General features: G+C 37.0%; 1 protein-coding gene across 2 annotated transcripts; it reads right to left on the reverse strand.

The window, feature by feature from the left end:
• Positions 1–2,686: 2,686 nt before the first annotated feature.
• CUL1 (cullin 1) lies at positions 2,687–120,586 on the reverse strand. Of its 2 annotated transcripts, none has more exons than XM_020977503.2 (22): positions 120,499–120,586; positions 76,138–76,435; positions 63,687–63,858; positions 61,282–61,449; positions 54,121–54,171; positions 53,892–53,982; positions 52,828–52,991; positions 51,444–51,606; positions 32,744–32,874; positions 21,444–21,551; positions 21,260–21,366; positions 18,213–18,261; positions 17,782–17,913; positions 14,715–14,832; positions 13,732–13,808; positions 10,595–10,726; positions 9,311–9,403; positions 6,784–6,831; positions 6,621–6,703; positions 4,884–4,989; positions 4,075–4,188; positions 2,687–3,220 (listed from the first exon to the last, which is right to left on the reverse strand). In XM_020977503.2, the coding sequence occupies exons 2-22, from the start codon at positions 76,275–76,277 to the stop codon at positions 3,140–3,142; spliced, it is 2,328 nt and encodes a 775-aa protein (XP_020833162.1). In that variant the 5' UTR covers positions 76,278–76,435; positions 120,499–120,586; the 3' UTR covers positions 2,687–3,139. The 2 variants fall into 2 exon arrangements, with proteins under 2 accessions (XP_020833162.1, XP_020833161.1); XM_020977502.2 differs by lacking the exon at positions 120,499–120,586 and adding an exon at positions 119,911–120,001.
• Positions 120,587–144,179: the final 23,593 nt, after the last annotated feature.

Consider the following 144,179-nt stretch of genomic DNA (forward strand, 5'->3'; position numbering starts at 1 on the left):
TACAAGATAAGCTTTCTTCTCATCCTCCAACTAAATACTAAGCAGTTCACAACTGCAAATGTACTTTAAGAAACTGAAATATGGAAACACTTATGATTCTCCCTGTTAGCTAAAGTGCTTAAGTTTTCACAGAAATGACATTTGAGGGAATTCACAAAATGGTGTTAAGGGATAGATAGGGATTCAACAGGTAGAGGACCAGGGGTCAGACAGTATGAGATTAAGATGGCTTTATGGAACTTGGAATTTTAAATGTAAAAAAGCTTGTAATCCAATGAATTCCTCACTTTGATGGGTCTGGAGCTCTACTCTGGCAGTTTGTTCTTTGGCTTTAATAATGAAACTATCTCAACAAATTAGGGAAAGTGTAGGGAAAGGATTTTAGTATCAGTGACTTGAAAGCTTGGAAGATGCCTACTAAAAACTTATAACCAAATGTAGCTGATAGTTATTGATGAAAAGAGGTCTTAGAGATCCCACAACCTCTTCCAATAGCAGTGGGAGTTAAACCATCCTTTCTGGTACCACTTTGTACTTCTTACAATGGAATGGGAAGAACTTAAAACAAAACGGCCTCATCAAACATTGACTCATGAAATAAAATTACTAAAAGTAATTCTTTGAACATACCTTGGCTCTCTGTGGGAGCTTTGAATGACTCAGGTGCTGGGTCTCCTTTGCCTTGTCACAAGCCTATCTTTTCATCCTTGTACCCCTAGCAAAAATTACTTTCCAGGGTGGTAATAAGATTGATATTATTATTTAGCTGTCCTTTGTACAGTGTTTCTCTTTCAAGTATGATCGGGGCTACTCAACACCTTCGCACTAACTTGAAAGAGATTGAAAAATACTCATCAGCTGTCTTCTTCTCCTCTCTGACAAGGAGGATGAGATGACAGCTCAGGACAGAGGACTGAAGTATGGTGGGAACTAGGCTGCCATCTAGTTATTCTTTCATCTACGAGGCTAGGGTGGATAGTTTTTTCTTAAAAGTATAAAATAACAGCAATTTTGTATTTTTAATCTTTGAAAGCTATGTAGTTTCACATTCATCATGTAATCTTCACAATAACCCTGTGAAGTAGACAACACAAATATCTCCATCTTAGAGCTGAGGAAGATGAGGATTGGACATGTTAATCGGTTTGCATAAACTGACATCAAAATGGTGAAGGTTGTGCTTGAACTTCTGAATCCTAGTTTAGAGAGTCTTCCTGCCTCCATAATTACTCTGAATAACTTAAGTTAACGTTCAATGGAAAACATTCCCATTGCAAAGAAATATACAAAATAGGTGTGCTGTATTTGGATTGTTGCTGTTATTTCTAATTTACTCGTGTACTTAGCACATTACTGATGCCTAAATTAACAAAATTTCTCACCCATCTGTGGGAATTCACAGTCTTGTCAGTAAAATACCTAAATCAGCTATTTTCATATTATTCATAAGGCTCATTAATCTTGTATGTTTAACTATTTGAGAAAACATTACCATTTGAAAATCATAAAAGGGCAGTCAACTACATTAAAAACATTTTTCTCTCCTTAGGACTTCTTTACTAAAGACTGAAATAGAATAGCGAGCGTAGGAAACCTGAATGTAATCTGTCTTAGGTTAGTGGGCATGGGGTGCTTTTCTCTTCCCTCATACACGGGACCTTGAAATGGAGCCACCTTAGTTCCTCACTTTGCATAAATTCAGTACTGGGCACAGCAAAGTTTTGTTTTAGGTGAAGCTGAGTGATCTTACTGGTCTAGGGAACTCTGTGAAGAAGAAATCCCACTACCAAGGCAGAGCAACAATTATTCTGCCACTTAGGGTTGTCATTTGCACAAGGTTACAAAGTCAGCATGTCTTCTGGACTCAGGCTTGCTTGTAAGCTATGGAGCCTCCTTATTAATAAGATTTAGATTAGTTGAAAAATGAGGCAAGCGGGGTGTTTCCAGGCTCTTCAAGGGAATGGAAAAATGTTTTTTTAATAGTGACTCTCCTCCCAGTCCTTTAACCCAGAGATAGATAGCTAAATGCCACCATAAAGAAGATAACTTACACAGCCTTACACTTTACAAAACACTTTCATGAACCATTTGATTCAACAACTCTGTCACAAAGGGTAGGTATCATCTCCTTTTTAACAGATGAGGAAACAGCTCAAAGACAAGAACTGCCCACAGAAAACTTAGAATTCCACATTCAAAACTGAGCAGTGGAAGAGTAAATGAATTACTCTCCCAATCCCCCTCAGGCTGCAAAAGGGCAGGATAATGCAAGCAAAGCTGAGCTGGGAAGGGGGAATGGGGGCCACATGGGAGCCAGTCCTAGGGCGTATGCCAGACTCACAACATAGACAGATCAATATGCATATAATGAAGACTTGAGAGACATTAATTTGATGTTGGTCAAACTAGAAAATGATCTCTATGCCCACTTATTGGGTTATTGGGGACTGGAGAAGGAATGGAAATGTCTTAAAAATGAATCTCAATAAAGCAATGGTTATTGTGGCCTGGATCAAAACATTAAATGTTCAGTCCACAGGATGTAACCTTTTTCAGACAGCAGAAGGACACTAGAAGGAAAGAGAATAATAAGATTGTTAAGTTTTGCATAATCATCATACCTTTTATTTACAAATAGAAAGTAGTGAAACTTAAAACAACAAACCAAATGCGACTTGTACAGAAATCTTTTAATTTGTTTTTATTTTCACACATTAAAAAATGAAACACACTATACAAATGGTTGTTCATAGCAGATTACACATGGGTCCATTCAGACTCGCTCTCAAAGTGCTGCCGACATTATAAAGGCTGCCTATGAAGACAGCTGTTAATCATATAGCCAATGTATTGATTTAAATGCAGTAGCATGCAACCCTCAGCACTGAAGGTTTGAATCCTCTCTGTTCTTAAATTATATTAGATGGCGTTGGTGTCCATATTTACATCCTTGAAATGTATCGATCCTGAGCAGTTCCAATGTAAATCTGAGCCGCCTGGCTGATGGGGGTCTTGGTCTCAGGTTTGACAAGGGAGGTCCGCATGGCAGCGGCCTGGCTGCGAGGAAGTTCAGTTGTTTCCATTTTTTCCATTACATGACTATTTGCTGAGTGTCGCAGTCAGACAACTGCTAAAAAGGTTAAGCCAAGTAACTGTAGGTGTCCTTTTCACCATCAACACGCTCCAAGTATTCTTTCTCAATGAGAATGTCAATGCATTTCTGTATGTTTATTTTTTAATAAGGAAGGAGGGAGAAAAAAATCCATGTATTTATTTAATACCAAAGAATAAAAGCCAAGTATGCTACTGCTGCCAAGAGAACCCAAGTCAGAAGAACAAAGTTACTAGGTTTAGGTGAATCCTGCAATTCAAGTAAGTTTCTAGCTCAATGATTCCAGGTTTCCAATCTACTTAGGTCATGGCCTGACTTCATACATTACATGGAGAATACCTTCCCCACATGTAACCCCTTGTTCTTTTCCATTCTCAGCTCTGATATACCTCCTCAAAGTCTACTCTCTTCTCATCTCTGATTTTCCTTTCTCTTGCCTTTTCTTCAAACTGTTCCTTCACTAGCTGGTAGAGGGACCGTTTCTTCTTACATGGTTGTGAACAACCAGGATTTGGGCAAAAGGAATCTTTTCCCTTCAAGAAGGCAAGTTCTTTTGGGAAGGGTCTTTTCTGGGTTTCAAGAACCGAATCGCTATCATATTACTTTCTTGGATATGAGCATGGCTGACCTTTAAAGAGGAGGTAAAATTGGCCTTTCACTCAGGTAAGTGACTTGTGGCAAATACTATTATGACATCCCCAAAGGAAGATATGGTAGCAAAGGTTCAGAAAGATATACTGGGAATAGCTTATTGAAATAAAAAATACAAGTAACAGGTGGTGCTTTGATAAAGAAACTATCCTGATAGTCCTCTCCACTCCTACAGAACTTAGTAACTACCTGGGAATCATTGCCCTTGTTACGGCAGTTTTGGAATTATAATTGTAGTCAACTCTGCCTTTTCTCCAACCCATCAATTTCTTTTTCTTTAATGATTAAGTAAAACAATAGAATTGTTTTACCTTAATTACTGGCACTCGAGGTTTGAATCTTGAGGACAACTGAGTTAATACTTCTCCAAGCAATTGCTGGTGTTTTAGGACCTTTCTCATTTTCATAATCCGCACAATAGCAGCCTACACAAGTAAGCAGGAAAAAAAGAAAAGGCTAAAATGTTACCTAAACAATACACACTCTTTTAGCTTATAAGTTTGATTTGCATTTTACAAAGTTTTACAATAGTTTTCATAATTATCATTGGCACCAATGGTCACAGAAGGGGTGATCTAGCTCTGGTAAATCATTTCTATCACAACTCAAACCCCAATTCAAGTGAATATTACAATGTAAAAGGCTATTTGTTTTTGATATCTAAATCAACTATTTTTAGTCCACTATGACTCAAATGTACATCTAAATCAAATAACAAAACACTTATGATTCCTGGATGCCAATCCATTTTTAAAAATCATAATATATAGGTAAAGTTGTTCCCAAATAAGTAACTTAAATAATTCTCTTCCCATATCAAAACAGTCACAAATAGAAGGAAGCACCCAAAGTAATATAAGAGGATTAAAGTAATGAATGCCTCTGTCAATAAAAGATTAGCTGCTAAATTGGTTTTCAACTCTTGGAGAAAAAAAGCCTTGTCAGACTGTGCTTGACAACATAATGGACATCCTCAAATAGCAGATGCACCTCTATTTTAAGCCTATTATCTAGTGATGATTACAATAGCTATCAGCATAAAATGACCCATTTATCAACTTATATAGACTATGATTTGCAAATAAAGACTCATTCAAACAACTATGCAATGGTAAGTTACCTGAATCAGTAGTTTCCGATCTTCCTCTATATTTTTGTGTGTGGTTTCTTGCTCTTGTTTCTGTTCTGTCTTCATTGGCACATTGATGTTAACCCTCAATTTCTTACTATCAAGAAAATTAAGCAGAGTGATTATCATTTTTAGAAAATATCAAAGCCCCAAATGATAATAGATGATTTTTACTTTGCAATGTTTAGATAGAGATGTTTTAGGCTTCCAAGAAGCACCCTGGCAGAAATAGTGACTGTTGGAGGAATTACCAAAGGCCGGCAGAAGATGGAGAATTCAAATCACTTTTTGAGTCTCTTATTTTCATTTGTCACTAGAAAGGCAATTATTATAACGAGTTTCACTTAGATGGATAATCACAGCCAGGTGGCTAGCATTCAGCAACCAAATAACAATGGTGAATTGATTCGAAATGAGGTTAACACAATGAACAATTCTTGTTAAATTTAAGTGTTATGTAAACCAATCTGAAATATTATTATTCTAAGTGAAGGATGATCTTTGTACCTAACACAAATAAATCATTAAACACCATTCCTACACAATCCTATCAGAATGGTCTGTGTCTCTGGGAGAATTAGCTGCGTATTGACTATGAAGCCTCATGTGCTAGCTCTAAACTGCCCCATCTTCTCGAATAAAGTTAAGACATTTGGCACCAGCTAGTTTCAAAATTTCAGAATAAGCCATCTGGGGGGGACTCACTCGCCTACCATGGGAACAGCTGACAAAATGCAAATCCAAAAATTTTAGAGAATCACAAAACCCTAGAGTTGGAAAGGATTTTTTAGGTCAGTATTTCAATTCTCTGTTCAGTGTAGAAATTCTATGATATTCCTAGCAAGTGGTCACCTCACTTCTCCTTATAATGCCTCAATTAAAATAAGGTCAACATGGAGAATGCGGTGTTATAGGAGTATCCAAATATCAATTGGCTGTGTGAAAACCACGCACAAGTATTAAAAAACCCTTTCTCTGCATCAGGTTAGCATAATTTACTAAATTTTCTATAAATTCACTAGAGTATATCAACTGGCCTACTTATATACACTCTACATTTTACACCACATATGCTAGTAACTTTCCTGCTCTTTCTACCAAAGTTTAATGTGATAAGATTTGTCTTTGTTCACAAGTTAGCAAAGAGCAATGCGGAAATGTTGCATTAAACTTTTTTCATGCTATGACAGAGTGTCTCAATTTATTTCTTATACTGATCACGAGCAGTAAACAAAATTAGCATGCTTTTAGGTGGTTTTCATGAAAAGAAGGATCAGACGACCTCAGAGTTGAAGAGGCCCCCTCCTATTACAGTTGAGGAAGCAGAGGCACAGAAGTGACTTGCCCAATATTTGAGAAGCTGATGAGAAATATTTCCTAATTCCCTGCACAATCAGAATACTACAATTTGCTGGGCTGTTAACGTGGGATTATATGTAGAGTCACCCTCCAGTTGCTATAATTATAAAAGGTAAACTAAAAAGGCAAAATTTCCACTATTCCATAATTCCTGAAATAAACATTTCTTTCATCCTCAAGTTCTCTAACATATCTCATTTCTAGTCTAGAACCATCATATCTTGGAGGCATTCTTTTTGTAGAAGAAAAATGCCTAAAAATAATTCATAATTTTTAATGACAAGATTTCTAAAGTATAGATTAGAAATTTCAGAAAAAACAAGTTATCACCAACCATTCTTTTATCTACTTATTTTAGATTTTCCTTACTTTTTATAACCAAGGAATAATTTTATTAAGGTATCTGGCTTCAATTCCACCTCATCAACATTTGCATTTTCATCTTCCAAAACCTATAAGAAAACAACAGTTACTATGCATTTAATAAAATAATTTCCTCTAACAATGTTAAAAAAAAAATCAGAGGACATACCAATAACTTTGACTTCAATAAAATCTGTAGAACCTGTGCCAAAATATCCTATGATTACAAAGATAAAAAAAAGAGTTAATCCAAATACATTTTTCTTTGAAAGAGTGATCAAAGGTGGATGTGAGATATTAATATGTAAAACTGTAAGACTACGACCAGACACCAAAATAATTATAATTCAAACATCTACGAAAAATCTGATCCTCTAACCCTAAGATTGGGACATTAAATAATTACAGCAACAACCTAAAGTGGCTCCACGAAACTTGGTGAAAGACATTCTTTTTGAAAAGTAGCTACAGACAACCTTAGCCACAGCTTTATGAACAAAAGCATTTACTGTCAACGTATGGACACCCTACAGCTTGTATCCAGTATGGGCAACCATGGTCACTAACCCTTCACCTCCTTTTTTGTTTAGATTCAAATAAACAATGGTGAAGATAAAACACTCTCTATAGGCAAGAAACAAGCTGATTATAAAACCTAAAAACAGGTTTTGGGCACAAAGAGTACTAATACTCATCTTAGTACAAAATGTAACCTAATAATTGGGAATATAGCCTACAGAGAATAACAACTTAACATGTCAATATGAAGCAAAACAGAGATACACAGGTTCATCATGCACTACACACACATATACTTCAAATTTTAAGGACTCAGATTTTTAACAGCCTAATTCTACTGATATAGATCACAGCTCCTTTGCACCTTAATTGACTCATCACCTAGCACCTAACATCATGGTGATCAATCTCTCCAAAAAGCTAGGATGGTCTTCAGAGGTTTCCAACACCCAAGGTTCGTAGTGCTACACCACAATAAGGCACCACAGTAGGATTCTGACTTCAGTAGATGATTTAAAAACACAAAACTGGACTTGTGATTTCATTTGTGTAGGAACCTACAAAATGGACATTCCCTTCACAGGTGCAGAGCAGCAGTCCATCTGTAACTTATCGTCTTAGATTTGCCAGGGGTACTGAAAAACTGAATGACTTGCCAATGCCAGCCAACACATGTGATACCCCCTCTGCTGAAGACCTCGCCTCATTCCTGACAATCTGGAGTTCACCAGCCTTCCTTCACACACCCTCTCCTTCTTTCCTCACTGCACATCTCTCTGACATCTCTGATGAAGCAGCCTGAGCTTCAGTGGTTCCTGATTGCCTCAACGACCAAATCACCAGTCTTGCTGGGCAGTTCCGGCTCTTTCTAGCCCAGCCCCTCCTACCTCACAGTCTTCTTCTAACCTACCACCTCATGAGCCAGCTGCACTGGAGCACTTGCTGGTCCTCATACACGATACTCCGTCTCTTCTCTCTGTCTTTGCATTGGCTGGCACCCAAACCTCCAACCCTTCACTTCCTTCTCCTCTGAATTTCCCTGCTTTTCTTCAAGTCTAAGCTTAAATGCCACCTTCTACAAGAGACCTGCTCAGCTACTCTGCACATACCCTTTTTCCCTTCAGTCATTTATACCATCTGTCTCATTAGCATGTGAGCTCCTTGGGGGCAGTGACTACTTTTACCTTTTCTTGTATGCCCACTGTCTTGGTGCCTGGCACGTAGTTAAGTGCCTAAAAACAATGATTACTGACTAATCATATAAGTAATAAAAATATATTTAAATTATATAAATACAATATATAGCATTAGTAAACTAAATAAATTTTACCACACACATGAATATTTGAGAAAATTAAAGAGAAGGGGGTCAGTTCAAATGCTCCACATTAAAAAGTCATTCAGGGGGCAGCTAGGTGGCACAGCAGTTAGAGCACCAGCCCTGGAGTCAGGAGGACCTGGGTTCAAATCCAGTCTCAGACACATAACACATAACATAACCATGTGACTCTGGGCAAGTCACTTAAACCCAACTGCCTTGCAAATAAATAAATAAATAAAAATTAAGTTTTGCAGGCGAATAATATTACAAGGTTGTGTCCATTACTTTGGCCAGATTAAAAACAAATTTTATTTCAGAGAATTTACCAGTTTTCCTAAATAGAAAGACAGGTATAAAACAAGACGCAAAAACAGAAGGGAATTTGTTAAAATAAAAGAAACAAAATAGACAATGTGATTTAGAAAAAGTCTACTGGGGGGTTGTGCTGGTGAACTTTTCAGGAGCATTAATTAAAACCCAGAAGTTAACAGAGCAAACTGTACTCTTCCTACCATTTTGATGAGGCTGGGAATATAATGGCCACATGCCAGGACCTGATCCCAATAATGACCAAAAGCTTTACCCTACTCTGCTTTTGTGACCAGGGCTGGTTTCTGCTCCCACAGGCCCATTGTATTTGTAACAGATTTAGTATGGATCCAAAGTAATTTTATGCCTACTGCAGCTCAGAACTTCCAAAAGTAATCTACCAGCCTCGACCCCCTACCGTAGCAGGATTTACAGGCACATACCACCACCCCTAACGTATACCTTTTCCATATTATCTACAAAAAAGAAACCAGTAACATGCTTAGAATGAAGATGATGTAAAGTTATTGGGAAATGAGGACAATACCATTTTTATTTGAGTGCTGTCTGTTAACTGCTGTACAGTGTAGGCATCTTCTGTGTTGTACTGCAATAGGATTGCCATCTGGAATGTAGATGCCTTTGAATGTAGATGTCCCCCAAAACAACAGAAAGAGAAGAAATTTAAATTCTTGTCAAAAATATAAAGCACAAGTACAAAGATATAATTTCTGAGTCAGAATTGAAGTTATCTAAATGGTTATTTTAAGTTAGAAAAATGATTTATAGCACAATTGTAAAAACAGAAGTAAACTTATTTAAAAGACAATGTTAAATGCCATGAAAACATTACAACGTAATTTTGGTGACAGGTAAGTCTCCTCTATAGACTTATATAACTTACTATGAATATTATCCTAAAGAATCTATTTTCCTAAGACAAGAATGTGCATAATAAAGACATGCATTTCATGGTTACCTTTATTTTTATACTTGCTTTTTTAAACAAATACCCCCCCCCTTTTATTACTAAGGACTGGAACAATGTTAAAATGTGGATACTTCTTAATTTCCTGCCATATCAAAAGCTCATATTATCCTTTTAATAATAATAATGCACTCCTATAAGACTTATATTAAAAGTTGTTACAGAAAAGAACCAGAGCAAGAGGTCCTTTCCTTTTAACTCTCCTATCACTTACAACATGAGAGAAACTATAAGCTGATTTCACACTCAAGAAGGGGAAAGAGAAAAACAAATGATGAATCATGTATTGGTTCTTGTCTATAATTAGATAGTCAAGTAAGCATTTATTATTATTTACCATAGGGGAAAAAAGACAAGAATTCTGAGAAATGGCCACTGGAACTTCTGGCATTCAGTTTGGGCAGAGTGACACTTCTATGCCTTCTTTGGGGAAAAAGCAACGTCCAATGGTGTGTCATTTCAAATGATTCATTTTATGCTTTAAAGACCATAGTAGAAGCTATTCCTTAGAGCAGAAATAGCTAAGCTGCTCTAACATAATAAGGAGTGTTCTCAGATTAAGTATTTGCAAAATCATTCTACACATTCTTAATAACCAAAAGTAACATAAAAGTTGTTTTTTATGAGCTGCTTCTGTGATATTTCTAACTTATAAGAGGAAGAAAATATTTATTTGAAATCTACTTTATAAAAAGAATCTCAAACACTGTTAGTAAGCATGTAAATAACAAGTCTTAGTTTGGATTCTCTTATTCGTCTTATATATCTCACTATTACTATATTTACTATTTTTATCTTCATTTTGAGTTACAAACATTTTCCACAATGCAAACTGATTCTTACCTGCAAGGTGTATCTGTTTTTAAAACAGTTGGTTACCAATTCCCCTTTAGATAGCTGATACAACCAAGTCAATTTTCTGCCACTATGGCGACTAGCATAAAAAGCAGTAAAACGCTGATAACTGCGTTCCAACTGTACAAAAAGAAAGGATTTTAAAGCAACGTAAGTACCTGTTGTCAAATTTTACTAAAAGCATTTGTAAATATGGAAACAATATGAATCTGAAGTATAAGCATTTTGGTGTTCCATGTGCAGGGTTCTGGTTTTTTTTTTAATTCATAAGGCAATTATTTTAAAAATACAAAACACATGAAATTAGACAGTAATTTCCACTTAAAGAGAAGGGGATAAGATAACCATGGTTATGACTAATAAAGGGAATTCAAATCATTTATCAAGCACTTATTACTATTATATGTAAGGCACAATATTAGGCACTTAGGATAAGAAGATGAAATAGGGTGACTTAGGTCCTAATGTGGGGAACATGAGATATATACATTAACAATGCAAATAAGACTACACATAGCCAAACAACACGCTCAGATTTGAGAGATCAATTTGACCTGCTAGTGATCTGGAAAGGCTTCACAGAAGATGTGGCAAGTAATTTGGGCTTTGAAGGATATGGGAATGACTGAAACGGGCAGAAGAGCCATGTGCAACATTGTGAACAAAGACAGAGAGAAGACAAAGGGCAGGATAAGATTAGGGAACAGTGAATTCAGTTTTGTTAAAACATGAAAGAATAAACAGAAATTGTGGGTGTCCTATTCCTGCCCCTGGCCCCATCCTCCACATATGCCAAAGAGATATTCCTAAAGCGTAGGTCTGACCAGGTAACCCTTTCCCCCTCATTTGAGTTCAGCTTCCCATCTTGGTAGTCTGACAATATATCATTCCCTCACACACTTTCACATTCTGGCCAAGCTGCTATCCCAGCTGCTCCTTTTTGTACACAACACTTCACATTCTGTCCCCTCTGTGCCTTTTGCAGCAGCTGGCTCTCATTCCTGTACTGGTCTCCATTTTTACCTTTGCCTCTTAAGGATCCCTAGCTCCCCTCTTAGCACTGCACACATGCTCCCTCCTATAACCAGCCTTTCTTGATCCTTCTGCTCATTCGTCCCCCTCATCCCTCACATTCCTTTGTATTCAACGCTCTATCTTGTATATGCTACTTACAAATATTTAATTTCCATCTAGTTTTGGTAGAAGTAAGGAGTAAGACTACTTTGGTATTTGTCTTTGGCACTTAATGAATTCTTGCTGAATGTCTTAAGGATGGGACTTGTACTTCTGGACAAAAGACAGACAGAGTAGACTCCTGACCAGGAGAAGAGTACATCTAACAAAGGCTGATAAGAATCCATTTGCTTTTGCAAAATCGAATAAGAAAGGCTTTAGACTGAGAAGGAGAAGGGTAGAACACCGCCTAACCACCAAATTAAATGCCATAAAGAAAAGCAACGATGTAAGAAGTATAGTATAACATCCAAAGGCTCGACACTTTGATGGATCTGCCTATGATCACATTAAGTGGATGTACCCTCCAATGATGGTCGCAATACATCCATGCCTTTTCCTCCTATGTGACTCTAAGTCCCACAAAAGGGCACACACAATATTCTGGGTGTCTTCCTCTCTACCTCAATATTGTGTTGACACCAAAGATGCAGGTGGGGTGTTCACTGGTTATCAACCATGCTTACTACATGACCAAATTACCTTTTCTTGTCATACATTTTTTCACACATTTATACCACATTCTTCTGTGCAATTCTTTCCTGGCAACATGCTGCAACCTCCAGGGCACCTCTCTCCAGTGCCTTTGGGTAACCCTCAACTTAACTTCTTTGGAAACTGTGGTATTTCATGACTCAAAGTCATAGAGTATCACTGAAAAAATGTTGTTACTGAAAAGACAGGCCTTTGTTTCGGTGAGAAATGTGGGGTTATTAAGAATATTAGCCAAAAGTAAGCTTGTCTAGTTTAATCATCCTGTTCCATTCTGCAGTCTCTATCCATAAAGATGGATCTAATTACAAGGTAAATGTGTTTAAAAGTTCTTTGAGAAAAGACGTCAAGGGTTGTTAAGTAAGACAGTGCCAAGAAAGATGACCTCAAATGTGCTTTCTTATTCATACACACCAATGTACTAAAGGCAGTGAGCTCTGCTCTCCATTCAATTTTATAGCAATGGGAAAGACCCATTTTAATTTCTACTCAGGAAAAACTGGACGAAAAATGTGAGGTGGAAAGTCTATCGATATGTACATTTTTGATAGACACTGCAGGTGAGACAATGAATTGGGCTTAGAAATCAGTAGTAGAAAGAGACTGAGCTGGATTATTTTTGTGAACCTGGATAGTGCTCCCAGTAACAGGCAACTCAACATTCCACCTCTTTAATCTCTTTTCGTGATGCTATTTTGAATGTGAATTGTGAACATCAGAATTTGGAAAACTTACAATTATAAATTACATTCCCACAGGCAACAAGAAGATGCTGTTGGTGTGGCGGGAATAAGTAGGTTTCAGAATGTTACCAGCAATATATTATGTTTGAGAAGTGGCACATGAGACAAGATTCAGGAAACATTTAACTAGAAAAGTTGGTGAGCTAACCATGCAGTGTGAATGATAACAACAGATAAAACAACTCAACTAATATAAAACTGAAATATTAAAAGAACAGGAAAAAGGCTTTAAAAATCTTCTAGCACATGTGGGACATGTTCTTTGGAGGATTTCTGTAAAAACAGATTAGAGATACATTAAGAGAAGAAGCAGAAGGTGGTGGGTTGTGATATGCTTCACTGGGGAATGTATCCACAATGAGAAGTGATAACCAATCTACCAACTGCCATATAAGAAAAGTATTTACTATGAAGATACTTTGTCAAATGGATCCCTCCCTCCATGCCCAAACACACAACCTTTATAGCCAAGTACTGCTCTTTATTAAAAGCCCTTGCTGTGACTTGGTTACTGAAATATTCATTTTGAAAGGTTTCTGAGATTTGTTTAAGAAGATTCAACATGGCCAGCCTGTGGAATATTTTTTGGTCTAAGATTTTCAGGCATATCAATAGTTTAAGTTAATTTTTATTATCTTCATCAACATGAATCATTACCTCAGAAGGCAGGGCAAATGTACAAGACTGCTGAAAGGGCCATGATCCAGAACTCAGAACTTGAATACTGAAATCCACTAAAAATAAAAATGCAAAGGTCAAGAAAACACTTCATTAGGCATTATAAACTATTACTCTATAGCCAGATGAACCTTATTCTTTTTTCCAAAGCATAAAAAAAATGAAACATTCTATTTTCAGGCAAAATTAGAAAACTACTATGGTGGAATTCTCATCCTATTTTCTCTTTACTTTAAAAAGAAAAGTGGCAGATAGAGCCCAAACTCAACTCTTACTCCAGGAAGAAGTTTCATTTCCTCTTCCAAATTTTTAGAATTATTAATACCATGTGTATATTTTAATAATAATGCCATGGGTTCTGCTCTGAATTACTCATATTGTTATTACTGAAGACATGAATAAGAATCTTAGTTCCAAGGAAAAAGAGGTAAAGAAAAATCATTCACTTTCATTGTAATATTCATGGTTATGAATGAAGTAACAGTTACATAATTTCAATGACAAGTATATCATGTAGTTTGTTTCTTTTCTGTATCACTATCTAAGAATAATGAGCTGACTCTAATTCCTCTGTAGATCAACATCCATATAACTAAAAGGAGGACAAATGAGAATAAAGATAGTGTGAGAAGTAGAACATTACTGTCTGAGACACTTTGGGTCTATTTGTCTATTACTTGTTTAGCTGCTTGACCTTTGACAATTAACTTGCCTGAATTTCAGTTTTAGTACCTGTGCTGCCAACCTGCAGAGCTGGGATGGCAGCAAAGTGACCAGCCCTAGATAACCAGGCAGCCACTCTCCTTGAACATCTGTTACTTAGGAAGCTCCTCTACAAGGTTATGTTAGTACTTGAGCTTTAGCTCAACTATCTATACTCAATATCTCTGCATTTCATGCATTAGTCAAAATAAAAAGACCCAAATTCTCCAAGAGGACGAGGCCTTTAAAAAAACACTTACAGTCCAGGGGCTCTGAATTTGTGAGGTGCTTTTTGAACTGCTCGTTCAAGTCTTTGCTCACACCAATGTCTTGAAACATCCGCTGAAGCTTGGACGTATATTCAAAACCACATGCTTGCTGAAATACATTCCAAAGAAATTTCAATGTAAAAAGCTCAATTTCCTTAATGATACGGCAGAAAGTACATACTTTTTTAGAAATCACCTCATAAGCATTGTGCATATCATTAATATAAAACTAGAGATAATAATGGTGGTATCATTTAAGTGTACACTATTATTATTCATGTTATAAATTTCAATGGAATTGTATAAGTGATTTTAAAAGTTTTAATGAAAGCTCATTATTTGACACTAAACTGTAAATTGCAGTAAATTATTATATATGTAAAAATTATATGTAATTTTCAATTAAAAACATTCATGAGCTGAAAATCTTTAAAGAATATAACATTCAATAGAGCACCAGCTCTGGAGTCAGGAGGACCTGAGTTCAAATCCGGCCTCTGACTTATTATGTAACACTTACTAGCTGTGTGACTCTGGGCAAGTCACTTAACCCCAAATGCCTCATATTATTAAGAAAAAAAAAAGAAAAAATAAAAAAGAATTCAATGCTCAAAAAATTACATAAAGAATATAATGTTCAATGATGCTTTTGTAACAAAATGCATTCTGAGTTTCAACTTAAGATGGCAGGAACATTTCTCTCTTTCCTGTGACAGGAGCAAGAATTACTCTTTTCCTCACTTGCAGGGAAATACAAAGGGAAAAACCCACAGTCTCGAGAACTTTTCTAGAGACCACAAGCAGACAAAGAGGGGGAAGGAAAAGGTAACAAGGAGCAGGGACATTCCATTAGTGTCAACACTTTTTGGCATTAGTCTCTGTCACCCTCATCCATCCCTGCTACCTTTCCAAGATGCCCAGAAAACAGAGCATTTACTTCACTTTCTACTGACATCATTGGCAGCTTTAACCAGGGTTTCCTGACTCTCTGCTGCAGTGTGGAATGGAACAGATTCTCCATTAATCACTGGCCCCTGAAACAAGGACACAGCCCTTCTGAAGTATTCTAAGGGCTTTTACTGCTAATAATTTGGAAGGAAATAGATGAGCACAAAAAGGCTACCCCCCTAAGGCTCACACTTACCCAACCTTTCCTCTTCATGATCCCACATGGCAATGCCACATATTGATGCTAATGGTGGGTCTTTGGGTACACAAAAGGAAAAAAATAAGATTCATCTGTGTTTCAGGTGAAAACTGGCTATCTTAGGCATTACATTATAAAAGCTGCATTGGTCTTTTGGGTTGAAGAACTAGACAGGGCCTAGGAATGGAGGGTAGAAAGGGAATGAAGATATCAGATAGGACTTTAAGATGCTGCCTACTAGACAAGTAACTAGCACTGGGGAATAGCAGTGCTGCTGAGGGAAAAGGGTATACCCTGCTCTTGTCCTTCTCCACCTCACTCTAGTCCTATATTCCAAGAAAGAAAATGGGAAGCAATGAGAGGACAGAGGACGGTTTGTGTCAGAAGTAAGCTTAAAGAGAAGGTAAGATTGGTTGAAAGGCAACTTCACATGAGGGTCAAGGGGTTTGAGGAGAAGGGTACCAGAATACATTTCTGGGATCACTTGCCTGGTTTATACATAAAGGATTTAAATAACTCCTATATTAATGGGGTACACCAGGCAATATTTTGTCTTCTATGATGTCAAACTCAAAAGAAAAAATTATTTTGTTTTGGTAGGGCCGGTAGAAGTTGCCACACATGGCAGATACTTCTAAGCACCTTTATTACCTATGTGTAAAGCACTTAATTTTATTTGTCCTCAAATTATTTATCTGACCCTGGGATCCGATAAAAAAAATTAAATACTCACCACCTTCCATCTTTTATGATGTAATTGATTTACTTGATCTTTCCTCTCCTTTTTAATCTACCTATTCTCTGATGGTACGAAAATCACTTCGGGTTGAAGTGGGCATTTTATTAGTCCTTCTATCTTCCTTATGTGTTAGGCAGCTGGTGGTGAAGTAGTACACAGAGTACTGAGAGCCAGAAAAGGCCTGAGTTCAAATCCGTTCTCAGACACTTCCCAGCTGTGTGACCTAGCTGAAATTATTTAATCTCTGTTTGCTTTAGTTTCCTCATCTGTTAAGTGAAATACCTACCACTCAGCATTGATGGGAGGATCAAACCAGTAATAATTATAAAGCACTTAGCACACTGCCTGGCACACAGTAAGCACAATATAAATGTTAGCTATCATTTTTATTCTCTTTAAGTCAATGATTAGGACTGTACATAATATCCTAGGTATGGATGAATATCTTACAACATCTTCTTTAAAGATACCCAGTATTTTCCGATTACAGTAGCTCACTGGGCTATCTTCTGGGAAATGATCTCTAGATTATCACAACAACCTCAAGAGTAAAATTTCCTGGGTTGTAATACTGATAAGAGCATATACTTTTTTGAGATGAATTAGAATTCCTTCTCTAAAATGTATCATTAAAAGGATTTTTCAAACTGGATCACAGAACTTATTTAGCGGCTATAGCTGGTTTGGGTGGGATGGGAGAAAAGGTAGGTTTATGAAATAGAGTGAAACAGCACTGGCTCAAGTAAGAGTCAGGAGAAAGCCCTTGGAAGGACAAGGAAAGGGAAGGAGAACACTAAAAAAGGGGGACCGGAATGTGAAAAGGCGTATTCAGAGAATACAGAGTAGACTGATTTCACTGGAACAAACAAGTTACCCTTTGGAGCAGTTGGTTAGAGAGGAAGGCCTTGAATACCAAGTTAGGGACTGTGAGCTCTACCCTGTAGGCAAAATAGGGAACCACAGAAGGTTCTGGGGTAGAGAAGACATGATGACAGTAGCTAGATTAGAATCTACTCCAAAATAATGCAAAATATATAATTCTAAGACTTTATAAGTTCCCATCATCTATAGTTACTTGCTTAGCTAGTTTCACTCCAGGCATTAACATTGTTAACAAACGTTTCAAAAAAACCCCAAGAAGATGAAATTCAGTACAGAAAATTTAAACAAACCTTCAGTTTAGAGATCATGCTGGCCTCAGCATCATCGCTTGCACTGTTCTGGTGCACGAGTCTTTTTGCCAACATTTTAGCGTAGAATTTCTGAAATACATCTTTATCCTCAATGTACTTGAAGACAACCATCTGTCAAAACAAATGTCAGGCGTCATTTAGGATAAACTTCTATATTCGCTGAGCTAAAATCATAGTTTATTGCTTTAAGATTAATAAGTAATATATTTCGATGTTGCAAAATGCTTAAAAAAACAAACAAAAAACCAAATAATCTTTGGAAGTATTTTAGAATAAAATTCCCAAACCATGTGGAGTTGGCTCAGTACTGATTAACTTCTCATTTTAATTATACCTCCATAACAAAAAGTATGTGATTAAAAATCAATCATCAAGATTGACTGAAAAGTCCTTTTTATTAAGCACCTTACCACTTGATTAAGTGTATCTTCTAGCTCTGCTTCTTCTGGGTTCTTTGAGCTGAAATAAATCAAATAAGGCATAAAACTTTGGCTGTAATGCAACCAAGAATTAAACAGGCTTACAAAATATCCACATAATAAAACTAAGAAAAAAAATACAAAGAAAAAACAGCAGTTTGGAAAGACTGCAAATTAAACATTTCAGAGTAATAAACCACCAGGAAATTATACTGATCCAAATGATCATTTGAGTAACATAAAGGCAAACCTTTATTTAATAACCAAATGATTTTTTTCCCTTCTAGCTATTTGCTAGTTCTGCTTCAGAGATCATTCTGAAACCACTTAGAAAGCTAGGGCAATAATTTTTAGGCAAGAGATAATGAGAACCTGAACTACGGTGATAGCTGTTGCTGAGGTCAGAAGAGATTCAATATGAGATATAAAGGTAGATATGGCAACTGACTGATATGTGGGATGATGGAGTATGGAGAGTCAAGGATAATGCTGTAGTAACCCAACCTAGGCATCAGAAAGGATGGTAGTGCAGTGCCTTTAACAAAATAGGAAAATCTGGACAAAGGGAGGGTTTGAGGGGGAAAGACAATTAATTTAGTTGCGTGTGACGTTTGAGACATCTCTGGAACACCCAGTTTAGAATGTCCAAGAGGCAATTAATGATGATGGGCTGGATCTTAAGGGAGAGACTGGGACTGGATATATAAAACGAGAAATTATCTGGATAGATGATAGTTAAATCCCTGGGGACTAATAACGTTACCAAGAAAGAGAATGTGTAGAGGAAGAATGGAAAGCCTATGATGGAACCTTGGGGAAAAACCCATATTTAACAAATATTGACACTGATGATGAACCTACAAAGGAGATACAGAAGGAGCAGTCAAACAAATAAGAGAAGACCAAAGGAGAGAACAGTATCACCATAGAGTAGTACCACCAAAGAGTCTCAAGGAGAGGGTGGTGAGTAGTATCAAATGCAGCAAAAAGTTCAAGAGGATGAAGAATGAAAAAAGATAACCAGATATGGCAACTCTGGAGAGAACAGTGTCAGTTGAGTGATGAAGTTGGAAGCCAGTTTGCAAAGGGTTCAAGATTAAGTACAGAAATGGTGGTGGTAAACAGACAGTTTTTCAAGTTTTGCTGAGAAAAGGAAGAAAAGTACAGGACAATAGCTTGACAGTGAAGAGTTTTTAAGAATGGAGGAAGCTTGGTTCTATTTGAAGGCAACAGGGAACGAACCAGTGCATAAAGAGGAGGTTAAAGATTCAAGGGAGATGAGGACTGGAGAAGACGAGAGGGGATGGGATCCAATTCACATGTAGAGAATCTGGCCTTAGCAAGGAGAAGGGCTGCTTCCATTTATCAGACACTAGCAGAAGATGGAAAGATGTAAAGGGGTTTTGAGATGAAAAGAATTGGAAAAGAAGGAAGCTCAGGTTGAATGGACTCAATCTTCTCAGAAAGAAGGAAGCAAAGTCCTTAGCTAAGAGAGGGGTAGAAGGAGGCATCTGAGGCTTGTGCAGGGAAGAGAAGGTTTTAAAAGCTTTTGATGGGAGTGAAAATTTTTTTTTAAAGGCAAATGGGGTTAAGTGACTTGCCCAGGGTCACACAGCTAGTAAGTGTCAAATGTTTGGTCTGAGATCAGATTTGAACTCATGTCTTCCTGACTTCAGGGCCAGTACTCTATCCATTGTGCCACCTAGCTGCCCCAATGGGAGTGAAATTAGGAATCAATTAGGGAGGCACAAAAGGACTGCTTTGTTGCAGAGAATCCAGGTGAGATCACCTAAAACAATAATATAAAAATAAACTTTAAGATGTGTAACAATGAATTCACAAAGATGTAGTAAAGCCCAAATGAAATAATGTATGTAAAGCACTTCACAGACTTTAGAGCTTCTTATGACAATCAACCAACAAGTATTTATTAAGCACTTAAAATGTGTCAAGAATTGTGCCAAGGGCTGGTGATGAAAAAAGGGCAAAAACAGTTCTAGCCCTCAAGGAGCTCACCTCGTAAGGGAGGAGATACTATGTGAATAAATACATACATGCATATACAGGACACACACAGAGTACGAGTGTGAGTATGTAACCATAGAGGGAAAAGCTGTAGCAGTTGTGTGGCACTACCTCAGCAGAAGGTGGCACATGAAGGAATTAAGGGAGGCTAAAAGACAAACATTCAAGGGTAGAGCACACTGGGCATGGAGGACAGCAGGTACAAAGTCAGAGTCTGAATATGCAGAACCATGTCAAAAGAACAGACAATAAGCCAGTACAGTTATATTTTACAGTGTATAAAGGAAATAAAGTATAAGAAGCCTGGAAAGATAAGAAGAGGTTAGGTTGTGAGAACTTTTAAATGCCAAATAGAAGATGTTACATTGGATCCTGGACATAATGAGAAACCATTGGAATTTACAGAATGGGAAAGTGACACGTTCAGATCTGTGCTTTAGGAAAGATGATGGCAATCATGTGGAGGATGGATAGAATTAGGGAGACTTGAAGCAGGGAGATCAATTAAAAAACTATATCAACAGTACAGAATCTAAGCTAGGGTAGGACAGTAGCTCTGTAGGTAGAAAGCACAGTAGGTATGTGAAATATAGTGTAAAAGAAGAATATGAGGTGAGAGTGAGTAGTTTAAAAGGAAACCTGGGTGCGAACTTGAGGGACTGGACAAAAGTAGGACCCTTGACAGAGGAGGTGAGTGTTTGGGATTATAGCTAAGGAGTCCTGTTTTCGACAAGTTCAATGTGAGATGCATGTGGAACATTCAGTTTGAAATTTCTAATAGGATGTGGAGATGTGGGATTAGCTCAGGATAATGACTAAGGCTGGGTATATGACATATAAAGGCTGATTATTATATTTCAACTTATAGAACTTTTATGGGAACAATGGTCATCATTTCAGACAATCCCACAAGTCTCGTTTTTACTCAATACTGTTAGCACACAAAAAATCCACAAATATCAGGCCAGGTTCTTTCTCCACTGTCTATTTTAAAATGTTAAGGCATTTACTACCTTTTCTTCAACAAGGAATCACAGTATCGGGCCAACAACTCGGGGGATTTACTTGATGACTGAGCCATTTTGGTTACTGCATTGTTGTTTATAAAGCGACCACAAGCCTGTGAATTATATAAAACAGAGTTTAAGGAAATTCAGCATTAAAAGATGACATCAGTTATAACATAAACATACTTACTTTATCAAGTGCAGCCACAAAGCCAGCATCATTGTTGAATGCTGACATTACTAGTGCATTATATTTCTTATGAACATCCAACACTGTCTGTACATACATTTTTGGGTCCTTAAGGGAGAGAAAAACAAGAGAACGTAGTTACTGGGTGGTAAAGTTGTTCAGTTATTTTAGTGTATTAGCTCAAATACATTCATCATTCAGTCCAGATTACCTTTTGGAGGACAACTAAGAAGTGAGATCAGAAAATACTTCTAGTCTTTTCTTTCAACACTTAGCATATTGAAGAGTGGGTAGGAAGGTAATTACATATTAAATATAATTTTCACCTCACTTGAAATCCAAAGTCCAATGTTAAGAACAAACATACTAGGTAGTCAAATTATTTGAAATATGAAAAAATTAAAAAATTATCCACCAGTAATTAGATTCTGATTATCTCATAGTTTGAATAAAGACTAAATATAATCTTGTCACTGGAAGACTCAATTATTCTTCACTAATGTGAAAATAGGTTTAATGGGTATGTAAATATATAGCCTATATCAGATTGCGCGCCGTCTTGGGGAGGGTGGGGGAGAGGAAGGGGGAGAAAAATTTTCAACTCAAAAGACTCAATTATTCTAACAGAGTTAAGTGAAATAAACTGAGGGCTAGAGCAGTTCAGTGGTAGCAGAAGTAATCAGGAAAGACTTCCTGAAGGAGCTAGACTTTTAAGAATGGGCAGAACTAGATTGGTTGAAGGAAAAATGGAGATACCTGATTAGTTAAGGAGTAAGACATGGTTATGGGAATGAACATGCTGTATTTATGTGCCAGTGAAAGGGATGATTTTAAGAAGAGGGTGTGTGTGTTACAAAATCATGAGGAATAAGGGTGGACTTATTTTAAGAGAGGGGACAGACAACAGAGGGCCTTTGAAGTCAGACTATTTAGAGCCACTAAGGGATTTTGAGTAAGAGAGTGACAATCTTCCTAATGTACAGTTTTCACTATTTCAATAGCTGGATAAAGGATGGACTGAAAAGGGGAGTGACAGGGAATGGGGGAAAGAATAAGGATCAATTAGGATGGTGCCAAGTTTGAATAGAGAAGAGAGAGCAAATAAGAGATACTGTGACAGGCAGAGTAAGGAGGAGAAGATGTTTCAGGTTTTGAACCTGTGTATCTGGGAGGAGGATGGTGGCATCTACAGAAATAAAGGTCAGATTATAGATGGTAAATGATGAGTTCGGTTTTGGACATACTGAATTTCAAGTGCTGGTAGGACATCTAAGTAGAAACGTTTGGCAAGCAGCTTTAATAAAGATGTGGACCTGGAGAAGACTTATAGAGAATGTACTGAAGAAAGAAAAGCTTGCAATTACTTAGGAATTTTAAAAATAAGGCTAGCATGGCATTTTGGCCTAAGATGGCACCACCAGAACAATGACATATTTTAAGGAAAAAACCTGACAAGATCTGGTGTCTAGCTAAATAAACTTGGGAGACAGAAATAAACCTTGGAGGTGGTTTGGGGAAAAAAATGAAATCAATTTTATAATACTGAGATTGAGGTGCCAATGAGTTGTCAATGTGGAAATGTCTACTGGGCAGTTGGAGATACAAAGCAGATAAACGGACAAGACAGGAGATAAAGATTTAGGTGTCATCAGCTGTATAAATGATAAGTTGAAACCTTTTTAAATGGATGAATTTCCTATGGAAGAGCACATTTAGAGAAAAAAGACAGAGGAAAGCGGAACTGTGGGGTAGGAAATGGAAGTCACAAAAAACCAAAAACAAAAACCACAAGGGCTGTCTGAGAATTGTCAGGGCAGTAAAATGAAAATTGAAGTTCAAGGAGGGGTATCAAAAGCAAAGAAGGAGACGGTAAGGACTATAGAAATGTCAGTGAATTTGGCAATAAGGAGGTAACAGAATTGTGCAGATAAGGTTACAAGGGATTAACAGAATATTAAAACAGCACCCTCTAGTGTACAATGGATGTAAAGGTAATTAAGTTGGTGAGTGTAATACTCATTACTCTTAAAAGTAAGGTAACAAAGTTAACAGGTAGAAAGGGTCTTACCAAAATAGGAAAGACCTACAAATATCTGAAGACAAAGATACCAGAATCAATGATACAGTAGATGCTTTGGTTTTTGAGACATTTTTAAGTAACAGAGGTTCATTTAAAAGTTCATGGTACATAAACATACTCTACTTTTTCTAATTAGAAATTCAACAATAATATTCAAAGAAAAATCTTCAATACTCAATCAGCAGCTACTATGTGCCAGGCACTATGCTAACTAGGCACTGGGGACTACAAAAATAGAGGCAAAGGATAGTTCTTGTTCTCAAGGAGCTCACAATCTTACGGGGGATGAGGGGAGACGAAATATGGTGATAACAAGAAAACATATATACACACTGGTTATACACAGGATAAATAAAAAATAATTAATAGAAGGATAGTACTAGAATGGGGTTGGGGAAAGGCTTCCTGTAGAAGGTAGGATTTCAGTCAGGACTTAAAGGAAGGCAGTAGATGGAGATGATAACATCTTATTCCACACAATTGTACTTTTCTTAAATCAAAAGGAAAATTTTAAAAACATTTCACAAATATAAAAGATAAAGATTTACCACACTAAATACTTTAAAAGTATCTTTCCATTTCTTAAACACAATAAATTAAATTTAGCACATAATATAATTCTGAGTAATTCACTTCATTTAAAAACTTCACTTAGACATAATTCTAGGCATTAGCTATAAATCTAAATCATGTGATAGTCTAAATTCCTCTCCCCAGGAAATAGTAACAAAGATATACATATATATATACACATACATATCAACTAGGGATACCAACACACAGATGAGAAATGAGCTATTCCAAATGCAGTGACACGAGCAAAAACAGAACATATTACAATCCTGTGCACAGACCCTGTAGCCTGGAGTGATGACATCGTGGGGAACTTGGAAAAGGCCAAAGAATTGACCATGGTCTAGAATGGCCAGTAGGGGACCAAGTCAGTTTTCCATTCAAGGGACACTTAAAAGAGAATGTCTTTTGGGGGCTTACTCGAGATGCCAATTTGTGGAGAAAATGTTTGTTGGGGTGAGTCACCAGCATTAAAAAAAGTATCCACTGTACAAAATACTGCATAAAGCATAGTAGAATTTTAAATAGTAAAAGCCACAGATCCTACCTCTTTTATTTTTGAAAGGTAGAAGAGGTAGGGAGACAGGATAGAATATATAATCGAGAAAATAAGTAGATGTACATATACATGTGTACACATATATAAAAACATTTATTTTGTCATGCAATTATTTGGAAAAACAGAAGTTAAAAAACTGCATCATACTTCATTTTAAGTCACTATTCTTTTTTGCAGGGATATCAGCAGTCTTTATTTTTATTTTTTATAATTTTTTTTTTTTGGCTATTGGGGTTAAGTTACTTGCCCAGGGTCACACAGCTAGTAAGTGTCAAGTGTTTGGTCTGAGACCGGATTTGAACTCAGGTCCTCCTGACTTCAGGGCCGGTGCTCTATCCACTGCGCCACCTAGCGGCCCCTATCAGCAATCTTTAACAATAACATACACACAACATGTAAAAGCACAAATTCCGGAAAAACAAACACATATACAAGAAACTATGGAGCAATAGAGTCAAATCAATTTATCTGCATGCAGATAATCCACTTTGTCAGTTACCTGCAACAAATTTTTAATCCTAGTCTGGCTTCCCCCTGTCACCTAGAATGTTTCTGAGGTGCCTCCCTCCAATGTCAATTTGTGTATGCTCAGGGAATAAAATTAATTTTTAACATTAATGTAAGAAAAAAATAAATAGGAAGGCATATCTACTGCCTCAAAAATAATATGTATCCAAGTCAATTATGAAAAAATTTTGATTATCTGCTATTTGAGTATGAACTAAGCTACTATTTAATTATAGGTTTTTCTTTATGCTATTTTCTGGCATCTTCAGACTAACATACTATAATAAAATGATCTTATCCAAGGGGTTAGAAAACTGGTCAATGTGATAAAAAATAATTTCATTCATTCACTTATTCAGCATCTACTATGTGTAAGGCACTGTGGCTATAAAAATATACATATTGATCTTGCCCTTAAGGAGTTAAATATATAACCATGTATGACACAAGAGATATTAAGCATCAGCGAGAGGTCCAAAAAAAGTGATATGAGACATATGAGCAAGGAGAAATAATTTTCAGCTTTTTCTTTGGCAGGAGAGAGCAAAAGGGTAGTCAAAGGGAAAAACTTCATAAGGAAGAAGGCTATTCCAGGTATACGAAAAGTAGGAGCCAAGACATGGAGATGTGAGATGGCAGGGTAGGAGCATTCATTGGACCAGTTTGGCAGAAATATTGTATGTTAAAGACAACGCTATAAAGATAGATCAGAATCAGATTGTAGAAGACCTTTAATGACAGATTAGCAGTTTATATTTTATCTGGGCCAATAAGGAGTTACCGAAGATTTCTGAATAGGAGTCATGCAATTAAAGCTGTCCATCAGGAAGATTAGATGAATGATCATTCCAGTTAAGTAGTCAAAGAAGGGTAGCAGCAGTCCTTGCTGAGGGGTACTGAGAGAGCTATTTATTGACAGGAAATGAATAATAATAAAGTTGGCTATCTTCCCGTAGCATGCATCCAGGTACAATGGAGGAAATCCCTAGACTTGGGCAAGCTTTGTGGTCATGACTACTATCCAGTTCTGGATATTTATGCAGGCATAAATGATATTACCAGAGGGAACCTAGATGGGACTGCTAAGGATTTTGAACTCTTGGGCGATAAACTGAAGACCTCTGGTTCACAGGTTGTATTTTCATTCCTTCTGCTTATCAAAGGCAAAGGCTGCAATAAAGGAAGATAAGGGAAATGAATGACCAATTAAGACAGTTCTGAGAAAATGGGAAGGGGTATGGTATAGTAAAATACACTGCCATATTCAGAATCAGACTCAAAGCTTGATTACTGATCAACTTTCTGGGTGATTTCTCTTGGAGAGAAATAACTTCAAGTCCTTGGGCACATATCTATAAAATGAAGGAGTTTTACTAGATGACCTTTAAGGTCCTCTTCACCTATAATCCTATGGATGAATAAACTGATATATTCTGGATTACTAAACCAAAGATTAATATATTGGAAGGAAAGGCTCCCGATTATGGATAGAATACCTCTAACAAGAGTTGGTAACAAAATATTTTCCTGGAGGTCGGAAACCTAATCAAAAAAGCTTTATAATAGAAAGAAAAGGGCAGGAATAAAATTGCATACTCACAGCTTAGACCATCAAGAGTTTGAGCAAACACCACCATAGGGAGTAGTGATAAAGGAGGAAGAAAAGTAGATATCTGCCCAGACTACAGCAGCACAGAAAACTGAAGAATGGAGTCAACAACAAAACCACAGCCTCAGATGTCTATGCAAAATGGACAAAATACAAGCAAGGCAAGCCACAGATTATAAGGAGGCAAGTATGCAATGTGAAGAGAGCAACTCTCAAACAGCTTGTTTGTGGTGAAAGGAAGGTAGGAAGAGAAGAACAGCTACGTAGGAGGGGTTAGAAATAAGTTTTCCGAGATAAGAGAGATTTATACTAGTAAATACTAGTAAGGTAGAAAAGTCTGAAAGGGAGAGGTTGCAGATGTTAGAGAGAAGAGTCAATGAGTTCTAAGAAAGACAGCAACAGATGATATCAAGAATATAATGGTGTCAGCCTTGGAAATGAAGAAAGATAACCCTTAAAATTCAAGTTCTTTTCATAAGCAAAGATGAAGAACAAAGGAATCAGAATGTTGTATGCAGATATAGCCACAGTTATCAGCTGGTTTTGCCCAACTGATTTCCCTAGTAACAAGAGGGTGGGTGGGAATACATTTGTAAATGTTTGTAGCTAGAGACATAAGGTATCAGTACATTTTTTTGGAAGTCTCCCTCTTCCTTTAAGATAGGGAGAGAAAGGTGAAGAAATGGGTGTGTTGAGGTGGAAAGCACAGAAGCAGAGAGTGCCTAATAATCTTAGTGTTTTCAGTAAGGTGGAAGATGAAGTTAACTGCAGAGAGGGGTGATGACATTAAGAATGGGGGCTCAAGTAAAGAGGAAATAGGGTACAATAGTACAGACTGATTAATTGTGGCTGAATTTAAGGACGAGGCAGCATTTTAAAGACCGTTGTTTTCTAAGTACAGCTTAGATAGATATTTTTCTAATACTGGTTTACAGACCAGCACCATTAGATTGTGAGCTCCTTGAGATCAGGAACCATTGTTTGCCATTTTTGTATTTCCAATGCCTAGCAGTGTCTGTCACACAGCAGGCATTTAATGTATGTTTTACTGATTAACCAGCAACAGTCTTTGGCAAGTTTGTTTTGTTTTTAAATAGTTCACCAAACATTTCACTACCAAAGGTATTTACTTCCTAAAAACTATCAACTTAACAATCTGTTCGTCCTATCTACGTTTTGTTTTTCTTGCCATTAGCTACCAAGCCCCATTCCCTGAACCACTTGATAGCCACTGAGATGAGACTACAGGTATTGTTCTACATTCTAGTTTCAATGAGGAAACACTATTTTTCCCTTTATGCATCACATATCACATTCTTACCACAACATAGCTTGTTTACTTTTCTCTTTATTGATACAACTTCATATATTCTTTCTACAAATTATACTAGTCACTCAGGTATTTTACCCATCTAGAAGATTTTTTATCTATTTGCAAATCTGGCAGTTTCAGTGTGTGCACCCTCTTTTAAATAATTCATAAAAATGTTAAATAATAAATGCTTGTTGATTAAAATCAAACGAGGCCCAGAACTGATCCTCAAGTGACTCACCCCGCTGTCCCTATATTTTCTTTCCTGGTACTAACAAAATACTGTCCTCCTCACACATATTGGGTTTTTTCCCATACAAACTTAGCAAAGTTTTTTTTTTTAAATTAATTTTTTTTTAGTTTTCAACATTCACTTCCATGAGCTTTTTTGAGTTTCAAATTTTCTCCCTATCCCTCCCCCAAGATGGCATGCAATCTGATATAGGCTCTACATATACATTCCTATTAACCATATTTTCACATGTCATGTTGTAAAGAAGAATTAGAAACCATAGGAAGAACCACAAGAAAGAAGAAACAAAACAGAAGAGAAAAAAAGAGCAAATAATATGCTTCGCCAAAGATTGTTTAAATGTTCAAATTAGTTATTCCTATATCTACTTGTTTATCTACAAATAACTGTCCTAGATTAAGCCTGGCATGATTCACTGTCATCAAAGCCACACTGTCCAACAACCAAACAAGTGTGCTGCTGTGTTGTGATGAGCATCCACCATTTATCACAGCTTCCATCAACTTTGTACAGACGTTAGTCAGTGGTCTCACACAAGAAATACATGGGATTTGATGACAGAACAAGGCAAACTCAAAATTCTTGAGTCAGTCAAATTGGGAGCCAGCAGTAGTGCTGACTCTGACTTTTCCAATTGGTTTCGAACCCTAGGGAAATGTGGACAAATCAGACTCCCTGCTTCTGAATTTGACTAAACAAGCACTTTAAGTTGGCTGAATGAAGAATGAAGTGCAGGGTAGAAGACACAGTGCCACCGAAAACATAAAATTTTTAAGGACTAACACCCTTTTGGAAAGCAGTTTCTATTATGTAGTTCTTAATAGATATTAAGACAATTTCACTTCCCCCGAATCACTTATCAACCAATCATCAATTTCAGTTATTATCAGTCTTGGAGGAAGGTAAAGAATGCAAGAAGAGAAGGTTTTCACTTTATAAATGTAAGAACATCTTAGAGATTTGGAATTCCTTTAATTCAGAATGTATAGTAATCTGGAGATATATTATACTGTAATGTTCTTTTCTATCACTAGTTAAAGAAAGTTTTTCTAATCAAGATAACAATTATGATAGCTGTCATTTTCATAATGCATTAGTTTGCAAAGTACTTTCACATATCCTCTTTATTATTGTCATTTTACATATTAAAAAACTTCAAAGTTCAAAAAGTACTTTGCTTATGGTCACACAGATAGTTATTAAGGGTCATTTGAGTAAGATTGAACCCAGGTTCTCTCCTTCTTTCAGTTTCTCACACGTGACATTTCGTCTCCTAGCTCTGTGTTTTAATATACATCACCCCCAATATTTGGAATGCAATCTCTTACTACCTCTAGCTTCCATCAAAGCTTATTTCAAAGGTCACCCCCTAAATGAGAGCTTTCATTAGCAGTCATCTCCTCAAGAAAGCACCTTGAAGGAAGAGGAGATATCAGTTTTGTCTCTGTGATCCCTAGGGTCTAGCACACAGTAGGTGCTTAAAGTTCTATTTAAAATGCTAGAAAGCAATTAATTTTCTAAAGTAACACTTTCCTTCAATGTTACTTTTTTTGCTGTTAAAAAGACAACATATATCTTAGTTACTTAATATAGAGTGTCAAGTGAGTCAAACATGTGCTTTTATTAATAAGACCTCCTTAACTTACAAAAACAATTTTTCCCTATTCATTACTGTAGAAGTTTATAAGCAAAAGTTCATTAAGTTTATTAAGTATTAGTATTACTAGTACTAGTACTATATTACTAGAAAGTCACCTTTCTCTATTATTCTACAGTTTGGATTGGTTGCTAACTCAAATATAACTTCTCCATCATTATTCTAAATTAGTGAGATTTCACTGAATGTAGGGAAAAAAGACTATTTTCCTTATCTTAAGCAAATTCACTTTTATCATGCACAATGATAAAATTAATGTCTAATTTTTGTTGCAGTAAATATTACATATACCAAAAAACTCTGAAACTAAAGTTCATATTTGGTGCAATCATTACTCACACACACATACACACACACACACACCCCAGAGAAGTATAGAATATCAAGAAAGGGAACTAATCTGTGGATAAAATTTGTCCTAATACTTCTGAAAGTCTTTTTAAAAGGAAAAGGAAGTGATAAGAAAACCCACTCCTGTTAAGAACTAAGAAAGTCATTCTATTCCAGGAGGAAAAAAGAAACAATAAATAAAATTTTGTGGTGGTATAAATTTTCTTCACTTGAATAATCTGTCTCAGGAAATTAATCTAAAAACAGGGGGCCACACAGCATAGTGGACACAAGATAAGCTTCAAAGTCAGGAAGACTTGGGTTCAAGTACTCCTTCCAGATGTTCCATTTAAGAAAGGGTCCAGGGCAGAGAACTTATTTCTCACTTACCTGCTGACCTCAACTTCACCACTTCTCCAGAAACTCATCTTTCTAGATTACCACATCCACTCTGAAGCTCACACTTCCCCAGTACCCTCTGACTAGAGAGGGTCAACACAGAAGGGATCCTTTGTTTGAATAGGATGCCCTGAGCAGATACCACATCAATTCGCACTGGCTGTAGCAATTCACCATTCCCCTGTGTAAGGTGCCCTCCCTTTCCCCACATACTTGCTCCCTTCTTTCTTGCTCCCACTTTAACTTATTTTATGTATTTTCTCCCACATTAGATAAAATTTTTTCTTAAGTATATGATACATCTAGATAAGCTTAGAAGACTATCATTTCTATTTGATCTCCAACAGAGGGCAGGGACTGAGTTTTGCCTTTTGTATCTCCAATGCTTAGCATAGCACCATAATAATTAAGTAGGTACTTAAATGCTTACTGATTGACCTCTAAGAAATACTTGCTGTGGGACTCTGGACAAGCCACAACCTCTCAGGGCCCAAGACACCTCTTTAACACTAAGCTGTAGAGCAACTGTTGATATGAATCAGCAGAGGAAACTGCCTCACCAGGAGTTCCTGAAATCAATGAAATCACAAGTCCAGAGGTGCCCTAACCCAAATCCAAGATACTACACCCCCCTCCCAAAAAAATCCTAACTACATCAACTAGCTTTAGAAAATTCAGTCAGTTTTTTTTTAATTTAAATTTTTTTTAAAAAAAGTTAGCCTTTCAGTAAAACAGTTAACCTCAATCTTTGTAATCCATTTACTTAAAGCTGGGGCAACAGAACAGATCACTATAAAAAGGGTTGTTAAAAGATGTCTTTCAAAATCACAGATATAAATGTATTTGCTACACATGGATAAATGAGAATGCTTTCCCTATTTATTTTGCCTGTCCTTCTGATTCAACAAGAGATATCTTCTGGTAGGTTTCTTTAAATGACAAATAATTTTACTTAGTAAGCATATTTTTGACAGTTCAAATTTCAGACAAAAAAAGAAACTTCAGTTTTAAGGCTCAATGACTACATCAGCTAAGCAACAATATTCAGTATTCATACATATAAAGCAGTGTGCAGATGGATACAAAACAAAAAAGAGGCAATCATGATACAATAGAAAAAGCGATAGACTTTTTCACAGGCCTGTATCTCCCTCTAATTTCATAGCTAAAATCCTAGAAAAAGTTACCTTTACTTTTTGTCCCAAACATTTCTCAACCTCCTGCAACCTGTCCTCTAACTTTATCACTCAAATGAAACTCCTCTCGCAAATGATCAATGACATCTTTAACTGCTCTACCTCATGGTTCTTTGTCCATCTATAAATCTTGACTTCTCTCTAGTACATGAGTGATACTGATCCCTTCTAGGTTTTTCATGACACTACTCTACATCTTCAAACTTGAATGACTAAAGAAATACTACATGTTGCAAGGATGTGTGACAATATAAAACATTTTCCTAAGCAAAAAATACATCTAGATAACCTTATAAAACCACCAATCCTTATTTGGTCAAAAGAATGTAATTTTATTATCTCTTAAGACTTCTTTTAACTATTTACAGAACTAGACTTATATGAGACAACTATCCCACATACGATAAACAATCAGAACAAAGTTTTTTAAATTATGGCTTATGGGTGGTTAGCAGTATAATAACAAAAGTTCATTGGGATTTTCCTTTTTTTCCTGGATGTATATAAAACCTGTTTTCTTCTGATTTAAAGGCTCAAGATGGAAACAGTTAACTGAGGACTAAAACTAAAAATCAGTAAGTTATATAAATGCTAATAATAAAAATATTTTAACTGAGACTTGGCAGAAATATTATAAAAAATACAAATCATTATAAAATTATAACCAAGGAATTTCTCCTATGAAAAATAAAATTAAATGCATTTCTAAGCAAAGTTCTAGTCAAAATTAACCAATGGAAACTTAAAAATGGAAAAATACAACACTTATTATATACAACCGTGTACAATTATATTTTGCCAAATTCTCTCTTACACATTACTTACATTTAAAGCAGCTTCTCCACATTTTTCAATTGCAGCTAGACCCTGATTATGAATATGTGTTTCTAAAAGTTTTTTCAATTCTCCAAGGCCATCTTGAATTCGAGATACAAGATTATACATGCGTCCCAAATCTAGAAGAAAAGGGAGAATTATTTCTAGAAACGTCCAGCAAAATGAAATATTTTTCTATCAATTCTATATGAGATTCATTGTACTAAAAAGGGAATTTCTTTTCTTTGCTGAAATATAATTTGAATCTTTTAAAAAAAGGCTTCATAACAAAAATATTCAATTACATTCACAAACGTATCTCATCTTTAACTATTACTTTATATAATTCAGCATTTAAGCGGTTTTATTCTACTACCTCCTGAAATAAAATATTCTTTAACTTTTCTCATGTATGCATATCATTGCCCCATTAGCTTCTACCCAAATTCTGTACTACTGCTCTACTTATGGAAAGTGGACAGGCTATAGGCAAGAAGAATAATATTTAGTGAGAAGGGCTCAAACAACCTTAAAATTCTCCAAACCTCCTAGTACATACAATCCTGGAACATTTACCTATAGGAAAGATCATTTATTTTTGTTGTTTTACAACAATCATGAAGAATAGTAGATCTTGGGATGTGGGGCACATTCCCCAAGAAAGACTGTTGTTTCTTTTTTTGTTCTGCTAAAAAAAGTATATTTCAAAACTATGCTCTCGCATACAGAAAAATTAAACTAAATGTTTCATGTTGTGACAAAAATTGGTGCCTAGAGAAACTGAGAAAATACATCTCTTTCTCCTTTCTTTGCAGGTGAAGGACTACGGGTATGGACTATTACATATACATTAAGACTTGACTGATATTAGGTGCCTTTCTAAAACTACTTCTTAAAACTTCTTTCCCTTTTTTTTTTAAAGAGGGAGAAAATATACTGTTCTCTTGACATTCTTAGGGGTTAAGGGTGCACAACTCTGCAAATGTTAAAAACCTGCAGTAATTCTAGGCCCACTTAAAAAAAAAACCTAATAATTCTGACCATATTTATTTAACACACAACACAAGTAAAATAACACAATGAACTCATTAAAAAGTTGCAGTTTTTATGTGAGAGAGATTAGTATTTCCACACACTATGCAGTCTTCGCAGCCACTGGTGTAGCTGCAGCAACTGCTTCACGTGGATTTTTTTCTCCTATGAAAAGTTCAAGATACAGTCATCACAGTGGGAGAAAATCATGTTACTGAGTCTGGATGGTAGAGAGACAAAAAGCAGGCATTCCCAGAAACTGTGTAGCCAGTAATTCTTTAGTGCACTGAAACTCTTAACAAAGTTTAACTGTTTATATATTAAATTTATGTATGCATGCTTATGGTAATAAATGATAAAACAGATTAATAATATATAGTATTTGACTTACTAAATATTTTATTTTTCTTTACATAGGTCTGTGATTTGTTGCAGTATGCTGCAAATCTCCAAAAATTTCCACTTAATTATCAACAGCCAATCCATGAATAACCCAAACTGAGAATATGAAACCCACAAATGTCATAGGATGACTGTACCAGAAAATAAAGATGATCTGAAGTAAAATGTATTAACAAAAACCTAATCAATCACATACTGGAAACCTACTTTTAAAAAATGAAGGCATATACAAAGTAAAAATATTTGTAACTCCACAAATTCTTCCATGATACTTAAAAATGAGGACTGCTATTTTAAGGGAAGTGAAGTTTTGTCATAAATACCTTTGAAAAGAAATGAGTGAAAAAGAATGCTTAAAGCTCTTACTCATATGGTACAGAGTCAATTTCTGAGAAACAAAGTAACATAAATAATACTTCAAAGAGGACTGAAAATTAAATCAATCACTAATCAATGGTGCACAGCCAGGCACTACAAGATGAACACATATACAAACGAAAACAATAAAAATCATAAATAACAGTTAAGAAAATAATAAAAGAACAAAATTATGTAACCAAGATATATTAACTCAGAAGGAAGAGGTCTTTAATTTAAGATGAATACTAGGTCTAAAAAAGTTATACAGTTGATTACAAACCAATAATCAATAAACAATGACATGCTTTTCATTAAAGGTTCACCTGAAGTAATTTGTTATATTCCAAATTATTAACTTCCTATATTTACTTCTCATATCTCTTCTTCATGTCATCACTGTCTTTTTCCATTTTCAATATCTTCCTCACTTTTACAATATTTACCTTCCATAATTTCTTCTTCAAACTCAAATAATCTTCGGTTCCACTCATGGAATTTGAAACATAACACTGTTAAACCATTAACTGAAAACTTCCGGATTTCTCTGATCTTAATCCAATGACAAAGCAAAGCTGAATTGATTTTATTTTCCCACAGCAGTAAGAGCAACAACTTCCTAACCTGGTAATAGGGAGTTTTAGGATCATACATTTGGATTTGAAAGAGACCTAAGAAGTGATCTTGTCTTGTCCCATCATGTAATAAAGAAACTAAGGACTGGGAGAGCAAGGAATAGTTTACCTATTAGATCTATGGAGAACAGAAGAATTCATGACCAAACAGGAGATAGAGAACATTATGAAAAGCAAAATGGATAACTTTGATTACATTAAATTGAAAAGTTTTTGCACAAACAAAGCCAATGCATCTAAGATTAGAAGGAAGGTAGAAAATTTTTACAGTCTCTCTGATAAGGGCCTCATTTCTAAAATATATAGAGAATTTAGTCAAATTTGTTAAGAATACAAGTTGTTCCCCAACTGATAAATTGTCAAAGGATATGAACAGGCAGTTCTCAGATGAAGAAATCAAAGTCATCTATAGTCATATGAAAAAAATGCTCTAAATCACTATTGATTAGAGAAATTCAAATCATAACAATTCTGAGGTACCACATCGCGCCTATTAGATTGGCCAACATGACAAACAAGAAAATGATAAATGTTGGAGAAGATGTGGGAAAATTGAAACACTAATGCATTGTTGGTGGAGTTGTGAAACGATCCAACCATTTTGGAGAGCAATTTGGAACTATGCCCAAAGGGCTATAAAAATGTTGCATACCCTTTAACCCAGCAATAGCACTTTTAGGGCTATATCCCAAAGAGATCATACAAATGGGATAAGGACCCACATGTACAAAAATATTCATAGCAGATCTTTTTGTGGTGGCAAAGAATTGGAAATTGAGGGGATGCCCATCAATTGGGGAATGGCTTAACAAGTTGTGGTATATGAATGTAAAGGAATACTATTGCGCTGTAAGAAATGATGAACAGGCTGACTTCAGAAAAACCTGGAAAGACTTGGAATGAACTGATGCTGAGTGAAGTGAGCAGAACCAAGAGAACGTTATACACAATAACAGCCACATTGTGAGATGACTAACACTGATAAACTTCACCCTTCCCAGCAATACAAGGATCTAAGACATCTCCAGAGGCCTCATGATGGAAAATGCTATCCACATCCAAAGAAAGAACTATGGAATATGAATGCAGATTGAAGCATACTATTGGCTATTTTTTTTCTTCTGTTGAGTTTTGTTTCCTCTTTTTGGTGGTTTCTCCTATTGTTTCTAATTCTTACTTACAACAACACTAATGTGAAAATATGTTTAATAGGAATGTATATGTATTGTATAGCCTAGATGAGATTGTATGCCATCTTGGGGAGAGTGATGGGGAGAGAGGGGGAGAAAAATTTTAAACTCAAAAGCATATGGAAGTGATTGTTCAACAATCAAATTAAATTAATTTAAAAAAAAAAAAGAAAGAAACTGAGGCTCAGAGATGTTAAATGACTTGCCTGAGGTCACAAAGCTAATCAATGGAAGACCTGGGTTTTGGAGCCAGGTTCTCTTGCCTCCAAATATAGCACTTCTTTCATTATATTCTTCTTCCTCAAGATAAAAGGAGTTTAGGATAAACTGTGGAACAAAACTGAAGAAATCAAACCTATTTTTTCAACAAATAGTTAGCAAAAACATTGTGCACGTACATAAAAATTTAGTATTTCAAAGGGAAAATGTGGCTAACAGAGATAGAATTTTTCTCCCGGAATCTTTATTTACATCAGATAAAACTCCAAAGTTCTGTGTAAGAGTCTTAGAATGCTGGGTTAAGAACATGATTCCCTACTCAATAATTCTTTTTCTTATTTAAGAAAAAAAAAGGCACAGAAGACAATTGGGCATGGGCGCCACACTGGTGATACAGAAGGCAGTCCAAACAATGGCATAGTTGTGTAAGGAAAGATGATAGCGTAGGGATGTTTGCACCTATGCAGACTGGCAGAAACCTACAAGATTAGGTGAGGGGACTATGTTCACTGCAGAGAAGCTTATGTCCTTTCTCTTTCACTTCCACTGCAAGTTGTAATCTGGGGCCTTCAAAGCCCCATGGCAGGATATAATGCTAGGAAAAGGAGGTAGTATGTACAAATACATGGAAATTGAAGAGTGCAGGCTATGTATGGCACTTAGTGACTAAATCAGTTTGGCTGGTAAAGTACATGGTGGGCAACAATGCTAGTTAGGGTAGGGTACTAACAGCTTGTACTTTCAGTCTCCTCTCTATTCCCTCTACCCTACCCCTAGGATGCACTGCATTACCACTTCCATGGATTATTATAATAAACCAAGCACATCTTCCTACCTCTACTCTCGTATCTGTCCCATTCTGCTCCAACAACAATCACATGGATGGAGTACTTTAATGCTTACAAAAGGCTTACCTTCCAGACAGATCCATGTCATTTCTCTGCTCAAGCACTCCTGGGGATTTCCCCTATTCACTATCCTCTACCCATGGCCTTCACTTTATCATTATGTGCATTTTCTTGTCCTCTTCCTTTTCTCTGAGATGTTCTTATGTCCCAATTCAAATGTTATCGCCTAAATGAGGATTTTGGTAGTGACCTTAGACTTCACATAAAACTTTTATTTTGTACAAGCGATCACATATTTAAGTTACCATCATACATTACAAATTACCACCATCTGTGTAAGTGCCATGTCCCCCTACCAGACTATAGGAACATGTCTTATCTAAATTCTATCTCCACTGGCAGCATTCTCTATACAGTGGGCATTTTAATATTTTAAATTTGGAATATGCTGGGGAAGCATTGAAGAATCCTGAGTGGAAGAGTGGTAATAATCACATCTGTGAAAAAGGAAAATTAATGTGACAGTAGAGTGAAGGGTGAAATGGAAGAGTTGAAAATACAAATGAAACTAGTTATGAGGTTTTTACAAGAGACAAGTGGAGAGCTTGGATTACGAGGAGGTAGTTGGAAGAGAAAGACCAGAAATGAGACAACAACAGAATTCAATTAAATATACACTTATTAAGTACCTACTACATGCAAAGTACTAGAGAAACAAAGACTCCACTTGGGCATGAGTGTGTCTTGGAGAAGGGATGCAACCTGTACAGAAATGATTAAACACAAAGTGGAGAACAGAGAGATCAAAAGCGTTCCAGAAATATTTGAGGAGGGAGAAAGTACTAACAAGTGGAAGGGTGGGAGGTGCACATAACATAAGGAATTTGAAATGTAAAAATAGGCAGGAAAGTGGGAGGAACTTCAGACTGGCAAAAGTGATACAAAAAGCATGATAATTTTGAGAAACTGCAGGAAATCAGGCACATTAATGCACTATTGTTGAAACTGCAAAATGCTACAATCGTTCTGGAAAGCAAATTGGAACCATGTCTAAGTCATTACACCAGACCGTTTGAACTAGCCATACCACGACTAGATTTCTTCCACAAACAGATCAAATAAAGAAGAGAAGACTCTTAAGCACAGAAATGTTTACAGTAGCTCTTCTTGTTTTAGCAATGGACTAGAAATCAAAGGGATGCTCATCAACTGAGAATTGAACACATAACAGTATACAAATATGACAAAAAGGAGTTTCAGACAAACCTGGGAAAACATGTATGAATGGGTGCAGTTAAGTGAGCAGAAGCAGAAGAAAAATATATGCAACCAAAACAATACTGTAAAGAAAAGCAACTAACAAATACTTAAGAACTCTAATCAGTGCAGTAACCAATGATGAAACATGTTTTCCAGCCCCTGAAAGACAGGTAACGGAGTCAAGGTGCAGAACGTGACAGGTTTTTGAACATGGTCAATGTAGAAATCTGAATGGCATAACAATGCATATATGCTATAGGGGTTTTTGTTGTTGTTGTTTTTTCTTCTTTTCAGCTGAGAGGCAGAGAAGTGGGAAAAGAAAAATGCTTGCTTTTAAAAAGTTTAAAAAAGAAAACAGATTATGGCTTGTATGAATGTGCAGATGAGAATCATGCAAAAATCAGGGACTAGCTTCGTAGTCTACTTTGACTGTTATTTACTGTGCTAAGGAGTATGCCAAGGGAGGCTGGAAAAACAAATACGTTGGTTTCAGATTGTGAACAGTCTTAAATAATCAAGCTAAAGAGTTTGTATTTTATTCTAGACACAGTAAGGAATCAAAAAAGGTTTTTGAGCAGGGAAATGATATGGTAGGACCTGTGATTTACGAAGATGATACTGGCAGCCCCAGGGAAGATAAACTAGAGATGGGAGACCCAAGGTGGAGATCAATGAGGATCACAGATTGAGAGCTGGAATGGACTTATAATAGAGTCCATCTAGTCTAATCCCTGATTTTACAAATGAGGAACTGAGACTCAAGATATATTTAGTAACTTGCTCAGAGTTACACAGTTAACAAGTAGGTGAGTCAGGATCTGAATTCAGATCCGTTAGCTTTAAGACTTTCTGGAGACATTTACAATAGTTTAGACAACAAGTGTGTCTATAAGTTTCTGAATTAAGCTGCTGGCCATGTGAATGGAAAGGAGAAAGATGAGTAAGGATTTGGCACTGCTTGGTAACTGAATAAGGAGTGAGAAAGAAGGAAGAGTGATGGATAACTCTGAAGAAATACACATAAATGATCGGAAAGATGGAGTACCTTTCACAGAAACAGGAATGATTAGAGGAGGGCTAAGCTTTGGGGGCAAAGATGAGTTTAGTTTTGGATGTGAACTTGAGGTTTTGTTAGAACATTCACATGGGAATATCCATCAAGCAGCTGCAGGTGCAGAACTGCAGCTCAGGTGGGAGATTAGGGCTGGTTCCATAGACCAGCAAGTTGCCTCTACTCAAGTGATAACTCAGTCCATAGGAATGGATGAGATGACCACATAGAGAAAGGAGGAAACCCAGAATTCTGGGGAACCTTCACTTAGGACATAAGGAGGACAGATGTTGATTCAGTAAAAAAGCCCAAGAAGGACAAGCTGAGTTTCAGTAAAGGACATCTAGGTGAATGTGGTACAGGGTAATAAAATTAAATTAATCAACAAGCAATTATTAAGTATCTACTGGTTCCAGGCACTGGGGATACAAAGACAAAAAATATGAAATAATCTTTGCTTTCACGGAGCTTATATCCTAGCGGATGGGTAGCTCAAGTGTACATATATGTGCATGTATGTATGTGTGTGTGTGTGTGTAGAGAACATATAGAGAACAGAAAATGAATGAGATAGTTAAGCATGAGGTAGTTAGGGAAGAAGAGCGTCAGCAGTTTTGATAATCAGGAAAGTTTCCTGTATAAGTCTTGAATAGAGAAATTCTGTGAGGCAGAGACAGAGGTAAGGAGGAAGTATTTTCCAGGCATGTAGACAGTTACTTCTAAAGCTCAGACTTGAGATGGAATATGTTGTGTGAAGATGAGTAAAATGATCAGTTTGATTGAAAATTTTGAGAGGGAAGGGAGTAATATATAGTGAGGCTGTAAAGATATGCTGTGGCCAGAACATGAAGGGTTTTAAAAATCAAAGGCATTTTGTATTTTAACCTAAAGAAAACAGGGAACCATTGTACAGAGTAGAAGTGATGTGATCATATCTACACTAAGGAAAACCATTTTTGCAGATGTATGGAAGACAGACTGGAGTGGAATCAATGACATGGGTAGTCTTTGTAACTATTAAAAGCTAAAATGACTTTTTTGGGGAGGAAGGGAAGATGCCTTCAAGGAATTTCAACTAGGCTACAGCTTATCATATCAAAAGGAACTATTTTAATCTAATTCTTTCTTGGAAAATCAAGTCAACAAAGTTAGAATTGATCTCATTTTTAAACTTTCATTGGGAAGAAGTGACCCAAATAATCTATGATGCATACTGGAAGGGGGTAATACATAGTTTTCAAATGTGAAAACTTTACAAAAAAGTTTCCTCCCTTTTCCAATTTTATTTTTGCCCTGTAGCACCCCTGCAGTTCTGACCTCAGAGTTCAGCTTCTTCAGTTAGAGCTGTGTTCACATGGTCATCATTAAATATTTAAAAGAATTAAAACAAGCCTCTGAGTATTAGCTGTCAAACTGCTAGTCAGGATACAAATTGTTATGGATTGGGTTCACTGCTAAAACAAGCTATTTTAACTACATTTCTATGGCTTTTAAGATGCCCTTTCAAGCAAGCACCAATCTTAGTGAATGAACTTTTTATATAAAATCATTTCTCTAACAGGATAGTACAAATGTCTTCAGGTGGTTTAGGCTCATTAAAAGTGATCAATAAAAGTATTTCTTACTTCCGTGAGGATCAAAGACAAGTTCCTACATCTATATTCATTCTATGAAGGGGAACAAAGTTGGACTAGATGACCCTTTTAAGATCCACATTCCAGGAGGGGTGGAGCCAAGATCGCAGCATGAAAGCAGTGACTTGCTTGAGCTCTCCCCCAAACCCCTCCAAATATCCATAAAAAGTGGCTCTAAACAAATTCTAAAGCAGCAGAGACCACAAAAAGACAGAGTGAAACAAATTTCCAGCCCAAGACAGCCTGGAATAGTTGATCGGAAAGGCATATTGCGCTGGGGTGGAGAGGAGTGCAGTTTGGCATGGGTGCGCAGGCTGCAGCGAACCTAGAGTAGGCCTCAGAGGACTGAATCCCAGGCAGCTGTGGAGGCTTCCAGACTCCTCAATCCATGAACACCAAAGACAACTTAGAAGGTCAGTGGGAAAAGTCTGTTTTTTTGGTGAGAGAAGAGCTAGGTCAGAGCCAGTTCCAGAGCGCAGGCGCCCGGGCGGTGGCCATGTCCTGAGCTTCCAGCCCACAGACTGAGGGGGAATCAAGTGGCTGATCAGAGGGGGACTGCAGGGATCTTTGCTAGCGCTGAGGCAGGAATCTCTTGCTTTGCCCGTGCTTGGATCTGGGTCACAGTTCTGGGTGGCAGTCCTGGGGTGAGGAGGAGCGCTGGCACGGTGGAGCTGAAACCCTCCTCACAGTTCCAAGACAGAAAAGACTGCTTGTGGCTGGTCACTCAAAGACCAGAGCACAGGCCAGGAAAAGAGTAAACACCTCGACACTTATCATACCACCTTGCAAGAACTGAAAATTTACAGGTCCCTACAAGTATCTCTGAAAACAGCTAAACAAACCCTGAAGCTTGGGACAGTACACTCTCCACATTGGAAGCAGACTTTTACCTTACCAAAGGGTTTAAAACTCAAGTAGTTGGCTGAGATCATAAGCAAGCAGCGCAAAAAGAGTCAGACTATACTATTTTACTTTGGTGACAAAGAAGATCAAAACATATAACCAGAAGAAGACAACAAAGTCAAAGCTGCCACATGCAAAGCCTCCCAGAAAAATATGAATCAGTCCCAGGCCTTGGAAGTGCTCAAAAGGGATTCTGAGAAGCAAGTAAGAGAAGCAGAGGAAAAACTGGGAAGAGAAATGAAAGTGATGCAAGAAAATCATGAAAAACAAGTCAACAGCTTGCTAAAGGAGACCCCCCCCAAAATACTGAAGAAAATAACACCTTAAAAAATAGCCTAACCGAAATGGCAAAAGAGGTCCAAAAAGCCAATGAGTTCGAGAAGAATGCCCTAAAAAGAAAATTGGCCAAATGGAAAAGGAAGTCCAAAAGCTTACTGAAGAAAATACTTCCTTAAAAATTAGAATAGAGCAATTGGAAGCTAGTGACTTTATGAGAAATCAAGACACAGTAGAAAAATCCAAAAGAATGAAAAATTAGAAAACAATGTGAAATATCTCATTGGAAAAACAACTGACCTGGAAAATAGATCCAGGAGAGAGAATTTAAAAATTATTGGACTATCTGAAAGCCATGATCAAAAAAGAGCCTAGACATCATCTTTCAAGAAATTATCAAGGAAAACTGCCCTGATATTTTAGAACCAGAGGGCAAAATAGAAATGGAAAGAATCCATCTCCTGAAAGAGATCCCCAAAGGAAAACTCCTAGGAATATTGTAGCCAAATTCCAGAGTTCCCAGGTCAAGGAGAAAATATTGCAAGCAGCCAGAAAGAAACAATTCAAGTATGTGGAAACACAATCAGGATAACACAAGATTTAGCAGCTTCTACATTAAGGACCGGGCATGGAATATAATATTCCGGAGGGCAAAGGAGATAGGATTGCAACCAAGAATCACCTACCCAGAAAAACTGAGTATAATCCTTCAGGGAAAAAAATGGTCATTCAGTGGAATAGAGGACTTTCAAGCATTCTTGATGAAAAGACCACAGCTGAATAGAAAATCTGACTTTCAAATAACAAGACTCAAGTGAAACACGAAGAGGCAAACAGGAAAGAGAAATCATAAGAGACTTATTAAGGCTGAACTGTTTACATTCCTGCATGGAAAGACGATATTTATAACTCATGAGACCTTTGTCAGTATTAGGGTAGTGGGAACAGAAAAATTATATGTATGTATGGATAGATAGATAGATAGATAGATAGATAGATAAAGGGCACAGGTGAGTTGAAGATGAAGGGGTGATATCTGGAGAATAAAATTAAGGGGTGAGAGAGGATTATACTAGGAGAAGGAGAAAGCAAGAGGGAGAATGGGGTACATTATCTTGCACAAAACAGACAAGAAAAGGTTCTTACAGTGGAGGGGAAACAGGAGAAGGTGAGAGGAAATGAGGGAATCTTATTCTCACAGGATTTGGCTTAAGGAGGGGAATAACATACACACTCAATTGGGTATGGAAATCTGTCTTACCCTACAGGAAAATAGGGGAGGAAGGGGACAAGAGAGCAGGAGGATGACAGAAGGGCAGACTGGGAAAGGGGTAATCAGAAGGAAGTACTTCTGAGGATGGACAGGGTCAAAAGAAAGAATGGAGGGGCAGGATAGGATTAAAGGAAATAGAGTCAGTTTTTCACTACACGTCTACTATGGAAGTGTTCTGCATAACTGCACATGTATGGCCTGTATTGACTTGCTTTTTCAATGAGGGTGGGTGAGGGGGGAGGAAGGGAGAAAATTTGGAACCCAAAGTTTTAAAAACACATGTTTAAAAAAAAGCTTCCACATGCAACTGGGAAATAAGAAATACAGGAAATGAGGTACAGAAATCTATCCTGCCCTACAGGAAAATAGAAGGGGAAGGGAATAAGAGAAGGGGGGGAGAGATAGAAGGGAGGGCAGACTAAGGGAAGAGGTAGTCAGTATGCATGCCATCTTGGGGTGGGGGGAGGGGCAAGATGGGGTGAAAATAATGGAATTCAAAATCTTGTGGAAGTAAATGGTGAAAACTAAAAATAAATAAATTTATAAAAAACAAGAAAAGACCCACATTCCAGCTCAAACATTCTACATTTCCATAATAGCAAGGACCAAAGGAATCTGTGTTTAAGACACCTTGAAGCAGAAAATTTCCTTTTTCTTCTCTTACCTGGAACAACTATGCTATGTATTTATTAAATATTTTAATGATTATATGAATTATTCCAGAAGAGTCATTTGAACAGTTTGACAATTTTTTTGAGTTTCTGTTTTGTACTGGTGATCCAAAGATATCAGGGCAAAAAAAAAAAAATTTTAAGGGAGGGGAAGGGAGCCTGGATCGCCTCATCTTACCTGGATTGGAAGTGCAGTACCTAACAATTAAGAACTTATCTTCTTGAACTCTGAAAATAAAATTTGCTTCTGCTAGGTATGGTCTAATGGTCTGAAGAGTCAATTTTTCCAAAGTACATAAGCAAATTTTCCTCCTACCTAATTATCCTTTAGTTAAAAATAATTTTAACAAATGCAAATAATCATTAAAGAAAACACCATTCTTAATGTTCCAAATTTAAAGAAAATTTTAAATCAATGGAGCACAAATTGGTGTACTCTTTAACTATTAGCTAACACTAGTTATTAAAACACTAGTCTTACTGTCAGGTTTAGGCAGAACAATTCTGTTAACTCACTGACACTCCTTTGAATTCAACAGGCTTTCTCAAGTCTGTTTCCAGTGCTCTAGTTTTCAGGGGGACTGGTAATCAAAATTGTTTTTTATTCTCTCCAGCAGGAAATTCAGAACTGCTTTCTTACAACTAATCAAAAGGAAAATGCTCTCTCTCTGTTTTCCTGCATTGCCATACAAGGGGACAAAGCACAAACACATTTCCCTGCTCCTTGCTCTTAGTTTTCGTCATTCGGGGCTAAATGGAACAAAACTATTTCCTTTTTTCTAATATGACAATATTTGAATATTTTCACAGAATCTCTGAAATGATCTAGTTCAAAGCATGAATAAACAAGAAAGAATTGCCCCCCTATAACATTTCTGACATATCATCATCCAGTATTTGTTTGAAGACCTCCAGTAAATAGAACCAGGAAATGGAAGCTTTTAGAAACAGCTTATTTTACTTTAGATAATTTTAATTTTGGAATTTTCCCCTTACATCAAGTCTAAATTAACTTTATGTGGTCAGGACAGAGAATTCCAATTACCAGGCCCTAGATGAACTACATCCCCTCAAAAGATCTGGTTGGGGTGATACTTACTTTTACCTTTGGTTATCCTTAATTTCAGTTCTTTGGAGACTGTAGCATTCTATGACTTGAAATCATACAACACTACCAACTAGAAGAACATTGGTATTAGGAAGATAAGCCTTTGTTTCATGCAGAAGACTAAAGCCATTAAGACTTTGGAAATTCCCCATAGCTAATCCAGTCCTCTCCTCCTCTTTCTGTTCCAATCTAGGTCATTGTCCATCTGCAGTATCTGTTCAAGTTTATAGATTAGAGGATGAATTCTACATGTTGTTTTTTCCTGTATGGATAATCAGACTAAATTCTTTTAAGTGACTGTGGATATAGAATAAGAGCTCATAACGTTTCCAGTCTTGATGGAATCAGCGCAATGTCGTTCACAAATAGGAGTATCTGGACGATCTCATCTTCTCTAAGGAATTCCTCTTCATTTTGTATTCTGGGCTATATCCATCACTTCAACAGCAGAGGCACACATCTTGTGGTGTGTGTACATTATTCTGTATCAGGCCTCACGTGATATTAATGTAAGAGTGCCATTGAACACATCGATGTGTCACCCAGGATCACAACTTCAGAGTCATCTTTAACTTCTGATTCCCTCACCCCACATATTCAATCTCTTACCAAGATTTATCATAGCTGTTAGATCTTTCAAGGAACCTTCTATCATTTTAACATATTTGTGGAACACTTTATGGTGGCATTTTATCCTACCAAATCAGATGCTTTTCAATAATCAGTAAGCAACTCTATGGGTACTGTGCATTTGATATATCTTAACCGCATAATGATAAAGATGTGGTCTATTACTTAATAGAGCTCCTAAAAGCCTGACCAGTTCCTCTTAATACTCACCTCATGGATGCTCTTGAAGCATGAGCAGAGTACTCCCATAATAATGTTATATGGATGGAAGAGCAGGCATATTTGGGTTAATGGTTATTGATGACCTTTTGGTCACCTTTTTTGGGTAATGATAAGCTTGTTTTCCACACTCCCCCCCCCCTTTTGTTATCTTCCCTTCCTTCTTTCCTTGAGGAAAATACTCAGGGCATTATTCAAAATTTGACTCTTCCATACCAAGTATCAAACCCTTGACACAGGAACCAGATTAATATGCTTAACAAATTAAAACAAATTTAAATGTTTAACAAAAATAAATTAACATTATTTATGATTTTCTAAGTAAATATGTAGTCTGTCCTACTGAGATCCATTTCTATTTGAGTATGACACCACTGCTATATACTCTTCGAACTGTCACCTCCAACACAGATTTCCTCTGTGCCAATTCCTACGAGACCCCTGCCGATCCCTATGGCTGCCAATACCTCATCCCACATGACAATATCTTGCATTATTTTGTGTTTGTATGTGTATAAGTGTGCTCTTTACTCCAAGAGAAGGTATACTCCTTGAAGGCAGACTCTTATCATTTGTCTCTGTAATATCAGTACCCATGACAGGGTGCAGAACATACTAGGAATGTAATAAATGCTTATTGACTGTCTATACTTGATCTATTCCAGCTGCTTATCTCATATTTGCAGACTTCGATATCATTTTCATTTCCCCTACAGGCACACCAAGGATGGGGCTATTGTCCTGGGAGCAAAAAGATTTTGTTTTAAATATCTGTGTAGTTCTCTATCTTTTGATTATCTGCCAAATGCTCCCAGTTTCATGCTTAGAGGGCTCAAAGCAATAGATTAATTGCACCTGTTCTCCCTTCCACATCTTATTTGATAAAGCAAACTGCTCATAATCACCTTCTATCCCTGTTTATAAAACTATAGAAATGATTTTAAATTCTGAACTGGTGATGCTATGGGGCTACCACCTAACCTGTTTAACAAGTAGCTCAAATGTTTGCTAACTAAAGCACTTTTCAGGGTCTTTTTGGTGTTCTCACCTCAGCAATGAATTTACAGTGGTTTAACCTCTATATGAATCAATTAATGGATAAGCACTTATTAATGTACCAGACACCGTGGACAAAAATGAAACTGCCTCTACTCTCAGGAAGCTTAATTTCTACCCAAAGGAGACAATGCTGTATACACAAAGGTATACAAAAACAGGAACAAGACAAACTCAAGACAGTTTTGGGCAGGAAGGTCCTAAAACCTGGGGAGATTTCTTGAGAATGCTTCACGACAATGGCATCATCTAAACTAGATTCTGAAGGGACTTGGAGATTCTAAGACACAAAAGGAAAAGAGAGCATACTCTAGGCATGGAATGGATAAAGGAGACAGACTGTTTTGTGTGAATAACAGCAAGAAAGTCAGTTTGGTTGGATCAGAGAGTAATGTGTAATATGAAATGTAATTTGGAGTCAGCTTGTGAAGAGCTAAGTGGAGGAGTTTGTATTTGATCTGTCTGAGAGACAATAGAGACACTGCAGTTTAGGGATAAGACTGACATAATCAAAAATGTCCTTGAGCAGTATCAACTTGGCATATGGGTGGAGGAGGGATAAGAATGGGAAGAGATTTGAGGCAGGGAGACCAATTAGCAAACTACTGCAACAGCCCAGACAAGAGCTGAGGAAGGTTTGAACCAGGGAGATAGTTTTGTCAAATGGAGCAATGGGGCTGGATATGGGAGACATTATAGAAGTGCAATAAAGAAATCTTGGTAAGAGATTGGGTGTGTGAGGTAAGGGAATCAGAAGTTAAAGATGACTCTGAAGTTGTGATTCTGGTTGACTAAAAGGATAATGGTACCATTGACAGAAACAGGGAAATTCAGAAGAAGGATAGGTTTGATGAGAAAGCTGAGTTCTTTTTTAGACAGTTTCGGTTTGGGATAGTTAAGAAATATCCAGTTTGCAATGTTCAATAATAGTAGGTAACATTAATATGGTGGTTTAAGATTTACAAAGAATATTACAAATATTAATTTATTTGACACTCAAAACAACTTTGTGAATGAAGTGGTAATTATTATCTCCATTTTGGTGTTAAAGAATCTGTAATTAAGGGAAATTAAGTGATTTGCCCAGGGTCAAACAGCTAAATAAGAGGTTGAAGTAGGATTTAAAGTCAGCTTTTCCTGACTCTAAGTCCATTGCTCTATCTACAATGTCACACTGCTTCTTTCAATAGGCTGGTGATGAGGGACTTGCTCGAGAGAACAAAGCTGCATATTTAGATCTAGATGTCACTGGCACAGAGGCGATAATTGAAACTATGTGCCCTGATGAAGTATGAAGAGAAAAAAAACAGAAAGTGGCTCAGGACAGAGCCAAAGGGAATAGACAGGAATAAGGCACAATACAGGTGATGATCAATCAAAAGAAAAGTGAGAAGGAGCAGCCAGACAAGTAGAAGAACCAAGCAAAAGTAGTCTCACAAAAGCCCAGAGAATAAAATATATCCAGGTAAAAAGGGTGGGTAACTATGCCAAATGCTGGAAAGGACATGAAGGATAAGGACTATGAAAAAGAAATCAGATTTGGCAATTCAGAGATCATGAGAGGGTAGCTGCATTTTAATTGAGGTCAGAAGCCAAGTCAAGGGATTATAAAATAAGTGGGAGAAAAACAGAGGGAAAAGAATATAGATAAGATTTTTCTAAAAATCTGGGTGTGAAGAAGGGAAGAGAAACTGATAGCTTGAGGGGGGTATTAGGGTCAAGCAAATGAAGCCTTGGGGAAGCATGAGCAGTTATGTGAGGAGAGATTAGAGAGATGATAATAAGGAAAATCTGCCAAAGGAAACAGAAGGAGATGGGATCAGGAATACAATGGCCTTAGCAAGACAGGCTTGTCCCTTCATCAAGAGACTAGAGTAAAGGTAAAGAGAATGCAGAATGATGTCAAGTTTTGAAATGTATGTTAGAGGTACGTGACTTCCATTTTTCTCAGTAAAGAATCAACTGAAGTCTTCTGCTCAGAAAGTAGGGAGGACAGGGCTACGTGGGGAAAGTCTTAGAGAAGAGATCTGGAATAGCCATTGTGGTGGGGTGCAAGAGAAGGGACATTAGTTATCTTTTAAAAGTTAAAAAAGGGAGATTGGGCTTGGTGGGTACAGAGCAGGGCCACTGAGGGAAAATGAGGCAGGACCTGGTACTGGAAGGGAAGGGCCTGGTGTCTCAGGCATAGATGCTGGCCTAATGGGAGCTTTCCAGGAAGGGATGGCTTCAACCTCGTCTGAACACAGCATTGACAGATACGAGCAGCATGAATTGCAAGAGAGGAACAGTGGGTCTCAGCAGCTCAGCTGATGATGGACGCCTTGAATTGAGTGCCTCAGTTGTGCCTTGCAATGAGGGTCTACAGGAGACTGTTATAATCACAGGGTCAGTGTTCTTTACATAACTGCCACTTCCCACTGATAATAACTTATTTAAGTAGGTCACTTTTGGAAATGTTTTAAATACATGTCATATTTATATTTTTATCCTCTCTTCTAATTTTGTATAAATTTTTCTCCAATAGCAGCACAGTGTAGTAGATAGAACATCTATACCTGGAAGTCAGGAAGACCTTTGAATTTCACCTCAGATACTAACCTGGGCGAACCTAAGCAAGTGACAATCTTTCTGGTCCTCAGTTTCCTAAACTACAAGATGAAAGGGTTGGACTTGTTTGACTTGCAAGGTCCCTTCCAGATCTAAATTGAGGTTCATAGGATCCTAAGTGGGTAATCTGAGCACATAGGTCACCCACTTAGGAATGACTTCCACATCAGTAAAGGATTAGTTCCTATGTATTAAAATACAATCAATCACAAAGACAGAGAGGAGAGGGGAGAGGCACAGGGTGTTATTCAATGTCTGCTACGTCCTGTACCTTCAAAGAAAATAATCATGATATATAGGCATCAAGCTTCTGCGTAGTCAACATGTCTTTGGCACCTTGCACTTCCTACTCGAAACCACACCTTCCAACATATTTTTCTTCACCTAGTCCCTCTTTTGCACTCAGGTAGTTATCAAGTATCAAAGTATAAGATTTAGTTTTATAATATTCTTTGAATTTCTCTATCTCTTTGTTTGTCACAACAGAATCTTCAACCAACTGACTTATAAACTGTTGCATGAGATGACCAAAAGTCTAATTGAGTGATGTTTTTTTATTGCCACTAGATGTATAACAAAACCTTGTTTTTCTAAAGAGCACCTGTGAGCCATCCTTCCAGTTAGCTGCAAATCCCTTCTGTCTTCTGGTTTTGTTTATAATACCAATGTCAAGAGTGATACAACTTAGTTCTTTTGGTAGTATAATGTATTTGCTGATCACTGACAAAGATCTTATATTCAGGGTACAAACAATTAAGTTTTCCCACTGTTTTGTTTTTCTGTAGCATGTAACATAACTCTCAGTGCAATCTGTAGTCAGCCCATTGTAGTTAAGCCCAAAGGTTAGAGAAGAGGTGTATGGTGGGCCTGAAGGGGCTGCAACATGTTATAAACAAGGAATTAAGAAGGAAAAGTCAAGTAAGGGATGTCATTAAAGAAATATATAAATGAAACAGAAGATGGCTGTGGGTTAAAAGTGAGAAATAAATGATGATCTGCATATATGTTTCACCGGTATTCCTCATGGTGTCAAAGGAAAATTAGGTAGGTCTCCAGAATTCTGGGTGGATCACTTTTGCAAGTGAGTGGCCTAAGATCTATATTATTGGAGGGAATAATGAGATTATAGATGAATGCCATTAAATAATTATTTTTCCCTTAAAATTGTGGATCTTCCTACACCTCTAGCACCCCACTCCCCTCCACAAAACTGCCTAAGTTTTAACACAGCTCTTGATGTTGTGTCCCAAAATTACTTATTACAATTCTGGAATATTCAACGTAATTATATAACCAGCAATCACAATTTGTAGCTATAAATACATCTTAGCAGCTCACCTTCATTTTTGTCAGCATCTAATAAATTCTGAAATTCTGTGTGGAAAATCTCCAGGTGTTTTTCAATGAGCACCTGCTCACATTTCCGTGCTAACTCATCCTGTGTGCTCTCATGAAGGTAAACCTGAACTCGCCGCTGTTCCTCGAGTAGACGAGCCTCTGCCTAGGAAATAATTAAAGTGTATTTCTTTTCAGATTTATGATGTCTGAGTTGAAGAGATCCTCACAGGTCCTCTAATTCCAACCCCTACCTGAACACGAGCCTTTCTGTGGAGATCCTTAGTGACAGGGGACTCTTGATTTCCTGAGGAACCTTTTAGTCTACCATTGGATAGCTCTGCTAGGACACTTGCCCTCACTTGAAGCCCAAAGCTGCCTCTCTTTTACTCCTGTCCACCGTTCTTAGTTTCTGTCTTGCGGCGCCAAGACAGACAAGCCTAAACCTTTAACATCACAACCCTTCAAATTGCTTATGAGTCAGCTTTCATTCACCCTCAAGTTTTCTCAATGTGCCACTGAAAGGCCCCACAGACTTCTAATTCAAGAAACCAAGGCTCAGACAGTTTAAGTGATGTGCTCGAGGTCATGAACGTAGTAAGTAAATAAGAGCAGTATAATTTGAACCCAGGACTTCCAACACCAGAAGCCAGAGATTTCTGTCCTATGGTCTATGATATTCAGTTTTTAAAGAATTAACATTAAAAATTTTAGTGAATAAATCTCAGAAACTGAATTAATGTACTATAATATTTTATAAAAACATCTACAAAGACAAAGAGGTTCCAGAAACCTAAGAATGAAGAGGATAAAACAGCATTGGGATTGAATGGTTACTACTGTACTACTCCTTTCCCCAAAATTATTTCCTAGTCAAATTCCTTTTTAAAACAATTTCATTCTTATAGTACTTCAGTGGATCTAAGATTTCACCAGTGTGGATATCACCATTATCAAAGTAGCTTTAAACCCTTTGCTTGGTTTCTCGTCCTATTTAATAGGTCACCAATTTACTACTCAGGCTTGCCATCTTTTTGTCTCTCATTCTTTTCTCCCTCTCTGACAAGCATATTTATTTAAAATTTCACTACAAAGCAGATTTTGTTATAAGGCATATCATATAATCAATACTTAGTTATTTACTACATCATAAGATATCATCCCATGACATGACCACTAGGGAATGTGACACTAAGAATGCAGTTTTTCCATTATTTTATACGGTATATACTTCTTATATATGAAGAAAGGTGCTAACCAACAAAAGCATGGGTATAAAAGTTTCCTTACAAAAAGGAAATTAGAGACTGTTAGAACCTTTAATAGATTGTCTCTTCCATAACCATTAATTTTGATCAAATTTAATTTGTTTATACTTTAAACTTACCTTTTTCATGTACTCTGTAACAGGATTCTGCTGCAAAAATTCAGTGCTCTCTCTTGTATAAAACCTCTCTGTGTCAGCCAAGAATTGTGATTCAAAGGATTCTTTATATACCGTAAGTGTGGGTCCTTTGGCAAATGCATCATCTTCATTAAGCCCAAGTTCCACTAAAAGCAAATAAATACTCTATTTAAAATTATTTCATCTCTGGTTTCCTGGTTCACAGAACATAGCAATCTCGGGAGTCAATTAGTTAAAAGATGTAATCATACTATCACAGATCAAATTCAAAAGTATAAAACCAGCTTATTCTGATGCATGGCTGAGAGGTCCACTGCTCAAAGTTTCTCTCTTAAATTTAAAAAAAATCACTAACAAATTAACAAACACAAACATTCCAACATAAAAAGAGAAAAAGAGTATTGCATATGAAACTGTGAACTTCTTTTACATATGATTTGTTAAGGTTTATTTCTGTGATTAAATGTGTTATTTCCTAGCACATCAATGGTTAGTAGGTTTTCAAATTACCATGGAAATTAAGTTTGTAAACGACTTGCACACTTCCAACATTTTTTTTTGTTTTTCATTTTTAACAACATCATAAATAATATAAACAAGCAAGGAAATCCAGGAGGCTCTTACATTTTAATTAATAAGTATTTCTTTATCTTAATTGTTCAAATATAATTAGGATTCTGGTTACCACAAAGTCCTACTAATGAAGATCTATTCTGTATTGAGCAGTCATTACTGGCCTCAAACAAAATTTAAATTTTCAATGATACCAAGACACATTTAAATGTTTAAATTCAAGGAAACCTTTATTAAGCATTTACTATGTTTATAGAATCATGCTGGAAAAAATAGTATGTTTCTAGTCAAGGAAAAATAGTTTGAATTTTTAAGCTGTTTATGGATACATGATGTTGAGAGTCACATAAATATAAGCAACAAAATTCAATGATAACTTAAAATAATATGTAAGTGTTACAACAGAGCCAAGAGCTTTCATTTTGACTAGGAAAATCTACTTATTAAATAAATCAAAAGTAAACTATGTTTACCATATGACTGTACAACTCCACTAATTAGTCTTGTATTGATGGTTTCACCATTTCTTTCCTTTTCTATCAATTTCAAAACAGCATTTGTTACCTTAAAAAAAAAAGTATAGAATTACTTATTAATATACAATAAACAATGCCCAAAACAATGAAAAGTAATACAAAGTAGGCTAGAAAAGAACTCATAATAGTTGTAATAACTTTTAAGGAATACAGCAAAATAGATTACCTGTTTATTTAATGGCCTGAACAGACAATCCCTCCAAGTCACCAATGCAAGCTAGGATTACAAAAAGGGGAGAGACACAGAAGAGAGAGAGAAGAAAATGTATTGTTATGTTTCACGTTGTTCCTAACAGTGAATTCCACTGATAATTGCTATAAATAACAACCTGAATCCCAAACTACTCAGTTAGTTGGCCACATTTCTATGGTAAATTATAATTTGGAAAAAAAGAACTATTACTGAGATTAATTATTTGGGGAACAACTGTTTTAAAATGATTTCCAAATTGACTATCAACTTCAGAAGACAAATCAACTTAAAGAAAATTACATGGCAAAATTTTATTACTTAAGAAACATATAAAAATGCTTTTGACTATAGTGGGAGAAGCATTCAAAGTAAATATAAATGTGTTCCAATAAGTTTTTGGCAAGTAGAATTTAAATTTCTTATTTAACAAGATAAGCACCACCCCCAGCAAAAATTTCTGTACACATATATACTTTAATGAAAATTAAAGTGAGTATATATAACTTCTATCACTATGTTACAGAAATTACCAAGTGTTATTAAAAAATAGTCCAAAATTGCAGGGATATGGGTATCAAAAACAGAAGTTCAGACTGATAATAACAATTATTTTGATTTTGACAGGAAAATAATCCCAAGCTTATCTGGATTGCACTAGATTTCTACTATGAGTAAAGCAATTCCAATGACAATTTCTTAATGACAAAAATTATATTCATCTTAAAATACCAACTCATTACTATTAGCATGTTACCTCTACTTGCTATTTACATCAAAAAGTTTAGGCACGCTGAAATGCCTGTCATAAAGATCTTCTAGTTTTGAAGTTCTATGCACAGGAAGCAGATTCTTTTTTTCAATGCCCAGATATAATCTTTATTATCCCTGCCTGCTTCAACTGGTGCACAGATAAACATGGAATCCTAAACTCTGATGAAGTCAGAACCTGTTTTCAGCCTAACGAATAAAGTAGTGACTAGAAATTATTTGTTCACTCTATGCTGTTTCTGACTAACTGGTTATAGCCCAGAACTAACAAAGCCAAGGTTTATCCCTCTATTGCCTGTTAAATTTTGCTCCAGTAAATTATCATCCTATCATCGTAGTACTTTTTATGCTAAACAGTTGAGGTGACCACGAAAGAGTAAATGTGTGAGAAAGTTGCTAAAGGTGAGTGGATGGAACCAACTACTAGAAAAACAGATCAAAGTTCTTTAGTTAAACATTTCCCTTTCATTCATAAATGACAAGTATGCTTACAACTGTTAAACAGGCATGTTTTTATACACACACCTGATCCCTTTCTGGAGAACATGGGCTAAACAGCAAATCACACTCAATGGGGACAACCTATTGTTTGTTTAAACAACACAGTACTTGAGAAATTAAAGCTTTAATCAGTTTAAAATATAAGGCATAAGTAAAAAGCATTATTATGAGAGATGTGTAGAATACATTAATATTAACTTAAACAGGAAGGTAAATCTTCCTAGAAAAACAAAAATTTCTAATTTCTTGTGATTTTCTTTTTATAGCATTAAATTAATAGCTACAAATTGAATCAAGATTTGTATATTCTTTTTCATGTGAAGCAATTGGGGTTAAGTGACTTGCTCAGAGTCACACAGCTAGTGAGTATTATATCTGAGGCTAGATTTGAACTCAGGTCCTCCTGACTCCAGTGCGGATGCGCTATCCACTGTGCCACCTACCTGCCCCTGTATATTCTTTTGATAGCAATAAGGAATGGAGCTGCAATTTCACTATTGTAAGAACTCCATGATGAGAGAATTTCTTACATACACTTTTTTTCTTTGCAACCTGTCTTAGAACAAAGAGCACTGAGGGGTTGAATAACTTGCCCAGGGTCATACAGTCAGTGAGTGTCAGTCAGGACTTGAAACCTAGGTTTTCGTGGCTCCAACGACAGCTTTCTATTCACTCTACCACACTGCCTCTATGTTATTTGGAAGTACCATGTTAAAAAAAACCAAACCAAACCAAACCATAACTCCAAAGCACAATAATTTCCATTTCAAGGGCATTACATGCTGTATTTTAAATTATATTTAAACTTAGTCCTGCCTACAAAGTTTCTTTATGATGAGTTTTTGCTTAGTTTGCATTAAATCTTGTCTCCACACCTCACCCTTCTGTCCCCAATCCACCATACACATACACACAAACTGAACAAAACTCAACAGTTTTGTGGGCAGAGAAAGCAAAAAAGGCATATAACAGTAACACTTGAAGTACTTCCAGAAGAAGCTCCAAAGGAATTCAATGATGGCAAATCTGTCATTCATTACAACTATATATTTTAAAGCTCAGGGTCCCCCTTTGTTAATATTTATTTGGCATTTAGCAAGTTTTTGCAAAGAAAAAGATTTAGAATTGCAAGTAGATCAGGATTTAAAACTTCAAACAAATATGCAATCTGGATCTGAACTCAATGCTCAGATCATTATTCTGTGAGTGTCAAAGCACTCTGCTTAAACATTTTAATTGATATCTTTTATCTTTTGCTTGAGTTTAGAATGGCATTTAAAACAACAACAAATAAGGAGGTTTATTAATGTCCAGTTTGATTGGAATACAGACCTGCTACAAAGACCTTAAGACTTCTACTACTTTATATTCTGGCAGTTTATGAAGTGTTATTCATGAAAAAGTAACCTGTTTTTTCTGGGTTCAAGATAAATATTAGAAAAATTAAAAGAATGACATCCCAAATTATCCAAGCCACGGTTTGAGGGAAAGTATGCAAAGATTTTGAAAGATTCTTTATATTTAAAAACTATTAAAATTCCAAAAATTTTCAAGCATTTAATTCAAAAGAAATTAGCTCTCCATCCAGAAAGGCAAACTGACCTAGGTATCCAAAGAAGTAAAATAGAACAGATAATTTTTGAATATCAATCAGGTCTAGCATTTGTATCATAATGTCATAAAATAAAATTTCTCCAGGTTCTAAAACTTATAGATGACCAAGTTTATTCCTTCTTAGAAAGTATAAATATTAAGAGCTAAATAATGAACTGTGAATTGTTTGATATTAAACAAGTGATTAAAGAGTTTTTAAAAATGACCTATCCGTTCTTTGTAGATGTGTAGTTTTACTGGTGTGGGGAATTCTCTTGTCTGGAACTCATCAAAAGCTCATTACTGACTTACTGTCTCAGAAAGTGGCCTGCAACACGGAATGGCAGAATGGCTTGTCAGTGATCACCCAGAGAGCACATGTTTGAGACAGAAGCATCCAGATATTCTTGACACCAAAGCTTGCCCTTCACCACCCACTACCCAGCTGCTCATTTACAGCTCAGACCAAGTATGTGACAAAGTTGAAAACAGATAAACTGAGCCTAAAACAAACTGATATCACACCACTTTTATAGGATTTCTGAAGATTAGTTTCATTTCTCTAAAAGAGAGAAAAATCAGTAAAGGTACCATTTCTTTTCTGTTCTTAGTTGCATTGAGAAACAACACAAAATTGTTTCAAATATACTACTGATGGAGCATTACCTGCTAGTGCCAATGAGCCAGTATACCTTAAAAATACTTCTCTGCCCTTCAAAAGTGGGTTAAAAATCACGAGAGTCAATTATTTAACTTCTGAGTAGGTATCACTGTCCACAAATTTGTTCAATTTAGCACATCTATATATCTGGTAACTCCAAATACACAGGAAATTCACTTGGAAAGTGCTATTTAGGAGAGAAAAAAACCAAACAAGCAAGTCTGGCTCATGTTCTGAGGTATTACATAGGAAAGGCTGATAAAAATTCACTTACCATCCAGACCTTGCAGAAGTTCAAGCCCTTTGTAGGCAGTCAAGGCAAAACTTGAATTGAAAAAGAAAGTACTATGCTAGGGACTGATACGCTTCTGGTGGAAGACGGACTAACAAGCTGGTCTGTGTCTATCTTCTAACAAGGATGGAGGCAGGATGGGAAGGAACTCTTAAAGAAGGAACTTTTAAAAAGTTCCTGCTTCATAAGGAGAATATTAATTTTATTGGCTTTACTCTGAGTGAGCTTATTGGGAAGAAATCATCAAGAATTCCAGAAAGTACAAGAATATTCTGTGCAAGTTTGTGCTTCCAGAGGACACAGTGGAAAAAGCTCCTCTGCATCCATCTTGGACTGGAGCATCCTGGCAAGCAGTGGAAACAAGGACACAAAGAAGTGCTAACGTGCTAATTATCTGCCATCTTCAACTTCAAAGTTATTAATGGGAAGGAGCCTTTTAAAATCTGACTTTGCTAAGAGGTTGACTCCATTAGTGCTTTAGAACTCTCTGTTCTTACCAGGCTAACATGCTTTAGGGAATAGCAATGTCTTTACTTTTAGTGTGAGAATCAGAGGTCCTGGGATCCTTTGCTTGGTAACATCATGTGGACATTTTGAATTCCTTGAACAATGGCAACCCAAAATCACAACACATAGTATGAACTCTCAAAAGAAATAAATTATGTACTCTATTTTAATAAGCAGGAGTGCAAAGATCACGCAGATTGCCCATTCAGCTTTCTAGAGAAGTTACATGATAGAATAAAATCACATCTAACTAAACATTAACTACAAATTAAATACTTTGTTGAAAATACAGTACTTGATGGGATCAAAACTGTTGTGAATGTTACACAATAAAGGGAAAAGAAATTTCATCTCTTTGGAGAAAGTCATACTTTTATTGCTGCTTTGCACAATTGTTCTTGTATAATTAATTCCCTGTAGCTATCACTATTACTTACTATTACTGTCTACCCTGTTTCTAACGCTTAGTTCAGTTGATGAAATTGTAGTGGAAATACAATGTTGCACCCTGGCACTTACAACAAAAGGTGCAATGTTTCTTTAAGTGCACAATAGCTTTCCACTCCTGTGGGCTGAAACTGAGCCTTTCTGGGTCCAGTCTGGCCTGAAGATAAGTAGCTCCATCATTGGGGGAAAAAAAAGAAAATAAATAACTGGCAGTACAAAGGGGAGGACAATATAACTTAATTTTTTTTTAAATGAGAGAAAAATACCTTGGGGTTGAAAAAGAACCAGACCATCTATTTTATGAGTCCACAAAACAATTATATACCTTGAAATATAACTGTTCAAATCAAACACACTATAAGAGGCTTGATTATTACATAAACTAACAAGCTCTGTTGGTAAAACAAATAATCTCACAAGAAAGCTTTGAAACTGATGTAGAGCGAGAAAAGCAAAACCTCAAGACATACAATGACCACAATCAAGGAACACAGCACTAAAAGACATCAGAATTCAGATGAATGCAATGATTACTATTCCTTCCAGAGGACTTAAGATCAAATGGGCTCTCCCTCATCTTTAGAGACAGTGAGCTCCAAGTGCTGCCTATACTGTCACTAATGGTAGATGAGTGGGTTTCTGTTGCTTAAATATTTTCCTTTGTTATGAAGAAACATTGCAGGAAGGAAGGGAGGACTACTGAGATGCAAATGAGGCAAAAAAACCCCCAGAAGCAACAAAGTAAAAAGAAAAAGCTGAAGCCCTGAAACGAGAAAGCACTCCTATCTTACAAGGATTTGGGGACATAGCGAAAGACCATAAAGTAAGACCCACAAAACGTGTCTGTGGTACCTGCAATCCAAAGTTTGTCAATCAAGGTAGGGGTTGAATTAGTTAGCTTTTTCATTTCTGACTGGTTCGTGATTTCATTAGTATAGGCAGCACTTGGCAGGTAAGTTGATGTGGATGCCCTGAGAGGTTAAGTGACTTGCCAGGGAGAGTTCTATGGCCAGCAGAAGTCAGAGACCGGAAGTGGTCGTAGGTCCTCCTGGCTGAAGTCAGATCTCTCTTCAATAAACTCTGCATGCTGTCCTTCCTCTTGTTCACTTATCTATATGGAACACCTCAATATGACTATTCTTCAATAGTACAGTATCTAGTACACAACTGATCATGGGGACAACAAAAGGAAAAGCAGTAACAGCCCAGAGGGAACATACTGTACTGATATTTCAAGTCCTATCTGAAGTTAATAAAATGGCATACTTCTCACAAAACGTGTCTGTACACATACACACACACACATATGCATGTGCGCGCACACACACACACACACACACACACACACACACACACACACATAGTTGTTTTTGGGTAACAAATATCTTTTTCAAAGGGAAAATAAGAAACAGCACCTGTGAATGAGTCCCTTATATCAATTTCTCTCCTCTATCCTAGGCTCTACTAAATTGTGTTTTAACATTTTCATCCCTCCTAACCCTAAGAAATTTGGGGTAGGATAAAGTAGGTACCACATCAAATCCAAAGACTGTCGACATAACCTTCTGCAAAAAACTAGTACCTTATTAAAGTTATATAATAGGCATAAACAATTAGATAAATAATTATAATTCCTCAAAACATTTTTGTTGTGTAGGGGGAAGATGACTCCTTTGAGGTCAAGAATTAGTAAAAATATGCATTTTCTTTTAACATAATTTAATGGAATCCGATTAGCACCATTATTGTATTATAGATTCATTACACATAGCTCGACATTGTAATTATATATGTTTAAAATAAATTTGCTCTATAGCTGCTATTTCATCACAAACACAAGATGTGCTGTTTGTCTTCCTCAGTGCTCCTCCCTTGATTGCTCTAGGAAAAGCTTTCTTTGCTAAACTGCTATATCAGTAGTGATTTAACCACTCACTGTTCTCATTTCTGAATCTATTTGCAAAAAAATTCAAATAACAAGCTGAAAATTTCATTGGATATTTCTTGGTGTTTCATAGGGTAAAAAGGCAACAAGGTTCTGACACTACAAAAGAAGATAATGAATATTTGTAGATTAGAAAGAAAAATCTTCCACACAAATAATTAAAAAGAACAAGTCTGAAGTAAATGTAGCAGTTTTTCAATCAAATCATAACATTCCAACTACTTACCCTAACCTTCTGTAATTCAACAAAGCACTTAAGTGGTATTTAATGATGGAATTTAAAACAGCAAGTCACAAGTAGTAATTGACCAAATAATCTAAGACAATATAATAACATTTACATTTAGATCACCTTACAAACAGATGAAATATCTTCAAGAAAATAATACACATTTTAAGGTGGCTTTTCTAAATCCTTACTGAATAGATTTCATATATTCCTTTTCGTCCTTCATCACACTCACGGCGAACCCAATGTCGATTGAGGTAGGCACAAATCCCATTCAGCACTTTGCTTGAAAATCGATAATCTTCCCATTGTTGAGTGTAGAATTTCAGTACACTCTCATCCATCAAATCTTCTCCATCCTAAAACAAGTAAGTTCACTAAAACTTTAAGACCACTCATTGTTAATTTCAATACATTAAAAAAGAATTAAAACAAACCTAGTTCATAAAAATATATCTACGTTCATGCATATTCCTAACAATGACATAAGAGGTTATAACATATCCTATAGGTTACAGGGGGGAAAAAATTAATATACTAAGAATTCTGAAGGGTCTATGTATGTAATGCATGTAAAAATACACATTAGCAAATAAGGTAAATTTTGAAGTTTCAGGGAAGGATAAATTATTTCTTTAGATACAGAACAAAATATTCCCCCTGAAATAATAATTTTAAAGTTTTTGAATTCTAATACTCTTCAGTCCACCATGGCATCAACATTATTTTTTGAATAATGTTCCTTCTTTATATTTAATAAAACACTATAATATGCAGAAGAGAACGTATGAATAAAACCTGTGTGACATATTATGACTTGTCTCCTAGCAACAGAATTTTAAAAATTGTTCAAAATTATTTCTTTTAACAAGAAAAATATTTTTATTTCTTAAATATTTCAAAAGATGTTATTTCACTGGAGTAGATATTCTTTCACTTAACACATATCAAAACATTTCCATGCCTTAAGTAGGTCTTTTTATGAGCTGCAGGTGCCAGAAAAACTGATCACCTGAAGACCAATCTTGTGGTAATAAACCTCTGAATTTTTTTTATTACAGATAAAAATGGGATTTTAACTTTTAGTTAGGATTATTTTTTTTTCATTACCAGAAACTTCTACCTAGCAAATTAAATAAAAGGCTTATTTTTCCAACTCATCCCAACTAGTCAACTTTGGGCAAGACACTTAACCTCATCTGTGAATCCATTTCATATCTAGCAATTCATAGGGTTGGGCTAGATAATCTCTAGTGTCCCTTCCAGCTTCAAAATTCTATGAAGGTAAAATAATGAGAAATTCTCCTCTTTAATTCTCTTGAAAATCTTTATCTGAAAAATATTAAGTTCCCTGTACAAAAGGACTAAATATAAACGGATGTATAAAAATCATACCTTGGAACAAAAGCTAACTTCATATAAAGAATACCTAGAACACTTTTATACTGCAAATGTCTTGTCCTTTACCTATATACATTAAGCAAAATGACAGGATTCATTTTATCAAGATTTACATTTTTTCTAATTGCTTTCAAAAAGATATTAAAAACATACTATGTGGGGAATAAATACAAAGACAATACTAAATTACAACAAGTTGTGGGCAATCAAATCTACTTTTTTTTAGAAACAGGTTAATGTTTCCAATGTATAAAGGTATTTAAGGAAAAAAAAAACAACAATCTGGAGCATGCTGAAATTTTTGTACCAGGTCTGTGTAGTTCAAAGTATGAATATATACACAGAAAAATCTCTGCTAAATTTCCCAGGGTAGAGAGTATAGATGTCTTCACTCACTCTATATAACATGTGTAGCACCAGCTGAAGGCCCCACTTGCCCATCCGTGTGGCTGGAAGTAAGGCACCACAATGCCTTTGCTACAGAGATGAAGACTGAGGAAGAAAAAGGCAGAAGATGAAGGGGAAAAAACTTAATCACTACCCAGGCAAGAGGAGTACGGCAGGGCAAACCATACTCAAAAGAAACAGGTATTCACAAAGAAACCCACTTTGGTTAAGGTAGCTAATTCTATAGCTCCTGAGTCCCACAGCAACATTACTTTTGAGAAAGCCATTCTGTAAATTTCTAAGACAAGCTATCTCTTAACAATTTATGTATATTGTTGTTAGAAAATAAACCTTAAACTAGATTCCCTTACATTATAATAGAAAAATGGCCATGAACTTCTTCTAAGAAAATTAAAATAATTTAAAGGGAAGTAAATTAAGAGCTGGGTTACAGAATCAAGAGACCTTAGATGTCATCTTGCCCAACCTCTTGGTCCATTTCATAAATCCCTTACATAATGTCCAACAAATGGTCATTCAGCCTCTGTTAAAAGGATCTAATCATATAATTTTATGGTGCATCAGGCGTTAAAAAATACAAGAAAAGTTGTTTATGGAAAATATTCCATTTCTGCCATGGGGAAAAGAACAATTTCAACATTTTCCCACATATGTACACAGATATATTTTTAAAATAGTATCAAATGACACTGGAAGACTTTAACACTTAGGTATTATTCCACATTTTGTGTCTATTGCAATTTCCATCTGTTTTTAACTGCTTAATTCTCATGTAAAAGAATCTTACCTTGAGAAGGTTTGTCAAATAATTCTTCAGAAATTCTTTCAGTCGTTTATATAATTCCAAACCAACAAATTGAGCTCCTCCAGGTGTCTGACCTTTCTTAGATTTAGAAGGAGGCACTCCAGCTCGAGCTTGGTTAGACTGATGAACACTAGTACAGTAGTTATAAACATGACTATAAAAGGTTAAGGAACTTAGTAATATTCCAAATACTAGATAAAGTTAAAATTAACTCATTTCTAATTTTAGCTTCACTTAAAAATCTCTATTGGAAAGAAAAATCTAAAAAAAAAAGAACCATCTTGAAATTTTCTTGCCAATGGAATGAAGAACAGTTTCCAAAAAAGGCTAACAAAACACTGTATTAAAATACCTAACTACAAAATACACAAAACAACTCAGTAAGTTCACCTTAAGAATCAAACAGATTTATTGTTAGTTGATAACATGCACAAAAATCCTACTGGATTTCCCAAACTTTGGTAAAATGTAATGAAGTCTAGAGGAGTGACACATAGCCTCTGGGCCGCGGAGTTACTGCAAAGACCCATGGTTCTATCAAATATTAGTATTTTGTGATGTTACAGTTCTTCAAGCAACAGACTGTTTAACAGTAGACTAAAGGTTCTGTTTTCAATAGTACAATTAATGAGGGTTTTCAAACTTATGTTATTAAAAAGGTGCTCTTCATACATGACAAGATCACAGTGCATTAGACCATATGAAGCTTTCATCTTTGTGAACCTTAGTGTGCAAGAAGTATTAGTTAAAAGAACTTTACTTTCACATTTATAAACACAAATAAAGGGGCAGCATTGGGGAAGGTAAAAGAGCATTGGATTCAGAGTCAAAGTGGCCAAATTCAGACCCTGGCTCTGCCTGAGTGACCTGAGGCAAATCCCCCCAATTCTTATAGCCTCACTCAATAGCCTCATTTATAAAATTGAGGTGGTAATGATCTGTAAAGGTCCCTTTTCATCTCTAAATCTATGATGCTACAAAAAACACTTTAAAAAAAGTTATATGAGGAAGGCAGAGCCCAGAAAGTTTCAGTGACTGGCCCCAAATCACCCAGGCATCCAGAAGCAGCAGGGTCTCAGTACGGTTCTCTTGGACACAGAGCCAGTACATTTTCCACTCAGTGTGAACCTTACCCAAATGCCTAAACGTTAAAGACCAAGCATACCTATCTGAGGCTTTTAGCTGAAGACAAAATTACAAGCATGCAAACATCAGGGCTTGGCACATTGCAATTCAGGCCACTTAAATAAGGTTTCATAGTGACCTGCCTCAGAGGTTAACAGAAAGCAAGAAAACACAGGGTGCAGGTAAACCTCAGAACAATCTACTCTTGTAGACTCTAGTCTAAGTTTAAAGCTCAATGCAGTGTTTTCAGCTTATTAGACTGTTTTTAGTTTCTTATAACTTTTCTACTTCAATATTGCTTTTAATTTTAATTTCTCTTTTAAGATTGTTTCAGTGCTAAGACTTTGGTTTAACTCTTACTACAGCAGCTTTTTGCTGAACTGTTTCCTTGCTCTTAGTGTTTTAGGATTGCTTTTTAAGTTCTGAATTATCAATGCTCTTATGATTAATTTTTCTTAGTGCTGAAATTTTAGAATACACCCTGTGTGGCCCCACTGAGACATGTTCTAGGGTATCAAAACTTAAGTTTTAAAATCCTATTGTTTGAGAGGATTCTGGGAAGATGGTGGAGTAGGTCAGAAAATTCCAAGCTTTCCAGATTTCCCCTCACAAACAAGACAAAATAGTGCCTCATGGAGAACTTAAGAGCAGTAAAAATAAACAAGTTGGGGCAGAATAGTGGTCCTTCTAGGACAACAGGGAGAAGATCCAAAGAAACATCCCAGGACTGAGATTTGGTCCCTATGAAGAGTCAACACCTCAAGCAGTGAGCCCTGGGGCTAGATGGGTTCGGAGGCAGACTCAGGTCCTAGATTAAGGGGTCCTCTGCTGATAAAGATCCCAGACCCAGATGCTGCTGGCTGTGGGCACTTACAGGAGGCTAGAGGTCTCAGTTTTTATTCCAACCCAGAGGGGAGAATTGAAGGAGGACCTGAGGCCACAGATACCACCCCCCATAACCCAGGACATGATTACAAAAAATAAGCTGCTACAATTTTTTTTTTTAAATGAGCAGGGAAAGGAGAAAAAATCCAACAACAGAAAGTTACTATGGGAGTAAAAAAGACCAGGGTTTGTCTTCAAAAGAAGATACTGAAGGAAAAAAAAAGCCTCGCCTACCCTAAAAACTTAATGTCAAATGGTCACCTGACCAAAAAGAATTTATAGAAGAACTTTAAAAAGACTTTAAAAATCAAATGAGAGAGACTGAAGAAAAATTAAAGAAAAAAATATTAACAATCCAAGAAGAACAAGATTATGAAAAGGAAGTCAACCAATTAGAAAAGGAGATTCAGAATCTTAAGGAAGAAAATAACTCCTTGAAAATCGGAATTGGGCAAGAGGAGAAAGCCAGCAAGGTTGTAAGAGACTGAGAAATGATAAAAACAAAATATAAAGAATGAAAAAATGGAAGAGAATATGAAACATCGCGTAAGAAAGACAACTGATCAGGAAAGAACAAATCAAAAAAACATAAGACTAATCAGACTACTTGAAAGCTATGACAAAAAAAAATCTTAATACAATAATACAAGTAATAATTAAAGAAAACTGTCCCGAAGTGTTAGAATAAGAGGGAAAAGCAGAAATTGTAAAAAAAAAAAATCCACTGATCACCACCTTACGAGGAAAATCTACAGGAATGTTATAGTCAAATTCTGAAAACCCCAACTCAAGGAGAACATATTATGAGCAACAAGAAAAAAAAAACCTAAATATAGTGGAGCCACAATTAGAATCACACAAGACCTGGCAGTGGTGACACTAAAAGACTGCAGGTCTTGGAACACTATATATTGAAGAGCAAAAGAACTGTGTTTCTGGCCAAAAATACCACAATCAGCAAAAATCCTGAATAAAAAGAAATAGACATTTGATGAATTGCAAGACTTTCAGGATTTTGTTAAAAAAAATAAACCAACCTGAACAGAAGATTTGACATATAAGATCCAAGAGAAATATAAGGTACATATCAAAGACTAATTATGAGGGACTCAACAGGGACAGACTGTTTTTTAAATGAGGAAATGTAAAATGTACGTAGAAGATTGTTATTAGTAATTTGGTAGTTCAAAAGAAAGACTGGAGTAGACCTGAATATGATAGGATTCTATAAAGTAAAACCGTTTACGAAAAGGTAAAAAGAGTAATTATCTTACACAAATGAGGTATGAGAAGAACTGACAGAAGAACTATATGGTGGAGGATGGCTGGTAGTTCTGGAATCCGACTTTCAGGAATGGGTTTAAGAAGGAACAATACATATACATTGAGAAGTCTATTCTAAATTCAGAAAGAAAAAAAAGCCTAAGGGGGATAAGGAGGGGGTAGGAGATAAGGGAAGGACTTTTAGAGGCTAGGACAAGGGAATAGGATAAAGGGGTATAGAAGGTATAGATTAACAGGAATGGGAGGATAAGGCAGGGATCATTGGGGGGGAAGGTTACATAATAGGAGGGCAGGGTAGCAAGTAGAAGTAGAGGAGTCAGGAGGGATAGGAAATAAGAGATACACACAAACATAAAATAAAGGTCAGGAGTAGAATTTATTAGAAAAAAAAAGCAGGAATAGTAATCATGATCTCAGGCAGTTAAAGCTAAAATATTTAATCAAAACAAAAATAGGGAAACTACACTATATGACAGTCATATTAATCAATGTTGTTTTAGACTATTTAAAATAACTAGACAGTACAGGGTTGGAATATTGCTGTGGTGCAGGAAATGACGAATTGGTGACTTAGAAAAATAAAGACCTGGACTTATGAAGGAAGAGGTTATCCACTCTCAGAGAAACAGAAGACAAAAAAGCATAGTATGGTTTTATATAGGTGCATATTAATATATCTATATATGAGTACGATTATAGATATCCAAGTGTATGTATGTGTGTGTATATATATATATATATATGTATATATATATACACACACACACAAGAATATATGTATGTATATGTATACATATATATGTATTTAATTGTAGTCTTCTTGGGTGGAGAGAGGAAGGAGGGGAAAAGAACAAAGTAAAAAGCGCCCAGCAGAGAACGAAAGACAACTTAGAAGGAAGCAAAAGAAAGATGGACACCTTGGAACACAACGAATAGTTTATTATATAGGCTTTCTAGAAATGGATATTTATTGTTGTATATTTTGAATCTTCTCTTATATTCTGCTGTGCACATGCCAATGCTTTGTTTTATTTTGTATTTTTTCATATTTAAGTTTATGTTTCTTTTTCTTTTCTTATTGTATATTTAAATTTAAAATAATTTTGGAAAAAATACATAAAATCCTGTTGTTTGACTATTTTCTTTTCCAGAACCCTAAGACTCACTTTCAATGAGATGGCACAATTTAAGAGACTGAAGTATCTTAGGTGAAGAATGGCAAATAAACTAGTGCTGCTGGAAGGGCATGAAAAGAGGTTAAGTGCAAGAAGATGGAAAGGTTGATCAACAGTGTCAAAGACTGCAGAGAAGACAAGAGAGATGAGCATCATAAGAAAAATCCATTAGACTTGGAAATTAACAATGGAGATACAAGGAACCTTAGGGATCATAGAGTCCAATATCCTTATTTTACTGAAGAAGAAACCAAGGCTCAGAGAGATTATATTACTACGCCAGGCTCACACAGCTGGTTAGTGTCCAAAACACATCTTCCTAACTCCAGATCCAACACTCTGTCCACTAGGATAGGGTAAGGAAAAGCAGACTGCCATACGGTACAGAAACGGTACAAAAGATTTCACCAAAGAGACATACACTTAGAAGAGGCCAAGAAAAACGAGGTACAAAGGAGCACTGCAGTGGTACCCCAAGGAATGTTCACCATAATGTTTCCTGGTTTATAAAGCACTTTATCACTATCTCATTTGTTCCTCACAACAGGCCTGGGAAGATGGATGTACAAGTATTTTTATTCCCATTATACTAAATTATTAAGCGGTAGAAATTTGAACTCAAGCCTTGGGACTCTAAATACAGAGGTCTTTCCATAACACAGTTTCTCTCCTTAATTGGCTCCCACAAAATCTTTAATGTATAGACATCCTGGTTCTTCTCATTTATGTACACAGTTTTTTTAAAAAAATAACTAATGCAAATGAAAAGCATTGGGTCACTTTGTCAATCTAGTTCTAAAGTTATTCCATGAATAGCAGTGCCAGGCTATTATGATTAAGAAGCAGAGGGAGAGAGGGAGATGTTTTTTGCTTTCCATTATGTATGACCAGAAAGCATGTGGGGCTGACAAAGCGGCAAGGGCAACAAATGGCTAATGGCCAACTCATTTGCTCCACTGGCATCCATGTCCCGTCAAGGGAAAACCCTTACCATATTGGACAGATCTGTGAAGAACTTGTGGAAAGACACAGCCAGTTAAGGAGGCATGCAGAGGTTCTGATCTATAGTGCTGAAGGAAATATCCACATTGTTAAGATCTTAAAGTCATACAAATATTGGGGGGGGGGATGAGTTGAGGAAGGGAATGATCATTTATTAATACATATAAATGCGTATTAAAGCAGCTAAGTACACAAAAACCTCTGACCTAAGAAGAAATAGACTCCCCTAAATGTTTCTGTTCTCAGTTCATGTGTCCACAAAACATACTAACCAAAACAAACAAAAAAAACCCCTAGCCTGTGATATTATGAGTCATATGGCCAACAAGATGGAAGAGCAGACAATTCTTCTGAGTCTCATTACTTTTCACACCACTCCAAAATAAGAATTATAAGCAAGAAGTAAAGCAAGTATAGTTGACTTTATGGTTATAAAACATCAAGCACCCTAAAGAGATAAGAATCCAATGAACTAATAGCAGGGAAGATTAATCCCTGACACATTCATTCACTCAGGAACCCTTCCCCTACAAGCCCTCAGACTCTGGGCTGGGTGGCACAACCCAGACCCATGGGCTTGTACTCTACAATCCTATCAGCAAATCCTTTTCTGCTGCTATAGTTTCCACCAACTAACTATCCCCTCCATACAAACCATCTCTGCTCTTGCCCTATCCTTCTATGGCAGCAAGTAATGGTCCCCACCCCTCTCTCTATATAGAGTCAGAGATGGAGATACAGGAAAGCAAAAATCTGATTCTACCTAGGAAAGCAGCATAGCTCAGCTAGAAACTTAAGGAAATGTAGGAATTGAGGCAGGGTGCCAGCATTTGTGTGGACTTAAGGAAAAGGAAATAGCATCCAGCTGAGGACAGTTTTGTCCCAAAAGAATTCATCTGAACCCAAGACTGAGGGCAGTAGAAAGCAAACTGCCCAACCCAGGGGGAGGCTGAGACGGTTTGAGGCTGGGGGTGGGGAAAGGCAGTGGCAGAATTAGGCTTGGGGAAATAGCCACTAAAGGAGGAGTCAGAAAGGGAGCAACAAGAATATAACAGGAGAATAAATGAGATTATTACCAAAGATCTCAAGAGGAAAAAAATTCAATTAAAAAACTTTGGTAACAAACAGATAAACTCACCAATAGGTAAGATATTAAAAATGTGGCCTCCAGACCATCTAAATAAGAGTCCAAACATCACTGTGTAAATATTGCCAAAAAAAAAAAAAGGAAAATAAAATACATACTTGATGAGGCAGAGGATCCTTTGGATTCCCAAGAGCGGGACCACAGTAGGATACTGCTGAATGGTTCAAGAGACAAGGAAGAATTGTGAAAGTAGAATTTATGGCCAGCACAGCAAAAATTATTGGCAGAAAAGAAAAAAACAAAAAACTTGGCAAACCTCATCAAAGAAACAAGAAAATAACTAATGGGGAATGCAAAGGCTCCCCAGAAGAATATAAATCAAAAAACCTGAATACCGTAATAATAGAAATAGTATAGTAAAACTGCCCAGAACTTCTGAACAGAGATAACAAAATATCAACTGAAAAAATCCAGAGATCACTTTCACAGAAGGAAATAACACGCTGCAAACTCCAAGACACATGTGGGTTAAATTTAATAATTCTGATGCCAAATTCTGTAAGCACACAGAAAAAATACTTTTAAAGTTGTAAAAAATAAAAGAAAGGAAAGAAGAATAAAAAGAGATTATTCAGTACCCACACAAGAAACCACATATGTAACCAGAAAAGCAGGAGTACAAGATACAACTCAGTATGATGAACTCTGAAAACCTATGCCTAATCGGTAGGGCAAAAGTCCAATAAAAGAGAGGCATTTGGAACTTTTTTTAATGCCACCCCTCCCCTCATTGTTTAATTCATTCACCTCTAAAGTTTTGAAAACAGTTTCTATAGTCTCCCAGGAAAAAGGCCCAGTGGACAATAGGTGATAAAACAAAGAGAAAGGCAGAAAAAAGAGGGAAGAAAGGAGGAGACCTTAGTGCAGTGGTATTTGAGGGAGGAGAATGCTACCCACTTAAGTACTGTTTCTATAGAGGAAGAGGGAAAAAAACAATTCAGAAAAAAAACCCAACTAGTTTTAGAGGCAAATAGAAGAAAATAAAAATCAGTTCTCAAAACTTTAAAGGTGAATGAATTAAACAATCCAATACAACAAAAGGTGAGATTGGATAAGAAAATAAACCCCACAATTCGTTGCTTACAAAAAATGTACCTAAAAAACAAAGTCATAAACAGCATAAAAGTATAAAAGTGAAGAGATCAAAATTTTAACACGCATCAGCTGAATCCAAAAAAACAAGCCCTAAATGCACATTCATTTACAACATAAAAGAAATAAACAAGGAAACTACATTAAGCTGAAAGGACCAATGGACAACAAACTAATACCAATATTAAATCTGTAAGCTCCAAATGCTTTAGCATCTAAATTCACACAGGAAAAATTAACTGAATTATCTCTAAGAATAACAACAGAAGACTTCGATGTCCCTCTCAACTTTGGACAAATGTAATGAAAAGATAAACAAAAGTGAAGATACAGAACTGAACAAATTTTCTGGAGAAGCTAGATCTAAAAGATTTATAGTACCTTCTAAATGAAATTGTTGAAGATCGTATTTCTCGAGGGTGGTTTCAGAAGTGGATAGCGCACCAGCCCTGAAGTCAGGAGGACCTGAGTTCAAATCCGGCCTCAGACCAAACACTTGACACTTACTAGCTATGTGACCCTGGGCAAGTCACTTAACCCCAATTACCTAAAAACCAAAAAACAAAAATAACAAAAAAAGGGAAAAAAAAAAAGGATGGTTTCAGAAAAACCTGGGAAGACTTCTAGGAACTGATGCGAAGTGAAGTGAGCAGAACCAAGAGAACACTATATATAGTAATAGCAACATTGTAACTGAAAAATTTAGCTATTCTGATTAATAATGGTTCAAAACAATTCTGAAGGGCTCATGATGAAAAATGCTATCCATCTCCAGAGAGAACTGATGAACAAATTAAAGCACAATTTTTTTCATTTTATTTTTCTTTTTTGGCAACATGGAAATATCTTGCATGATTTCACATACATAATTGATACTGTTTGCCTTCTCAATGGGTAGGGGAAGAGCTGAATGGAGGGAGAGAATTTGGAATTCAAAAAAATTAAGAATGCTAAAAATAGCAAACAAAAAGGAATATAATTCTTAGCACCAAATGGATATTTTACAAAAACTGGCTATATATTAAGACACAGAAATACTGCAAAAAAGATAAAATATAAACATATCCTTTACGGATTATAGCAGTAGTCTTTCCTACCACTTTCTTTTCACCTCTTCTCTTATGAGAAGTGAAGACCTCTGTTAGCCAGATGAATTTCTCCACAGAGGTAGTAGCTTATGCTGTTTCTAGGTGTGTGGTATTGTGCTGATTTTAGCATTTTTCCTTAAAATAGGAAACAACGAATTCAAAATTCCACAACTATCACATTTAAATAAAAGCTAACAAAATTCATTTTTACAAATTACACAAAGGCAAATTTTCAGAAATTAAATTTATCTTTATATACCAGATCAATTACAAAGAGTAACATTATGCTCTTTTTAAAAGGACTTATTTTTAACACATTCAATCTGCCTATTTCATCTGGTGTATAGTATATATAAGATGTATTCAGGACCTCTATGCCTTCTAATAAAAAGTATTTTTAAAAAATTCAACAGCACAAAATAATTTTATTATATTACACTAAGTATAATATACATGCACTCATCAAAACCGTAAGCATTTCATGAGACAGGGAAGAAGGACATCACACAGTATGTCACCAGAGAGTAATAAGACTAATTCTGTATGAATGACAGAAGCAGAAGAGGAATGCTCAGGTTGGGGACATGGTGTAGCACATTTCAACTTTCAATAGCAGTACTATCAAATTCAGATAAGTAAATTTAATGTGGTGAATCCCATTCAACCTATGTTAAATCATGCATTACATTCAAGGCACTGAAAACAATTATCTTGTTTCCCATCGGTATAAAGATGAGTGACTATTATTAGGAGTAAAAAAATCACTTTGTGAGGTTACATATCTATGCAAGATGATGCATTAAAAGAAACTAATGGGAATGAAGCAATGTCAAGAACAAGAATCTGTGTCTAACAAAAAATGTTTTTTTTAAAGGGGTATATTTTAAACAGGGATATTAATCAATGATATATGGATTCAGTTCTTTAAACAGTTAAAAGACCCACTAAAATGCTGAAAAGGTCAGTGATTTGGTTGGTTCGGATGTTATTTATGGTGAAAATTATGGTAAAGAATTAAAGACTCATTCTGAAAGAAGGGTGAACATGAGGAAAGTTTGAAAGAAAACCGTATTTTAAGTAAAGACTGCTGTCTTGTTTTACATTTGTTCTGATAACTCAAAGGAAGCTGAACAAAATAATTTTTATAGGAAAAGAGCAACAGATGATAAAACATGGTCCTTCCAATATGACACAGTAACAAAATGAAATTGAAAATGACTATTCCTGAGATCATTGCCTCAAAAGCGCATGTGTCAAAAATCATGGAAAAATGACAGTTTTTTTTCTGACATCAATAATACTGTTCACAAGAAAGTCATTTCATGATATATGTTTATAAGGCTTATGACAAAGTTTCTGAAATATCTGAAGGCCTTGTACAATGCAAAAGGGTCTAAAAATTGTTTTGGTTTTTTTTTGGATGACTATCTAGCTCAAGTAATGTTTCTTATGCAACACTTTTTTAAAACTAAAAAACAGTTTGGTAACACATAAACCAATTTGTGGCAGCTGCCAAAATAGATAACCTCAAAGCAAATGAAGATGTTACCACTGATACATTTAAAATACCCTTAATTTAGGCTATGAAGGCAATTTCAAGAGAACAATTTCATAAACATTTTGAGTAATTATAGCATTACTGGGCTAAATCTGTTAGACATCTCCCCCCTCCCCCAAAAGTGACAACAGTATGGTAAAGCAGAAAGAGCATTCTCCCACACCAAGAGAACTGGTTCTTAATCTTTGTCTTATTAACTAGCTTTGGGATCTCTAGCACTTTTAGTTCTCTCTTTTAGACTGCGCAAGTCCCCTCTGTAAAAACAATCTCTAAAATCCTTTATTTCTAAAAATTTTGATTCTTTGAAGAGGAAAATATTATTTTAGATATATTCATTCTAGGTTAAATTTTTGAAAAGTGTCAATACATTATAATTACAATTCTATGATGAATAGTAAGAATTTTAATTAATTTTTTCAACATATTTCTTAGAAGTCTTCTGATTTTCCTATCAACATGTTATATAACACAACCAGAAAAGTTAAGAGAAAAAAAGTTAATATTGTTATTAGTCCAACTTAAGAACTGTAGAAGAATACTAGACTGAAATGACCACTATCTTTGATAAAAGTTCCACCGCAAAAGTTCACTACTTTCTCATCACTGTCTTCAAGAGTGATTGGAGTTAAAGGACTGATTTAATGACAATATACTCCAGAATCTAGCTTTTTATACGGGATCACTTAGGAGGCATTTCATGTATCAACATTAAAACAACCCTGGTCATCTATATTCTTTACATTCTATGCCTGAGAATCCCAGTTTTTTAGGTAATACAGCATCCTATCATCTTTTTAAAAATCTCGTCTCTTAAAAGAGTGCTATGTTGCACATTTACAGATAGAGATGAAACCAACCCTGTGATTTCACGGGTAAAAAGAGCTCCTAGAAGAGGAAATTTCTTCTACTAATAAAGGTCAGCATCTTCTTTGCAACAGCTTTAGAGAGTCACTACAAAACCAAGAAGTGAAGTGACTTGAACAGGGTCACATAGCCAGCATGTATCAAAGATACAACTTGAACTCGAGTCTTTAAAGCCCTTAGGCAGCTCTCTAACAACTATTAAACTATGTAATTTTTCATATGTATGTATGTGTTTGTGTGTATGCACAGGCATATAAGAAATGTTAATTAGACTAATTTTTTTCAAAGTCAGAGATAAATGGATATCCACATGTTACAAAAGCAGTGTTGGCAATTATTCATCTATATACACACTAGATTTAAGTTTAGTGTAACTCCACTCTCCCTGCCCAACAACTTCTAGTAAACCCCTTATCATAAAGCAGCAGTAGTTCACATTTTAAGAAATTTAACCTTATTTTCAACTTTCTACAAGTTCAATGGGGATTCTTGGTGTATGGCATCTTAAAAGACACTCAACAAATAATTTTTGTAATTAAAATACATTTTAATACTTAAAATACCCTAAGAATATAAATACCTTAAGAGTTTAAGATCTCCTTTCACATACCTTTGCATCTTCCATGGTATCTACATCACACAGTGCTTTTCATACAGTAGCTAAGATGTAGAGAGGCAAAAATCTGCTAAGTTGCACATTAAAAGATACCTATACCCACAAATTTTACTCATAACATTAAGACAATTCATTCTTCATTTTGAGGTAGGCTTTTTACAAATTACAAAAGGTTAATTTATCCTAAAAGGTAACTCATTAAACAAAATAATTATTTTTAAAGCTAATTAGGAATACCAAGCACTATTAATGTATAGGATAAAGAGTAAAGAGAGATACTTTGTATAATTTGGGTTCAGTTCAAATGATAAATCCTTCAAGTAGCCTTTCCTGATTCTCTTAGGAGTTAGTGGCACTCTGCTGCTGCCCCCTTTTCCTACAGCATGATACAGTGTATTTACTTATGAACTGAATGTAAGCTTCTTGAGGGCAGAGACTATCTCACCTCTACGTCTGTGTGTGTGCGCGCATGTGAGGCTAGCACAATGGTGACAAAGAGTTAAGTGCAATTAAAAAAATAATTGTTTAAAATTCTCTAACAATATAAAAAAATGCTGGATGATCAATTTAAACTCAAGTTTTAAGATATTAGGATACGTGTAGAGTTCCATATATCTGGACTTCGCCATACTTTGTCTGGTATAGACCTGTTGGATTCCAGCTCTGAGATCATCCCAAATCTGGTCGAGACCAATCTGCTTTAGTCCATGTGGATTCTGACTTCTGTTGGATGACATTTTGTATACTGTGATGTTTTCCAGTGGGCAATGTTTTATCTGAGATCTAGCTAATCCTCCATCAGATGAACATATGCAGTATCATTCCAAATTTAGTAACAGCAGCTCAGAAGAGTTGTTCTTTATGTGCGAGGAATAAGGTCGTCTTCCAAGCAAACCTGAAGGAAAAAAGATTTAATTAAAATAACAACACAGAGTCTATCACCACCCATTTAAAAGACAGAAAAATGAGCAAGGGGTTGATTTATAACATTGAAAATGTTAAGTCTTATAGACTAGTGCATACTAATGTTCACTAATATGAATATTTGCGTGTGTATATCTGTGCATGTGTGTGTACACAATCCTATTACGGCCCATTACGTCCACCTGAAGACAAGTGCTTCAAAACTATAAACAGCAATTTTGCGCCTTAAGATAAATCAAATAACTAATAAGTCCATTAAGTAAAATAAAATATGGCACCTCTGCTGCCATCAAAACCTAAATGTCTTCCAAACACTTTTTAATGATTCATCATCATTTATGTTCTACTTTCGCAAGGTAGAGGTAAATACACATTTCTATTAGTCTTCATTTACTGATGTTTCAGTCAGTTGTAAAGGACATAAATGATCTTCTACATTGTGGCAGCACTACTCTTCTTGACTGATGCAGAGAGTCTATATTGTATACGGCGTATGCTGTCACAGTGTACACATACATTAAGACAGCATAAACTACACTAGATTAAGCTAAAAGACAATAGTCAATCTAAACTGAAATTGAAAAAGAAACCATTTTGAATATATTCCTCCTGAAAGAGCCCTCAAACATTAACCAAAAATTTCAACTTATTTTTATTTCTCAATATATGTAACTTCCTGATGAAATGCAGTCACTATCCTCATATTCAGAACTGCGACCTTAGAGATTATTTATAACTACTAAAATCTTAGAACTTAAAAAAAAAAAGCTAGAATTTAATCATATAAGCCAACTGTCCATGGTTCACTGTCCATGAGTTCTCCCCAAGTGGTATATGTAAATATATCAAGTCAGGGGCAGCTAGGTGGCACAGTGGATAGAGCACTGGCCCTAGATTCAGGAGGACCTGAGTTCAAATACAGCTTCAGACACATAACACTTACTAGCTGTGTGACTCTGGGCAAGTCACTTAACCCCACTGCCTTGACAAAAAAGAAAAAAAAAGTAAAAAAAATATACCAGGTCAGAGGATTTAGCACTGGAAAAGATCTTAGTTTCCCAATCTAATCTGCAAAATGGAAGAGTTTCACTAGAATTCTAAAACTGAGATCAATGACTTGGGTCAATGTCACACAAACAGTAAATGGCAGATAAAGGACTTGAACCCAGATCCTCAGAATTGAAATCACATGTTTCTTCTGCTATACCATGAGGCCATTAAAATTCTATGTAAGTTCAAGGTGTTTTAAGTATATCCCATTGAAGATATGTAACACACGGAAATAAAAGTATACAGCCATATATGCTATATAAATATAACGGCATTTATAAAGAGGGGGGAAAAAGTCCAGTAAAGAACTAAGGTGGTAGGTTATTGACAATGCCTTTTATGAAGCAGTAATCCATGGACTACCTATGTAGTTAGGGATAGTACTGGAATCTATTTCTCAAATTGTACTGGGCTTTGTGGTTTAGACTTTTGTATAATAAATTAAAGTTCATTTTAAAATGCACTATGCTTTTATATGAAAGGATCTAAGATAACATGATCTGAACTGGAAAAGATCTTTGGAGATGATTAGTCTAACCCAAACCTAAACAGAATTTCCATTTACAAAATTCTTGCTAATTAACCATTTAGCTTCTACGTGAACTCCAGTGATGGGAAACACATGACTTCCCAAGGTAGTCCATTTCTCTCCTAGAAAGCTCAAATTGTTAGAAAATTTTTCCATCGATCAGTACTTTGCTGTGGAAAGACTACAGGAATTGGAGGATTTGAATTTGAACCTCAGGCTCTGCTATCTATGGGCAGATGATTTAACTTTTGTAGTTTATACATTTGTAAAATGAGCTCTATGGTCTGTTCCAGCTCTACTTGTAAGAGCTCGTGATCAAGCACTCTTTATAAATCTTTTTAGAACTTTTACCTATTTCTTTTAGTTCTGCTTTGCAAGGTGAAGCAGAATATTTAATCTCTCTTATACATGAGATCTGTTTTTAAGAGTATGAAGACCTATCTTTTCCCCCAAAGTCTTCTCCTGACTGCTTAAAAGTTTAAAATCATAAAGATTTTGATTACATGTAATCGGGTGTATTGTATTGAAATGATGTTCTAAGGGTAACTTTATTCTTACAGTATGGGACAAGGGAAAAAATGAAAGATTTGGAATCAGAGAACTTGTTTCCAAGAGACAGACTCTGAGTTCTGGCACTTACTAGGTGAATCTGGGTAAGGCATTTTGCTTCCAGGTCTGCTTTCCCATATGTAAAATAAGGATATTCCCCTAGAAGACTTGTATGGTTTCTTCCAGCTCTACATTTACGACCCTAAGATCCTTCCAACAAGAGAATTTCATAAGTCTCAATTTCCTTACTTGTGAAACGATAAGATTTAATTACATGACACCTAAAGGCCCTTCTAGCTCTAAATCTTATAATCTTATGCTTTTTAAGTTCCTAGCATCACCACCACTCCCAACCACCTTTTCTATTTTAGCTTATAGCTCACAGATATATCCACAGCTCAATTCCAGCACAGGTAATCTTTTAGAATCCATACTCAGGATAACCCTCCTTCTTTCTTCTATCTTTCAATATTCAGGAAAGGTTAACTACTTCTCCTCTATACTACACTATATTTGTGAACCAGCAACACTTAAAAAGCATTTCTGGATCAAAGAAGGACAAAAATCAGAAATTTATAAATATCAGACATTTATAAATTTATAAAAATTTACAAATATTAGTGTCAAACTCATAAGCACCTGAAAATGCTCATAAATTCCTTTCAGAACTTTTATAGAAGTCAATTCCCTCATTCTCCTATAATTAAAACCTTCTTCCCCTTTATCATCATTCAAGATCAAATACCCACCTTCTTACTGAATTTATTGTTGCTCTATCTTGTCCTTCATACAATACTATTTCCTTATATTTTCATTTTTAAAAATACAATATTTTCAGCTGTTTCACAGAGAGCTGAAAGTACTTTTGGGTAGGTTAGCCTGGGAATCTCGTCACCGTTTTTAACATAGTTGCTATGTGAAAACATATCTAATTTCTAAACAGCTGGCTTATTAAAAATATTTGGACCGTAAACGAGGACTTCCTGTACCATGATTGTAAACTGCTAGCAAGTAACTTCACAAATCAGAATCACAGATTTTTAAAAGACCAGAAGAGAACTTTGGAGATTAAAGGAGCTGGAAATGAGGAGTCCAAATCCTTAAAGCTGCAGGGCAGAGAAGTAGTAATTTATTGGATCTAAACTAGTCAATGACAGAATTAATTCTAAAATTATTTCTCCTGAATCTTAGATCAGATGTATTCTCTACTATACAATTCTAGTTTGACTTCAGCTTTAAAAAATTTCCCCGAACATTGCTAATCAACAATGAAATAGTCAAAAGGCTGGTAACCAGAAGAAAACAGGTTAACTGAAATGCCTACATTTCAATCACGGGCACTGAATAGTAAATGCTAAGAACTGACAGTCTATCATTTAGATTTTCGCAAGAATTTTTTTTTTACACTTCCCATAGGACTTGGAGGAATGTTGCAAACAACAGGAAAGTGTAAAGTGAGGGAAAATAAAATATACTGCTTCTTATATTTCTAATAGGAACATTTATAATGAAACATTGCAAGCACAAAGCAAAAAATTGTCATCATGAATTTTAACTTACTGAAGGCAACTAAAATATTCTCAGTTATGCTTCTTACCATTAACTGAAGTATCAACCTCAACAGACTGTTCTTGGAATTGCAACAGTGAAATTACATTTTGGTAAAGAAGAAACATGACATTTGCATAGTGTTTTAAAGTCTAGAAAGCATTTTGCATACAAGATCTCATTTCATCCTATTAAGTTTGCAGGGAAACCTCTACAGATACCTTCATTTCAAAGATAAGAAAAATCAGGCACAAAGAGGTACATGCCCTTTGCAGATAGAACTGACTAGGCTTTCTACAAAAACGAGATCATTATTTTCCCCCAAATTTTCTATCATCTCCAAGTCACCAAAACATTTTTTTCTTAAGCCATAATTAAAATCGAAATAACATTTCACCTTGCTATTCTGAAACCATGGTTAGTAAGACAAGTTAAACAAATTATCTTTATTTTTAATCAAATGGCCCTTCCAGGAAAGTTCCTCAGAACTAAAGCCCTTCAGCATGACTATATTTTGCTTAGGCATCAGTTTCATAAGTTATTTTCTATCTGGTTAGGACACAAGATACCACCAGCACAGTAGTCCCTTCTGGTTTTCTTCATCTTGGCTCCAATGTTTTGCACTATGATCTCACACTTCAATTATAAACATTTCTTTTAACCATGCCATACTCTTAAATTACTGTATCGTATTCCACTAAGCGTCACTGCAGGTTCTTGAAGTATTGGTTATGTGTTAGCTGAGTATGGGTAGGAAATTAGAGAGCAAGGGAAAGGGTGTTCAACGAAGAACAACTATTTGGCTAGAGATTACAGAGCTGAAAACACAGATCAAGGCCAAATTAAAGACCAGAATCTGAAAGGTAATGGAGCCCTTGGATTAAGAAAATGACATGATCAGAGTGGGTACTTGATGTCTGTTAAATGAGAGATATGTTCAAGAAAGAGTAACTTCACAACAGTGAGTGAGATGGATTTAGGCAATGAGATTACTGAAGCAAGAAGACCTCTTAAGAGCAATAAATTAAGAGACAGTAATAATGGCCTAAACTACGGTGGTACCAATGAGAATGGAGAAAAGAGGACAAAGACACTGTGGAAAGAGAAACATTGTGACTGGATTGAATCACAGTGATTTTGGTTAAAACAAAAGGTATTTTTGTTTTAATGCTGATGCCTTCTGTGTACTTATATATGTACATAAATATGTATATCATATATATATATATATATATATATAGCAACAGTAAAAAGGGGGCAAATGAGATATTTATTTGTCTTTCCTATTACCTCTAAAGTTAAGAAAACAAAAGAGAATCCTGCTATCTCCACTATAAGTAATAGAACCATTAAAAAAAATAAAGAAAGAAAATTCACTAGAAGCCAAGGGACCATAAGAGACATACTTTGATAGGTAGGGAAGGGCCTACAACATCAGACTATAATAAGTAGAAATAACAGAATTCATAATATAGTAGAAATAAGAACAAAAAAGAGATCATCTTTAGATGGGAACTAAGGCACACAGCTCAAAGAGGCTTATAAAACTTGGATAAGTACAGAAAGAGTATCAAAGGCCTGACCACAAGTATTTAGTCTATCTAAGAAAAATGGCTTGTGGTAGTATCCTAGAACTATCTCTAAATGAAGGGGAAGAGAGGCAGACTAAGATCTTCCACAGCCCTTATTTGATTCTCTGTTTCCTAAGAAACTGTAATTACCTCGTGTAAAAATTTCAATTTCACTTGTTATATATTTTTTGTGTACTGATAACACAAGCTTGTCACTAATTGGCTCTGCAAACATTCCCAGAGATAGCTAGTTCCCTAGGAACACTCTTGACAGTTTGTGTTTGGGGTCATAGATTCGCCAAACAATGTTACAGCAGAGTTCTGCAACATCATGGTACAGTTTAGTTATATTGTATTAACAGTGCTATCAAGAACAACTAGGGGGGCAGCTAGATGGCACAGTGGATAAAGCTCCAGCCTTGGAGTCAGGAGGACCTGAGTTCAAATCTCGCCTCAGACACGTGACACTTACTAGCTGTGTGACCTTGGGCAAGTCACTTAACCCCAACTGCCTCACCAAAAAAAAAAAAAGAACAACTTGGTCAGGTCAGGGCAGTTTTAAATAAATGATAAATGCAGTGTATACACATGGGTATATACGGTTGTAAGTATTTCGCCCCCCCCTTTAATCTCAGAATTACTTTCTCTATTTTAGTGCTTCTATGTTATGAAACACTGCAATAATTAGATTTACAATTTCACCTAAGCGTTTCTCTTTTTTCACTTCAAAAGTCAATTTACATCATTTTTCATGAGATGAGCCAAACACATTCTTGCATCACTCTAATGAAAACATACTCTTCTACTAAGACTACATAATTGGTTTCAGAGCTATGAGAATCCCTCAACGGGGAGAGAAGGGTGTGTGTGTGTGTATGTGTGCTTATTTTTACTGGGGACCTACTAGGTGCCATACTGAGGTGGAAATGTTTGCAACTCAGTCCGTGTGCCAAAAGACTGAAAAGACCTGTAACTATGAAGAAAAACAACTGAAAGCTTGGGAACTTGACCAGTTTAATTTATGCAAGTATAACATCAGGTTATGAATAATCATAATCTTAATTTTGTTAGTGAAATTCCCTTTTAATCTGATGCTTTGTCCAAGTATTTAATAAATGTTTATAAAGATGTCATGATAATATATGATGTTTAAGCCTTAGTAGCTTAAAACTGCATTAAGACTTTTGAGGCAACCTATATATCTGTAACTAGAATGTTTTGCTTTTTCTTAACAGGAAGAAAACCCAGAGCTATCTGAAGACTACATAAAAATTCTGTAATTTAAAAAATGACCAAACATGTACCTGTGAAACACATTAGCAATGGCAGTAGTGGCAAAATCCACCTCCACCACTAAACTCTTTCTCTCCCTGTCTAAATATACTATTTTTTTTTCAACCTAGGCCTGTGATTTCATTGGTGCAAGGAGCTACCAGTGAAGAAACTTCCTTGGTCAGCGAAGATTAGCAACTGCTGCTAGAGTCTTGGAAAGCTGCTTAGGGAAGAAAGGTTAAATGACAGGGTCACACAGCCAGGATGTGTCAGTTGGGACTTAAACTCAGGTCTCCTTGATTGAGGCCCGTTATTAATCTATTAAACTTTGATTCACCTTAAGAAAGAAGGAAGTTCAACTTATAATAGCTCTTCTGCTCTTGTGTACGTATTTAAAATCTTGCATTGTAATGTTAACTTTTCACCTGTTGACTCCTACTCTGCCTAAACCAGAAGATCCTAGAGGCTACGTAGCCACCAAGTCTTCTACCTAGCACCTTAAGTATATTTAACTAATTCTAATGGTTAAGTGACTCTTGCTGGTAATTTATGATTTAGTCTTCTCCCAAGGGTTGTGATATCTACAAGCTTTTGGTGTAATAGGCTTAAATAGTGACTCTAGAACCTGCCCCAAAAAGAGAAGCCCTGTGGGGAGTACAGCTTTCTAACCCACATGACTGTGAATAGGAACCAAACACAGACCTGTATATGTTTGTAGGTTTGACTTCTAGTCAAAGCTCTGTTAATAACTTTCTATGTGGTGTTTAATAAACACTTTGATAAACTTCACCACTTTGGTGAAGCTCAGCTTCTCATCCTAAACAAAATTCATTTTTGTAAGGGCCTTGGGTTTTGTGAAGTATTTTGCTCACAAAAACAGTGAGGCAGGACAAAGATTATACTCATTTAAAGGTGGGGGCCAAAATTTAAACTCACATCTACTACCCTCCCCATTCACTGCCTTCAAAGCTTTCCAACATTCTAACATTCTATGATAATGTTGTATATTGTTTTGTGTTAACTAGAAAAAAAGGTGATTCCTATAACTCACTGTAGCTGTACAGTTTTATTATGACCACTTTTCCATAAGAATCACATCTAGAATCTCAGTCTTTTTACTTTTTAAATAGGAGCTGTTTCTCTAAATTTTCTCTAGTTCTACTTAACAGGGAATAAAATATTGACATATGGACAGGTTGTTATCCCACAGTGAGATCGTTAATCTATTAAAATATTAAGGGATGCTTTATAAGAAGGTCCGTCCCTCTTGTTAAAAATGAATTAAACTGGGGCAGCTAGGTGGCACAGTGGATAGAGCACCAGACCTGAAGTCAGGAGGACCTGAGTTCAAATTTGGCCTCAGACCAAACATTTGACACTTACTAGCTGTGTGACCATGGGCAAATCACTTAACCCCAATTGCCTTGACTAAAAAACAAAAACAACAAAAAAATGGATAATTAAGGAATGTAGATATTCATTATGTTATCTAAAATATGAGCCCATCTACTTACATACCTGACATGGTCCCTGGGACATAGTAGGTGCTTAAAAAGTGCCTTCCCTTCTGACAATGAAGTAAATAGGGAAAACACTGGCCTCAGATTTTTTCATAGCTCCACCTCTAACTTTAAAGCTTTGCCAAAGTCAATCAATATATTTTATCCCCTTAGGTAAACTTTCCTTAACTATTTTAGAGAAGAAATAAGAAAAAAAGAATGATTTCCCAGGAGGAATAGCACTTCCAAACCCCACCCCTCTGAGACAGAGACAGAGTCAGAGAGAGAAAGCTCAAGCAAACCTGGGCACTAATCATAAAACTATTCAGTACTGGTTGAAAAAGTAAAAAGGTATCACAACGGAATAGATTAGACATGAAAAACCAGAAATAATTTAATAACCCAATGTTTGACAAACTTCAAAACATAAATTACTGAGGAAAAAACTCCCTATTTGGGAAAGAAAAAAACCTAAAATCTGCTCAGGCACATCCATCAACTGGGCAATGGATGAACAAATTAATTAGTACATGAATGTAAAAAAGTGTTATGATGTCTGAAGAAATGATCAAATAGATGGCTTTAAGAAATCATGGATATGAAATGATGCCAAATGCAGTTAGCAGAATCAGAACCATTTTTACAAGGGCAGAGACTATAAAGAAAAATAAAAACTTAAAAACCTCTAACTAAAATTCTAACCAAGAAAGACAATGACCAGCCCTGTCTCAAGAACCTCCATTGGTTATCTCCAATTTATTCTGCTATATACAGAACATGTTTGCATGTTATCTCCCCCATTAGACTATGAGATCCTTTTGAGAGCGGGGACTATCTTTTACAGTGCCTGGTACATAGCAGACATCTAATAAATGCTTGTTGAGTTGATCTGACCACGTAGGATGAAGCATGTTACTCACCTCTAACTAAAGAGATGATGGATTAAATGCACAAGGATATACAATTTTGGACACTGCTACTGGATAGATTTGTTTTGATTATAAGCTTGTTACAAACTTCCTCCCATTTTCCCTCTTTTCAGGGGTGTGTGTGTGTGTGTGTGTGTGTGTGTGTGTGTGACAGAGACAGAGAGAGAGAGAGACTTGGAGGTTTAGCAACAGCACTCAAAAAAAAAGAGACCAAGGAAACTTTTTAAAATTCACAAAACAGAACAGAAGGCAGTTAAGAAAACAGAAAAGTTTTGAAAGTATGTGCAATATGTATGTGTGTGTGTGTGTGTGTGTGTATACACACATATGTGTATATATATACACATATGTGTAATATATATACACACATACATACATACATATACATGTCTCAACAAACATATAGCTGAAATTAAGTATGGGATAAGTAATCAAAGGACATGAACAGCTCTCAAAAGTTGCAAACAACTTACAATCAATCACATGATAAAAATGCTTCAAATCACTAATAAATCTACTCAATCTGGCAGCACATACAAAATCCCACACTCAAGTCTTCCACCTCTCCAATAAAAGGAGGCCTGCAATTTTTCCTATATCCTAGGTAAATATAGTAGTTTGTACAGTTCAGTTTTGTGCCCTCTTTTAAATTCAAATGAGTCAACACAACCTGTGGAGTATTTATCATGCACAATACTTTCAAGAACACAAACAGCTAAATCTACTTTTTCTCTGATATCTTCCTCACCAGTGGCTTGTTTTCTTTTATTCCTGAGTTTCTTCATTTTCTTTTTTGTTGTAATTTTGGTAGCCTTATTCAATTTCCTAAAAACATTTTTTAAAATGCGCTTCTGAATTAAAAAATTATTTTATACAGTAATACTAGCAACTTTTAACAGCAACCACAGCAGAGGCACCTTTGGGGTTTTATTATAATCAATGAGCAAACTGACCATAATATTATTAAAGATTGTAATGCACACGTGTAACACTGTAAAGTTTACCAAGTACAAATAACTGAGACTGAAGGAGTTTGACAAAGATCTATTATTATTATTATTAGCTGCTCGCTATCTTTGTGACCTTGAGCAAGTCACTACCCCTTCCCTGGGCCTCAAAAGCAAGCGAGATCCTTTCCAATTGTTGAACAATGAACCTTTTAAGACACAGGTCTGACTTTTTTTTTTAAAAGGCAATTGGGGTTAAGTGACTTGCTCAGGGTCACACAGCTAGTTAAGTGTCAAGTGTTTGGTCTGAGGCCGCATTTGAACTCAGGTCTTCCTTACTTCAGGGCTGGTGTTCTATCTACTGCGCCACCTAGCTGCCTCCTACAGGTCTGAGTCTTGATGCCATCAATCAGAGGCAACACAGTATAGGTAACTCTGGGCTCCAACTGTTACAACCAGACTCTAATTAAGTACAATAACAGTTATGGAAAATAGTTATGAAATACTGGATTTACCACAAAGGAAAAGATGAATAATTATATGATAACCTAGTGTGTCTCCAACCATCTGAAGAAATATTAACACTTTCCCAAACTAATCAACACTTTAAAGTTGAGGAAACTAAAGAATTACTGAAATACAATGAATCCATGATATTGTGGCACAATGGCAGAACCTATTTTTGACTCTCAAATTTGTTCTTTACCCTTTTGTGCTGCCTTAACAAGTTACATGTTATGAAAATAGATTATTAAAACTATTATTGATATTTTTATTATAATTCAATGATTATGTTCTCATCAAAACGGGAGTTTCCACTTCAGTGGTGCAGACCGAGTCCACCTATTAATAGCGTTCAACCTTTTTTTTTCTTTGCCCAAATCCTCCCACCACAAATTCGCTGTGAAATGGCACGCAAGGGGAGACCCATCCTATTTCATGTACTAGAGCCTTCCTAGAGGTGTCTTGACACCATATAGACAACACAGCATAAAAGCGGTCTATCAGTTATTCCTTATGCCGGCCACATGATGGTTTGCCTTTTTTAATCATACATCTCTCTGATAATATTCTTTATGCCTCTTTCTCCTGTATTCTCCTTCCGTGGCAATATGGTAGAGGCTACAATGTCTACCATGTGTCGATTTCTCTCTGGGTGATGGGCTACTTTAATTGTTCAGAGATTAAAGTATTCAATGACTTGCAGCAATACAGTGTCACTGGAAGAATAGTGAAATTAAAAATATGAGACTTTATTTCAGGAAAAAGGTTGAGGTTATTAAAAGCACTAAGTTTTACTAAGAAATTCCAGCCTATTCTTCTCTTCCTATTCAGTTCTGCATCCAGTTACGATACCCTCGTTTATCCAAGAGAGATTTACTAATGCATCAGCCCTAGGGTTATTGACATTATCAGCATATCATAGTCTGGACAATAAGCGCACTACATCCACTTGTTTTTTCCTGTATGGATTATTAGCCTTAGCTTTTTTAATCATGGACCTCACTAAGAAAGCTTTGCAGTGCTGAAGGGCAATGTCATCTACAAACAGGCACATGTGGAGAACCTTACCATCTATCTGCAGGATTCCCTTTTCAATACGGAGACTGTTCAGGATGTCCTCCAAAACAATGCCCACAAGTTTGGTATCTGCTTGTTTTATGCCTTCTTTGCTAGGAATTATCTGAGTTAAATGAAGTTATTACTGTCTAATGTTACATTTCTCAGGGAATCTTTGACTCGAACATATATACACATCAGACTCTTAAAGGCTACTTTTTATGGCAGCACTTTGCATGATGAATTAAATGCTTTTTATAGTCAACAAACAGTAAACACAAGAACTTTGCTTCTTTGTACTTTTTAGTCATTTGTATGACTGTAAGGATACAGCCCAATATAAACAGTCATTTGTAAAAAGCCTGCCCTATGTCAATGATACCCTCAGTGGAGGAATGAGTAGATTATTCCCATAAAGATTTTTTAGTGATGTTAAAGTAGGTATGTGGGTCAGTATATGGGAAAGTATGGCTATTTTCAATAGCCTGGACAGGAGAATTAGAGAGCTGTATAATAAGGTCTATGATTTTTTTTTTCAAAGAATTTAGTATCATCACCTTATTCACAAAACCTCAGATTAGATTCCTTTCAATGCCCTCAAAATTGTCATCTCCAACATAGACCTCTTCCAATTCTAGTCTTATACGCCATTTCTACTTCATTACATCAGATACGGGGGGACTGAGTCCAAATTTAATTGACCCCATTGTCACACATTACAGCTCTGTGAACATATAAGAAGGATTCTCATGCTTCCACCATTTTCTTGAAAACATGCAGTATGACACTGATGAGGATCTGCCACCTGGTGGCATTTAAAAATATTACAATAATGTTGCAGTAAACAGCAGAAGCCAAAATTCATTTTCACCTAAAAATCCAGGTTCGCTACCCTATATATCAACTGTAGAATAATTTTACTTCTTCCATCAAATCTAAACTATGCCATTCCTTAAGTTGTTCCTTACCTGAATTCTTATAACTTATATATATATAGATATAGATACAGATATAGATATAGATATATATAGATATATACTTTTTTTGGCTCATCAAATATGATTTTACCATTTCAAAGAAACCTCAACACTGAAAATGCCTAGGAATGTCCTAGTCAAAATCCATAGCCTCAAAGCCCCTCACCCCTTTCCTCCTGATAACTAACTAAATAAAATCCTGCAAGCTAGAAAGAAAGAGTGCAAAAACTACAGAATCACAGTTATCATGAACTACTTAGGAAAGGATGCTAGGTGGCATAGTGGATAAAGTGCTGGGTTTGGAGTCAGGAAGACCTGAGTTTAAATGCAGCCTCAGACACCTACTAGGTATGTGACCCTGGGTAGATCACTGAAGTTTGTATTGGTTTTCTCATCTGTAAAATGAACTGAAAAAGGAAATGGCAAACCACTCCAGTTCCAGTATTTTGCCAAGAAAACCCCAAATAGGTTCACAAAGAGTCAGACAGGCCTAAAACAACTGAAAAATAATATAAAGGAAAGAAAAATCTTGAAATGATATTCAAAAAAGCAAAATACAAAGTCTTACAACCAAGAATAACTTACTCTGAAAAAATAATAAATAATCAATCCTACAGGGGAAAAAAAGACCTAACAGAACAGAGGACTTGCAACCATTCCTAATGAAAAGGGAGGTGCTTAGAATTTCTGAAACTCAATGACAGTGAAGAGAAATCTAGAAAGATAATTCACATATGAAATTAGGTAGCAAACAATGATCAAATGTTTACATTCTAATAAGATGAGAGATAAGTGTCCCTTCAAAATTCTACTATTTTCAGGAGTCCAAAAATGAATAAAGAAAAGCAAATTCAAAGCCTGGGGGTGCTTTTGCTCTGTTTTAAGAGAGTAAAGGACCCATTCATTTCCCACTCTCTCTTTCTTTGCTCTAGACTTGTGCAAGACACTCAGTTCTGGGTATTTCCCTGTCTCCCGTGCCTGGAACTCTCTCCCTCCTTATCTTCACTTCTTTGCTTCTCTGGATTCCTTCAGATCCCAGCTAAAACCCCATGAAGCCTTTCCTGATCCCCCTTAATGCTAATCCCTTACTTATTATCTTATTTATTGTTATTTGCATGACATTTCCTCCTTTAGACTGAGCTCAAAAACAGGTATTTTTTTTTGCTTTGGTTTTATAATAACGCTAGTGCTTAGCCCAGTGCCTTGCCTTGCACATAGTATATCGCTTAATAAGTGCTTATTTAAAAAAAAAAAGAAATGAAAAGGCTAAAGTAATTACACTATGGAAGAAGAAAGGAGAGGAACTCAGTATTTCTTTTAATTGGGGTAGTTGAGGGGGAAAAATACATTTTCTGATAAAATGAGTGACTTTTTTCTTACTATACTTATGGATTACAAGGGGAGACTTTCTCTGGTCCATAGAATAAGGAAAGAGTGGGTTTTTCTGGCTCTAAGACCCACCTGCTATGCCACCCTGTCTCTGTGGAATGACAGCAATACTTAAAAGAGATGGAAAAAACAGCAATGATTTTTAATATACACAGAAGAAATGGAAGTTCAGATGGCAATGTAGACAATGGGCAGTGTTGAATTTAAAATTCAACCCTGCTCTTCCCTTCCATATCCACTTAAATTATATGTAGGGGAGATTCAATTTTATACACAGTTCTCGCTTTCTCATCTTAGTATATGGAAAGTTTGTGTTGTGTTAATGTTTTTCAAGTTCATAATAACAAACAGAAACTTTTAAAAAAATACTGTAAAGCTATTGGTAATATCACTAAGTACAACAAATTTACTTACCTAAATTTACCTTAAAATGCCTGTCAAGGCCAGATTTAAGTAATAAGATAACCTTTATAAAATTTTTAAAAGGTCGCAAAGGATACAGCCATAATAATCTTATCATTATATAATAATACAAGGTGGCTTTGAGTTGGATAGAATATTACAAACTTTTAAGGTACACTTTGTGAAAAGTTGTTATTACACATAAATTTATACTTCACTGCTTATAACCAAGTCAATTTCCTGTATAATTCAACTTTGAAGGATGGGTAAATCTCTTATTTTTCTTCCTATCTCCTATAATTCCCAATAAAGAATGTGGATATTTTACCAGTTTGCTGCATAGTTTGGGAAGAAGCTCCTTGACATGTATGCTACACTCTGTATGAACATTTACCCAAAGCTTTAAAACAGGTACTTGAGCTATTCTTTCAAAATCAATTTTCATTCAAGGATCATATAGTCATAGATTTAGAGCTGGAAAGGACCTTAGAAATCCTTCAATCAGAAGGTGATTAAGTGACTTAAGCAATATCATGCAAACAGTTAAAAACAGACCTGAGCATTCAAGGTCTTTTTACTCCAGATTCTACTGCTTTTCCACTATACTATGCTGCTGGTTGTTAAGACTATCAATTATTTCTAGTCATCCAATAAAGTCTGAGTGCATCCTATGTGAAACATATCAGGGGGGATACAAAGACATATATAATATACAACCTACGTCCTGAAGGAATATATCATGTAGTTGGACACCAGATAAGAAAAGTTAATAAAAGACGACATCACAAAAGAGAAGTTAAAAGGTAGCTCATAACTAATTGCCAAGTGAAATGTACAGAGATATGCTATTACTAGCTATCTGTTGAAAAAGGAAATTGGCTGGGGTGATCAAGATTGACTTTATGGAAGAGGCAGGATTTGAGGTAAGGCTCTAAGGATGAATAAGATGCAGACAACTAGAAAGCAAGGGACAATACATACCCAATACGCTAAACCATACCAGTAAAAACGGAGAGGGAATAAAGTATGTGGAATGGGCATTAGGAAGACTTCTCTAGTTAGAGTAGAGAGTAATTAATAAAGAATACTAAGTCAGAAGTCTGTAGAAGTTAGGTTGGGGGCAAAACAGTGTAAGACCTTGAATGTCATGCTAGAAGAGTTGAGGCAAGGAGGAAAATTACTAATAGTTTCTGAGCAGGAGGTTGGTTATAGCACAGGACTTGGAATCAGAACACATGCATTCAAATGCTGCCTCAGATACTAACTGGTGTGACCCAAAGCAAATCACATAACCTCTCTTGTTGCTGTTTCCTTGCCCGTAAAATGAGAATAATACAGTATCTTCCTTTCAGTGTTGTTGTGAGGATAAAATGAGATAACATATGTAAAACAGACTGAAGGAAGGACCAGAAGAGTCTTACTTTCTGAGCTACAGTAATATTTGTCACTTAGCCAAAGGTTCAAAAAATCTCAGTGTTGGAAAGGAACTTAGAGGAGATCACCTAGTTCAACCAATTCACAAACATTAAACTCCTTTTACAATATACCCATCACTTGGCCATCTGGTCTTTACTGAGTATAGTGTAGCTTTGACTGTGATTTCAACATCTGCTTTGGAAAATAGGCAAAAAACTTAATACTTGATAGGTGCTACACATTTTGACCAACAGTTCTGTCCATCTAAGATCAGAATATCTCTCAAGTGAAATTAAGAGAGGAAACAAAAAGTTCACAACAAATAAAACTAATTTTAGAACAAATGCTCTGTGTGTATCTACTCCACTAGGCAATTGAAGAAATACAAAATGTAGAAGCCATGCTATAATTAACAAAATTGAGGAAAATATGCAATTGTCAAGTCAATCAAATGTTTTGTGTATGTGTGAATATGTATGTATTCAATTAGTAATTTTCAGCTTTTGTTATACTTATAAGCACTTCCACTGACCTTTACATACAAAAGTATCATGTTATAATCAATCTAGTTGTCCAAAGATATAACAAGAATATTACAAAACAGCACATAATGAAAAAAATCATTTATTTTTGTTTTAGAGGCATTTGGGTATTTACAGTTAAACTAGGGCACCTGATATTCTGGGAATTCATAATGCCCTCTCCTCTTAGTGAAATAACATCATAAAGGTCTAAATTTTTTTTTGTCTATGCCAGAGTACAGTGCATCAGCTCTTAAGAATGATGCAGCAGTTTGGTCAAGAGCAAATGTAGGGTATCTTTAGATCCTTAGTAATTCACACATTCCTTTAGAAAGTCAAGTGCATTGGCTTCAAAATGACTCTCTTTTAGTTCCTTCTAGGTTAGAATAAATCAAGACACTAAGTCATGACTAAAAGTTACTTTGAAATCAAATATGAAAGGAACCTGCATATCAAACATGTTATTCCATTAGTAAATTTATTCCAATGATGCTGTCTGAAAACCTTTTTGTACTGCCTCTTTGGGATCTTGAAGTTGGCCAAAAGTTAACTGGGAACTAACCTCCTCGTCAAGGTGAATCATGTTATTTTAGACAAAAAAGTATGACGACTTTCTTATAGAGCTCAAAAACTGCCTGGTGTTCTACTAAGATCCAGTAAGGGATCCAATAAGAGATCATCTAGTCCAACCTCCTCAATTTTACAGATGAGGAAATTGAGGCCCATAGAATAATTTGCTCAAAATAACTTAACAGCAGAGCTGGGATTAGAACCCATTCTCACTGATTCTGAACTTAAAGTATTCTTTTTACTATATCAACCTCGTTTTCCAACTTCAAAAAAGTCATTATAAAAATGTTTTGAGCATGAAAATATCAGTAAAATAATTATTGTATCCAATGTGGACATGTTGAAAGGCAACTCTCAAAATCTGATATATTTTAAAATGTGTTTGCTTCTAAAAATCATATGATGCCAAAGTACTTGGTGAAACAGAACAATAAAAAATTAGGAAATGAGATATCCCACTAAGTGAGAATCGCCTCTAGTTTATACATCATCTTGTACTCAGCTGTGTACCTGATACATGGACCTATAGTTGTGATTATATAGTTTCATGGATAAATATAATCAGGCTTTTAGCTTCTTGACAGTTAAGGGCCTTGGTCTTCTACTTTTTTGCCTCTCTGTATAAATCACATTAGCCAGCCTAACTTCTAAACATGCTGTAATTGTAATGTCCTACCAATATCTCATTCAATAAAATTCCTCCATGAAAAATGGTATAAATTTAGAACTATGCCCAAAGGGCTATAAAACTGTGCATACATACCCTTTGATCCAGCAATACCATTACTAGATCTGTATCCCAAAAAGATCAGAAAAAAGGGAAAAGGACCTACATGTGCAAAAGTATTTATAGCAGCGTTTTTTATTTTTGTAGTGGCAAAGAATCAGAAATTGAGAGGGATGCCCATCAATTGGGGAATGGCTGAACAAGTTGTGGTATGTGAATGTAACGGAATACTACTGTGCTATAAGAAATGATAAGCAGGCAGACTTCAGAAAAACCTGGAAAGACTTGCAAGAACTGATGCTGAGTGAAGTGAGTAGAACCAGGAGAACACTGAACACAGTAACAGCAACACTGCAATGATCAACTATGATATACTTAGCTTTTCTCAGCAATATAATGATCCAAGATAATTCCAAAACTCATGATGGAAAATGCTGTCCACATCCAGAGAAAGAACTATGGAGTCTGAATGCAGATCAAAGCACACTATTTTCCCTTTATTTTTTTTCCTTTCTCACAGTTCTTCTCTTTTGTTCTAATTCTTCTTTCACAACATGACTAACATGGAACTATAATTCATATGATTGTACATGTATAGTATTTATCAGACTGCTTGATGTCGTGGGGAGAGAAGGAGGGAGAAAAAATTGGAACTTAAAATATTCTAAAAGTGAATTCTGAAACTCTTTACATGTAATTAGAAAAAAAATACTATTAAGTGGGAGGAAAAAAAGAATTTGGAAAAAATTCTGTGAAATAAATGATCGATCTTGAATTTGAAAAAAAAATGAAAAAAGGTATAGGATATAGTTACAGGAAATTAAATTTTTTTCCCCAAGAATTTTATAATACTGGGGCAGCAAGTGGCACAGTGGATAGAACACCAGCCCTGGAATAAGGAGGTTCTGAGTTCAAATCCAGCCTCAGACACTTGACACTTACTAGCTGTGTGACCCTGGGTAAGTCACTTAACCCCACTGCCTAGCCCCCATCCCATTTTCTTTTTTTTTGCAATACCCTTAGTATTGTATGTCATAAAACCAGGGTTGGAAATCATGTACATAAAAAAGACTGGTATGCAAGACACATAAACGTAAACATTAGAAAAGATCCCAGATATCCTAACTGAAAATATTATTTCCCAATTAAATTTTCATTAACAAACGCTGCTACATTTTGGAACCTACTGCTTAAATTGTAAAGCAACGTGTAAGAGAAAAAATAAAATGAAAAAGACTAGGGATTGATACAGAGAAGGTATGCCCCATCTTAAGAAAACCCAACACATTAAATTGATGATACTTTGATTCAAATTACAAAATACCCCTATATTGGGTGGTTATATAGCTTTTATCCTATAATAAAAGGCCCTTTACAATCTACTCTCATTCTAGCTTACCAATGGCAAAGAAATATTAGGGGGCTATGTTCCATTAATTATTCCTTTTATGGCAGGTGTCTTTTTTTCCATCTGCCAGTTTAACCTCTGGAGAGAGCCTGTGTCTCTGTTCTTTTCCTGTCTCCTCAATCCTTACAAATAGGAGTTGGTCAAATTAAAAAAAAAAAGTCACTTGCTTTAAATAGCATCATCTCCCATCTCCATTCTCCCCATGTTGGTTGGATATCTCACCCAAACAATAGCTTATATTCCAACTGCCTTTTGGACTATTTCTTTGGTATCAGTTTGGGAACTGTCAAAAGCATATAAAATCAAAACACAACCTCTAGATTAGTTCTTAAACATTTTTGTGCAAGAGATCCATCTGTTAATTTAGTGAAGCCTATGGAACCCTTCTAAGAATGTTTTAAATGCATAAATAAAATAAATCAGTTTACAAAAGTATACCAATTGTATTGAAACATGATTATTAAAAAAAACCCCTAAGCTCACAGAAACCAGGTTAAGAACTGATGCTCTACTGAGAAAAGCAGCATAGAGTAGTGGATAGAATTGGGCTCGAAAAAGGTCCAAATTCAATGCAGTCTTTGACATATGTACTAACTAGCCTGGATGAAGGACAAGTCACTTAACCTCTCAGTGCCTCAAGCAACTCTATAAACTATAGATTTGTCAGTGATGAGTTTCCACAACAGGAACGCTTTTGTACCAAGGAAATTACAGGCCAAGATAAAAAGAAAATTCTACAAGGTACACTTGTAATATGAAGGGGAAAAAATCATAACAATTTTTTTAAGTCTAGCATCTGCTTTGTCTAGAATACATTAAAAAAATTCTCTACATTTAAAAAGCAAACTTCTACTTTTAGTCCGAAACTACAAGCATTAAAAATACCTGTCAACTTCAAAAACAACAATGAAGTAAAAAGTAATTTGCACCAGGTATCTATGAGTATGAAAACATCACATATACTGTCAGATTTTAAAAAAAATGTATTAATAGATTTTGCTGATTTTTTCATTCCTCTTTTTCTTTAAAAACAAAAACAAAAAAATCCCAACTCTTTGTTACAAAGGATGGCTCTCTGAGAGGGGAGTAGGAGGGACATAAGAGAAAATTTAGTAATTAAAGCAAAGGATATCAATAATTTAAAAAAAAACCTTGAATTAAAAAAGTAGCAAGGCACCTTGATTTAAAACAAAACAAAAAAATCACACACATCCCCAACTCCATCCAAGAAGAAATTTCAATCTGACCCATCAAATTACTTGAGAAATTCCTTGAACCCTAATGATTTCATACAAATTATTCTTTTGAATTATATATACACATATCATACATTACATTTTCTGAGGAAATTACCATTGAATTAAATGTTGGAATGTCATTCTAACTCCAGTAAGGCTGGGAATTAGATTGGTGTAAAATAATTATATGCAGTCTGTTCCAGCCACAGCATAAGGGCAACCTAGCCAAGTACTGAGAGGCCTGTAGGTTGGCAACTCGGTAATAAATTCTTTGGCCATGGAAAACTATTAAACTAAGAAAAAAATTTCAAATCACTTTTAGTCTTGTGTGGTAATAGAGCCTTATCAAATGCCTAAATAACATATTATAAGAAATCAATCAATGTTGGCACTCTTTCCTAAGTGAAACCAGAAAACAGTAAGTGGTCACTAAAAAAAAATGACCCAGATGTTCTCCTTAGAGAAGTAAACAAAGAAGCTCATGTAGTTAGATTCATTCTGCACCAAAACAAAGAAATGTTTATAGAAAATCACAATACTTTCAATTTCTATATCCCCAGCGCTTGATCATTTCATCTTAGAATGTTCAAAAGTTTCAAAGTCAATGTCTACTCTACTACAAAGGATGAAACAATAAAGAAATTCTATAAATAATCTGACAGCCAAGCTGTCACCAGGCCAAGTCAACACACTTTGATACCCAACTTCCAAGATAAAGGTGAGGATAAAAGAGAACTGTGAAAAATATGCTGCATATTTGTTACAAGGATTTTTCCCCGTGGGGGGGGGGAGGAATGTGCAGATAGATCAAAGGCTGACTACTTAGAAGCCTCATACTTACAACAAATATTTTCTTCTCAACAGAAGTTGGAAAACACTGGCTACAGTGAACACCGCACATCATCACAAAAAAAAAAATGTTGATTACAGCTTAATAGAAAGGAAAAAACTAGTTGGTAAAAAGGAACTGTATCAGAATCAGTAGTCTGTGTTACAATGGGCCAGCTACTAGTTAAGGAAAGGTCAAAAGTCAGTAACTAGAGACAAAGATAAAAGAATGTATCAAGATAAGAAAACAAAGCACACAACTGGATCTATTCAAATGAGCTATCAAGGACAAAAAATAGGCAAAGGAAAAAGATACTGACCCTAGGATCATCCCCATTTCTGCTAAATGTTTCACTGATTTGAAACAGCTATCACAATAAGGAGGCTAAGCCTCTAGAAAGTACATTAGCCAACAACATTGGCCAAGCATGAAGCTAGCACAGCCAAGGTCAACACAGGGTTAGAATACAAAACATGAAAGAGGAATGTGGAAGACAAAAAGAATCATGAGAGGCAGTATGATGTGGGGACTAGAGCCTTGGACTTGGGAGTTAGGAAAATCTCCATTCAAATCTTCAGATATGACCTGAAAGATGCATGGCAATTCAGTTCTGAATCTGGGTTTCCTCATGTGTAAAATGAGTCTATGGTCCCTTGTAGTTCTAAATCTATGAGCCTATGATCTCATAAAACAGAAGAAAGCTGTGAAAACAAGTCTGCAAAATGCTGTGCTACAGAACCAAGGGAGCTTACAACATTCTAAGAGCATTCAACAATGAAACTGACAAGCAGGCCATAAATTACAGCAAAATGGAACAAATCTGTCAACACTGCTGTACTTATCTTCAACATCATTAACATATCTGAACCCTAACACTTCAGTCTGAATAGGCCACACAGAACAAAAACAAAAAAAATCCTAAAAACTAAGAGATCCTTCCACTGAACTGACCTCAGGGGACTTACTGATCCCTGGGTGGGAGAGGGGCATGCTTGGATATCTATCAAAATAAGCCAAGCTTCCCATTGCCACCTTTCAAACTCTTCTTCTACCACCATTATTCAGCAACCTCTCCTTATTTACCAATCCACAGGGCATTCTTCCTCCTTTCTCAAGGAGTTCAGTGCCTGCTTCAATGTCTCCTCTCTTCACTTGCCCTTATATGAGACTTCAACATTCATACTTCTTCAAATACTATAACTTTCCAGTTCCTCAATTCATTCATTTCCTAAGACTCACTTCTCTACTCAATCTCAGCTACACAAAGCAATGTTTATAACCTTGGACCTTCCATCACAAAAGTGTTCCATTTTCATGTTTAAGAACTCTGACTTTTTTTTTTATCCAATCATTATCTTTTATAGTTCCACTTCCCTTTATTCCTTACTACTCCTAAATCTATTCTTCATTTTCACCATGACCTTCAATCATTCCACATCTTAGTACTTTCACATGCCATCACCTTGCTCTGGCTACAATCTCCTCCATTCCCAATCCCAATCCCTCAGTAAACCAGTGTAGAACTCTATCTTCTACCCTCTAATTCCTTACTTGCTCCCCTGTCCTCTGACCATTCCAACCAATAATTATCCCAACCACAATCCCTCAATCAAGAATTACTCCCAACAACAAACTCCTACTCCCATGCTGCTGATAAGAGCTGGAAAAGTAAAACAGTAATAAATAGGCCACTGAAAATTTATCTAATCTCAACTGGGTCCTCAGTAGCTACACAGTCCTACTCCTCCCTAATTGATTCTCTATCCACTAATCACAGCTATTTCAAACTTCTTTCAAGCCTTTCCTAACACCTTTGCTCCCATCTTCTCCACAGAGAACCTTGCATAATAATGGGGGGGGTGGAAGAGAGAGAGAAATCAAGGCTACTAACTTCAAACTCCCTCTTCTCCCCTTCTCATCTCATTTTCTTGATATCAGCCCTATGTACTCCTTTACTCCACTCTGATAAAAAGGTAAAGTAACCCTTCTTGCCAACTCCCCTCAGGTCTTCTCCAACAGACTGCTGACACCATCATTCACCACTCCCGTTCACTTAATCTTTCACTATCTACTAGTTTCTTCCCAGTTACCTACAGATAAACTCAATTCTCTCTCCTCTTAAAACAAACAAAAAGCTCACTTAATTTTACTATCTGCTATAGCTGCAAGCTATCAGCCTGTCTTGTCCACTTCAAGCAGATACCTTGGAAGAAAAAAAAGAAAAACCTATATCTGATGCCTCCATTTCTCTCACTTTTCTAAAATCCTGTACAGTCAAACTTCCAACCCCATCAGCAAACTGAAATTACTTTCTTCAAAATTACCAAAGATGACATAGTTGCCAAATCTAATGGCCTCTACTCAATCCTCATCCTTTGCAATCTTGCCAGAGTATCTGAAACTGTCAATTACCTTCTCTTCCTGAATATTCTTTCTTCTCTGGGTTCTGAACGCTACTGTCCTATTTGCTTTCCATCTAACTGTTCCTTTCTCTGGAATTTTGCTATCTTCATCCACTTAGCACACTGCTTAAATACTGTAAGATTTATTAACTGCTTGTTGGTTAAGAGGCACTTAAAAAGACAGTTACTAGTCCAGACCAAGTAAACATTAAGGAAATACTATAGGTAAAACAACCTTGAAAGCATTAATGGCAAAAATTACCTTTTAGATGGAAGGATAAGGATTCACAACTAAATAAGTGAGAGGCTCACAAAATAAAATGGTCAATTCTGATCATGCAAAACTTAATGAGGTTTTGCACAAACAAATCTAAGCAGTAGAAGTTAGAAGGGAAACAGTTATGGAGGAAAAAATCTTTGTAGCAAGATTCTTTGATTACAAAGTATCATTTCCAAGCTACATAAGGAACTGATTTAAATTCACAAGACTAAGTTATTATCCAGTAGATAAATGGTCAAAGGTTAAAAACAGGCAGTTTCCAAAGGAATAAATCCAAGCTATCAGTAACCATTATAAAGAAAATGCTCTAAATCATAAATAGATAACAGAGGCTCACCTCACAACTATCACACAGAAGAGGAAAACAGCAAATTTTGGAGAGCCTACAGGAAAAAAAGATACACTGTTGATGGAGCTATAAATTCTGAAAAGCAATTTGGAACTATACCCTAAAAGTTACTAAAATGTGCATTACCCCTTGACCCAGTTATACCACTACTAGATATATACCCCAAGGATCCATATAGGCCAAAATATTCACAGCAAACCTTCGCATGGTAGTAAAAACAAAACAAAAACCCAACAACAAAAAACCCAAAACAAAACCTGGAAACCAAAGGGATATTCTCTAGGGGAACAGCTAAACACATTGTGGCATATGAACGTAACAAAATTTTATTGTGCCATAAGAAACGATGGTAAAAAATAGCTTTAGAGGAAACTGGGAAGACCTTCATGAACTGCTGTAGAGTGAAATGAAAGACCTAGAACAATTTATAGAGCGACAGTGACATCATATACAAACTTTTGAAGACTTTAAACTCTAATCAACACAACGATAAACTTGTGATTCCAAAAGAAAGAAGATCAAATACCAACTGAAGACAGAGGTGATGAACTTGAAGTGAAGAAACAGAACCATTTATGGACTTGGCCAATGAGGGAATTTGTTTTGTTGGCCTATGCAGACGTGTTGAGTGCTTCTGCCCTCCCTGAACTGGGGAAAAGGGTAGATAGTGGAGACAAAGATAAATAAAAACCAAAACAGGGGGAAAAAAGGATATTTATGTTATTATATGCCACATTTACATCAATATAATTTATTTCTATGCAGTGATGTTAACCTTAAAACTCAGTTACTCAATCACAAAGCCAAAGAAGAACTGCAAAGAAAAAAGTTGCTCATTGGTTGGAGAATGGCTAATTTTGTGCTGTAAGAAATCATGTGTGTGATGAATAAAAAGAAATATGGAAAAGATCTATATGAACAGGTGAAGCATGATGTAAGCAAAGCCAAGAAAAAATATACACATTAACTACAGCAGTGAAAATGGAAGGAACTATACATCAAAAGTGAATGTAACAAAATTATGAAGATCAAGCAGGACCTGAATAAGAGGTATAAGAGGACATCACCCAATCTACCCCTCTACGGAGGAGGGATTTCCCCAAGCATTACACATCACACGTGTTTTCAGACTTTTCCCATTTAGAAATCAGTTGTGTTGATTTTTTCATCCTCTTAAAAAACCAAAAAAACACTGTTTTATGGAATGCTTTCTAGAAAGGAGGGTGGTGATGGTCGAGATGATGAGAATAACTATAATGATGTATAATGTGTGACCTTGGGAAAGTCACTTAACCCTGTTTGCCTCAGTTCCTCATCTGTAAAAAGAGCTGGAGAAGGAAATGGAAAACCATTCCAGTATCTTTGACAGGAAAATTCCAAATGGGGTCACAAAGAGCTGGACAGGACTGAAACAACTGATCAACAAAAAAATAATGATGTAAGAAACAAAAGCTATCAATAAAAACTTATTTTTTTAAAAAAGCCAACAGAATGAAATGGAAATTCAAGGTTTCATACAGAATCTTGATTTTTGTGTCCTGCTGTGTGTATGGAAATGCTCTTTTAAAGTTCAGAATAATTCTTTTTTCCAAAATAACAAATACAATCCATAATTCTACCAAAAATAAAAGTGAAGCTCACTGGTCAAGTTTGCAGAGTCCATTCAATTGCCTTTTTGAAAATCAAGACAGTTTCCCTTTTTCTCTTGCTTTTTATTCAAATGATCTCTCCTTCCACCTTGTGATTTTACTGAATTTACTCACTTAAGTTTGTATTCTTTAAAGTACAATGCCCCCTGACTTTTACCCTAACGTATCTGTTTTGAAAAAGGCATCCTCTTTCAAAAATCACATTCCAAATTCAAGGCTCCAGTTACCAAGATCCAGTGACACAAACTTACTTATCTTTTTGCATTAAGGCTTCTCATTTGACTTGCTTGTTAGCCATCTTTTGGGCATTTGAGAATAGAAAGCCAAGACCATGGATTTTATGACTGGATCATTTATTGAATTTTGTTGAACTTCTACGTATATCTTAACTACTATGATTCTTCCATTACAGCTCCTCTAGGGTTTCCAACATGGTGAACGACAGGCAGTTTTCTAACCCCTTCCTTTTCTCTTAAAGCTCTTCTGAATAGACTTGCAAGACTAAGAAAACATAGTACTGCCAAGCTCTTGTTAGGTTCTACCCCTAGATAAGAGCCCACCAAGAATACTAAAACTAACTAGCATTTATAAGACAGTTTCAAGTTTGCAAAAGCTTCGTATGTGTCATCCTATTTGGTCCTCACAACAATCCTTTAAATTAAATGTTATTATTTTCCCCATTTCACAGGAAATTCAACTGAGGACAAGAGAGGCTATCCTCTTATCAAGGTCACAAAGCCAGTAAATGTCTGAGGCAAAATCTGAATTCACATCTTCCAAATTCTAAGCCTAACACTTTTACTGATGTATCACTTAGCCAGCTGCTTTGTCATTCCTAGAGTTTAAGAACTTATCCAGAAATCTAAGATCCATTTTCAAAATGTAGCTTATTAATTAGCTGTTCCCACCAATCAAACAAGATACTCTGACAACTGCAACTACAGAGGTAACTATTCAATGACCCTCTGATTTTGAAAAGTCAATGAAGAATAAAGAGGTATGCTTACCAAAGATCTCTGTCACTGTCATGGAGGGTATTCCTGTGTAAGATCCAAATGCTATAGGATTTCCTATAGATGGCAAGGTCCTCCAGATGTTCTTGTTAATATTCACAAATACTCAGAAGATTAGCCTAACAACTGTATGTAACACATGATTAGACTGCCAATCCACTGAGTTACTAAATCAATGTATAAATCTGGGACAGGCAAACAATGAATTAGACTCGGATTTGCCCCGATGAAAAAAATATCCACATGATGAGATCACAGATCCACTAAAATACTAAAACATTATTTTTAAAATAGAAAAATTTTTTATGTTAAAAATTGTCAGGACAGGTGAAATCCTTTTAAAAATTCTAATAAGCTTCTAAATTGTTTTGTTGTATTTGAATTTTGCCTAATATACTTAGAAATGCCTTTCTATGGGGTCTAGAAATCAAACAGATAACCCAGTCACTCTTGGCTGAACTAGAAAATAAAAAATGGAATGAGGGGTGTAGGGGTAGGGGTGTGTTTGACTAACAAGATGAAGGACTAGGCATTTATTCCAATTTTACTACGTCTCAAAAAATTCCCAAATAGGAATGATGCACAAGAGATAAAGCAATTTCAGCTGCCTCCATAGTCTAGGACAGAAATGCCAAACTTGCAGCTCATAGATCCAGGGATCCATTTCTATTTTACTTTAATAGTCAAGAATGGTCTAGAATAGTCTAATGTTCTAGAACACTAAGAACTCTAATGAGGTCATAATCCAATGAACTCACTGCAAAGGCAGCTATTACATAACTCCTAAAGCACTTAATCAGGATCCCCTCCCCAACAATCCTAGCCATGGCCTTGCAACAGAGTTCAAGTCTAAACTCTCCTCCTAATTCCCTAATAATCAAAAAGCAGAAGCTTGCTAAGGTTGGGCAGCAGCATGGCAGTGCTGAAATGTTAACCCAGAGGTCCTGTGGACAGAGACTAAAGCCAGTAAAATGTTAATTGCCAACTATGGAAGGAAGTTGAGATGGCTTTGAGGTACAGCCCTGGGGAAATAACTATCAAAGGGGAAAGAGTCAGAAAGTGAGCAACAGGGGAATATAAGGAAAAAAGACTGAAATTACCAATGGTTACCAAAGAAAAGTGAGTTAAGAACCCTCACCATAAACAGACAACCTAAGAGGCAAGATACTAGTAATAGAAGGGGAAATGGCCTCCAGATCACCTGAAAGAGTCCTGACATCTATGAATAAATATCATAAGACTAAAGAAAATAAATCAACACCTAATGAGGCAGAAGATCCTGTGGATTCCTAAGAAAACACAGAGCCACAGTAAGAAATTACGGATAGTTTCCAAAAAAAGTAAAAACTATGAAAGCAAAAGGCCTGGCCTACACAGCACAAATAATTGACAGAATGGAAAAACTTGAATCCATGGTGGCAAGTCTTACAAAAGAAACAAAAAAGAATAACCATATAGGAATGAAAATACAGATATGAGGGATAAACTGGAAGAGGGGTAAAAAAAATCAATAAATGTTAAAAGAAAACATATTATCTATATAAGTAATACATTACCTTCGTAGCAGGATTCATAGAGATAATGTCAGATTATAGGTTTCCCAGAAGACCAAGACAAGTGAAAACACCTGAGTACCACAATGTGAGAAATAAACTTCCTAGAAACTTCTGAACACCAACACCAAAGTGCCACTCAGAAGAATCTACAGGTCCAGAGGCAAAAAAAATTAACTTTATAGTACAAACTCCAAAACACATACAAGTTAAATTTAACAATTCTAATGACAAAAATTATTCAAGTAGCCAGGAGAAAGACCTTCACATAAAAAAAGAAGGGAAATTCAAATAACAGAGGGCTATTCTGTATCCACCAAAACACTATGTTCTGAAGGGCAAAGGAGCTCCAGATGCAACCCAAGGGAACATGCCCTGTAAACTTGGGCCTAAACTTAATGGAAAAAAAGGAGAGACACAGTAAAAGACCTTTGAAATCTTCCTAGAAAGAAAACCAGGCCTGAACAAATTATTTGCTTTTCAAACATCCCAAACAATAGAAATATTTAAAAAAGTAGACAAATATAGCGAGCAAGGACGACAACAAAAATACAGTTAAGAAATTTCTTTCTATAAGTACACAAACAGACAAGGGTGAAAAGAGAAAGCAAAAAGATGTTGGAGAAACAGCCTGGACCTGGAACATCATGGGCTAAACCTTGTAACACTCTACCTATAGATGAATCAATATTCTTGTAAGATTAAATTAAGAATAAGAAGGTACACAAAAGGGAGAGAAAAGAAAAGGGATTATGTGATGTATCCTAAACAAACCAAATGCTAAAAATTAAAATAATTCTTGTAGTCCCTAAGAAAGAAGAAAGCCTACAAGATAATAGGTGAGGAGGCAAAAGGAGGGACTGAAACAAGAGAAAAGAAAAGAATGAAATTCTGTTTCAGTGATGGGAAGGGGTACCAATGATGAAAGTTACAGAGAGGGTAAAGAGAGATATGTAAAATAAGATAAGGACCTAACAATGGATATAATCTACAGGGAGATTTGGTGTTTAGAAAGATCATTCTTCATAATTCAGAAGGGAGATGGGAGCTCAGAGCTCATGGAGGAAACAGACATGCAAAAAAGTGGGAATGGGACCCAGGGAGATGATTTCATAGCAAAAAGGGGGCAAATGGTAAAGAGATGGGCAAAACTTAATAATGAATTGCATGATTAGAGAGACAAAAGAAAATTCCTACCATGGGATATCTTCTTTATTATTTGCAGGAATTGGCATTTCTAAGACTAAGGCACAGTAGGGGAAAAAAAGGGAGGCAAAGGCAAGATCTACAGAACAAGGCAATAACAGAAACTCTTTATAAAAAAGAATAAAATTCCATTAAAAAATACAGAGACTAAAGGACTAAATAAACACAAGAGTTATGAATCAAAGAATAAAAGTCTAGAACAGAAAAAGATGATAATGAAGAAAATGATGGAAAGAAATAAATTTTTAGGAAAAAGAGCAGAAAATTAAATTTTAAAAACAAAATATGTTGAAGTGGAGAAGGAGGAAGATTTTATGAGAAAAAAGAATTAAACAACTAGATAAAAGAAAAACGAATACCTTAAGAACACCTCCAAAAAGAGAAAAAGGGATTACCAACCAGGAGGTGGAAAGGGACAGACAGGGTGGGGGTTGCGCTGGGAGACAGTCCTGAGAGTGAGGGGAAGAGATTTAGTGGGAAAAGGACTGCCTTAGAATTAAAAAGGGCAGCTAGGTGGTGCAGTGGACAGATAGAGCACCTGGCTTACAGTAATTAAGATCTGAGTTCAAACTTGGCCTCAGACTCGTATTATGTACTAGCTGTATGACTTTGCCTCAGTTCCTCATTTTATGTAAAATGAGGGTGCACTGGAAAAGGAAACGACAGACCACTCCGGTATCTCTGCTAAGAAAACTACATAGACAAAAAGTCCATGGGGTCATGTAGAAGTGGACATAACAGAAAAAGCTAAAATAATCAAAAAGTTTAAGTATTGTGTTTATAGAGGAAAATAGGAAGAGATAAAAATTCCAATCTGGAAAAAAAAGACAAATATAGGAAATATGAATGGATTAAACAACCCAATAAAATTAAAAAGCGTGATAGGTTGGCAAGAAAATAAATGTCACAATCTGTAGCTTACAAGAAACATACTTTAAAAAAACACGCAAGGGACAGCTAGGTGGCACAGTGGATAGAGCACAGGCCCTGAAGTCAGGAGGACCTGAGTTCAAATCCAGACTCAGACCAAACACTTGACACTTACTAGCTGTGTGACCCTGGGCAAGTCACTTAACCCCAACTGCCTAAAAAACAAAAACAAAACAAAAAAACAGACAATAAAAATGAGGGGCTGGAAAAAATTTTATTTTCAGGACAATCAAAAAAAGTAAGATTTGCAATCATGCCATCAGACAAGGTATATAACAAAAACAAAAAAACCTGACAACATAAAAAGGGATAAACAAGGAAACTACATTATGATGAAAGGAAATCTTAGACAAAAACTAATATTTTTAAATTAATATGGTCCAAAAGTCCAAGCATCTAAATTCATAAAGGAAAAATTCAATGAGTTATGAGAAACAGTAGTACAATAAGCTGCAGATTTCAATATTCTTTGTTCAGTTCTGGACAGGTGCAACAGAAAGATAATCAAAAGATGAAATAGATTTGAACAAACTGTTGGAGAACCTAGAGCTAAAGCACTTAAGATGTCTTTGAAATAGGACTGTTTATTTTCAAGCACCAACAGGAACTTTTGCAAAAAACTGATCATGCATTAGGGCACAGTGATAAACAAATGTAAAAAAGAAGAAATAATAAACATCCTTTATAGATCATAACACAATAAAAACATTAATCAGTTCAGTGAACACAAACAAAAGACAGACTTAAATGGAAGACATAACAAGGAAGTCATAAATAATGAGTGGTCAGAGAACAAATCATATAAATAATTAACAACTATGGAAAAGAAAATAATAATGATGAAACAGCATACCAAAATTACTGGGATGTAGCTAAAGCAGTCCTCAAGAGGTAAAAAGCATATTCCTACAAACATACATTAACAAAATGGAAAGAAGGATTAGCTAACTGAACATATATTTAAAACATTAGAAAGCCAACAAATAGATCTAAAATAAACACAAGAGATATTAAAAATTGGAAGAGAAATAGATAAACTGGAAACCAAAAAACTCTATAGAAATGGATGAAATTAGAAGCTGATTCTCTGGAGAGATTGATAAAATTGAAAAGCCTTTAGCCAAGCTAACGTAAAAAAAACCTCAAAAAACCCCAAAACTAGCAAACAAGGTGAAATCACAACAAACCCAAAAGAAATAAAAAGTATGATCAGCTCCTCAATGTACAGTTATAAGGTAACAAAACAGAGAACACAAAATAAAGGGAGAAATGGTTTCAAATATATAAATAGCCAGACCAAAAAAAACTATTAGAAATCTTAAATAATCCATTTTCAATAAAGCAAAGAGAAATAGCTATAAAGGAACTACCAAAGCAAAAAATTCCTGGTCCTCATGGATTCACAAGAGAATTAAAACAATCCACTAAAATTCTTTTAGAAGAATATATAATCCTAATGCCTGATCTAGGGAAAGATAAAGCACAAAACTATAAACCAATATCATTATCAATTTAAAATTTTTAAATAAACTTTCTTCAGGTTAAAGTAATTCATCAAAAAATCATTATCATGATCAAGACAGATTTATACCAGATATGCAAGGATGGTTCAACATCAACAATCAATCAATTAAAAACAGAAATATCCACTACTATGATTATTTCAGTAGATGTGAAGGGAAACCTTTTGACAAAGTATGTCAAAACCCTACAAAGTACAGGCAAAGAGGGACCTTTTTGAAAAAATATCATAAAAAGTATCCATCTAACTATGGAGTCTGAATGCAGATGGAAGCACACTACTTGCTCTTTTTGTGTTCTGTTTTGTTTTGTTTCTTCTTTCTTGTGGTTCCTCCTATCGGTTATAATTCTTTATAACATGACTAATGTGAAAAAAAAGTATCCATCTAAAATCAAAAGCAAGTATCATATGCAATGGTGATAGATACACTTGAACCTTTCCCAATACATACAGCAGTAAAGCAAGGATATTCAATCTCCCCACTATTATTTTCTACAGCTCTGGAAATGTTAGCAATAGCACTAAAAGAAATTAAAAGCATAAAGATAAGTAAAGATGAGATAAAATCATCTGTATTTTTTATATGATAGTATACTGGAAAAATCTTAGGGAATCTGCAAAAATGCTGATACAACAGCTTCAATAAAGTTGCAAGCTACAAAATAAACCCCCAACAATCAACTGCATGTTATATAATAATAACCAAATCCATGATGCAATAATTAAAAGGGAAATCTTATTCCAAATAACTATAAGATGCATAAAGTATCTGGGAATCAATCTACCAAAACACACAAAAGATTTGTATAGATAGATTCAATTACAATGTGTTTCTTAAAAAAACTTACATAGTTGGTAGAACATTCAGTGCTCATGGATAGGCCACACCAATTTGATAAAAATGACAATACTGCCAAAGTTAATTTACACTTTGAATGTTATGTCAATCAAATTATCAAATGGATACTTTATAGAACTTAATAAAATAAATAACAAAATTCATTTTGAAAATGAGATCTAGACGATCAAGGAAAATGATGAAGAGGTAGGGATGAAGAGGGAATAACACAGACCTCAAACTGTATTACAAAGCAGCAATCATCAAAATGATCTGGTACTGATTAAGAGAGGTAGAAGAGACAAAGGAGAATCAGTGACACTGAAATTGAATTTCAACAAAACAGAAAATTTCATAAAAACTGATGGGAAAACTGGAAAGCAGTCTGGTAGAAATTAAGCTTATTCAGACCAACATTTCATGCCAAGTGTCAAACTCAAAAAGAAAGTGAGGTCACTAAGCTCTACATAAGAACTTTGCAAACCACAAATTGACTTAGACAACCACATATTAACATTTTCTATATTTTACTGTATTTTTATTTATTTTGTTAAATATTTCCCAATTTATGCTATATTTCACAGTATGTTATAAATGTATATCTGATATGAATATTAATACCACAAAAAAATTAGAAGAGAAGCAGATCACCTCTCAGAGCTATGGGCGAGAGATGTATTCTTAACCAAACAAGAGATAAAGGCAGTTACAGAGAATAAAATCTGTAACTTTAATTACATGAAACTGCAAAGTTTATTTCTGCAGAGAAACATTAATGCACCTAAAGCTAAGAAAGTGGTTGAATGGGGGGAAAAAATTTCATATCAAATTTCTCATATGAGGGTTTGGTGTCTAATATATAAATTCCCCAGACTCCTCTCTGTCACCTCCCACCTATTTGCTGCCAAGGCCTGTTGATTTCATCTTCACAAAATCTCTCAAATATACTAACTTCTCCCCTCTGACACTGCCACTACTCTCCTGCAGGCCCCCATCTTCTCATACCTGGATATTTACAGTCTGCCTGCCACATGTTTCTCCTCATGCCAGTCCACCCTGGATTTAGTCTACAAAATAATTTTCCTAAATCGCAGGTCCAACCATGTCACTTCCTTACTCATTAAACTCCAATGGATCCAGCTCCAGGGTCAAATACAAAATCTTCTCTGTTTAAAGCCTTCATAACCTAGGCCAGGGGTGGGAAACCTGTGGCCTTGAGGCCACATATGGTCCTCCAGATCCAAGTGTGGCTCTTTGACTGAATCCGAACTTCACAGAACAAATTCTCTTAAAAGGATTTGTTCTGTACAACTTGGACTCAGTTAAAAGGCTGCACCCAAGGATCTAGAAGGCCACGAGGCCCCAGGTTCCCCACCCCAACCTACACCCCCTTCCTCTTCTCACCCTTACCTTTCCTATCTTCTTACACCTTACATCCCTCCCCATATTCTTCAGTTCCAAGACAGTATCTCCTTACTATTCCTGAACACCCAATCTCTCTGCTCTGAACATTTACACTGGCTGTCTCCATGTACGGAATCAGCTCTTTCCTCACCTCCACCTCCTGGCTTCAAATTCCAACCTAAACCACATCTTCTACAGGAAGCCTTAGCCATTCCTCTTGATTTTTCCCCTCCACTGATTACCTTCTGTTCATAGCATATTTGTACGTGGTTCTTTGTTCATTGTCTCCCCAATCAGATTATGAGCTCTTCCAGAATAGGGACTCCTTTGCCTTTCTTTGCATCCCCAGCGCTTACTTAGCACACATCAGGGTACTTAACAAATGCTTATTGACTGACCACATCAGAAGTAACTTGAGAAAACCACTTAAAATCTGCAGAAAGATATTGGAAGATTACATCAATATCTAGCTGACAGATGCAGAAAAAACTAATTGCCCAATCAAAGACAACAACAACAAAAAGGAAGTAAATGGAAAGAAATCTGGAAAATAAAAGCATGTCAGAAATTCTGGATTTCCTTAATCTGCAATTGAAAGCAAAAGTTCAAAAAAAAAAGGTTTAGACAATACAAGGAGTCAAAGAGGCAGGGAAAAAAAAATCAATACCCATGAATATTTTTCACACAAGGACTTGAGAAGTAAAGAAATGAGACAAAAAAAATCTCCAAAGGAGACGAATGTGGAAAATGTATGCTCTATGTAGTTAAAAGAAGTCCAATACAATGAAAACAGAATCAGAATCAAAGTGAAAAGTTTGTATAGTGTTAATATAATGAAAAACTGAACTAATGTCAAGGAAGTGGCAAACTAACTTTTCTGCGAAACTGGAAAGCAGTGTGATAGATAAAACATATAATTATTGGATCAAACACTTGGCACGGCACCAGCAAACTACTTTATGACCTTCCTCTCAGACAAGTCTGACTACACCCTTTCTGGACATAAAGCATCATAGATCTACTCCAAAAAATTGAAAATACTAGCAAACCTTCCAATTATATGTTCTGTACCTTATACAACACACTCAGATTTTACATTAACAACAATACATAGGTATCTTAAATAATATATTGGCCGAAGAACAAAAAAGTCCCAGGAGTATAAAAAGCAACTTATTATCAATTTGGTAATTATCACACAAGCTGCCAAAAAGTACTCTAACATCTATACTGCTATTGTTGATTATTACAAACCTTTCGTTCAATTCTGAACTCATGGCTTCCTTCTGTCCAGCAAATATACAAAACAGACTCAAGGATAGTAAGAATACTTGAGGGTTTGCTGCCCTCATAGATAAAACGTTCTTTATTTAAAACATGCAGCCAATGTAAGAGGGTCAAAAATCAATTGACATGATAATCAATTATGGTTTTGCCTAGATCCATTATCATCTCTCTTGAGCAACTAAATATGGCTCCCTAATTATAGGAGGTGAATGAAAACATCTCACTAATTATTGGAAGGCATCAAGTTATAGATCAAAAAGCACATTAAGTAGCTCCTTCATCTCATGGAATCTTCTCCAATGGCAGAAAAAGGTCATGTGGATGCAGTAAGCGTGAGATTCTCAACATATACTAAGGAAAAATAGAGGCTACAGACTTTAAGCTTGAAATTAGAGCCAATGGATGGTGATACTTAAAAATGCCTTTTCTCTTCCAGCAGATCCTTCAAGATGAGAATTCTCTAAACACATTCTGACACAGACTAGCACTAAGAAATTAAAGGTGATGCAATACCAGTCTTACTGTCCATTTTTAGAAAGTATCTTATGAAAAAAATTATGAAACATGGGGGCCATCACCCTAACATAACTCTAAAGACTTCCACACCAAAAATGAGGGAGAAGATTCATAGGCATTGTTAAAGTATCTGATAACAGGTCAAAAACCAAAGCAAATAAAAACCAACCAAAAAAACAAACCCAGAAATACTTTTGGAACAGACATCAACAGTCAACGATGATTGATAAGCATACACTACTAGATTTGATGAATGCAGCCAGAAGCGGTTTTCAATCAGGATGGAATCTATGAAACAGCTAAAATGCAAGAATGGAATCAAAAGTGCCTCCATGGATGACATCTACATTAACTCAACCAAAAATATGTTGGCAAAGAATTATAGAACAAATGGCTGAGTCATAAGGATTTAACCGTGGAAACTGGGGGCTTTACAATGGCAACTCAGGTCCAGGTCACTATCACCAGAAATTATAGAAGGGTCATCTTTAAGGAGCCCAAACTTATGGATTAATGCAGATTTGCATTTGTAGTTCTACCTGCTATCAACACCACAGAACAAGATGCCCCTTTCAGGATAAACTTATCAATTCTTCATCATCAGGATGCTAACCTCAAATATCACCTCTCTCAGCCTCCTTTCCTCTCTGAAGGGAGGGGTGGAAAAGTAAACTTCTCCCAAAGTCTTCCTTTATAGAGGCAGAAAGGCATAATGGCATTCTGGTGTCTCCTACTACTCCACCCCCATTCCTCATGACAGCCCCACCAGGTGACACCCCCCCCCCAAATCTCTTGTGTATGGTCTTCTCCCATTAGATTATAATCAATCAATTAACATTTATTAAGTGGTTACTACTGCTAGGCATGGGTGTTCACAGCTCGGGAATACATAAAGAAGCCCTTAGTAGGTGACTAAGTAAGTGTTTACTGTACTGATTAGAATTGAATTATGCAAGTTAACAGTAGAAAATGTGTTACATATCACTGAAGACAATAAAAATTTAGCACCCAAGACGTGACCTGGTGCCAAAAAACATACATGAGAAATTCATTATCCTTCATGGACAGAAGACAAATACTATAAATACAGACTTCAAAATATCCTGGAAAACTCTAAACAGCAAACTATCATTACCTGACCAAACAGTTAGCCACAATTACCTAGACAAACAAAAACATTTTAACCCTAATTTCCAATGACTTTTTCCAATGACCCAATTTACAATTTCTTTTACAATCATATTTTAATGAGTAAGATTCTTTCAAAATCTGCCTTTCATAAGATTTTTTAAATGTATTTGAGGATAAAACATTTAGTATGTCATTGTCGAAAGCACTAAATACAGTACGAAGAGATTTTGAAATGCTTACCAGAGATCAAGATGAGGTACATGCTATCTATAATGTTCTATCTACTAATGAAGTTGTACCAAGGATGCTTTCAGTGAACCTACATGATAAAGATACCTTAATATTTTTATTCAATATTCAACTACAAAATGCAGTTAATTTTATCTACCTGTGCAATAGACTATAGAACAATAGATATCAAAGAACAGCAGCAGGATAGCAACTTGTTTTATCCCTGTTCCCTGGGGTAAAAAAATGAAACAAGATGACAAACAATGTTGTAGTAGATAAAAAGCTACCTTAGTATCAGAAGACCTAGGTTTCAGTTCAACCTGTGACATGTATGGCTGGGTGACCCTATTTTTTCTCTATATATAACCCAGGCAACTCTCCTAAGACTTATGTAAGCTGCAGGTCAAGCACCTATCTGTACTGCTAGGAATTTTCTCACCAAGAATTCAAATCCACCATACCAATGAAAAATACATACCGTCCAAAATCATTATTACTGATAATAAATACTGCCCATAAGCATCTGGGCTCAATAATTAAAAAAAGGTTTTTTGATAGATACCGTAACCCCAAGAGTCACAATCACTAAAACACAAAGAATGAAAAGCTTTCACAAGACACCTAGGGAAGTAAAAGCCAAAGGGAAGCAAAACCAGATGTACCACATTCTCATCATCTGCCTTTTACTGAAGTTGTACTGAAGATGCTTTTGATAAGTCTAGAGAAAATAATTTTATATCCCTGGACTCTCTCAATTAACTTATCCTAGCTGCTCAAACTACTCACAGTTTAGATATGATGGGTTTTATTTCACATGTTGTCTCTCTCATTTAGAGAATATAAGTTCTATGACAGTAGAGACTGTCTTGATTTTTTTGACCCATAATATTTCATAAGTGTTTCCATTCATTCAATTATAAAAAGCAGTCATTTTATACATTTACACAATTGTTCACAGAACACTAAACATGGAACAATAGCTGAAAAACGACTTTCCTCTAGCCCATTCCTATCTGAATCCTACCGAAAAAGAAAAAAGATGAGAATGTTAATAATGTAGAAAAATGCCATTCAACAACTGAGTACCTATTTTCTGCAAAGCACAGTGCTGGGTTACTTTAAATTAAAAAAGTACTTAGGAAAGTAATATGCTCAAGAACCTTGCATTCTGAGGGATCACAATATGTATGTAAGTATACAAATGTAGTACAAAGCAATTTCAGGAGTACTAATAATTTGAAGAATTCAGAAAAAATCTGTACTAGAGAGGATAACTGAGCTTTGCATTTTAGTAAGCTACAGATTCTACAAGGTAGGCACAGTTATTCACGTATCAGGTTCAATTTCTATAAAAGTAGAACTCTGTCCCCACTGAAATCTTAATTTGGGAAAAATCACAGAACTCAGTGATTGAAAATAAGTGAATAAATCATTTAAAAGTGTCCCTAGATGCCCTGAGAACACACTCAAGGTAACAATGCATATTAGTTACAGGACAGCTTTTACTCCAAATCACAAGAAAACGCAAATGTCTGGGGGTGTTGACTCACTCCAGAAGGAAGGTAAATTTTTCCATCAGGTCTGCATGGGTTGAATAACTACCTCATCATGGTAATAGTGGAGGAGGGAAAATCCCATTTTTACTCTAATATCATGGCTTAGATTCTTACTTTAGGGATCACATGTTATTTTTCCCATTTTACAGATTAGGTGACTAAGGCTCAGAGAAGTTAAATAACTGACCCAAAGTCACAAAATGTCAGAGCTAAGATACAAACCTAGGTCTTTAGTGATGCTACGTTCTGCGTTTTCTAGCTCACTAAAACTCCGCCAAGTCCATAAGTTATAACATAAATACCAACAACGCCACCAGAAATGCAGAATCTATTGCTATTCTACTTCAGCCTGAATGTCTTCCTTCATTTAACTGAAAGGGAGGGATGATGGAGGGAGGGGGAATTAATATAATCATCTTTGGTAGTCAATCACATTTATAAATGTTAGCTATTATTATTATTATTAACTATTTCACTGCTTACAATGTACTAGTCTCTACATGAAGAATCCTCCCACAGGTAATCAAATGAGCCTATATCCCTTTGCCTTAATTCACAGTAGTTCTTTATTTCCCTCTTTTATTGTTCTTGTTTTCTAAGGAGTATGTTTCTTATATTGCTTCAGTAACAAGATTTTTACAAAAAGTCATTACAATGACTTCTTTTACAATCACATTTTAATGAGTAAGTTTCTTTCAAAATTTGCCTTTCATAAGATTTTTAAATGTATTTAAGGATAAAACATTTAGTATGCCACTGTGGAAAGCACTCAATACTAAATCCAATAACAACAGCTAACACTTACAAAGGCTTTTAAAATGTGCAAAATGCAGGGACAGGTAGGTGGCGCAGTGGATAGAGCAACGGCCCTGGATTCAGGAGGATCTGAGTTCAAATCCAGCCTCAGACACATAACATTTACTAGCTGTGTGACCCTGGGCAAGTCACTTAACCCCATTGCCTAGCCAAAACCAAAAAAACCCCAAAAATTTGCAGAGTGCTATACATATAATAAGCTATTTAATTTGCTATAGCTAGCTTTTACATGTACCTAGGTCACCTAGAAGTATGTCTGTGTATAGCTACTATATAAATGCAAGCAATTATTTTTACATATTACAAACATAGACTATGAAAAACCTTTTCAAATTAGAGCTTTTCTCCAATTTATTTTTATTGTTAAAATAGCCTAATTGATCTCCCTGCATTCAACCTCCCCCTGCTCTAATCCATTTGCCAAACCTGATAATATTTTCTAAGTCCCACCATGTTATTCCTCTGCTCAAGAATCTCCATTGGCTCTCTCTTGTCTCACGGATAAAATACAAATTCCTCTTTCCTGCCTATTAAAATCCTTCACAATCTACTTCCAGTTTACTTTTCCATCCTTATTGACTGCACTCCCTAATGTAGCAAAGTAGCTTTCTTGACGTCCCTTCCCACTCAACACTGCATCTTGTCTAGATGACTTTGAAAGGGTGTACTCCATGCCAAGAATACTCTCCCTTCTCCACCATCACCTCAAAATCCCTAGCTTCCTTTAAGGCTCAGCTGTACTTCTACTTTCTACAGGAAGCCTATCCTAATTTCTGCCCAGTTCCTTAGGCATCCCCTAAAATTACTTTCTACTTGGTAGATATTATGTATTTACTTTTACATGTACATATGGTTTTCCTTGTCTCCCCAAAATAAGACTATAAACTCCATAAGATCAGAAGCTGCTTCAGGAGCAGCTAGGTGGTGCAGTGGATAGAGCACAGGCCCTGAAGTCAGGAAGACCTGAGTTCAAATCCAGCCTCAGACGAAACACTTGACACTGACTAGCTGTGTGACCCTGGGCAAGTCACTTAACCCCAATTGCCTGAAAAGAAAAAGTGAAAAAAAACTGAAGAAAAAAAAGCTGCTGCTTCTGTTTATGGCTCTGGTCCTTGGTTGCCTCATCTGTAAAATGGGAGAGGAGGCAGAAGGGAGAATTGATTAAACAGATCTCTAAGGCCTATTCCAAAACTAGATCAAAACAAGAACAGGAGCAGGTGGCTCTAAAAAATAAAATTCATAAAGCGAAAATTCTTGCTCACATAGATCTTAAAGATAGTAAAGCCAATCTTGAAAAACAATGTTCAATTGGGAAAATGTTACTGGACATTTTTAAAGATAATTTCCTATACTTAGCAACATTATATTCCATTAGCTTAAGAAGCTCTATTGAACACTACCAAAAAAGGCACATTCAAACTACAGCAAGAGATCCAGCACCTTTAGAGTTCTGAATGTTTTAAATTCAATAAATCTGTACTCAAAAAAATGAATGCAATAAATGAAAAATTTTAAAACCAGACTTCAAAAAATTTTATTTCATTGGCTGAAGAGAATGAATGAAGAAAAAAATCTCTATCAAAATATCTAACACTTTTAGTGTGAGGTTTTCTGGGCAAAATTGTATAGTTTGCTGCAGTTGGTAAGCCTCAGAACATTAATTTTAAGGTATGTAAAACCTGTAGCATTTCAGAAAGTTAAGTGAGGATGACTGCAATTTCTCTCAAATTCTTTATTTCTATATCATCTTCAAAGGTCCTCTTGCCTGCAACAAGCAATCTATTTCAAGAGGTTTTTAGAAGTTACACCGTTATTCATGAATGAATGAAAATTTTTTTTAATCAAATGCCAATAATGTGCAAATCATCAATGTCATACTCTGGCCTTCGATACATTCCCTAAATCAGCCAAAGCTTTTGTGATAAAAATAAGAATGAAATTTTGCTTCCAATCTAAAGTGTAAAAAAAAAGTATGACTGCATCAACTCCAAACCAAAACTACTATTTTAATTCCACCACCTCCAAAGCAATGAAACATTCCATTAAATTCCCTCCCTGCAACAGAGTACTTGCAAAGGTCTATCTATACCCCTTGTTGCAAAACTAAGAATCATCTTCAGAATTTACTGTAATACAAGCAGGGGGAAAAAAGCACAAAAGTTTATTCAAACATATACACACATATGTATGTATACCCCTATATGTATATACACACGTTTGTACATAAACACACATGCACAGGAACATAAGTTATTGTGCTTTATATAAAATATTTTACTCTATAAAAATAAAACTTGATGCTAATATGTTACTTATACTAACGCTATTACAAATTACATACAGGATGTCACAAAAGTCTTGGTGCAGTTTTAGGCACTTTTCGAAACGCCCTGTACATTATATGTACTCTATAACAATATCTGATATAAAATGAAAGCTTAATGGTGTACCTGAATATGCTTTAAAGTGCACTAATACTTTTGGGAAAACCTTTCTGTTAAATGTAACATATTAGTAACATAACAAACAGCTTTAAAATATCCTGTATAAAATAGAAGCTTAATAATGCATTTCAATAAGCTTAAAACGCAGTATAACTTTGGGTATTCCCTGTTGATGTATACACCTATACCTATAACCTGACAAGTGTTTTCATAGTCTTCCTAACCCTCTGGAACCGTCGCTCAGGGCCTTGCACTGGAGAAAGGGCGCGGAAAACAGGGCTTAGAGGTCCACACCTGATGCCAATAGGCTCCTTGGGCAACCCCCCCCGCCCCCCCGCCGGCTTCGGTGAATCCCGAGGGGTCACTCTCTACCTTCCGCGTGGCCGGAGGCGCCCAGAGCAGGTCACCCGTCCCAGGGCCCCAGAGTCCGGCGGAGGCGCCGACTAGCTCAGCTCGAGCGGGACCCCACAGCCTCAGTGTCCCCGGCAGGAAGGGGGCACGCCGTTCCCTTCTTCCCTCTGCCCAGGGAGGGGTGGAGGGGACTGGGATGACGGCCGAAAGGAACAGTTATTATCGGATAATACTCAACTCCGGGGAATCACGACAAGGAAAAGGGCGGCCGACGGGGACAGGCGGCGAAGAGGACCCGGGAACGGGACGGGACGCGACGCGATCAGGAACCGGAAAGCGAGTGCGGTCTTCCTGCCCACCCTCCTCCTCCTCGTTGCCGCCGCCGTCGTCGCCCCCGCACCCTCACTCGCTAAGGCAGCTCAGGGGAGAAGGACGAGGCAGCGAGCCTGGGGTGGGGAGAACGCTGTCCCAGGAAGGAGGGAAGGGGGGGAGTGAGGGGGACCCCCCTGGGGGCCAAGCGCTAGGCTCCCCGCCTGGCCCGGCCCTGCCCTTGCGGCGAGCCGAGGCCGAAGGGCGGCGAGCCGAGGCCGGGCAGCGAGCGCACGGCATGTCCGGCTAGGGAGGCAGCGGCGGCGGCCACGACAAGAACGCGGCTGCAGCCGCAGCGGCTTAGAGAAGGGCAGCAAAGACCCGGGCCTGGGCCGCAGAGGCCGCCCGGGGTGACTAAGTACCTGCACTCCCACCCCGCTGCCGCCTTTCTTCCCTTTTCCCCCTCCGCTTCCCTTCCCCCCCGCAACACGCACCTACACGAGGCCCCCGGCCCGGGCTGGCACCTCTCGCTTCCGCACACCCCTCCCCCAGCACCTGGCCCGGAGAGCCGGGCCCAAGGCCGGCCCAGGGCCCTGGCGGCGCCTGGCCCGACCCGGCCCTGCCAGGCGCCGTCTCAGTCGCGGTCACCGTCACTGCGACACCGCGGCTCCGGCCCGGGCCTGCTCCGCTCCTCCGGCCCCGGCCTCCCCCAAGCGGCCGTGACTTACCCGCATCTTCCTCCCGGGCCGAGGAGGCTCTGCCGGCGTCGCCACCTGGCCCGCAGGGTCTCTAACGCAGTCCAGTCCCCGTCCCGCCAAGGTCTGGCCGCGTCCCACACTCCCTGGGGCCGCCCGGACTGGAGCTGCGTGCGACAGACACCCGCTCTCTCCTCCCCCTCCCCCCCCGCCGCCGCCAGTCCCGCCCACCCTCCTCCTCCTGCCGCCGCCGCCGCCGCCGCGCGCACCCTCCGCCCGCCCTCTCCGCGCTCCCTCCCGGCCCGGCCGACCGGCCCGCCTTGCCCATCACACACTCGGCTGAGGGGGCAATCGCCGCGGACGCCATCGCCCGGGGCCAGGCCCTAGCGACACCCCAGACGCCGCCTCCACGCTGGAGCCCTCGGGTTGGAGGTTACAACAACCTCCCCCCCACCCCACCGCGGTAGCTTCCCGGGGACTAAGTCCGACCTGTCCCCTAAAATAAACACCCCCGCCCCCGTTCCCCCCTCCCCGACCAAGGCTTCAGTTCCCTCTCTGCGATACTGCCCCTAAAAAAGAGCCGAGTTCCCACGATCCCTCCCTCACACGACGAGTGCGAACCTGCAGGGCCTCCGGCTGCAGCAAAGCAGCAGCGCGCATCCGTCCGACTCCAGTCCAAGAGCAGTCGAGTCCTCCAGTTTGCTCCTCCCGGGCCCTCCTCCGCCAACCCGCCCCCCGCCCCATCCTGCCCTACTCAAGGGAGGCTCAACTGCAGCCGGAGAGCCAGCCCGGAACCAGCGCTCATTAAGCGCCTGCGGGGCGCCGGGTACGGCTGCGCTCAGCAGAAAGCCGGGCGTGGGGGTGGGGGTATCTCCAATTTAGGCTGTCCTCGGTGGGGTGTCTGCGTGCTGTCTCCGTCAGTTAGACTGGGAGCACCTCGAGGGCAAGGACTGGGTTTTTGCTTTTCTTTGAATCCCTAGTGCCTGGCAGACACACGGTCAGGCCTAGCGCATAATAAATGCGTGTTGATTTAAAGAAGCCAAATGATCTCGCAAATTAAGAGCGAATTTGGGGAAAGCACTCGAAAACAACAGATGCTTTTGTCCTGTGTTCTTGAGGCAGTGTGCACTTCGACTCTAACTTCGCAGTGCTCGAGGCAGTTATGTATTGCCTGGCAGGTGCTGAGCAGCATTGTTGGAGCCCACCAGGAGTTTCCAATATCAAAGAGATCTCAGGGAAAATGCAAATAATTGTTTAAAAAATCCTAGTTCACATTTTCATAGAGTATCAGAAATCTTAAAAACATCCCCATCGTCTAATAGTTATTGTCAAAACCCAAATCACAAAAGTTAGTTTACTACACTTCAAACTTTTGCTCTGAACCACATCTTAGATTTGTGATGAAGTTCTCCCAATCATTTATATCTACTATGTTAAAACTAGAAGTAACAGCATTGAATCATTGCCTGGTGGAAAGAACACTAACTGAAAACAGTGCTGGGTTCAAATCCCTCCTGGGGCAAGTCACTTCAACACACAAGCCTGTTTCTTCTGTACAACGAGGGATTGAATTAGGCCCCTTGAGGTCCCTTCCAACTCTAGATATATTATCTGAAATGGATAGTGTGAGATGTAAAGCCCTGAGTCTGATTTTCATGGGTGCCCTGTGGCATGGATCACATTAGTTTAAAATCACACCTTCACAAGAGCACCCCAAATTTTCCATGCAAAAATGGAAAACATGGGTTACTACCGGTAATAAAAAATAGCATTTTAAAAGGAGGTAATTTGGAATTAAATCATTAGACCTAGGTCACTATTTCAATCCCTTTCATATTTACAAATAAGGAAACTGAGGCCGATAGAGAAGCAGTGATTTTCCTAGGCACCCTGAGAGAGGTAGTAGCAGAGACAGGTCTAAAAGCCCTGTACCCAGGTCCCTAAATAAATTAGGATCTTTCCATCCAGCTACATCCCCTATTTCTAGTTACTGATATGTCACTGTCGTATGACCCCAAGTGTATAACCCCGGTAGAGAAGCAAAGAAAAACATAATTCGCTGTTTCCTCCTTCCCTCACTGCTGGTGCCTTTTCCCTCTGAGATTACCTTCCATCTACTCTGTCTATATCTTGTACACATCTAATTATTTATATGTTGTCTCCACCACTGGGACTTGAGCTCCTTGAGGGCAGGGACTGATTTGTTGTTGTTTTGGGTTCTCTTTTTTGTTTTGTTTTGTTTGGTTGGTTTTTTGCCTTTCTTTGCATTCCCAGTGCTTAACCCAGTGTTTGGCTCATAGTAATTGTGTAATAAATGCTGACAAACGCCATTCAAGGAAGGATTTTGGAGCACTCTTGGGATTAAGAGGAGTCAGCAATGCAATTTCAGCCTGAAGGATTCTGCTCAGCGGCAAGCTAGGGCTGAATTTCTGGCCATAGGGAAGAGTGCCACCTACTGAAACACACAATCCCACCACACTAGTACTTCCTGGACATGTGCTGCTCCAGGGATTTCCTTCTACTCCAGAAACACTGGGTCAGTCCCTTGGTTCCTAGTACTAAAATGGGACCCATCTTACACATAAAATCAAGGAATTGCAGAGGTGTTAATGGACCTGTAGAATCATCTAGCCTAGCCTCTCTGAAAAATTAGATTTTGACCAGTAAAGGATATGGACGTATGCAATATATACATAAAATTATATTCAATAAGGATAAAATCCTTCAGTTGAGGCCCCTAACATGAGTTTTTAGTCTCAATTTTATTTTGTTTTATTTGCATTTCCAAATAGTTAAATAAAATAGCTTTCATTTTGTATAGTGACTTTTTGCAAAGGGTATGTACTACTTTTTGAAAAGGGTTCTTTTTTCATCATGACTAAATTTCCCTTTTCTCTACCATTTTCTAACTACCTCACTTAATTAAGCCCTCCTCATATAAGAACATGCACTATCTCGTTCTCCTCCTTTCTCTAGTCATGGTCCCCTCTTCCAGTTCACTGAAAGATGAGGAATGGTTGACCTGGACTTTACTCCCCAATGTCATTTGAAATATCACACCTTGTGTTATGGCACCCTCTCCATATCTACAACATCTTCAGCTTCCAGGACCAATTTCTGCATTCATCAACCACCCCCAAAGCTTGGCTCTGCTACTTTCTGTTTGTCCTTATGCAAATCACTACCTTTCTGGGTCCATTCATCTGTGAAATGAAGGGTCTTGGACTAGATGACTAAGATGTCTTCCAGCTTGCAACTAGGCAGTCATTCTACTCCCTTCTCATCCTTTACTAATTCACTAAATCCTTCCCTCTTTACTCTGCTTATTATGTGCTAGGCTAGGGATACAAAGGAAGGGTAAAACAATTCCTGCCTTAAAGGGAGCTCGTCTCCCAATGATGGAGACAACATAAACTACTAGGCACAGACACATTTGTAGAGGAGAGGACAGTCCATCCAAGAGAAGGCACTGGGATTGGAAGTGAGTGGATAGCAGCAAAAGGCTTGCTGTAGAAAGAGGGGATTTGAGCTGAATCTTAAAGGAAACTAGAGAGCAGAGAAGTAGAGATGAGGAGGGAAACGTTCTAGGCATGGGAGACAGACTGTAAAGGCACAGAAATGGAAGGTGGAGTGTTGTGTTCAAGAAACAGTGAGTAGGTCCCTTGTAGCTAACTCCTTTTGGAGACGAGTGAAGTATAATACGGGAAAGGTTGGAAGAGACCAGACTATGAAGAGCTTTAATGGCCAAACTTAGGACTTCATCTTGGAGACCTATTGTTCCCTATTCAAGCCACTAAGTAAGGGAGCAATATGATCAGACATCAAAATAGAAAATTCTTTTGGCAGCTGGGTGGAGGATGGAATGGAAAGAGGAGAGAGTTCAAGCAGATTGACTAATGTATCTTGAAAATAGATCTTTCCGTTCTATTTTCTCTGTGTATATGACTTTAAAATGTTTTTCTTTAGGCCTAACTATGCTCCTGAATCTAAGTCTGTCATTTCCAATTGCCTGTAATTCGTTTCTTTTTTTCTTTTTTTGTGCTGGCCTTAACAAACACCAAACAAAATGAGCATTTCCATATAAATAATAGAACAAAGAGGACTGTAGATAAAACTGCAAATCTCTATTATGTGCAGCTTGCTTTTTAAAAAAGAATTCGTAATAAATTCAATATCCAACTTTCAACCTGCTGCGCATGTCTGGTGCTGGGTGTGCCAACATTGATCTGAATGCTATATTTTTAAAATAAGTATCTCCTGATAAAGATTGTCCTCTGTGTCTTACTGCAATGACTTTATTTTCTCAATCAACCAAACCCCAAATATCTCTGGTTCCTCTCTTTTCCCCACCACACTTTATACTATCAGTCCAGTTTTCCCCTGATAACTTAATGTCTCTCACATCAATCTTTTCCCGTTTACTATATGTATGATATTGAGAAAATACCTTAATCTATCTGGGTTCTCCTGACTCTGTAGACTACCTTTCCCACCATGCTCCAATAGCCTTCTTATCCTAGAAGATCTCTCTTCCCAGGGCCTTTTCACTCTAAAGATCACTTCATGCCTGTGGTGCTTTTTTCTGATTGGTCAGTTCCCCTTGGAAACTCTATTTTAAGGAAAAGGCCCAGGCCAGCCATCTTCACTCTTTCGTTTCTATTTTGACTCTCTGAACTTCTTTCTCCTCCATGACCCAGAAGCCTTTTCATCCTGGAAGATTACTCCACCCCTTTGGCTCCTTCCTTTGAATGATCTGGAACTTCCATTTTAAGAGAAATGTCCAGGCCAGCTGTCTTTACCCTATTACTCACTAGGCTTCTGTCTCCACCAAAGGCTACCTTTTCAGATTCCTCCTACCCTCACTTTCTAGATTTTTTATGTATTATCTTCCCACATTGGAATGTAAGTTCCCTGAAGGCAGGGATTATTTTTTCTTTTATTTGTGTATGTATTCCCAGTGCTTGACACAGTTTTGGCACATAATAAATGCTTAATAAGTATATTGTGACTTGACTTATTGAGTGGGCCTTAGCTTCTTCATTATAATAATAACTCATTTATATGGCAATTTAAAGGTTGAAAAGCTCTTTCCTTAGAACAATCCTATAAGGTAGACAGTACAAATATTATTATCTCCACTTTACAGATGAGGAAATTGAGGCAAGACTGGCTGGAGGATTTATTCACAATTACATATCTAGTCAGTGGGACAGGATTATGCCAAAGGGAGTTAGGTAAGCTCCATTCTCCTAATTTGTGGTAGACTCCTAGGCCATATGACAAAGAGTTGTTGCTTCCACAGAAAAGGGACCACACTAAATACAGAGATGGAGAGAGTGACCCAGGGGCAGCAGGAGGCTACATGTCATGGAAGCACTGTGTTGCATGTGGCTGTGGAAAGAGACCAGCCCTGAAGGCTACTGCATCCACATATCCTCCAGAGGGAAGCAACCAGACAGAGATATTGACAGAACAGATACAACAGAGAAGAAGGGAGAATGGCAAGAAGTGGTAATTTCAATAAATGACAGTTTACAGAGCAATATGGTCATGTCAGTGTTATTTGGGAGTATCAAGAAGTCATCCATTATAAGACCACCAGCAGATGACCTCTGAGCAATAAAATCATTGTAAATAAGAGGGTTGTACCAAAATGATCACCGTAGTTCCTTTCAGCTCTAAGTGCTGTGATCTTATTTCATCACCATAGTACAGGCTTTTACCACTTTTTTACCTAGTCTACTGCATTAGTTTCCTGATTTCCCTACTTTTAGATTGTTAACCTGCTCATCTTTCAGGTGAATCTTTCTAAAATGCCCTTTTCATCATATCACTCCTGTAGACATGAACCTTCAAGGAATTCTGGTTCTCTAAGAATGAAATCCAAACTTTAGAACCTGAAACTGGAGGATGTAGTATAAAAAGTACTGGATTTGAAGTCAGGAGACCTGGGTTCAAAAACTGTCTTATTGAACTTTTGGCTGTCTGTGTACACAAAGTGGGGGGAAATTGTTAGCTTCTCAGGGTCTCAATTTCCTCATCTGTAAAATGGGCATAATGGTTGAATTTTCTACCTCATAAGTTGTTAAATGGAAAACATTTTTAAAAGACTTGTAATGACATATAAATATGAGCTATTATTATTATAATAACCTGACATTCAAGGCCCTCAATGATAAGGCCCCAACCTTCCTTCCTAAATTTATCTTACTCTACTTCTTCAATCAATCAACAAACATTTGTTAAGCACCTACTTTATGGTTTGGTGTGCTGGAAACCCTGAAATGCAAGGGTACAGGAGGGTCTGCCTTGAAAGAATTCAACCACTCAAGCCTTCTTTTAGTCAGAGTAGTGAGGTTTATTTGTGATGCCAATAGAAGCCAGCTAGATTCTAAGTGAGTTTGAGCTATTGTAACACCAACAGCTGCAGGCAGAGATTCTAAGGAAATCGGTGCAATTTAATGGGGTAAAGATTGGTACTTATATACAAGAAAAGACAGTGAGAGGATCCAATGGGATTAAGGAGTGGTGAATACTTGGGGTGGCCCAGGCAACCAAGAAAGAGTCTGGATGGGATGTAGGAGTATCAATCAAGTAAACTAAGCAATCCAGGTGGGCTGGGTTGGGCCAGGTGCAGATAATGAAAGGAGCTAAGTGCTCTGAGAGCCACAGGGAAAGGGCAGTTAAAAGGCTTAGTGAGTATCTAGGTAAATTGGTGTGGGCTAGATACCTCAGGCAAAATGCCATTGTGGGAAAGTGCAGGGGCTGGGTTGCTTACAAAGACTTGGTCTTTTCCTTTTAGGGGTTCAGGTCCCATTACCCCATTACCTATTATGTGCCAGGAAACTCTTTATAAGTTGCAGAAGAAGTGCTAAAGGATACAAAGACACAATGAAACAGACCCTGGCCTCAAGGAGCTTACGTTCCATTGGAGAAATAGCATATACATTTATAAGTGTCTACAGACAGTGTACAAAAAGAATATAAGGAGTTGTGAGAGGGAGGCTACTATCAGCCAGGAAGATCAGGACTTCAAGGGAAAAGAAACAGCTGGGTTTTGAAGGAAATCAAATATTCCAGGAGTTGGAGACTGAAGAGAGACAGCATTCCAGGCATGGAGAACAGGCTGTACAAAGGCAGGAGATGGAATGTCTTATATGAAGAAGAGAAGTAGGACCCTGGAGTGCGTAGAGTAATTTGGGAGTCCCTGGTATTTACTAAATGAGGTAGTGGGGAATAGGGAGGGGAAGGAATGGTATTATCAACCTGTACTTCAGGGAGATAACTTTGGCAGCTATGCAGAGGGTGTAGTCCCTTACCTGCCTGTGCTCTGCCCAAAGGGAATGTAAATCTTAATCTCTGAAACTTTTTTTTTTTAAGACCAGCCTTAACCCCAAATTACTCTGGTGGAAGACCAAACCCTTCTTGGTCACTGTTTGAGCCCTGATTGGCTCAGAAAGAATGTAAATAACAATTGTTTCTGTTTTGGCTAGAAACCCTGAGGGTTTTCCCCATATATGTATATATGTATGTATATGTGTATATATATGTGTGTGTATGCGTGTGTGTATGTATATATGTGTATATATGTATGTATGTACATATGTGTGTATATATGTATATGTGTGTGTGTATATGTACATATGTGTGTATATATGTGTATGTGTATGTGTGTATGTATGTATGTATCTATCTATCTATCTATCTATCTATCTATCTATCTATCTATCTATCACTGAATGGGCAATGCTTCAGTCAAACTGAGACCTGTTAAAGACCTTAGCCTGAAAAAAATCAAAACCCCCACTGTATTCTGGGCCATTTCCAGTTGTCCTACTCCATATCTGGCCACTGGAACCAGATGGCTCTGGAGGTGAAAGTGAGGCTGGTGACTTTGCATAGCCCTCCCTCACTTAAATCCAATTCACTTGCATGTCATGGCATCACCTCCCTGATCTCATGGTCCTCTTTGAGGATGAAGGACAAACAGTAAGAGGGGGTAGTAGAATGGGAAAAGACAAGAGAGGGAGACAAAATAGTGATGGGGTGATGGGACCTGGACCCCTGAAAGGAAAAGATCAAGTCTTTGAAAGCAACCCAGTCCCTGAATCTTCATACATTTCAGTAGGCCAGATCACTGTTGTCTCCACTGGGGGCATCTGGCCCACCTAAATCACTTAATTAGCTTTCTTGACATTTCTTGCACTGCTTGCACCTGGCCCACCCCAAACTACTAACCACTGTTTAATCCCATTTAAATCCTTTCACTGTCCTTTTTTTATATAATCATCACTCTCATTCTCATCAAATTATAGAATCACTAGGAATCTAGCCCGCTCCTATTGGCGTTATAATAAACCTTTTTTACTTTGACTGAAAGAAGGGTTGAGTGCTTGAATTCTTTGTAGGCAGACTCATCCTGCACCCTGATATTTTGGGGTTCCCAGAAACTACCCCACACCGCAGGAATAGGAAGTTATTGTAATAGTCTAAGCAAGAGGTAAAGAAAGCATGAACCAAGGTGGTATGTAAGTCTAAAGAAAAGGACATATATATATATATATATATATATATGAAATGACAAATTTTGTCAACTAATTGGATATGTAGGGTAAGTCAGAGTGAAGCCAAGGATGATGCTGAGTTGTCCAACTTCAGTGATTAGAAGAATGGTGATTCCCTTGATTGTAATAGGGAAGAAGAGTTTTTTTCCTGGGGAGGGGTGGGGTGATGGTGGAGATATCAACTTTTGTCACAGAGATGCTGACTTTAAATTTAAAAAGTCCAAAGGACATCTGGTGATGTGAGACTAGAATTCAAGAGAGAGAGTAGGACTGAACATAAAAATCTGGATGATGATCATTGAACCATAGGACATGATACCATCACTGAGAGAAAGTATAGAGAAAAAAGAAAGCAAGGCCTAGGTGTGACCAGTATGATCTGGCAAAGGAAACTGAGAAGGAGCAGGCAAAAGGTGTAGGAGGAGAGATCAGTGTCACAAAAATCCAGAGAGGTTCTAGTATCCAAGTGGAGAAAGTGGCCAACCATGGCAAATGCTTTTGTTGTTTGTTTAGTCTTTTAGTCTTGTCTGACTCTCCCATTTGGGGTTTTCTTGGCAAAGATACTGGAGTGGTTTGCCATTTTCTTCTCCTGCTCATTTTTACAGATGGGGACACTGAGGCAACTGGGGTTAAGTGACTTGCCCAGGGTCACATAGCTAGCGTCTGAGGTCAGATTTGAACACAGCAAGATGAGTCTTCCTGATTCAAAGCCTGGTGCTCTGTTTACTGCTCAACCTAGCTGTCCCCTTGGCAAATGCTACAGGTAAGCATGATGATGGAAAAGAAGCCCATTACATCTAGCAATTAAAAGATAGTGGATGACTTTGGAGAGAGCAGTTTCAGTTGAGTACTGATCTTTGGAGTCAAATTGCAGAGGGATTAGAAGAGAGTAAGAGAAGATGGAGGGGAGGCACCTTGTACTGATGGCTTTTCCGAGGGTTTGGCTGAGAAGGGGGAAGAAAGATATAGGATGATAGCTAGCAGGAATCTACAGAGGGCTTTTTAAAACCTGGGGAGACTTGAATATGTTAGGGAGAGATTGAAGATTAGAGAGAAGAAGGATTTGATAGTGGGATCAATTTCCCATAAAAGACTAGAGGGGATTGAATTAAGGGTACATGTAGAGGGGTTTGCCTTGATGAGATTAGAGCCAATTTATCATCAGACACTGAAATAAAGGCAGAAATAATAGGGGATGATAACGGGGTTATAGATACGGAAGAGGGGAGAAGGAGCTCACATCAAAAGACTTCTGTTTTCTCTGAAGAGTACAGGCAAGATCCTCAGCTGAGAGAGGGGGTAGAGGGGTTATTGTGGGAGGCTGACTTCAGAAAAAAAGGGACTGGAATAGTTACTGTGCTGAACAGGATAGAAAATCAATTAGAGAATTGTGAAAGAATTGCCTTATTGCATCTCCATTTAGATTAGACAAACTCAATTTTAGTAGATTTAGTCAGTGCCCTTGAGAGACTTCCTCTGGCTTTGTTCAGCAGCACGTGAGTAGTGATGGAGGAGGATGGTGGGAGTAATACATGTTGGGGCTTGGCCAGGCATGAGTGGCAATAGGTCTAGGAAGTTAGGGATCTGAAGGTAGAGGGCAGTAAAAAAGTTAATTGGTTCACTAACGGTAGATTAAGAAGGAAAGAGAGTGTAGCCAGAGAACAGGAAACATACTGAGGGGCAGAGATATTGGAAATTTGGAAGGAATAGGGAATAGGGAGGGGTAGAATGAGAACATTTTTGTTAGATAAAGGGATTTCAGAGGTCTTGATCCAAGAAGCAGAAGAGGTGTGGGGAATCCCAAGATCAAAGATAAGACCATCCTGTATGTAGCTGAAGTGGAGTGGACATGAGAATTAAGTAGACTGAGGAATTAGCAACTCTGCTCCATTCAGGCTAGACTATGGGTCAGCCTTCTCTACAAGTTTTTCTAATTCATATCTTTGCTTTGCCCACCGCAAGTTTGTTAAATTGAATCAAATTCCCCTACTATGAAATGCCTCTCCCCCTTATCTCCTCAACCTGTCCCTTTCTTTGAAAGCTGATGAAGGGTGGTGAGGCAGGTATTTTGTTAATCTAAAAATAAAGGTGTAGAGTGTGCTGAGACAAAGGACTTCCCACATTTTACCAAGCCTGATGACTCCTGGTGACTGCAGTGAGTACAAATGACACCACTGGAAAGCATCTAGAAAGCCCTACTATTAATTATGATGTCAAGGCCCCAAACTAAAGACTTTAAGAACATAGTGGGTGTTTTGTTTTGTTTTTTAATTACTACTGCCCAGTGCAGCAAGTACACTGGTACAATCAGTTCCGCTCTAACTCATGTTTTGAAAATACAAATTTGTTCCTATGGGACTGATGTGTTATGGAATATTATGAGCATAATCAAATTTTGAGTTTGCTTCTGCCCACTCACTCCTGCAAGAAACAGCAGAAAACTACCACTTCCCAATAACTCACAAGCCAAAACCTAGGCCCACTTCCACAGGCAAACATCAGGTCTTAGTCAAGGCAAAGTGCCATATTTCTTGTATATCTTCTGGTGCTGTAGGAACTGTAGTTGGAGAAGGGCTATTCATCACTACCTCCACCCCTACCCACTTCTGACCTGGCCTCTGGCTGAGACTTAAGGGCCTGGCCAATTTGTGCATGTAGCCCAGGGTAAGCAGCAGCACAGAGCCTCTGAGGGGTGACCACTATTTATTTTAGTGGTTATGTATTACCTAACCACTTACCATGTGTAAAACTGTGCTGCTGTTTATTTCTCTTAGGTTCCTTTTTCTTTCATGTGTCACTGATGAAGTTTTGGAGCACCGTGCCCCAGTTCCACTTTCCCCAAAAGCTTTGTCTTTTTTTGTGTGTGATTTTGCATAGTGTAATGCTTTTTAGGGAATGAATATGCCAAGTTATAGCATAACTGACTGAACAGTTAGGTAAAGAACCAGGCACATACATCTTTCCTCTCTTTTAAACTCCATTATTATTATTATTATTATTATTATCATCATCATCATCATCATTATTTTTGGCTAGGCAATGGGGTTAAGTGACTTGCCCGTGGCCACACAGCTAGTAAGTGTTATGTGTCTGAGGTCGGATTTGAACTCTGGTCCTCCTGAATCCAGGGCTGGTGCTTAATCCACTGTGCCACCTAGCTGCCCCTTCCCTTATTATTATTGAAGGTACCACCATCCTCACTCAGGCTGTTAATTTAAGGATCATCCTTGACTCTTCTTCACTCTCCCTCATCCCATCCTGCCCCTTTTTTGTAATCTGTCACCAATTCTGTGAATTCTACCTTCACAAGATCTCTTGAGTATGTCTCCTTTCCTCCCCTGACATAGCTACCACCGTAATGCAGACCCTTACTATCTCATGCCTGGACTATTGTAACAGCCTGCTGCTTGCTCTCCCTGCCTCAGTTCTCTCTTCCTTCCCTTCCATCCTCCTCTCAGCTGCCAAAGTGATTTTCCAAGAGTAGGTCTGATTCTATCAACCCCCTACTCAATAAACTTCAATGGCTTCCCCTTACCTACAAAACCGAATCCAAAATCCTCTGTTTAGCCTTTAAAGCTCTTCACAACCTGAACCTCTTTTACCTTTCCAGTTTTCTTATACATTATTTCATGACTGAGTACCACTGGCTTCCTTGCTGTTTCTTGAGCATAAGACCCCACACTCTGTACATTTTAATATAGACATCCTAACTGTTGGATTTTATTTCTGGCTCCTTTCTTGAATTTTCTCACCTGCAAATTGCTGGACATCACCACTGTTTATGTTTCCAACATTCTAGGTATATGGCTACATGTGGTCCATTTTCTTCCTCATCTTTATTTTACATTTTAAAGAAAAGACCAGAGGAGCTGGGTTCAAATTCTTCCTTGGACCATTAATATTTCTGTGAATTTGGACAAGTCACTTAACCTTTCTGGAATACAGTTTCCTCATCTATACAATGAGGGGATTGTAGTAGATGGCCTCAGAGATCCCTTTTAGCAAGTTGTCTATGATCTTATGATCTTATAATCCTTTTTGATTAGATCTGCAAGTGCTTGTTAGGTATACACTATTCCCTGGCTAATCTCCTCTCATTCCTATATTTTAAGCCATGGGCTCTAACTCTAAATCCTCTCCTTATATACTATTTTCTTAATCAGGTATTCACTAAAATCAACAATAAGGTATTCACTAAAATCACCTATATGCCAGGCATTGTATTAGGCCTTGAGGATACAAAGAATGGCAAAAACAGTCCCTACCCTCAAGAAGCTCCCATCCTAATAGAGGAGACAACATGAAAATAAAGTACTTATAAGATATATACAGAATAAATGGGATATTTATAAATGGAACCAGTAGTTTGTTCTTTGCAGTCAAAATCCCCACAGAATTCTAGCATACTCACAACCCTACCAAAAATGAAAACAATGACTGATCAACAGAGAAAGAAAAGGAGTGCTTGGGTCCTAAGAACTAAAACCTTGTTTTCATAACACTCTCCCCTTCTGACTAGAAATCAACCATCGCCTCATGCTTTGAAGTGGCAGGTTTGTGAGTACTAACTACTTTTTAATCTATTTAAAATGAAACATCATTGCTTCTTTTGCTCCCTCAAATGTCAAATAACAAGGTATAATGAATACACATATTATCATTTTCATTTTCCAGATGTGGAAAATGAAATATAAAGAGATTAAGAGACTTACCAAGCTACAAAGTAAATGATGACCAGGGTGGGAATATGGCACAGTCTGCCCCAATGTACAAACTCTGAACTTGCAAATGACCCATACTCACAATCAGTTCACTCTGCCCCAGTTGTGTTCTCCTCCCTTTCCCCACAGCTAGTCTCCCATGCCACTGCTCTGAAAGCTGTCTAAAACAAAACAAAACAAAACAAAACAAAACAAAACTTGGAACTTTTAAATAATTCCTGGACTCATAGCGGAAGAAAAAAAGCTTCCAGGAGCTGAGTCCAAGACAGATTCCAGGCAAGGCTTGTCTCTGTATTGTGGTTGGCCCCAAAATTTGTTTTACCCTCTGCCTGACTTTTTGTTTCAACGTCCTTTACTTACACTGCCTGAAATTCCACCAATTGGAAATTCATTTGTGGTAAAAAGTAATCCTCTTTTAAAAATACAAATCCTTCCAGTTGGGATACAGGACTATCAGGCACTCACATATTAATGTGACTGTCCAGTGGGACTGCTTTCCTCTTAATACCTTGTTGAAATCCATGACATTTCAGGAACAGACACCTTGATTGGAAGTGAGGCAGGTAATTGTGTAGGAGGGAGCACTTTCAGGGTTAGGTGAGGGTTGGTGGGTTGCTGCAGGGTGAGGCTGAGAAAAGCGTAATTTGTACCTCTTGTGCTTGAGTAGAGGAAGAATAAGTGGGTGCGGGTAAAGAAAAGAAGATAGAAGGAATGGGAAGATTAACTTTGCCAATTTCTTAACCTTATCTAAGGCCAGCCAACCAATCCTGTGGCTAGAAAAGGAGACTAAATCCCTATTTCTTCTATTCTTAATTCCTGCATTGTATGGTACCTTGCTTCTAGAGTATAGAATAGAGCCTGTTAGTAATAGTACTATAATTTAGTGACATTATGGGCCATATATAGGCTTTATAACCAAATCATTGATAATTCCTAAGGAGAAATGCATCCCAACTATCAAATAACTGAGATGACAAAGGCTGGAACACAAACTTATATAGGTATATCAAAGTATGATTGGACTACAGAACGTATCCAGGACCTGACCCTTCTTCTTAAGGCACAGAATGCCTTTTTTTTTTTCCCTGAGAAAATCCTACCCTCTTTCTCCCAGCCTCCACCTCTTTTCTCAGTGCTAAAATGGAGCTTAAGTTATATGGTTACTATTTTTTCATGTGTTTTGGATTGTTTCAAGTTTTTATTGGCAAAAATTTGGGTGTATATTTCAGTCATGAGTGATGAAGTGTGTCTTCCAGGTCGTATTAAAGTTGTGCCAATAAAAACTTTGAAATTCATCACCACATATTTTGCTTAGATAATCACTTTTTCAGAACTATGATATTTAAAGAATGTGAATAATGACTTTAAAATATTTCCATTCATACATTTGGCGTTTGTTGACCTATAAATTGAATTATTTTCATACCTACATGCTCAGTTTAGGCACAGAAGAACAAATACTAAATCAGTTATAGTTCCTCAGTAAACATTTAGCAATTAACCATGGTCTAATATTACTAGTTCAAGATTTACCCTCACTAATTTTCCCCAAGAGATGTTAGGTACAAAACATGTTGTTTTGTCACTCTCTGATGTCCTTGTCATGTAATATTTAGTATCATAGCTCTGAGTTTTGTATTTTGTCCGTCTGCTAGATTATAAGCTTCTTGAAGGCAGAAATTCTGTCTTATCTAAACTTTATAGCTCCCCCAGGTCTATTGCATTGTTCTCCACATTTAATAAATGTTCTATTGTAATGAGCATAATTCTTCTCTCTCTCTCTCTCTCTCTCTCTGTTTTTTTTATCCTCCCTCCCCTCTTTTTAGGGGTTGGAGGCTAAGAGTCTAGGTAAATTGTTCACTGCTTCTTTTATAGATAAGGTGAAGCCAAGGACTGAAGATTCTGAAACCAGAAAGAACACTGACTTCCATGTTGATGGTGTTTCTGGAGACTTGGTCTGAATAGTAAGCTCCTGCTATTTCTTTTCATTTGCAAGTTCATTGATACCTCTCTTCCAGCTCTACACAAGCTTTCAGATCAGATGCTGTTTTTGCTAACCAAAACAGGTAGTCCAGGGGAAATACTTAAAAGACCTGTGATTTCTTTGTTGTGATTCCATTCAGTAGTGGTTTTGATGCTGCTCAATGTTGGGTTGATATACTTAGAAAGTTGGTGTGGCCCCAATATTCACCACCTTGCACACAATCTGGTTAGGAATCTTTATGAATTTACTTAGGCTAGTGCTAAATAAAACATACAACAGCCCATACTTCAAGCCTTTCCGGGTTGGCAGGGCTTTCCTTGGCTTTTGGTTCACTGGCATCACCTTCAGGAACGTGGTCATGTCCACACCACAATGGGGTCTCAGAGTAGGCCTTCTATGAAGGGAGAAATAATATGGAGACAAAAAAAAAGCTCTTTCCCTCTATATATTTGTGGAGGAATGAAAGAAGAAGAAGAAAGGGAGGATACACAAAGCGAGATCGTGTATACATACATACATACATACATACATACATACATACATACATACATACATACATGCCAAACTAGCATTCAAAGCTCCCTCCAAGATAAGCAGCCACTTTAACTTTTCCTATTCCTCTTTCTATAACATTCTTTCCTGACCTCCTGACTATCCACAGGTCTACTCCCCATCCTCCCCCTCTACCCTAATCCTCCCTCCAGATAACTCTAACTAACCTTCAGCCAAAGAGCTAAAACCAAACACTATGGAACTCTAACCAGTGGTCTCCTGAAGGAAAAGCCAGGGGGTGGGACATATCAAGTAGGGAAATGGGCCCTCAAAGTGATAACCAATCATGGGGCTTGTCTCCAACACAGACACATCTACTCTAATCCCCCAACACTCCTGCATTCCACCCCTCCCTCTCTATATTAGAACTCACCTTCTTCCCTTATGAGGCAGGAGTCAGCCCCTTAGGGCATTTGTAATATAAACTAACTACTATTCAAAGCAACTGCATAGGTTCCATTAAGAAAATTCTGCCCTCAGCTACTGTCCCTCAGGTCACATCATGCCTGAGGCAGGGACCCCTTAAGCAGGGGCTGTATGCTTGAGGACAGTGACCAGTGTAGTATATAAGAGCCCTACCCATCCCCTCTTTACATTTGGGGCAGGACAGAGTGAGTTACATAGGATGAGCAGGCTTGAACAGAGTATAATAATATAGAATACTTAGAGGCTTGCTTAGTGTTTTACAAATATTATCTCCTTTTGTCCTCACAACAACCTTGTGAGGTGGGTGCTATTATTATCCCCATTTTAAAGATGAAGAAAATGAGGCAGAAAGAAGTTAAGTGACATGTACAGGACCCCACACCTGTTAAATGTCTGAGGCCTGATTTGCACTCAGGTGTTCCTAACTCCAGGTCTAGTGTTCGTCGTACTGTATCACGTGGCTGTTTATTATGCTCTGGATTGCAGGTAAAATTCTATTATCTTTCCTCCACAATATACCTTTTCTCTAAACTTCCCTGTTACTCTCAAGGGCATCACTATCCTTTTAGTTACCCAAGTTTTTGCAACTTTGACATTGTCTTTGAATCTTCACATTCCCCTGACTGCCCAGCCACATATCCAATCAGTTACCAAATCTTGTTGGTTCTGTCTTCCAGATATGTCCCTTTTCTTTTTCTTTTTTTTTTTCCTGAGGCAATGGGGTTAAGTGACTTGCCCAGGGTCACACAGCTAGTGTCTGAGATTGGATTTGAACTCAGTTCCTCCTGACTCCAAGGCCAGAGCTCTATCCACTGCTCCAATGTTCCTTTTTCTTTATTCACATGGCCACCACCCTAAGGGAAACCCTCATCACCTTTGACCTTCTATTTGATCTCTCTCCATTCCAATGTGTTCTCCGTGCAGCTGCCTAAGTGATAATCCCAAAGCACAAGGCTGACCCTAGCATTGCCAACTCAGTATACTCTGGTGGCTCCCAATTTACTCTAGGATAAAAATATTATTTCCAGGGCAGCTAGGTGGTGCAATGGATAGAGCACCGGCTCTGAAGTAAGGAGGACCTGAGTTCAAATTCGGCCTCAGATCAAACACTTGACACTTACTAGCTGTGTGACCCTGGGCAAGTCACTTAACCCCAATTGCCTAAAAAAAAAATTAAATAAAAAATAAATATTATTTCACCTTTATCTCATCCTTTTAAAATGTTTTAATATTTATGTGTTTGTGTAGTATTAAGTACATTATTATTAGTACAGGAGTGTATATATGTTTATACAGATATACATATACATGTATGTATATTTACACATTTATTTAGTCAGTTTTCAGTCATGTCTGACTCTTCGTGGCCCCTTTTGGGGTTTTCTTGGCAAAGATACTGGAGTGGTTTCCCATTTCCTTCTCCTACTTATTTTACAGGTGAGGAAACTAAGGCAAACAGGGTTAAGTGACTTGCCCAGGGTCATACAGGTAATCAGTGTCTGAGCCAGATTTGAAAACAAAATGAGTCTTCCTGATTCCAACCCCAGTGTGCCACCTCACTGGCCCCTAATATATCCACATACATATATGTATATACTTACATATATTATACACACACACACAAATATATATGAATAGACCTGTGATTTCATTGGGATAGAGAACTCCTTTTCCTAATGTAGGTCTACAACTTGTTTGCATCTTAGAGAGTTATCTGTGGAGCACTGAGATCTTGTGATTTGCTCAAAGTCACATACACAGCGTATATAAGTATATATGAGAATATTGTATTTTGGTCTTCCTGACTTGAACACTGGCTTTCTACCTACTACGCTACGTATTATCTCTACTACATGTGGATAATTGGTAAGTAAGTGTACACATAATGGAGATGCATCCTCAAATACTTTTTACTGTTGGTATGTATGATCAAAAAAGTTCAAAAACAAATACCATAGATAATAAGAAAAAGAGGAGTCCAGTAATTCTAAACTAGGAGCTACTGATTGACTAGTATAGAAAGCTGGGTTCTCTGGCTGTACCAAATGGACTGGTAATGGAATAGAACTGATTTTGAGCCATGAACCCTTTACGCTGTCTCTGTGGAATGAAATGAGCAGGCAGAATACAGAGGAAAAGGTCTAGAGGTTAAAATAAAGTGATTTTATCCCATCATTTACAGTGCCTCCATTGGTTTGTAAAACACAGGAAGGCAGTTTTTATGGCAGTTAACTAAAATGTGTTTCTTGAGCAAGCACTCTAGAAGCCACTTGCTGACTGACCTACTTTTCCCCCAAGCTGAACATGCTGTGCTAAAACTGACATGTGGGAATCAAGAGGTGGGCAAAGTCATCTTAGCATTTTAGGGTCTGTCCCCACCAGTATGGAAGGGGAGAAAGACTACTTCATCCCCTCTTTTGCTGCTCTGCTAGAGTTTCAGATGCCCAGGCAAAATGGAAGAAGGGAAGCATGGGATGGGGGAAAGGGAAGGGGTAGACTCAGGAGGAGGAAGTGTTCTGGCAGATCTCAAGCAAAGCTGGAAAATCAATTTGAGTTAGGTGGTAGGGAATGGAAAAGAGTAACCTTTCCCCTTTCTCGGCTGCCTAGGGGACCATAGCTAACAAAAAGTTGGCAACTGAATATCAGAGAAAAGTTTCACATTCAGATAAGCTTATGAAAATCATTATGCATAGCATGAATAGTTTAGATTGTATTTGCATCAGTCAAAATGTAATAGTCCTTTGGATATTTTAATGCTTCATGTATCTGTGATTTGTAAGGATTTATCATCCTTTCCTAATACAGATTGCCATATCTCTATGCCTTAGTATAGCAATTCTCAGTACAGGCCAGGCCCTCCACACCTTCCCCACCTTTACTCTTTCAGATGTTTTTCAAAGTCAAAACTTTTTTCATAAAAATATTGGTATTTAATTTCTAATATGGAAAATATCAATATAACTCACATAAACAAAGGCTCTTTCCAGAAGTTCCTCAATAATTTTTAAGGACGTAAAGGGGTCCTGAGGCTAAAATGTTTGAGAACTACTTTTTTAATAGAAGGTCTAAATGGGCTGTATATGTTGCTGTCCTGAAAGAATTCATTACCTGGTGGCTAAGCCCTTACTTATGGGTCTCTCTGAACTCAGTAAGATTAGTCTCCAGATAGCCCAGCTTGTACTTAATACTTTCAGAAATGCGATAAACTTCCCTTCCATCTCCATCTGTTGAAGTTTTTCTTTATCTTCAAGGCCCGACTCAGATATCATTTCCTCCATAAACCTTTTCCTGCTCTTCTGTAGGTATATATGTCTTCTATTCCCACAGTTGAAAATTTCTTCCACCTTAGGTTTCTTGTAGTATTGTAAAGGGGTCAGAAGGTCTGTGCTGAAGTGTCCTCAGGTAGAGACGATGGGAAGCTTGCTTTTGGGAGAGTCTTGATAAAGTGTTAATGGAACTGCCTTGAAGAGTCTACAGACCATGTCTAGACATTCTGTAACTGGTTCCAGTTGTTTAATCATGTGATGAATGGGATATGTTGTCAGAACTACGGAGGTCTTCAAAAAGGCCCAAATCAGACTTTGTCTAGCCTCTTTGGCTGCCTTCTGGTAGCTTGAATCCTTCACTTACTGCATGTGATAAAAAACAATGATGTAGATGGGAGAGACCTTGGGGCCTTCTCCCCTCTGAGGCCACAGAGCCTGTGAAATGGGCCTCAGCCTTTGGCCTCTGAGTTTGTTTTTTTCCTTCCTGGGTGAAAAGATTGAATCTCTAATTCTGAAAGATCAGGAGGCCTACCTAGAGTCCAAGTTTTGCATGCCCCAAGGACCAATGGGTGATCTTGAATAACCTTTGGGATCCACCTCAGGGGAACCTGAGATGAAGATCTATCGGGCAGTCATGCCACATGTGTCAGTGAACTTGGTGTGACCAAAGTGGTGTAAATAACTGAGCTAACAGTAAGTCTACTTTCCCAGAGATCAAAATGGAGGAAGAGAGTGTATATACCCAAGGTGTTGGGGAAAATGTTCGTATTTTGTTCTTGCTATAGCTTTGAAGTAAATATATCTTTGCAAAAAAAATTTGATGTCAAGCGGTTAAATGGAACTGGGGCTCTACTTCCTGGTACCAGTGGGGAGGGGAAGGAAATATAGTCAGTGTGGGCTCAAGCTGATGATTGTAGATGAGAAACTCTCCCCAAGAAGTCTCCCCTTAGAACTCTTACGGGAAGATACAGCCGTTCTTAGTCTGGGATAGTGAGCCCAGAGCATACTTGTTACAGTATTTTGCCTGGTTCTCTTTTGCCTCTACTATGTTCTACCTGTGTATTATGGAGTAAAAAGTAGGCTCCTTGGTGCTCTGGCTAGAGCTTCCCTCATGGATTATTGAGGCTATTATCATAGATGAACATTTTCAACTTTGGATATAATCTTGTAAGTGTAAGAGTTGGGAGCTCCCGTGTCCTCACAGGACAGGACAGCCTTGTGTCCAGTCAGTGCTGGCTATTTTGAAAGGAGTCTCCAATAACTACTCACGAGGTTCCTGGAGAAGAAGAACATTGATTGGCAGGAGGACGAGTCCAACTCCTAGCCTTGCTTGCTAGAAGACACGAAACTTTTTTCCATGGTGTTTCCATGCTGTTTTCCACAGGGATCTATTTTTCACAGTGTGGAGTCGAGGGGAAGGTGAAATGCAGATTCCTTTGCCAAGAGCTTAAAATTTTTAGAAGTGATTATACAAAATATTTGCAAAATATAAGTGCTTACTGTAGATTCTAATAAAAAAATCCTTTAGTAATGAGTTATCTTGAAGAAGTGGCACCTCCCCTGTATCTAATTAAAAAACACAGTTAAAAAAACTACCTGGTTTTATTATAATGGTACAAGGGATTACTACTCATGGAAGAATTATAGTACTGTTCTGGACTACTGCCATAGTCAGACATGCCAGCTTTTTACTGGGGAGGCGGGGCACTTTTAAAATCAGTATCCACAACATAGTTATGAGGAGAGAGGAAGAGGAGAAGGGAAGGGAGATGAAAAGAAAATAAGCATTTATATAGCATCTTTTATGTGCCAAATATTGTGGTAAGCACTTTATGAATATTATCTTATTTGATCTTCGCAACAACCCTTTTAAGTAGGTACTATTATCCCTATCATATAGTCGAGGAACTACAGGTATTTCTTCCACATCTTGACTTCCCCCATCACAGTTTCAATATATCGTTGGTTGGCATAATAAATTAAATAGGAATTTTGGGGGAGGTTTGTGGTGGCCACAGATGACAGGTGAAAGCCAGAAGATGACACAGAGCCTGTGATCAAATACTTAACCCAAATTTTACAGTAAGGCACTGCAAATGCCCCATAAAAGAAAAAGAAAAAAAATTCAGACTCATCCTCTAGTACAAAGGCAGGGCCAAAAAATTTTATGCAGATTTTCCAGATTGCAAGGGGTGTCACACCCCTAAGCCTGTGATGTGGATGGGGTAACTGTAAAGCAGACAGAAGTTAAATGACTTGCCCAGGGTCTAGTACTAAACATCTAGTATGTGTCTGAAGCTGGATTTGAATTCAGCTCTTCTGAGTCCACATCCACTGCTCTATCTATTGGACCACTTACTTGCTTCTAGGTGGGAATATTAATAAATAAAAAGAATAATATGAAATATGAAGAGGAATAATGTAAAATAAGACTGGAAAGGTAACTGGGATCCAGTTTACAGAGGGCTTTAAATGCCAGGCTTGGGGTTATTACTTTATCCTGGAGATAATAGAGAGCCTTTGAAGACTTTTGAGAAGTGAAGTATCATAGTCAGATCTCTACTTTATATCAATTTGGCAACTGTGTGAAGGACATATTGGGGAGAGAAAGGACTAGAAAGAAGAAAGACCAATTAGAAGGCTGTTGTAACAGTCCAGGAGAGAGGTGATGAGAGGCTGAACTAGGTTCAAGGTTGTATTAGTGAAGGGAAGGGGGTAAATCTGGAAGATGCTATAGAGATAAGACTGATAAAAGGGGGTAAATGAGACAATATCAGGGGAAGGTTTGGAAAAAAGGAAACTCAAAGATGATGCCAATGTTGTAAACCTGAGTAACTGGAAGGGTGATGGTACCCTCCAGTGAAAAATGGACCTTCAGAGGAGAGATGGCTTCAAAGAGGAATACAATGAGTCTGACCTTTGACATAAAATCATAGATCTAGAATTAGATAGAGCATTCAAAATCATCTAATCTAATCCTTTCGTTTTACAAATGAGGAAAATGGGGACCAGAGAGATTAAATGATTTGCCCAGTGTCATACAGGTAGTCAGTGGCATAGCTGGAGTTTGGAATGGCTATTAGATGTACATGTGATGGCCACTGAGCAGCTGATAATGTGGGATTGGTGTTCAAGGGAGAGAGAGAGAGATTAGATTGGGGTATAAGGATTTGGGATTGATCTGCAGAGAGATGATAACTGAAGCCATGGGAAGAGATGGGATGCTCAGAGGAGAGAGAAGAGGAGGAAATTTTACACATTGGCTGGAGGAGGATGTCTAGCAAAAGAGATTGAGAAAGAAAGGTCACACAGACAGGAGTACAATAGATAGACATTGACTAAGCACTTACTATGTGCAACAAGTTGGGCATATAGAAAGATCAATGTGACTGTTTTTATCTTTAAGGAACTTCTAAGTCCATATATCAAAGTTCATACACTTTACTCATAAGAGAATCTCTCAAAACCTTAGTTATAGCCTATTTATATTTATTTGCCCACAGTTCTAACAATCTTAGTTATCTGGTTTCCAAGGCTTCAGAAGATTTGAAGCAGTAAATTTAAATGGGGATGACAGCAGGGAGAAGAGACAGTTAACAACAATAAAGAGATTTAAAACAAAACCAACAAAAATGTCCTACATATAGCAGAAAAGAATTTGACTCAGAAAGTACCACAGTGCCACAGCTCTCTAGTCGGTGTCCAAACAACCCTCACCTTTGTGGACATTATTGTATTATAGTATACTGAATAATTGCTGTTCATATTGATGTTGTTTTTCAGTCATGTCCAACCCTTTGTGACCCCATTTGGGGTGTTCTTGGCAAAGGTACTGGAGTGGTTTGCCATTTCCTTTTCCAGCTCATTTTATAGATGAGGAAACTGAGGCCAATGGGGTTAAGTGACTTGCCTGGCATCATACAGCTTAGTAAATGTCTGAGACCAAATCTGAACTCAGAAGGTCAACTTCAGGCCTAGCATTCTATCCACTGTACAATCTAGCTGCCTCCTTTCGTATTGATAGTTGAGTCATTAAGAATAGGTTTTACGATGTTTGATATTCTGTGTTTAGCAGGCAATGAAGCGCGTAACACATCTTACACAGACTTCCATTCAGATGGCTAACTAAAAGATTTCTGATGCTTAGAAAGGTAACCTCAGTTATCCAGACAACTCAGGCCCAGAACCTTATTCTCTGAAGACTCTGGATAACTGTAGTATAACTATAGACGGACACTTTGGTGATTTCATGTTTTACAAGAACATGAAACAAAGAAAAACATACAAACACACACAGAAGCAGGATTTAGTGACCTATGAGATTTTGTGGAACTTTTTTCTGAAATTCTTGATGGAAATTTTCTTTATACCACTTTATTATTCCTTCAGAGACTTGTCACATCACAGTTCCAGACTTCCCAAAATAACTTGTTTTTATTTCATAATCTGAATGCTTGTGATTGGAATTAGAATTTAACTTATATTTAACATAAGGTGTGAGTATACATACCACAGAGACAAAATGTATATGATTCAATACAAAAGGTGAATAAATTTACTCGTAAGAGTAAGAGTTATATCTTTGTCAGCAGGAAATGCAGACTTTAGAATGACCAAAATTTCCCTCTGCTTGAGGCAGTCGGCTTTTAACTGACTCAGAAACAAAACCGAAGTGACAATCTTCTCAAAATACACAGTGTAGATTTCCTTTCAACTAGGAAACTCTAACTAGCAATTTTTTTGGACTGGACCAGTGATTTAATCAGTGTTCTAAAAGGTGAGGAAAATC

The sequence above is a fragment of the Phascolarctos cinereus genome, unplaced genomic scaffold, assembly GCF_003287225.1.
Source record: "Phascolarctos cinereus isolate Bilbo 61053 unplaced genomic scaffold, phaCin_HiC Scaffold_1;HRSCAF=81, whole genome shotgun sequence".
In the NCBI taxonomy this organism is placed as follows: domain Eukaryota; kingdom Metazoa; phylum Chordata; class Mammalia; order Diprotodontia; family Phascolarctidae; genus Phascolarctos; species Phascolarctos cinereus.

Bases quoted from the DNA above. Each gene is read 5' to 3' on its own strand.
- CUL1 (XM_020977503.2), bottom strand. From the start codon at position 76,277: ATGTCATCCAACAGAAGTCAGAATCCACATGGACTAAAGCAGATTGGT. The intron at 54,172-61,281 runs GTAAGGATTTAG...TTGTAATCCTAG, and splicing joins GAATATATGAAATCTATTCA to CTTGCATTGGTGACTTGGAG. The intron at 17,914-18,212 runs GTAAGGTGCTTA...TTGTTTTGACAG, and splicing joins AAGATACACTTAATCAAGTG to ATGGTTGTCTTCAAGTACAT.